The sequence below is a fragment of the Cheilinus undulatus genome, linkage group 6 (assembly GCF_018320785.1).
Source record: "Cheilinus undulatus linkage group 6, ASM1832078v1, whole genome shotgun sequence".
Taxonomy (NCBI): Eukaryota; Metazoa; Chordata; class Actinopteri; order Labriformes; family Labridae; genus Cheilinus; species Cheilinus undulatus.
In genome coordinates, this window is record NC_054870.1 from 21,595,787 (window position 1) to 21,739,965 (window position 144,179).

A 144,179-nucleotide genomic window follows, 5' to 3' on the forward strand; every position below is an offset into this window, starting at 1 on the left:
AACTGAAAATTTGAATTGATTGAAGACTTGCTCCTTGCAAATTATGATTTTATCATCAAAGCTGTTTTATACAACTGATGCAATTTATTCTCTGTCTCTTTGACTGTTTAACACTCATAACACACATTTATGCTTCTTTAAGCAATGCAAAGTTTTTTGTGATATAAACTGTCAAAAGTTGCCATGCATGCAGGCATGTGAATGTGCAGATTTAACACTATTTGACACAAGCATGTCAGATTTAATGACCATGGATAAAAACATTAACAACAGATCGAGGGTCTACAACATTTATAGTCCTTTTTTAATCATTTAAATAATCAAATGCAGATCTATGCTCAATCATCCTCAACTTGTAAATGTCATTTACCCTCTATATTTCATATCCCAAAATCTGTATTTACAAAAAAAGACTTACCATTAAATTGAAAATGATTTCAGCCTTAAGGCTTTGAAAAGACTTTTAAGCCTGACACACAAAATCAGCCCTTACTTTTTAGTGTGTGCATGAGTGTGTAAACATGTTTATTTTTCCTGGAGAAAAATAATGGATCCTCTGTTCTGTTCTTCATGACTTTATGGTGTAAAAACATGATGAAAGTGTCAGCAGACATGTAGCTTTTGGCATCATCTCCTCTTGTTCTCTCACACCCTACCTAAGTGTGTAGTTGTAGTTGTGTGTAAGCACATTTCATCTCAGTGTGTATTTGTGTTTATCACACCTCTGTTATCATCATACATTAAGCTCATGAGAACAATGATAAAATACCTTTCCTTAAATGAGTGCCCACATACAAACTCACATAAGAGATATGAACACCCTCAGCCTCATCTCCCGGCTCTAATTTTAGGACGTGCTCACTGGTGTGAGGGTTATGATGGTATGAACACTGGTGCTACAACACACACCAGGATGGATGTTTTATCTGAATATCAGCACGTCCTTTGATACATCGCTTACAGTCACACCAGGAACTTGTGGTAAACACATGCTGGACCAAAAGCCAGATCAAACCAAACCAAACTACAACTTTCTGAATGTTCTAAATGAACCTTTTCATATCTCTTGAAATAAAAGTTAATAATGTTCTAGTAAAAATTAGTTATGGGTGGCACCTAAGTTCAAACAGAACCTAATTTGAACTTAAGGTTTAAGATTTTAACCCCTAATAACCTCTAACAACATTAAAATTGTTTCACCTGCTGAGATAGTTTCAACATTGGCTTAAGTTTTAGTGCCTATAAAAAGTATTCACCGTCTTGAATGTTTTACTCTTTATAAATCAATCGTGGTCAATATAATTTGGCTTTTTTGACTCTTTATTGCCAACATGAAAACAGATTTCGAAAAAGAAGGTCAATTAAAATATGTAATGTAAAATAAGTGACTGGATAAATGTTTACCTCCTTTAAGGTGAAAGACCTAATTCAACAGAGGTCTAGCCAACTGGTTGTTGTCGTCTCACAATGAGTGAAATAGGGATCACTTGAGTGCAGTGAATGTGTCTCAAGTGATTGTAGTATACAGACCCCTGTGTCTGGAAGGTCCAGTCACCGGTTAATCAGTTTTCCTGGCTACCATTACACCATGAAGACAAAAGGACACTCCAAGCAACTCAGAGAAAAAGTTATTGAAAAGTATAAGTCAGGGGATGGATACAAAATAAATTCCAAGGCACTGAACATCCCCTGGAGTTCAGTTAACTCATAATCAAGAAATGGAAGGATTATAGCACATGTGTAAATCTGCCTAGATCAGACCATCCTCAAAAACTGAGAGACCATGCAAGAAGGAGGTTGAGAGAGGCCATCAAGACACCTATGACCACTCTGAGGGGGTTGCAAGCTTCAGCAGCTGAGATGGGAGACTCTGCATACAACAACTGTTTCCCGAGTTCTTCCCCAGTCAAAGCTTTAAGGGAGAGTGGCAAAGAGAAAGCCATCATTGAAGAAAACTCATTTAATCTTAACTAGAGTTCACCAAAAGGCACGTGGGAGACTCCATGGTGAAGTGAGAGAAAATTCTTTGATCTGATGAGACCAAAATGGTGCTTTTTTGGCCATTTGACAAGACGCTATGTTTGGCAGACACCAAACACACCACCCCCACCGTGAAGCACAGCGGTGGCAGCATAATATTGCGGGGATGCTTCTCAGTAGCCCACCCTTGAAAGCTTGCAAAGGTAAAATGAATTTGACAAAGTATAGGAAAATTCAGGAGGCTAATCTCATTCAGTCTGCAAGAGGACTACAGCTTGGGGGAAGATTTATTTTGCAGTAAGACAATGACCTGTAGCCATCCTCTAAAGCTACACAGAAATGGTTTAAAGACAACAAGATGAATGTTCTGCTGGACTTGAAATGGGCTGTCTATGCCTGATCTCTATGCAGAGCTTGAGCAGTTTTACAAAGCAGAATGGATTAAGATTGCAGTTTCCAGATGTGCAAGCCTGATACAGTGCTGTTATTGCAGCCAAAGGTGCATCTACTAAACACTGACTGATGCGAAGGGGGTAAATATTTATATAGTCACTTATTTTAGATTGCATATTTTAATCAGTTGTCTTTACTTTGTAGAAATCTGTTTATATGTTGACATTAAAGAGGTTTATTTTGTTTTGTTTTGTTTTGTTTTGTTTTGGGTTTTTTTTTTGTCTAAAAGCCAAATTATATTGACCATGATTGATTTATAAAATTAATAAAAGGGTAAAACATCCAAGAGAGGGATTAGTTTTTATAGGCACTGTTACACTTGAATCTGACACCAACCTCCTTGATGGTGTAAAGTCCTTTGTAAAGTGTAAACTCCATAATTTTGGTTGTTGTATTGATAGTTTTGTAAGGTGGGAAAGAGGATGAGGAGGAGCAGAACATTTCCCTGGCTGTGTTATCTTGTTATTTTATACTGGCTCTAGGTAAGGGTGTAAGCTTTAGTTGCCTTATCAAAATGCTTGTCATATTTTGCAAACACTTTCAGCAGTCAACAAAGGTTGTTTTTCTGTCAATAGCCTGCTTGAAGCAATTAGACACAAAAGGCAGCACTGTAACAAACACTGCAGTAAGATATGATTGTCAGTGATTGGTCAAACTGGGCAAAAGCATATCCACAACATTATTCTGGTTAGTTTGGGTTTGTATGCTCTACTAGTTAAGATGCACCTTTGGCTCTGTGGTGCAATCAAGCAATGACACTCTAAGGTGCAACTCAACCTATTTGAAGGGTTGAGGGTGGATGTTACGCCATAACTTGGTGCAACAAGCTGTAGATGGAGATTACTTGGTACACTGTAACAAATTTACTGTAGAATTTACAGTAAATACCTGGCAAAAAATTTGCCAATAATGTCCTGTAAAATTGCTTTTTGTTACTGTAAAATAAATTACAGTCATTTACAGCTATTTATCTACAGTTAAATATTATATTAGAATTACAGCTGTTTATTGTAGTTGTTTTACAGAAACAACATCTAACTGTAATCCAATTTACAGCATGTTCTTGTATTGATCTAAAATACAGAATTTACCTGGCAACTCCAATTGCCAGTTAATAACCATTAAATGTTCCCTACAGTATGTTGCTGTAGGAAATTTTACACTTAAGTTTTGTTTTAACATTAGCTGTGCAAGGTTTACCTGTAAACAAAGATAATAGTACAAACACATTGAACTTTAAATCCTAATTGCATCAACACTGCATTCTAAAGTCACTTTACCTGTAAAATAAAAACAGAGTCAAAGCTGCAATAAACACAAGAAATTTATTAAAACGTCATAGTTTTCATTACATGCTAAAATTTGTCAAACATGACTTGCAACAGCTTTAAAAATAGGATTCATTCATTACAAACATGTTTCGATTTTAAAGATAATATTAACCTGCACATTTAAAATTAATCATAGTAGTCTGAGTTAAAACAAAGCCAAACATTCTTAAAATTGACATTAAACTGGCTTTAAGGCTCAGTCTGATATTTTCATAGAACCATGCATACAATATTACTCTATTAATGTTATGAACTCCAGTAATTCACTGTCAGGAGAATTATGGATAAACTGACAAACACCATGAGTGAAATAAAAATCTGGATTGGCACTAATGCTGCTAATACCTGTAACTTAAGTTAAGTCTGGCCAGCCCATGTCCAACTATTTTTTTTTAACTACAGTGAGGAAAATTCTCACCTCCAGTAAATCAGTAGCTGTCTTTTCTAGGTGTTGGATACAGGATAATAATTAGAGCCTGTGAGTGGCTGCTAGCTAAATAAATCTACTTTTACACAACATTTTGTAGTTATGAGTGACACAGACCACAAATATGAATAGAAACATGTTCAGAAATAAAGGACCTACAGCTAAAGATATAGGTCAAAGATGTAAAAGCACAACAACCAACCATGTACACAAGAGTCCACATATTTGGATATGACTCACGCACAGTCCTTAGAGTCCATTCATAGTCTTAAGAGAGGATAGGTGAGGTTTGACTGAGATGTTTCCCCCTCTCATGGACCTGCCTCCTTTTTTGGCTGATGAGGTCTGATGTCTTGGTGCCTGACACAGGTGGGGCTGATTCACACTAAAGGTCTGAAATCACATGAACAGAAATAAACACAAATTATTTCAAAAATGTTATTCATTACCTGTGAAAGTAAACTCTGAAAAAAAAACAAATTCTACCTCTGTCAGAAAGTTACCTCGTTCAACTCCAGTGTGATCAGAGCTTGCTCCTGATACCCCAGGCTGAAGATGTAGAAGCTTGAGGAGAAAGCTGCAAGTCATGCTGCAAGTGGGGATGTGGAGGCAAAACCACCTGACCATCTATACCCAACATCCAAAGAGCTGCTGGAGGAACTTCACCTGAAAAAATAATCATATTCTTAAGCTTACACACAGACAAATATACATGTTGTGGACACACATCTTAAATATAGTCTCAATAATTCCAGTGCTTCACATCAAATTAAAAACAAAGGTATGCATACCTCAGACAATTAGTCTTGGACAGTCAGGAGGCCTCACTGTCAGCAGGTGACAGAAGTGACAAAGACAGAGAAAAACATAAAAATCAAAATTCAAAAAGTCACTTCCCTTACAGCTTATCTTCTACTCCCTCAGCTTTACTGCTGGGAGTAGAAGAATAAAAAAAACAACAAAAAAACTTCAACCTATAATAATCAAACTTCATCTGAACACATTAGATAGAATGTGGGAAGTAAACAACAGTAGATAGTTTTTAATCTGATTAAATAAGCTTCTCTATTTAAAACTACAATAAAACCATTTCAAACATACCTTCAGTTCACTGTGCTCTGAGGAATCTCAGACACTGGAGAGGTATGATGATGGTAGGGAAACCCTCCTCTGATGAATTACAGGTCATGATGACCAATCTGCAGATTTGGTTTCCACCTTGGTTCTTGCCAACTGGTTCAGGGGAGACTGTGACTTAAACTCTGGTAGGATAGGTAAAGACTACTGCCACAGCTTGTCCTCCTCTGTTAACATCCTGATGACAAAAACCTGGGAGGAAGTGATCAAATATATATATATATTTTTTTTACATCATACAGGTTTTACTCCATCATTTAGGGGTAATGAATGAGGCCTTCTCCTTGCTGTACAAAATTACATATCAATTATTTTAATCAGCAGCTCATTTATTCTGCAGTGTAGTATACCAAACAAACTGAGTTAAATTTCACCAACTAAATGGTTAAACAATCATTGAGTTCATGGTTAATCACAAATGTGTCTCATTTTAAAATCATACACAACAATTAACACATAAATATATACAAAATATGAAATGACTGTTAAATGTTATGAATGGAGTCTGGTATTCTCAGCTCAAACTTGACTGTTTACATCTCTTTGGTGCGTCTCTTTCGTTAGTTCATGACGATAGTGAAGTGGCATTGACACTCGGCTGCAGTGTAAGAGGTTGCGTGTTCACGTCCTGGAGGTGGCAGTAGGGATCCCCGTGATATGTGAGTGAGAGAGGGGGAGCTGGGGCGCACCCTGTCCCTCAAAAAGACGTACGGACATTGTTTTAGTCTCCGATCGATTGAAACATGTTGACACACAGCACTGAGTCATTTTAGCCGGTAGGGCATTTGGACCTGGAAGTAGAATTCCAGGGAGTGGTTATGTCACAGCTTAACAACTGAATTGCATTTGATTGAAAGCATCACAAATAATTAATTCTATCTTAAACGATTTGCCAGTTCCTGCAGCATGCGAGCATCTGCTGGGGTGTTATGAATTGCTCCGCAGTTGAGTCCAGTGCCCTGTACACAACATCACTCCGCTCCATTTTATTTGGAAAATGTCAAAGGCAGAGTTAGAAATAAATAAATGAATGAATAAATGCAGGAATAAATAAATACATTTAAAAAAGCAAAAATGTGGAAATATTGATGTATTTATTTGTCTTTTTTGACCTTTCATGACTCATTCATTTATTTATATGCTTATATATATTTGTTTCTTTTCATATTTACCTTTTTTTTTCTTCATTTTGACTTTGAAGTCCATTTATTTATTTACATATGTGTGCATGTCTTGAAAATGCACTTAATTGAAATGAACAAGTTGGTCAAAAGTCTTTGAAAATGTCAAAGTTGTTTTTTGTGTAAATTCCTGTGTATTTTCTAAAAGGAAAAGTCAGTGAATGAAGCAATGTCTGTTGAGCTAATGTGCTATAGTCAGTTTGTCCAGAAGATGGTGACAGTGACAGTGATAAGCAGTCCTGTTGTGGAATCTGATGTATCATCCTCCTCTTGACATTTCCCCAGTGATTTTCAATGGGGTTCAGGTCAGGCCAGTTGGCTAAACAGTAATGCTATGGTCAGCAAAGCAGTTTGTGGTAGTTTTTGATTGAATGTGGGCAGATGCTGAGTCCTGTTAGAAAAAGGAATCAGTATCTCCATAAAAGTTGTCAGCAGATGGAACTATGAGGTGCTCTAAAACCTCCTGGTAGATGGTTGACAGTGTTGACAGGGGACTTGATATAGCACAGTGGATCAAGAGCAGCAGATGACATGGCCCGCCAAACCATCAGTGAGTGTGGAAAGTGAAAACACTAGACTTCATGCACCTTGGAATCTGTGCCTCTCTGATCTTCTTCCAGATTCTGGGACATTGATTTCCAAATGAAATGCAAAATGTAGTTTCATGTGAAAACAGGACTTTGGACCACTGAGCAATGGTCCAGTTGTTTTTCTTCTTAGCCCAGGTACGACACTGATGATGTTGTCTGAGGTTCAGGGTTGGCTTGACTCCTGGAACACAAGACTTTTAGCCCATTTCATGTGTGTATGGTGGTTTTTGATCGACTGAGCTCAGCTTCAGTCCACTTGGAGAACAGCCTGCCCTTGCAGCAGTGACCTAGCGTGACTTCCCCTCCTTATGAAGGGTGTCAATGATTGTCTCGACAATAGTCAAGTTAGTAAGTGAGTAAGTAAATTTTATTTGTATGGCACCTTTCACAGAGCAAAGTCTCAAAGTGCTTCACAACAGAAACAATAAAGAACAACAAATCATCATCATCAATAACAACAACAACAACAAGGCATTAAAATATGTAACATGGAAAGGATATCCAAATCAGCAAATCATTAACCATAGCATTAAAATATTATGGTCCACAGTATCAAATGCAGAGCTCAGGTCAAGGAGAACAAAAACTGAACATTTATACACATCTGAGGACATCATTAAGTCATTTGAGACTCTAAGAAGACCTGTCTCTGTTGAGTGTTTAGGACGGAAACCGGACTGAAATTTATCCAAAACACTGTGGGCAGTTAAAACAGATGTAAGTTGTTAGCTACAACTTTTTCCAGAATTTTAGAAGTAAAAGGCACTTTGGAAATTAGTCTGTAATTTTGGTGACTAGATGGGTCCAGGTTGCTCTTTTTCAGAAGAGGAGCAACAACAGCAGATTTAAAGTAGGATGGGATTTGACCTGATTGCAGGGAGCTGATTATTATGGAGACTAGACAGGGACCAATTATAGGAAGTACAGATTTGAGTAAAGAGGTTGGCAAGATGTCCACCAGGCTAGAGGATGACTTCATACTGTTGACCAGATCATGTAAGTCATGTAGTGTGATTGGGCTGAAACTATCGAGAATTGATGGCTTACATGGAGGCAGTGTACATGGAGCGGAAGAAGGAGAGATGCTGGCTCTTACATTATTTAGCTTATCCACAAAGAAGGACAGAAAGTCATTACACTCTTTGTTGGAAAAGACGGGGACATCAGGGGGAGCAGAGCTGACAATATTATTAATAGTGTCAAATAAAACCTTTGGGTTTCGCTTACTGTTAGCAATCAGGTTTGCAAAATAGGAAGTCCTAGCAACTTTGACCATGTTGTTATATTCAGTTAGAAGTTCTTTATAGTAAAAGCGATGGACATTTAACTTGGTGGACTTCCAGAGCTGTTCCATCCTCTGACATTTGCGCTGGAAACAGCGAATGTTTTCATTTAACCAGGGGGTAGAATTAACAGAAGGGACATGACTAGATTTCAGAGGGGCCACTTTATCTAAAATTGTGGAACAGTGAGAATTGAAATTTTTAACAACGCTATCACCATCTGTATAAGAGGACAAAACTTCCCCAGATTTGAAAACTGCAGAGAACCTTTCTGTAGAGAAAGGATTTAAAACTTGAAACTGGCGAGCACATTTTGAGGGTAGTGGGTCTGTACTAAAGGACAGGTTAAATAAAACACAGCTGGGATCAGAAACATGCAAATCGTCTGAGCAGACAGACTCGACCTTTAAACCAAGGGTGAAAACAAGATCCAAGGTATGACCCTTACTGTGTGTGGGACCAGACACATGTTGGATAAAGTTAAAAGACTCTGTGATATTTATAAAATCAGCAGCAAAGCTGTTAGAAGTATCATCAATATGCATGTTGAAGTCACCAACCATGAGAATGTTATCCCAGTTAATAATAGATGATAGAAAGTCACCAAATTCTGAAATAAAACAACTATTAAAGCCAGGTAGGGCGGTAAATTAGGACAATTAAAAGGATTTAAGTGCCCCACTTTGGTGACCTGGACCTCAAAGGAGGTGTAAACTCCTGAGTTCACTTTACAGCAAAGATAAGAGTTTTTGTGAATCACTGCTGGGCCTCCTCCTCACCCTGATAACCTTGAAGAGCAGATAAAATTGCTGTCACTTGGGCACCGTTCAATCAGGGGTATAAAACCATTAGGTTTCTGCCATGTTTCGGTCAGAAACATAAAATCCAAGCCTTTGGCAGTGAAATAACTGTTCAGGATAAAAGACTTATTTGCAACAGAACGAGCGTTCTGTATCATCCGTAATTACAGTTTGAATGTGGTGATGAAACTGGGCAGGTGGTGCTGCCAGTAATGGCCAAGAGAGGGGGCTAACCACGGGGCTGACATGTGAAACCATGGACTGGGATGACATAGGAGGGAGGTAGTGTGATTCCGGTGTGTTGGCGTGGCAGGTAAACAGTCAATCACATGTTGAGGTCTGCATGGCATGCTGTAAGTTAGCAGCTAACATTTTAGCACCCAGATTGTTCGGATGGAGGCCGTTTTGACTGAAAAAGGACCATCTTTCCCAGAGCAAGTCAAAATGTGGGACATAGGAAACGGCGTGCCCCTTGCATGCAGACTGCAGCCAACTGTGCAGGCTGAGGAACCTGCTGAAGCAGCTCATCCCGCGACCAACAGTGGGGATGGGGCCAGAGATGAAGACTGACTTCCCACAAGAAGGAAGGAACTTCAGGAGATTTTCAAAGTCAGATTTCGTCACCTCAGACTGCTGGAGGGAAGTGTTGTTTGTTCCAATGTGGACTATTAACCTTACAATGGAAGAGGAGCGTGGCAGCAGCAAATCCTGGAGTTGTTTAAGGATGAAGTTAACTGTTGCGCGAGGAAAACAGTGTGTGACGACATTAAAAAATTGCATATTTTTGATGATGGAGTCACCAATGAGCAGTGTGAAGAGAGAGAAAAGTGGCCGAGGGGCTGTAGGCTGTGCCATGCTCAGAGACAGCGCAGCAGCAGGAGGGCAAGACACTTTTCGATCCGGGGGGAGATCCACTGTTGCAGGACAGCCAGAGGAGCGGGGGACCTGCTGCTTCTGCAGTGCTGGAGTGATGTTCGGCAGGGAGCGGCAAGATGTGCGAGCCCTGGTGCGTGCTGAGGTGACGGCCGGGAAAGGCGGTGAGTTGATAGGAGGCAAGTGAGCAGGCTCCCGCTGTGGATTACCAGCCAGTGGAGGGAAATTAAAGGTGTCAAACCTGTTCTGCTGCTGGACTGGACAGGATCCCGGGTTATTAAAGGAGATGGTCCTGTTCTTCTTTTTATGGGTTCCATCAAGAACCCATGACTCCTTTTGTGATGGTGTGGAGCTCACCGGAGCTTTAGGTTTAGCCCCGAGATGAAGCCAGCCATCCCCGGGAGCAGGGCCCGGAGCAGGACCCGTGGGCGCAGGAGCCGCAGCAGCTGTAGCAGGAGTAGCAGCCGTCCTGAAGGTAGAGCCTGAAGTCGCTGGCCGAAAGGAAGCATTGGCACTGGCCGTTGTTGACGAAGGACCAAAAAGGACAGTGTCCAAGTGTTTTTCTGCCTCCTGTATTTTATAGAGATTCGAAATTCTCTGCTCCAACTCAGAGACCTTTTGACTGAGGCTGGAACAGTTCAGGCAGCTCGGCGGTGGGGTGAGTTGAGTCATATTTCTTAACTCATAATCCAGCGACTTGATGATTTAAATCACATGAGCGATAAATGATGTGCTTAAAAACACATAGAATATAAAAAGGATGGTGCTTTAGGCTCTTTAAAACCGATAAAAAAGAACTTTAAAGGCCAGAGTAAGACAGCGTTTTTTGGCAGCCTGACACGACGACAGCAGGAAACAGGAGGAAACAGGAAGTCATCAGTCTTCCCCCTGATTTCAGTTGTGTGTACTAAACCAGAAGAGAGAATAAAGGCTCAGGAAAGCTTTGCAAATGTGACTTTTCCACAATCTTGTAATATTTTGAGGTAGTGGATTATTTTATTTTTGTGAATTGTAAGCTGTAATCATCAGGATGAAAAGAAAACACAATCTTAAGATACTTCTGGAAATGTAACTTTCTGAAGTAAATCACATGAAAAAAAAAAGAACTTTATTGAGATGCACCTGTACTTGGTCTGTAAACATAAGTGGTATTGGTGCCTCCCCACTTTAATTCTATAACTATTGAATATTTAGACCTTTTCAAAATGAGGTAAAGACGGACTTTAAATTTTCATTATCTGTTGTAACTACAACGACACCAGATGCCAGAATTTTCTATACTACTGAAAATAACCGAGGTTACAACCGGGGGTAATGTTTGTTTTTCTGTTTTTGTGACCAAAATGAATAAACAGAAAACAGCTAGTTTTTCAGTTTTTTTTTTTTTTTCATTTTTGATCAAAAACAAAACAACAACAACAAAAACAGAATAACAGGAGTTTGTCCAAATTTTTGAGTCTGATGTCAAGCAGGAAATGGATCTGCCAGAAAATACACTGACCCAGTTACCCTGCCAGACCTTGTGCTCCTAATCCCTTTCAGAGCAGGTTATGCTGTAAATGTGGGCACAGCTCTGTTCTGAATATGGGATAAATATGGAGATGGTGCACAGGCACAAAGTGCAAGAAAGAGCCACTGAGCTGTCAGTGTGGAGGGAACCTTGAGGCATGGAGAGCAGACTCCCAAAAAGAAAGAAAGGAGAAAAAACCATAAAAATGAGAGTATAAACAAAAATAAACTTGCCTCCAGGCCAAGATTGAGTAGGCCAGTTGCCTCTTTGATGAACTTGATGAGAAACAGAAGAAGAGGAATAGGAATAGAAAGTTTTGTTTCGTGTGTGAGGAGGAGTTAATTCCTCTTTTTAACTCCAGTAGAGGAAATTAAATGCTAAAAACACATCAACTGGAATTCACAGGTTAAAACAGTGCTTTCATCAGAGATGACATGCATCATGCTGTAAAGAAAAGGATGCTTTTCAGATACGTTAAAAATAGTTACATGGGGGATGGAGGGTTTGAGAGTATGATTTGATTAAAACATACATTTATTTTTAAAACCTGCCTCTTTAAACTGAGGAGACATCATTTAAACGCATTTGAATATCTTTGTGTGAATATATGATGTTATTACTCTAAACAAGCGTCTACTGATGAAAATCCTACAGACTTGCAAAATTTACATTAATAATTGAACATTTTGCAGTTAACATCAAACAATGCACACACCAATTTAACTATAGAACTATGTAAAAGTTTAGAATCAACAAACATGCAGTAGAAGAAAAATGTCTCTATTGTCATGTTGCAGATTTTGTCATGTTTTCATATTGTTTAACAGTTATTTGAAACTAACTTGGGGCTGGACTGATTGCGGGGGGGAGGGGGCATATGTGGCCCACCCCTGTTTTAGAGGCTGTAGGTTTATGCAATGGCTGCTGATGTGCGGCAAAGAGTGTAGTTTAAAGCATGGGCTGCAGCTGTCAGACAAACTACAGGTGGAAGCCTGAGAGTAGCTTCTTGTAGAGCCAGCAGGTGGGGTTAAGTAGCACAGCTTACTCTGGAATTGTCATAGTAATAAAAGTAAAGGCGTTAGGATAATGTATTAGTAGGCCTCGTGCATATAATGGCTGTATTTTCTTTGAAAGTTTCCCTGTGAACCAGGCGCTGAGCCACCTTGTTTCAAAAAGATGTGGTCTTAGCTCTCATTGATTTCTTCATTTTCACCTGCTCTTTTTATACCATGGCTTATCAAAGTGCCTCCTCAGATAAAGGTCATATACAGCTTAAATGCATGGGGAATCCAATTAAGGGCTATTTTGAAAAGCGTGGACATAATAAAACAAATGTGTGGAGACAAATTTACTGGAAAAGAAATATCTCCTTTTCTATGTAGATCAGTTAAGTAACAAAGAAAACATCTTCTATGGAGATTAGAGAGAAAGTGACATGTTTTTCAGTAACTTATAGCACTTATTTTGGGAGAAAAGTAGAAAATAATGTAATATTTGTTTAAATTTTAAGTCTCATCATTTAAAGCATCTTTTCTTTTCATCTTTAGAATAAACACATGAAACACGTTCACATTAGTGCAGTTATATAGCTCATGTAGATGTAACAGAACAGTTTAAAACTGAAGGTTTTAGTGCAGTATGGGACAGACGCTGTGTAACATTGTCTGAACATGTTGGCCGGTTGTGTGCCTTTAACTTATCCTTCTTCAAGATGACAGCTCATGTGTGTGTTTGGGTGTGAGGATGCTGTGTGAGGGGAGGGGAAGCGGGTGCGAGGTTTTGGACAGCTGGTCTCCTTTCTCCCCCAGCATCCCTCCTCCTCCTTCCCCCTTTCTCTCTACTTCCTCCTCTCCTCTTTCAGATGGGGTTTCACAGCAGAGCAGGGTCGACCAGCTGGATATTAGCTCCTAAGCTAAATGGACGCATACTGACATTTCTGGATATTTGGATATGACTTTACCTCCTGGTTGAGTCATTTTTTCTTCTTTATCTTTTCCGATTGTCTGCTGATGAAACGCTGAGAGAAGCTGTTTGGTAGATATAGGTACATCTTTAAGACAGACTGTGTTGAGACTTGAATGGTATGACCTCTTTTGTTGTTGTAGTAGTATTTAATATACCAGTTGTATGAAAAGTTGTAATATGAGCAACATTATTATTTTTTTATTGCTTGAATTAAAGATATCTGCCTAATATGAAAATAATTTAATGATTTCATGGTGTTTTTGTCTCTTCCCCCTTTCCTGCCTTCTTTTCCTCTCTTCCTTCTCTTTGTTTGGTTATTTTCTCCTCTCTTTCTCTCCTCTTTCTGCTCATCTTTACTCTTCTCTGTCTTCCTCTCCTCTCTACTCTTCTTCTCTTTCCTATGCATCTTTCCTCTCCAGATGTTGACCATCCCTGTGATCCTGGTGCCTCTGCTCCTCTCTTCTCCTTCTGTCTTCTCATCTCCCCTGGCCAAGGTAAGCTGTCTTAACTCTGGAAAACTTCCAAAAAAACTCTGAATATTCAAGTAAAAACAACAAAACAAGCTTGTTTCCCTCCTCACCTGACAGGCCTTGTTGGGAGTAAGTGCTTTTTCCCTTAGGGTTAAGAATGTTTTCCAGGGTGACGTTTCCCTTGTTTTTTTCATTTTTCACTTTTCTTCATCACCAGACTGCCGTAAATCCTTCACAAACAGTCACTGAGAGAAGACTAATGCTGACCTCTGACAGCAGAAACAGAGCTAAATATGGAAAAATCCACTGTAGACTGTGCATGCACATGCATTCTTGTTCCTGGAGTTAAGGGGCTACCTGGTTGTGGAAGGTGCTAGTGCATGAAGGGAAAATGTGTAATATGTTTGGCTCTGAAAACTGTCCGCTTTGCTCTGAATAGTTTTCTATGAAGCTTAGAAGCTACCCGCACACACACACACATAGACACAGGCACAGACAGTGAGCAGGTCCTCAGGTATGTGTGTGATTATGGTTGTCAGCAGCTCATCTCTAATCTCACAGCCTCCAGCTGTGTTTTAACACTCTGCTGTTTTTATAACTGTACAGTCAAAACTATAATCAGACAAAGAACTGATGTTAGGGTGTCCACTAACTTTGTTTTTTGAGATGGCAGTGCCCTTTTTCTTCTCCAAATCAGAGCAGTTTAAGCATTTTTAGCTCCCAGATTTAATGTCAATTTCCCTTCTTCTCCATCAGTTAGAATCAAGAAATGGGAGGATTTATGATGCCAGCTTCTTCAACAGCAATGGGGGATTAGAGACTATTGTTTTCCCTTATTTTTTTCACCCAGAGTATTTTTTTCGAAAGAGATGCTCTTGTTGTGAAAATATGGAAGAAGAATTTAGTTGATGCTGAAATGTATGTGTTTTTATCATTACTTGTTTGTTGTCATTCTGCTATGCCTAACATTTTCTGTCACATTTAATCATGAAAACAGATGAGAGTTTGTTCAACAGCTCACCTTTTCTGCCTTTTCTTTTTTGTTTCAGCAGCTAGATATTCCACATGCCATCATAATATTAAATAGACACCACAGATAGACACTGGTAACTGATATCTGTTCATGCCACATAATTTGACTGATGCCAGATGTTTGTAAACACAGCCAATGCTGATCAATACCAATGTAAACTAATGCATCTGAGTATCTTTGTTTTTTAATCTACAATATTTAGGTATAGAGCACCTGGAAATGCCAGCAGGGATATTTTTCATTTTGAATTCTATAAGTATTATGTCTTAAAATGAGAGCAAATATTAAATCCAAAGACATCAGTGAATAGTTCTGTGAAACTGCCATCAAGGACAACCATAAGGAGGGATAAAGGGGGGAACTTTCTGGGGCCAAGGCAAATGGGGGCCCATAGAGGTTGGCAAAATCATGGCCAATTTTACAGTGAAGCTGTTATAACCTAACCTGGCATGGCAGATAGATTTGTTTCACACATCCAGTGAGAAACACAGAAACGGGCCTATCCATCTGCATTGCAAGGTTAGTGATAACCATATTTTCTTTTAAAGCATGAATAATAACCACTCTTATTAGAGCAACAAACAATTGAAAATGAATTTTATTTATTTTTGCTTTAGAACAATATAACCCTTTCAAAATGTAAACCTTTTCTTAAAACAAAATGAACTTTTTACTGGTAATGTCAACAATGTAGACGGGAACATTGATATAAATGAGTAATACTTCAGGGCTAAGCCATGATGAACACAAACATAAGGATGCCAGAAAATAAAGTAGAATAAACTGAGGCAACCTTCGTGGAACAGCACTGAATAATACAGAGAAAAGAAAAAAATGTTTAAAAGTGGCAAAAATGGGTTTCAAAGTAGCTTAAACAAAGTCGCAAGAGTTTGTTAGAGCAGCAAACATAAGTCACAAAAAAGGGGGAAAGCTGACAAAATTGATTAAAGGTAGCAATATAAGTTGTAAAAATGGGTAAAAGGCAGCAAAAATGATTTAAAGTGACAAAAGGAAGTGGCAGAAATGGGTGAAAGCGTTAAAAATTGGTTAAAGTAGCAAAAAGAAGTAACCCAGATGGGCATAAGGCATCGACATGTGTAAAATGTAGCAACAACAAATGGCAAAAATAGCAAAAGAAGCGGCAAAAATGAATGAAAGGAGCACAACTATGGGATAATAGTCACAAAGAAGTGACAAAAATGGGCACAAAGCAGTAAAAATGGAGTTGAAGTGGCCAAAAAGGCAACAAAAAGTGGCAAACTATGCAAAAAGTGGCAAATTTGGTTACAAGTGGCAAAATAGGGAAAAAACAAACAGCAAAATGTGTTAAAAGTGACTAAAAGAGGTAACAAAAGTGGGTTAAAAGTGGCAAAAATGGGTGAAAAGGCAGAAATAATTTGTAGTGGCAAAAAATGACAAAAATTTGCACAAAGAAGCAAAAATCAATTAAATGTGACAAAAAGAAGTAGTAAAAATGGAACAAAAGGCAGAAAAAGTGGGTTGAAAATGGCAAAAAAGTAAAAAAAAAATGTCAAAAAGTAGCAAAACTGTTGAAAGTTGCAAGAAAAGAACAAAAATCCTTTACAACAATAATCTAATAAACATAATGAATGTACGATTGCCTTCAAGCTCAAAGTTACCATTACTTTCCAGAGATAAAAACATTTTGGAGGGTTTCAAACAATACAGGCAACAAATATAAGCAGAATGAGAAACTGATGTGGATGATTTGAGCAGTAAAGATGAATGAAAAGTGAGAGTGAAGGAGGAAGAGGACAGAGAGAATGAGATTAAAGGGAAAGAGATTCAAAACATAGAAGACAAAGTGTTTTTTACAACCACGAACAGGGTCAGACAGGCACTTGTAATGAGACTAACACCATCATGCGGTCCGTGTGTGAGTCAGCTGGCTGCTAACAGCAGGTTTGTGCAGCAGATGTCAGCCGGAGGCGACAGATGTAGCTATTGTGTGAGTACGTGTGTGTGTGTGTCTGTGATTTGCTGACCTGTGTCTACAAAGGAATGTGTGCTGCTGGAATGTTAAGATCTGTTGTGGAGAATACATTTCTTTACATCTTTTGTGTTTTAAAGTGGGTATTTGACAGTTTGTTGACAGTTTATAAGTTATAACCAACACTTCTTCCCAAAGCAGTGTTTAGTGATCATTTAAGAATCTTTTATGGTACAGCTTTATTAAGGCTCTAGCTCATGGAGCTGTATGGCTGTGTTTCCTTTCACTCATCTATATTCTCTTCTCTCTGGTGCTGTACTTTGGGTTGAATCATTATAAATAGTATGATATTTGTATGTGTGCATGTTATGTGTGTCTATCAGTGTGTTAAGAAAGCCATTGTCATGCAAATCGGCATGTGCCTCTCCCAGTGGGAGGTCAGAGGTCACCATCTGGAGTCTGAAACACACATACTCGCACACACACTTCTCATTTTTTACTTCATATCACAGAAAAATAACGAAATGAGATAAACCTCTTTTCTCTCCCTGAATGCATGTCATGCGTGTTTGTGTCTCAGGATGAGTCAGTCTGTGCCAGGACGTCCTGTGGTGCAGGTCGAGAGTGCGTGTCCACTGACAGAGGAGAACCAGTGTGCCGCTGTTTAGAGGTAAAGTTCATAATCACTTTTATGGTTGTATTTAATTTGCTAGATTGACCAATTTGCTGTAGAATAAACCCTGCTTTTAAAGACAAATCGACATTGTTGGACTAACATCAGGGAAACAATGACAGTTCTACATTTTGAAGTAAATTTATAGGATATATTCACATGTAGACTGCCATTTTTCTGTAGTGCACTCTGGGCTAACCTTGCAGTGCTGATGGATTGGCTAGATTTGATGTCCGTCATCAGGCCATTCCATCTTGCAAAGCTTTTCCTGCAGATGGAGGCGTAGCTCCACATAAAGTAACACTGCATACATTTTAATAAAACTGAGTTGAACTGAATTAAGGAAAACAGATATCTAGCCATTGTGGTAATTCACTGGCTTTGCATGGCTAACATTGAAAATATACGAGAAGAAAGAAAAAATAAAAGCATAGAATGACTCAACCGTAATTTCCAATAAGTGCACCACATTACACAAAACAGCGAGATATTGAAAGTTTGGCAGCTAGGCGTATTCCAACCTTATTTAGAATTTTACTTTTTGTATTACACAGAAGCTAAGATGCATTTCTGTATTACACTTATAATCTTATGCTTCTGTTTTTGAGGCTAAACCACTCCAAGTCGTGAACTAATACTAAATGTTTCCTGAATCTATAAAAGACTGTGTCTTTCTCTGCAGAGCTGTGGAGCTGCAGAACACTGGGTGTGCGGCAGTAACGGCAGAACTTACAGAAATCACTGTGAGCTGCACAGGGATGCCTGCGTCACACACACCAAGATACATGTGGAGCACAGTGGACACTGTGTGGGTCAGTATACACATAAACATGCAGTAACAACAGCACAGGCTTACAGAACAATGAAGTTGTGTACAATACATTCGTTTTAATTGTTGTCTGGTCATTTTTTAGAGAAACCACCAAAGACAGATGCAAGCCCTAGTAAGTCTGCAGTTTAGTACAAGACATCATAAATGCTGTATTTAAGGCTTCAGTTCAGTTTATATGCTAAAAAAAAAAAATAACTTTTGTGTTTTCGTTCATGTATAGTTGTGTGTTTCTTGTCTGATCGTGATTGGCTGAGAGACAGAGTGATCCAATGGATTCAGGAGGGGGTACAATCAGAAAGCCCCGCCTCTAATGTGTCCTCAGCCAATGAGCTCCTGCAAACATACTTCAAGGTCAGAACAATTCTACATGAATCGCTTCTAGCCATGTGAGTGTTTTATAACCTGTAACTCAATTTCAAGGGATTCAAGAAATTCATTAGCATTTTGAGTACACAAAAAAGCATTGAAACATGTCATCAACAGACTATGGTGATGACGGTGCTATTGTTAGCCTTCTTGAAAGGGAAGAGCGGGGGCATGAGCCAGGTGTGGATGGCTTAATGGCTCAGTGTGACAAGTCTTTGCTCCATTTTAACTCGTCAAAAACAAAAGACACGGTTATTATTTTAGAAATTCTTCTCATTGCCTATTACCAAGGTGGCTGATATTGCCACACACAAAAAAATCAGAGTGTTGTTCTTGATAATAAACCATGTTTTGAACCCCATGTTGATGATTCCTCCAAGAAAGGTACAACAAAGACTCTTCTTTTTAAGAAGGTGTGCTCTTGCTGCAAAATCCCTTTCCCTTGTAGGACAATAAACATAAGGATATAAACAGTATGTCTGACTCTATGTTTGTGTTTTACAGATGTATGACGATGGAGATTCAGAGCTGGATTCCAAAGAGTTCCTGAGCTTCCTGAAACACAATGAGACAGCTCTCAACCTCACATACTCTAATATTGTGGAGACTAACATGCTACTGAGGTACACACAGAACCACAAACACAGCCTTGTTCATAAAGATTGGGATGAATTATTTCCTCTGATGTTATAATAAAACCCATATTTCAAAAAGCTGCTGTGTAAAATGTAAAGAATAGAATTCAATGATTTGCAAATCTCATAAGCTCATATTAAACCTCAATAGAACATAAACAACAAATCAGATGTTGACAGGGAGATATTTGACCTTTTCTTGAAAAAAAAATTAGCTTATTTAAGTTCACATTTTCTCCTCTTTTCACAACACAGTCTGCAAACAACAGGTCAGTGAGGAGACCAGAGCCTGGAGTTTAGGGGAAGTGTTGTCCCATTCTTGATTAATGCAGGATCCTAGATGCTCAATAGTTTGTGGTTTTCTTTGCTAGATTTTTTGTTTTATCATGTTTCAAATGTTTTTTTTTCATTGGGGAAAGTTCTGGACTGCAGTCAGGCCAGTTCAACACCAGGACTCTTCTGCTGCAAAGCCATTCTCTTGTGGTCGATGTTGTAAGTGGTTTAGCATTGTCTTGCTGAAATATGCAAGGCCTTCCCTGAAAGGTTGTCTGGGTGTGTGCATATGTTGCTCTAAAACCTCTATACACAGCCTTGATGGTACCTTTCCAGATGTGTAAGCTGCCCACACCGCATACCATCAAAGATGCAGGCTTTTGAACTATGCGCTGATAACAAGCTCGATGATTGCTCCCCTCTTTAGTCCGCAGGAGGGTGTCTGTGGTTTCCAAAAAGAATTTTAAATTTTGAATAATCTGTCCACAGAACACTTCCACTTTACCTCAGCCCATTTTAAACTAGCTTTGGCCTGAGAAGACTGTGGTGTTTCTGGATTGTGTTCACATATGGCTTCTCCTTTCCATGATACAGCTTTAACTTGCATTCATGGATGTCAACCATGTTGACAGACAGTTATGTCTGGAAGTGTTCCTGGGCTTATGCAGTGATTTCCAGTACAGAATCATGCCTGTTCAAACACAGTGCTGCCAGAGGGCCTGAAGATCAAGAGCATCCAATATTGACCTTTGGCCTTGTCCTTTTAGCATAGTCATTTCTCCAGATTCTCAGAAACATTTGATATGTTGTAATGTAGATGGCTTTATTGGGATATTCAAAGTCTTTGCAATATTACAACAGGAATTTTCAACATCTGATATGTTGTTTGCGTTCTATTGTTAAAGAAATTTGGAACATAAACAGCATCAGGTGATTTGCAAATCATTGCATTCTGGTTTCATTTATATTTTACACAGCGCCTCAACTTTTCTGGAATTGGCATTGTAATAATGCAATAACTGTGTACTAAAGACAGCGTTTTTCTTTCAGATCTCTGTGTGTTGATGCTTTGATTGAGCTGTCGGATGAAAATGCAGACTGGAAGCTGAGTTTAACAGAGTTCATCAACTGTCTGACTCCCACCTACCATCCATATGAAAGACGTAATGAAAAAAGATTATTGTCTTTAAAGATGATGACCTGTGGATTTATTTTCTCTGCCAGCAGCACACAGACAGTGCAAATACATATTTACTCTGAGTCTGACAAAGAGTATTTTAAGTAACACTCTTTGTTCAGGCTTTATATAAAATGACACTCACCTGTTTGCTTTCTTAAATGTTATTACAGAGTGTGCTCTTGAGGACGAGGTGTTTGAGGATGGAGCTGAAACCAGAATGGAGTGCAACAAATGTGTGTGTGCATGTGGAAACTGGGTGTGCACTGCTCTAACCTGCACAGGTAAAGAAAAGCATGAAAAAATACTGATTCATAATTCTGTATTTTCCTTCTATTGAGCTGGTAGGCTGCATACAATCTTACTATATTTTCTATCTCTCTAATATGATGATGTGTAATTCAGGGGAGCATCAGATAGAGGAGGATTTAAAGGATGGAGGTGAAGAAGAAGAAATGACGGAGGAAGAGTGGAGCCGGAGAGTGGCTGAACTCAATGCTTTACAAGTGGACAGTCAACCCTGAAAAGATGCGATGGGAAATAATACAGTATACATTATATTTCTATTATTCTGGTGGAAGTAGCCTCCAATGCACTATGGACAATACATTCTAAACATTTCTGCAGCATTTTATGTCAGATTTAGCAGCATCTTGAGGTCAGTGAAGGCCTCTTTCACATGTTCTAATGGGGGACCTTTGCTGAACTCACTGCTCTACCAGCCAATCAGTAGCTGAGCAGCAGAGAGTATGTCAGATTTCTACAGTCTTGAACTTTTGCAGATTTATTTGACAAGAATCTGTTTCAGTGTGAATTTACACTCTTTATCAAGCTCTTGATTTCACATGTTTTCACATATTTGTCTGGATTTTATCATTTATATTGTACGGCTGACGTTGATTTGCATTTTCACAGTTTTTTTATTTTGCTTTGCCACTGTTTTTTCATAAAGTTTTACTTTTGATTTATTATATTTTAATATATATATATTTTAAAAATAGTTCCTCATAAATGCAAAAGGATAATTCCATATAACTATTCATCAATTTTCTTAGAATAATCTGTAGGGGATGGTCAGACACTCAAAGGGTGAGTCAGGGTAAGTTGTTTCATTGTTGATGAGATGTTATATTTTTGGTATTGTGGTTGTGAAATAAATGTTTTTTGTACAAGTATTGCTCTAGTAATCTCTTGTCATAAAAAAAAAGAAATCAGTGGTAAATATCTGGAAATGTTAAACAGGAACACTGTATTTTTTATTTATTCATTGCCCAGCTGTTTGCCAACATATTTTAATCATTATTAAATAATTCAGGAGAATAAATATGTGCAATAAATAAAATAACAAACACACTGAATGCATAAAAGTGAAAATAACAACAAAGATTAAAAAATATTTTTGAAGGAGGTTGGAGGGCCTGAGACAAAGCAAAAATTAAATTCCCCTTAGCATCAAATCATCAATAAGGCCTCCAGACAGGCTCCTCCCCTCTCATGGAGAGACATGCTCCTTCAATGTAATTGGACAGTGCTGTGACAACACTGCGGTCCTCCCCTGTAGTTTGGTGCGGTTGGTTCGGTCCATAGTAGAAACTGCCTGATTGGAGTGAACCACTGTGGCTCAGTGGAGGGGGAGGAGGATGAGGAGAAGACAGGTAGGAGCTGTATGGTGTGGGCTGACTTGGATATGACAGAGCAGGCAGATGATGCATTCTGGGACTTGGAGTAAAAGTGGGAGTCAAAGAGGTCACCTGACCCCGGAAGGGTGGCTCACTAGTCCAGAGAGGAGAGGAGAAGGATCGACAATCTAAAGAGAGAAAACGTGAAAAGCTTGGTTAATCTCAGTCATCTCAGTATGCAGATTGTATAACTCCAATGTTTTTATTTACACTATCCTATCATATACACAGTATGCATCCATCCATCCAATTTCTATTCCGCTTATCCCGTTGTGGGTTGCTGGGTTCATTATACATTATACAGAAACTTTATTGTTAGCAATCACAAGTAGTATTGTAGAGGGTTAGAGTCTGTTTAAATATTACATTTGATGATGCAAAACAAAGGCTGAAATAATTATGTAGTGGTTGCATGCTAGTAAATTAAGTCTTGTGTTTTAATCTGGCAAGGTGGGTTGAGTGCATGATGTATTTGTACTTTTACCTGATGATGAAGTGCAGCTGCTGGCTGATCTGTACACACCTGACTTCACCTCCTTCTGTCTCTGTCCTGAGAGAGGAAGAGAGAGACATGTCTGACTGTAAAGACTGGATAAACATCTCTCAAGTTATTTTCTCTGGTGTGTACTGACGTCTTGGCAGCCGCTGTCCATCGACGGTCACTTTGATGGCTCTGTGTAAGGTGGCGATCTGAGGGGGAGTGGTCAGCACATTGATGGAAACGGTAAAACTCTTACCTGAAAAACAAAATGGGGATTTTAAAAATTATTTAAAGAAAAAAACAACCACAAAAGATAACTTCTAAGGAAAAGGGAAAAGGGAATAAAGACTTTTTGAATCAAACATGCTATTTAGGCTGCTTAACTTGACAAGCGGTCACCTGAGGGATCCCCTACTGCCGCACAGATTACTGACTTTATAAGAATTCTGATAAAGTGTATCATTAAAGAACCTGTCTACCTACCTCTCCCACTGCGACCTATGAAGCGGAGGTCATTGAAGTGGGCATAGCCTTGTTTCATGGTTGCTGTGGCGTTGCGTAGCTCAGCACTGCAGTTGTCTTCATTCCCAGCCATCACAGTGACAACCACGCCATCTGGTACATCATTGCCAAGAGCAACCACCTGCAAAATTGAGAGAGGTAACTATTGAAATAAATACACTGGGAGGGAAGAAATGGCCAACCTAAAAGACTTAACTCAGTGGGAAGCTTTTTATATGATGGAAAAAAACACAGTCTAGAATTAACAGAGGTGTCTTCTCACAGTGAAGGCTCTCGGCAGGGTCTTGTTACACCTCCAGTGTTGTGGCAGGCTACTGCACAGGAAGTTAGGGCTGTCAGTCTGTACCAGGCCTCTGGGTAGTGCTGTGCTGTGCTGGTGAAGAGACCTGACCTCCTGTTCTTCTACTTGCCGGCTGGTGGGTGATGATGTTGGCCTTCGCTTCACCACAGGTTCTAAGAGGGAGCAACAGAGGAAAAAAGGATACATTACTATTACCTGCTTTCTTGGCAATATCAACTACAAAACAACAACGGATTCACTTGAGTACAGTCTACAATGTAAAAGTAGCTCTGTAGTTTAACTGCCAACTTTATCAAGCCATCTGTAGACCCCTCACACGTTCCAGTGGCCTATTGTTACACCAAATCCTTAGTTAACTGTTTTAGTTGGACATCAGACTTCCTTTTGAATCATCAGTGTAATACTTAGACGTGGCCTGACTGTGATTTAAGCATCTCTACTGACATCAAGGGACAAAGACCAAGCTTCTCACTATAGGGTCAAACAAGCCCTGCTCATTTGCTATTTAAATTTAGGTTTAATGATCAACCACATTATTTGCCAATTATTTTATCTGCTAGTTTTTTCAAGCATCAACCATAATGAAAATGACCTTATTACATTGACATTATTTTGAGGCTATTGGGAAGATTTAGTAACCTTTTTCACTCTTTTATGACAAGAATAAACCAACTGACCTTCTCAAAATATATAGTGTGAGATAAATGCAAATTAGGCAGTTATCAAAATTACTTCCAGTGGTCTTCAGTTTTTCTACTTCTAGACTGGTTAGATAAAGTTGAACTAAAGATTAAAATAAGTTTTCAAAATTTTGAACTGGAGACTTGCCAAAATTCTTTCAAAACCTCAAGTGCATATGAAATGTATTAACTCCCTAGTCTGTTTTAGCCTTTAAGTAATTTTATAAATCAGTCACAGTCAATATAATTTGGCTTTTAGACAAATAAAAAAATACAAAAACATGTTTAATGTCAAAGTTTTTAAAAACTCTACAAAGTAATATCAAACAAAAATATGCAATTTTAAAGAAGTGGCTGCAATCACAGCATTAAGTCTAGGCTTGCACATTTAGACACTGAAATTTTACTCCATTCTTCTTTGCAAAACTGCTCAAGCTCTGTTCGGTTGCATGGGGATCTGGCGTGAACAGCCCGCTTCAAGTCCAGCCACAAATCTTCTATTAGATTGAGGTCTGGGCTTTGACTCGGCCCCTCCAGAACATTCACCTTGTTGTCTTTAAACCACTTCTGTGTAGCTTTAGCTGTATGCTTCAGGTCATTGTCTTGCTTGAAAAGAAATCTTCTCCCAAGTTTTATTTCTCTTGCAAAATGAAAAAGATCGTCCTCCTGGATTTTCCAGAATTTTGCCACATTCATCTTACTCTCTACCTTTACAAGTCTTCCACGGCCATGCTGCTGAGAAGCATCCCCACGGCATGAGGCTGCCACCACCGTGCTTCACAGTGGGGGTGGTGTGTTTGTGGTGATTTGCAGTGTTTGATGTCTGCCAAACATAGTGTCTTGTCTAATGGCTGAAAAACACAGTTTTGGTCTTATCAGACCAAAGAACTTCCTTCCACTTCACCATGGAGTCTCCTGCACACCTTTTGGTGAACTCTTGCTCAGATTTAATTTGAGTTTTCTTCAAAAGTGGCTTTCTCTTTACCACTGTCCCTTAAAGCTTTGTCTTGTTAAGACTTATTCTTTTCAATAACCTTTCTCTCAGAGGTTTTTGGATTTCTTTTTTGTCTTCATGGTGTAATGGCCACCAGGAATACTGATTAACCAGTGACTAGACCTTCCAGACACAGGTGTCTATATACTGCAATCGCTTGCGACACATTCAGTGCACTCAGGTGATCCCTATGTCGCTAACTGTGGGACTACTAGCACCAACTGGCTAGACCTCCGTTGAATTAGGTCAGTCATGTTCAAGGTGGTGAATTACTGTTTTTACATTACCTATTATTATCTAATTGACATTACTTTGTAGAAATCTTTGACATTTAATGGGGTTTTGTTGTAATTTTTGTCGTCAAAAAAGCCAAATTATCTTAACCATGACGGATTCATGAAATTAATAAAAGGGTAAAACATCACAGGGGGTGAATACTTTATATGGGCACTGTACATGAGCTCCTAAACACATGGCCAGTTCCGTCTGTTATAACGGAGGTAACCATTCAACTAACAGGCCTCGTGCCAGACAATAATATGTATATTATTTTTGTAGTTCTCTCATCCTCTCTTCATCTCTGTAACAGCCGCTAAACAAACCACATCATAAAAACGGCTAAGTTATAACGTCGTATAATTTCCAAAAACAAAATCAAGGAATGCGGTAAAAAAAAAACAACTTAATCCATTGTCAGTAAACTTTGGTTGCTCTGGTGTTTTACAAGAAAGCAAAAAAACTACAATTCACAGAAAAACGCAACACTTCTTGGATCCCTTACGTCATCAAACCGCGCCGAATAGCTAGCAAAACGAAAACATCAGATGCTGCTGCCTCGTATTACCTGAACGACTTTGGTGCGTGGTGGTTTGTAATGATTTTAGGACCCCTCTCCGTCTCTCTGTTCTTCACCCTTCCATGTCCACCTTTTGCTTTCTACTCTTCCCAGCTTTGTGTGAAACAGACCGCAGTGTTTGAATAGGAGGGAACTGCGCGGCATTATCATTCAGATTGTACTGCCGGAGGGGAAGTTACTGCGGTCACACCACCTGCTTGTCCCCTCCGTTGTTGTATTTGTGTGTCTCGATTTGCCTTAAATCTGTTCTGCTACCTTGTTATTTTAAGCTCTTGGCTCAGCTTCTATTCTGGAGTGCATAGCTGACTAGTTTTGTTCTGGTTAAATGATCCCAAACACCAGTGTGTACTTTACAGACTATATTTGTAACAGTGGATGTTTTATGCTGGCCGATACTAAGCTGATGTAGTCTTGGCAAGAAACTCTGTTATGCTGTTGAATCAACTGCACACAAATAATAGTCATAACATGAGCCGCACAGTTACTTAAATAATAAGGAAAGTAGAGATGTCCCATTCTAATAACTTTGTTCTCATCTTTTGCAAGTGAAAAATGTGATACTGAAATGATAAATAACCTCATTTGTGTGCCATATGGCTCAGTGGCAATACTTTTCAGTTGTGAAGCATTTTTTTCCTCAGTTAAGCTTTATTCTTTATTTTGACTCTGCATTCTTCTTTGTTTGCTCATGCCATCAGGTGTGTGGTTATATGAGCAGTCCCATGGCTGGCTCTGCAGCCTCCAGCTCCAAAGATCGTCCAGTTTCCAGGACCAGTTTCATTCCAGAGCTACAGAGCATGATGTGAGACACACACACTCACACACACACACACACACAAAAGATGACTCACCCCAGTACAGCATAGGGCTGGTGCTGCTGAACAGACTGTTTGAAGCCATTGAAACCTGTTAAACAAATGAATAATTATACTGGATAATGATTTTTTTTTATTTGCAAAAGTCAAACTGGCTCCAGGAAATAAACGCTAAAACACAGATGCCAAAAAGTAGTCTGCTGCCCTTTATACTTTACGCTATAAACCCAAACATTTTATAGACCTAGTAGTAAGAATCACTTTTTAAATTTATTTATATGGCACCGTTAAATAAATTTTTACAAAGTGCTTTAATAAACATCGTGGTGAGATGAACTTAGGGATTAATAAAATACACAAGTAGTCACAGGTTTACTTGATAAATTGTTACAGAATATTGTAAATATTTATTTCATTATATTGTTATCATATTCACACATACTCATCGAAAAATTGATACCTGACAATTGTGTAGAAGAAATATGATGAAATTTCTTAATACCTAGAAGGCAGTAGGACACTATGACAAAGAAATTAACATTAAGCCTTGCACTAAAAACAGAGGACAGGCTGTCTCTAAACTCTCAATAAAGCTTTTTTAAAAAAGGCCCTCAAAAGAAAAATAAATATCTAAAAGGAATCCCTGAGTTTATAAAATAAAAAAACATTGAAAAGAACATTTGACAGTTGTTTAATTAAGCATTTTAATATCTAGGTGGCAGAAATCTTAACGGAAGCACAATTACATTAATTTTACTTTAAGCTCAGGTTATGATTTGTTAAAAGAAAAAATCTTATGCTACTACTTTTTTAGTCTCACAATAGATTTTCTTTAGTATTTTCAAGAAGCCACATGTCTTGTCTGGCCTTTCACAAGTTTGAGTGACAAGCATGTTATAGGTAAGTGTGCTTTGAGGTACTCACCTTATGTTGTTTGTTCGCTGCAGAGAGATGGTGTTGGTGGTCAGAGAGGCTGAAACCCAACTAAACCCCAAAACCTAAAACCGACACTCAGTCTAAAGCCAACCTGCCCACAAGCCTCTAAACCAAAGCCAAGATCACCTGTGTGATTGATGGCTGTAAACAGCCAATCACAGTCCTCCTTGGGGCTGGCAGAGGGGGGATGTCAAGAAAGAATAGATGCAGCGATGGAGGTTAAAGAGGAGAAATGAGAGAAGGAACAAGCTTCAGGATGTGGGTTAGTCTGCCATCATGGAAGTGGCCTCTCTGGATGCAAATTGAGGTTTGACCAAATTGTGGTCAAAGTGTGTGTGGGGCCTGTTGACCTCAGCATGTGTGTGTGGTGGAGGTTTCAGATTTGTACATATGGACTCATGTGCAACTTTTGTGTATATTTAGACAGAAGGTGTTTTCACTTGTAGGGATGGTTAAAAATATCACTGTTCCAAACAGAAAAATAGAAAATGATAAAATGTAGTTGAAAATAGTTACTTAGAATAGATTTTTAGAATGTTATTACTATTGTTCTGGTTATTTAGCAGGGACAGAGGCAGTTTACTTTAGTGAGATGAAAATATATCCCTCTAAAACAAAGGCAATAATTGATAGAAACATTTTGTTTATTTTCTGGTTTTACTAAAAATAAGGATCATGGTCTCCTGCAGTCATCGTCTAAATCAGTTTTTCTTAACTTGGACTTCATTGGCTCTAATCTATCCTGATTTATTTTTACACATTTTTATTTTTGTGTCTTTGTGTTATTAGGTTTGCTCTGGGAGATGCTCGCAGACCTCTGCATGAGACTGCAGCTCTGGTGGAGGATATTGTGCACACACAGCTCATAACCATGGTAACACAACCTGCACCTTTGTTTAAACCACTACACATGGATAAAAACAAATCCATCACACATCTTAAATATTTCTTGAATAATAAAACTATTAGTTCCCTCCCTTGTCCCAGAGTAGAATATTGAGTGGTAAACTTAGCTAAAAATAGAATCTTTCATTAAAACGAAGTAAAACATGCACTTCAATATCCTTCATTCCCTCTTTCCACTAAGAATTTATCAACTTTGTTTTACAGATCAGAATCCTTAGTAGAATATATAAAAGCAGACAAAAACAGTATCCTTACCAAGGTAATAAAACAATGGGCAAGGAATTTTTGATGTGGTTTTAACAGGTAATTTTCATGTAAGCTTCTATATTCTATTAAAACTTGCCAAACAAATTTTAGTAAATACTAACTGAACTGATGTGATTGGTTTATTTATCAGCTTCATCAGGCCTGTGAAGGTGCTGCTCTTCGCGGCTCAAGGGTAATTTCAGCAGAGGACATCCTGTTCCTAATGAGGAGGGACAAGGTAAACATGACCTTAGATGTGTCAGTCCTCCTTTCTGCCTGATGGTGCCCTCAGGCAGGCTTACTTGCTATTTACTTGCTTATTTCAGCCTTATTTTTGGCCCAAGCATGCTTAAAAGTTCTGCACAGTACTGTATATATGACTATAGGATAAAGGACAGTAATCAGTAAAAAAAATCTCCTGAATGTTAACTAGCTTTGAATCAAAGTTTGTTCTTTTTCTGATCTTAAATCTCTCTGTTTTTATCCTCTTCCTCAATGTCATTGAACCAGAGAAAGGTTGCAAGATTATTGAAATATCTCCAGTTCAGAGATTATAAATCTAAACTACTTAAAAGTGTGGAGGAAGAAGATTTGCAGCAAGAAACAGGTACATTCACCTTCACATACTGACATGACCATCATTTATATGAAGAAATACCTCACGTATTAGATCTTACTCTTTTTCTCTTGCTTGTTTACAAACTTGCAGGTGCTGGTGGAGGTAATCAGCGGAGGCAGCGGTTAGCCCAGGATTTTCTGGTGTGGATGGACCAGACTGGTGACCTCCTGTCATTGGCTGAGCGACAGGAGGTAGATCCTGTCAAACAGGAGCGGATGGAGGTAAGATGCCATCACTGAGTTAGCTAGTTGCTCTGACACAGCTGCAGAAGTGATAAGGATTGATGGTGATGATTGTAATTGTGATTAATTGTTTTGTGCATGCCTGTCTTTCTACAGCGTTTGGAGCGCCAGACTCGATCCATGGACCAGGCCCAGTATGCTGAATTCTGTGAGAGTCGACAGCTCAGCTTTGGTGAGAATGCAATCATGCAAGGTTCATAAAACTACAAAGGTACAGGTGTAGATCCTTCTCTCCCAGCTCGCAGGACTTTTTAGCTTGTTTAATTTCAGTCTGTATTCCTGTCTTATTCATTTAAAGCAGCAGGTATCTACTTTATTATTTTTTAATTAATAGTTATTTAATCAAATTTGAAGAAAACATTTCTCTACATGAAAAATAGGTTTGATTTCAGATTAACAAATACAGTTCATATCAGCAGTCAACCAGATGATTAGTTGTCCCTACTGATCAATAAGGGATGCTATCAAAAACCATCTAATGTAATTATTCCTGAAGCAGACTGGTGACTGAATCCATTGTCAGAATTCGTTATTGATCAGTTTAATAACTGTCTCAGCATTATTATTACACAAACTTTGAGATAAAATAAAAATACCAGTCTGGAACATTTAACCATTTTATTGCCGAACAGAGTTTTACTTTACAGAGAAGGCTCCGCTTCAAAGATACCCCCTGGGTTAGTCAAGCAGCATGCTTTGACTTACCAGGGAGCACATGGCCAGAAATCCCCATATGGATAGATACATTTATGACAATGCATATTGACTACAACAAAACGAGTTCAGAAGCAATTAATCCATAGCAGCATGAATCTGTAACCTTACAAAGCAGATGGTTATGCCCGTTTCCTTGTTTTTCACTGGCGAATCCATCTTGCAAAGCTCCCATCTGAACCATTTGGGCCCGGTTAGAAAGTGACAGGACCAATCAGTGACGAGGTGCAGTACTTTCAGGTGCAGCAGAGTCATGACGTAAACAAGCAGCAGCAAGAGCTGGTGCAGTTATGGAGGAAGAGCTTAGCGTGGATGCTGCTAAAGCGCCAGTTTTATCAGAACTTGAAAACATTTCTTTGTCAAAAGAAGGACAAAGAACCGCAGTGAGTTGTTTTCTTTTCAAAAACGACAAAAGTTGAGTACTTACATGTCTATAGTCACCATGTTTCGTGTTATTCCTCAGTAGCTGTGCACGCGCAGCTTGATAGCGGCTACGTCACGTTTTGTTGCTCTGACGCTCTGCTTTATGCTATAAAGGAGGAGGCTGGGGTGGAGGAGGTGAAGCTTTGCCAGCAGCAGCATGGTGCATTAGGATTATTTCAAGCAGGGATTAGTAGCAGGATGTCATATTTAAATGGACTGCTGTGTTGAAAGAAAGGGCTTTGATTGGCTTTGGGAGCTGGGAGGCCATAATTGGATCAGCTGGCCATCAGCTGATCATGGCTGGGTGTATGACTACCATGTCTTGCATGAACTAACGCTAAGCTTCATAGGTCAAAATGTTTAGACAATCTCCTTACATTCTTGTCTGTTTGCGAATATTTCCAGCAAAGAAAGCGTCAAAGTTTCGGGACTGGTTGGACTGCAGCACTTTAGAGCTAAAACCAAACAGCATTGCCATGGAGATCCTGTCCTATTTGGCCTATGAGACAGTTGCCCAGGTGAGGTGCAGTGTCAGGATGTTGTGTAACTGAATGTGATTAAAAATATTGTAACAACAGATCCTGTCCGTCCTTCTCATTCTGCAGATTGTAGATTTATCTCTGTTGGTGAAGCAGGAAATGACTGCAAAGACAAATCCCATCAGTCATGTGATCTCTGCCAGCTACATCCACTACAACACTCACACTGAGGTAAACGCACGTCATTGTCTTAATAGTTAGTCAATACTTAAACTTTAATGCCAGAGTTCTGTTTCTCTAACAGTGCCTGTTTTCTGTTTTCTTCCCCCCAGGTAAAGAAGGATCCAGACTCACCTGAAGCCACACCCCCTTCCACTCCAGGCTCCTCTCACTCAGCAAAGCCTCTCCCTCAGGGAAATGGTAGTCTGGACAGCAGAGCGAGACAAAGGAAACGCAAAAAAGTGCGTGTTTACTCTGTTACCATCTCATACCTTATGCACACTTGTTGGGTGATCATCAAACACAAATTCAGTCTTTTGAAGCAGTGGTTCCCAACCATTTTTCCTTAGAGCCCCCCCTTCTTGAATCAGAGAAGAAGAATCAAACACAGATCCATCCTGTTGTTGTTCTGCCTACGTTCTGCCCTGTTTGTAGTTTAGATGTTGATTGCTGATAGTTTTGTTTAGTTCACTGTAGTTCTCTGGTTGTGGATGATTTCTCTGAAAAATGTGTGAGCATCACTGAGGTTGGCTGTTCAATGTCATGCCGCTGATGTCTCACACTAAACCTTGCATCAGAAAGAAAGCAATGCTGATTGTGTACAAAGTTCTTTTGAAGTTGGAACATTCTGGAGTGTTGGAGACAAAAATGTAAACATGTTCATGGACCAGCCACAATCAAAATCACAAAAGATGCAGAAGTTGTCAACTGTTTTTATCCTTCGATTAATAACAGTAAAATTTGAGAAAAAAACCCTGCAAGCATCACTGATTTAGCCCTTTTATGTCCGGCCAAAGCCCACATTGGGCTTGTGGCACAGCTGCTAAATGGGCTGCTTTAGAAAATTCTGTAAGACACAGAAATGGCAACGTTTTTTTCTTTTTTTTTTTAACCCTAGATGAAATGAGAGCACACAGCAACTAATTTATCTTATGAGGATATTACAGGGTCTTAATAATTGAGAGCCCTTTGAAAAACAATCAGGGCCCGGGCACTGATTATGCAAGGGCTCTATTGAAATCCTTGGTATTGTTGTTATTATTTTATACATTTCCCTGGACTTTTGAGAAACTGGACATGCACCAAAATTTGTGAAAATTGGCACAGACATCAAGCCTTGGGGAAAAAAATATATTTTAATGATCACTGACATTAGCATGGAAAATTAGCTCAAAAGTTCCCCCTAAACCTGTGATAAAAATAGGGCACCATACCTATATATATCTCTATCTATAAATAATCTCACTTGAACGTCTCACAGTAACCTAAGTTGTTTGAAGTTTCGGTTGTAATGCATGATACGTCTTCCAAATATCATCTTCATACCTGAAACTTTTACCAGAGCTGCCACTTTTGAATCGGTGGGGGGTAATGGGGGAACTTTTCACCAGGTCTGATTTTCCCTGTCAAGTTAGGAACTGCAAATCAAAGAAATGCATAGAAGGGAATAATCCTTAGATTTCAGAATGGTCCTCATACCCTTTGTTCTCCAGCTCTACAAAAATGATGATTTATAGTGTAAATTTACAAACAGCATATGTTTGTATTTACATTCCATTAACTGTCATATTTTTCACATTTACTTATAGCAGACATATTGAGTTATATTTTTTCTTTATTTTCCTTCTTTTTGTTAATCATCCTTAAAAATCACGTGTTCTTGCCTTTAATCTTGTTTTGGCATCCTGTGTTGTATTAAAAAATGCTGTTTTGTTTGTCCCAGAGCTGTCCAGCTACAGTGGAGCCTCCAAGTGGAGCCATCCAGCCATGTCACATCAGAGAAGCTATCAGAAGATACAACTACAGACACACAGTATGTACATGCATGGAGAACAAAATTACAGTCATTGTCTTTCACATATTTTTGCAACACTGTTTCTTACTTAAACTTTTTTGGAGTTAGTCCTACTTCTGTGAATTTAGATCTTTATCTAATGAGATGGGTTTCTTCCCAAGTATTGAAAAAAGGAAGTGTTCTCTGTTCTGTTTTCAGGCTGCACGTAGAGTTGCAGTTGTATCATTATTGTGAGCTTTTGCATTGAAAAATCGGAAAAATTGCAGTAAATAAAAAATATTTCACACCCTCAAATCATTCCCTCATCATATTTAACAATCAGCTGCCCTCAGATTAAATGTTAATAATGTGATAATGACTCTTTTTAGATTATAGGAATCATGTTAAAATAGTAAAAGCTGAACAGATTCTGTGGCATGAATGATCCAATTTTATATCATTAACACAATATCAAACATACTATTTTAAATCATAGTGTTTTCCTCTATGGTGCAGATCTAAAAAAATGTCAAAAACAATGAAATTATAATTGAAAATTCACAAGTATTTTGCTTATATTTGTGGCTTTGGGGAGTCAATTCAGTTGTTTTGACTATTTCTCTGTATTTTTTCACATTACTTTATATATCAAAAGATATTTGTATCACTTTTTTCCATTATCGTGCAGCCCTGATGTAATTTTCACTCTGGTTTTGTCCTCAATTTTACAGTGGGGTTGGGCACACCAACTCTTTAGCCAGAAAAACAGAAGCAAAGACAAAATAGATGACTCACACTTAATAAAAGGGAGGAAAATTGTCAGTGAGAATAAACACTTGGGCACAAATAAGGCTGTGAAATAAAAGGAGCTAAGAGAGACTGCATAGTTCTACAGTTGCTACATTCCAGTCTATAAATGATCAGGTAAAGCTTGATAGCTGAACACTATCAACTCAACTTCAATTTTGAGAGCAACCTCTAGTATGTTGTTTTACTTTGTAATGACTGTGGGGGAGTGTTTATTTTTTTTAAATCACATCTGTTTTTTTTGTCCCCTAGAGTGCTTATTTGAAAAGTGGGATGGCTTTCCTCGCCTGCTGAAGATGACAAAAAATCCTTACGACCTTCACTGCTCATTTTTACGTTCACTTTTCTATTAAAGACTTTTCAGTTATCATCTGCCTGTCTGTGGTCAATTTTACACCACCTACGAACTGTCTGAGTAGAAAGGCTTGCTGCAACTTTTGTCATTGTTGAAAAGAAACTTTATTGGTCACTTATACAGAAACACAGGGGACTTCTGAGCATGCTCAAAACTCTGCAACATCATAGCAATAAAGCACAAAGAAACTGGGCTTATCTGTAGGACTGCTGCAAATATCGAACGACAAGAGTGGTTCAATAAGATGACTGGGAACGCTGAAAAGAGAAATTCAGTTTTGTTTCTCAGAACTTCTTTTAGCTTGGAATCAGTTTCTCCATTATGACTGTGTATGGAGGTGTGTCTCAATATTTCTGAGCGCTGTTGAGCAGAGCCTCCCTCTCCATAAGCAGCTCTCCATATCTCTGTTGTAGTTCTCGCTCTCTCTCCATCTGCCTCTCTACATCCTCCCGTAGGGCCTAAAACACACACACAAACATTTACAGGGCAAATTAGTTTCCTTTCCTGTTAAAAATGATTGTTCTTAAAAAGGCATTGAGGTTAGACGCACAGAAAATGAAGGCTAACAAGATGTATTATAAGACTTTAAACTTGTGGCCATAATATTAATGGGAAGGGCTACCATCAACGACTAACTTTCAGTCCCTCACTAAAAACACAAACTAAGTTTATAAAGAAAAGATGTTTTAGAACTGCTTTGGTGTCATCAATAAAAAGGATTCAATTAAGAAATAGGCAGGTCTGTGCCACATATCTATACGATATATATTGCAATAAATTTCCCATATTTAATTACGTAAAAAATGCCACTATTTAGAGGATTTTTTTTTTTTAAACAAGGCAACTATTTTGTTCTTGCACAAAGTCATCTAGAAACAAGCACTCAGGAGAACAATCCTGACACAAAACTGGAGGAAGAACCTTCACCATGTACGTACCACTTCTGACTTCATTGGAAGATGGCTCAAATAGCAGAGGTCAGTGAACTAAACTTTTATAATTTATGTTGCAGACAAAATCCAATTTATTTGTTAATGCTTCAAGGTAAATCACGCACATAAATCATTAAATATAATTAATTTTTGGTGTTTCGTTATAATCAAGAGAGTAAATTATCTTTCACAAGTAGTCACAGATCATTTATGGGCAGAATTAACAGAAAATTTCCTGTTCAATTTGTTGCTATCTGGGTATGAAATAATCCATACCAAGATATGTAGCTTATACATTTGTATCACACAGTATGATGATGTAATCGGACTGATGTATATCTAAATTGTAAGAAACTATGACATGTTTGCTTTTTTCATTAATATGATAATACCTCTTGTCTCCTGGGAATGGCCATATCTTCTTGTTTCTTCAGCTGATTGAAGGTCTCAAGCTCTGTGGCTGACTGCTCCACCTAAAGGACATCATGAGCGTTACAGCAGTATCACAAAAATACATTAATACAGCAGTCAATTACTACTATTTTTTAAGAACAAGACAGTCTTTCATATACAGCCTGCAGGACTACAGAGTGGACCGTTTCAGTACATTTAATTTTAAGCCAATATTCAACTTTGAACAGATGCTTCTCTTGACTAAGGCTGGCCACACACTGCATGATTTGAGGCCACATTTGCCTCTCTCGATGCCCGTGGGGGCGTATCCCGAGGCTCATCGCAAACATTAATTTGTCTGAATAATCCTGTATGGTGTCAACATGATTATTTCACTAATTCAAATCACATCGTAGACTCCCAGACTCGAATTGTATTTATTAATTATGTTTGATAGTTACGAGCCAAGGTCGAAATGCTGACTGAATACCCACAACCAATGAGAGCGAGCAGACAGGGTAGCATTACCAGCTGGATGTTACGTACTGTCACCGCTCACAAACATACACACAACTATACATTCAATCCAGCCAGGATTTCATCCATGTTCATTTTCTTGTTTAATGATTTTTTTTTTTTTGCTGCCACTGTAACACATGCCAGGACAGCTTACTGTGGAGAGACATCAAGCGAAGGGTATCAACAGACATTGATGTTTGTCTGAAGTCACATGATCACGTGAGGTCATTGGCAGGTGTGTGTCTCTCAGTCTGACTGATTCATCTAGTGTTTTGACTCAGAGGATTATAAGATGAAAAACTGACTGACTTTATCCTTATGTTTATGGTCACCCATGTTTTAAAATTGTTTAAGATTTGAAAATTTAAAAAAAAAAAAAAAAAAAAAAAAAAAAAAAAAGGAACTGATGGACTCATATGTCCTCATAAGTCCTCATTATTGCAGAAATTAACCCTATCACATGTTCAATACCTGTTCCCAGAGTTCATTGTGCTGTTTCAGGAGCCCCAGCGCTCTGGACTGAAATCCTCCCAGCAAGATTTTCATTTTCTTCTCCAGTTTCGCTGCTTTCCGAGCCTCTGCTGTCATGTGACCACGGTTCACCTGAGGGAAGCACATACAAAAACTTAATTGTTTACAGCTAATGTTTAATTTCATAAGCATAATGCAATTTGAAAATAGTAATGCCAACAATGAGATTTATACGCTGGTTGTGTGTCTATGCTCTCTTACTTCCAGTTTTTTCTCCAGACTTTCAATACGGTCTTTCTTTGATGCCAGGTTAGCTCGAGTGTATCTGTTCTGAGTGGGGAGATACAAAACCTGCAAAAAGGAGGAGGCAGATCAGATAAATTAACAGGTTTTTAGAAATGCTGAGGACAAAGGAAGCCATAAAGTCTAGTGTCAGGGCCAAATGTTTCTCTTCTTAATTTCCAGAAATATGAAAGCTCACCTGTCCGTAGCATTCCTCCCACACCTGGCTGTAGGCCTCCATGCTGAGATCACCATGACCCATACCTGCCTTCACAACCTCCATTTCTGCTGCCAGAATCATCTTTGCCTGTTGATAAGTACACAAAATGGACAAGATTCATCAGTGTCAGAGTGCTTGACTTACAGATGTGTTAAAGATACAACACTATGATGTTTAACATTTTTCATAAACCCAGACACTTTATATGACCAGTTAAATATTGGAATAACATCAGCTTTAGAAACAGCCCTGTCATCATGTGTTACCTGCTCCATGTCCTCAGGGCTGACTGTTTTATACGAGTGTGTTTCCAGGTACGCTATGTGGGATGCGTTGTTAGATGCGGAGGCGGGGCCTCTGCCTTTACTTCGCTGTAGCTGGCTGGCTGTGAGGGACGATGGGTGGTGTAGACAGTCGTAGTGCAGCATGGTGATCATTTCCTGTTTGATCAGCTCCTCTGCCAGCTGGAGGTCCAACAGAGGCTCCATGGAGGCAGGACGGAGGACAGATTCGTTTACCTGCAAAGATAAAGAAGCCAATCATGGTCATAGTTGGTTTTTAAAGATTTTTTTTTAAAGATTTTTTAAAGTTTTGAATAATATTGAAAGTAATACTGACGGAGATTTTATGGTTTAAGAAACGTGGTATTGTGGGACTATCTAAGCATCTTCATTTTGGGCATCCTTACCTCGGTGGGTCGGGGGAGATTCCTCTGAACCGGTGTATGTCGCAGCTTCAGTTCTTTCTCTTTCTCTGCTGCCCGTTGAGCCTGTCCCATAAACAAACAAAAAGAGCCCTTTCTTTATTTGGACTACAAATTCTCACGAATAGAAATAACTATGGTTATTGTAATTTCAAGGACGATGTCAGAACACATGCATTTGTGCATACCATCTTGCGTGCCTCCACATCTGCAGAGTCCTCTACGAAGCCCGTTTCTGTCTCCATCTCTTCCAGTTCTTTCTCTGCGTTTTCAGGAAGAACAATTTCAAAGTCGTTCTTGGGAACAGGAAGTGACATCAGACCCTGCCTCAGCTGCTGCAGACTCTCTCTTTGCTGCAAGGAGGAGAAGAAAAATGAAATATTTTCTTATCTCAATTACAATAGGTCATATTTGCCATCATTCTAATGCCACTTTACCTGTTTGTGCAGCAATATAAAACTTGAATTAAACTCTCAATATTAAACAGATGAGTTGAGACATTTTTTCTGGAATATTTACTGTTTCACAAGTTCAAATAGTCTACTCACCAGGTGTTTAGCGTATGCAGGGTCAGCCAGTTGCTCCTCACTGTTGATATTCAGTTTGTCTCTGAGTGGCGTGCGGCCAGGGGTCAAACCTGGGGTCACCACCCCTCGTGGGGTCATCCCTCCTCCAGCCTGAGGTGTCATACCCTCTTGTCCCTGACCCGGTCCAGGAGTTCTGTTAAAGTTAACCATGAATGTTAACAATTAAGGCACCAATCAGTCTGCTTCAGAACAGGAGCAAAGGGGAGGACTCTGTTACCTGAAGGGTGTGCTGAGAACTGTGTTGGGCGTTTGTATCTGCTGACGCTGAGGTGTCACTCCACTGAAGTCACTTTCGTGCAGTGGGGTGTTGAGGCCACCCTTTAGAGGGGTGTCGATGTTTGTCAGAGCCATCAGGTTCTGGGCCTCCTTCAAATACAGACACATAAAGGTATTAATATTTAACAGAGAAATTTTCATTACATACAGTATTCATCTGATGACATAGAAGGAAAGAACACACCATATACAAAACATATTTTAATAAGCATCTTTAAGTTTAAGAAATTTAACACCTTTTAAAGCAGATTTTCAATGCAAGACAGCAAATGCAACTAGGTAAAGATATAATTAAATCTGTGAATTCTGTATGAGCAGCAATTCATTTATGCCATGTTACTTTGTGATTGTTATCCGTAGTGCAGCATAAGGGTTCATAAATTCATTGTGTGCATTTGTTTCATATTTCATATTTGTGTCTACATTTTGCTTCTTTGTCAGTTACCTGCAGTATCCTGTCCTGTGCAGCCGGGGTGCGTGGGGTACGTAGTCCCGTCGACATGGTGTTGGTGACACTGTACTCTGAGAGGAGTGCAGAGGAGGCAGAGTTCCCACTTTCACTCTCCTCTGCAGCTTGACGGGCGACCTCACTGGCAACACCCAATTTGACGACTTCCTCCAGCTCAGCATCGCTGATCTGTGGAGAACATAAACGTTATTTACCATAAGAATAAGATGAATAGTATCTTATGAAAACAGTAACATAAAAATACTGATAGCACTCTGTATATAACAAGAGTTTACACCATCTGACACAGCTGCTTCTTCTACGCATTAATCGATATCAGAGTTACATCCATAAATGTGGTAAGGGGCAGGGGTTACCTGTGGTGCAGGTAAAACTAGTTTGGAGCGTTTCTTGGTGAACTCAGCAACTCCGCTGGTCTGCAGGATCGCAGATGGAAGATCACTCTCTTTCTTCTTCTTGATCTTTTGTTTATCTTTTTTCCTCTCCTTCTCTTCTTGCTCACTAAACACACACAAAAATAGTGTGTGAATGATGATTGTCCAATTGGTTCATGAGTTACAATTACGGGTTCCTGTTCTAAGTTCAGCTATAGCTGTAAAACAAAATATATGATGTTACTGACTTGCGTAGTTCTCCATCTAGGTGCTGCTGTCTGAGTCGTTTGAAGTTTGGCTCTAGAGGGACGTACTGCTCCATGCTGGTGTCATAGAAACCCTAAAATCAGACAAAAGTCAGCAGTAGGTTAGTAACACATGTTGGCTGAGTAATAATAATGTGATGATGTTGTGGTTTCTTAATGTTTGGCAGAAACAATCTGTATATGTTACCTGTGCAGGTTTCTTTTCAAAGGGGATTTCAGCATTGTAGTCTACTCCTCTCTTCTTCTTCCTCTTCTTCTGGACGTCAATTCCTGCAGCTCTCAGCTCTCTGCGCTTCTGCAGGGCAGCCAACCGTCTACAGCCAAAGGCAAGGGATTTTCAATTGATTTTTAACAACACTACTGAAGACTACTTTACTACGGTTACAGTTTACAAAATTAAGAAAGAATAAAAAATCAATTTTAAAAAGGAAGCTATTTGAGTACATATATATTGACCTAGTATATGTAAAAGCTATGTATGAGAGTGTGTATGTATCTAACCTGGCTTCCTCCAGCTGTTTCTCCCTGGCCTTCCTCTTAGCTTTCTTGCCCTGAGTATTTGCAAGTCGAGCCCTGGCCTCTGACAGCATCTCCAACTCATCTACAGAGAGTGACAGAGACAGAAAAAGTTAATTAGTCTGTTAGGACGCATGATGGATTTATGTTTGAAGCAGGGTACATTCTGTCCTTGAAATGGATGAATTTAAGGTTTTTTTCTCCATCATAATCTAAAGTATAATAACCAACCTTCGTCCATGTCCACAGGGTCAGGTCTGGCGGGTTTGGTTTCAGGATTTGGGTCAATTTCTCCTGGTTTTAACTTCCGAGGGTCATCTCCCACTTCCTCCTCATTGTCTCTTTGTGCTGCCTTGTCTCTAAACACACAAACACAATGCAAAGTGTAAATCAACTGCATTTTGTAGAATTTTAAAACACTTCTTCAAAATAGTCCTGGGACTATGCACAACCTTCGATCAATAATAAAATTATACTGGTGAGTTCAACTACAATAATTCAATGTTAAGCACATTTAGCAGGGGGAACACATAAACAAGTAGGAGTAAAATTCTCACAGCAGGTATTCATAGTGCTCCAGACACTGAGCAGCAGTGCGTCCTATGATCGGAGCAATGGTTCTCCACTGAGTAGGCATCAGCTTGGCCAAGTGAAGAAGCTTCTCCTCCTCTTCTCTGGACCATTCTGTTTTCTTGATGCTGGGGTCCAACCACTCGTACCTACGCACAGACACAAATGTTATGTTTTTATAACTACCTTCAAAGGTTGTATCAATTACGGAAATAGAAGAGTAGACATACAGCCTGTTAGAAACGGTCATATGCACATAAAAATGATTAGAATCATTCACATACGGTTAAAGTTAAATCTCTCAAGAAGGCTTTACAGGCTTTGATTACTTATCACTTCAACAATAGACACTGAGTAAACTGAATCTGAAGTTGTACGTGGTTGCAAAATGGTAACTGTTGTCCCAAGACTTACCATCTGGCTTTACACTGTTTGGCTGACTTGCGATGCAGCAGAGAGGCAATACGGGACCACTGGTTTTTGCCATATTTCATTACCGCTGCCTTGAGGATCTCATCCTGCATACGTATCAGATTAGGAGAAAATACGTGAATAAATAAACCAGACACTAATTCATTTCTATATCCCACAAAGTCTCAGATTTTACACGGATCAACATCTCTAACTTCACGTTAGCTAGCTTGCTAACATGTATGTGTTGCAGACTGTTTTTTCTCTGTGATAATAAACATTACCGAACAAATACGCGGCTATTAAAATAACTTAACGCACTCAACAAAACAAGTAATTCGGTGTATCTGTGAGCGACACAAATGTACTAGTAAAGCGGGCTTAACCTAGTTTAATGAGCCGCTAGCTCGCTGCTAACCCCAAGGCATTTATTTATTATCAGTGGTTAGCACAACGCTAATTCAGCTAGCCATGTAAACACGTACCTCAGTGTTGCGCCAAACGCCTCCTTTTATCATAATTCTCGGCATCTTGGCGGCTTGTCGTTCACACCTCTCTACGTAAAACTGTTATAACCGATTATGTCCCAGTTATGCAGAGAACTAGCTTCAACCGTTTACACTTAAACTTAAGTCAGCACAGAGAAATGTTAGGGACAGATGAACGTGACTACACCGGAAGCTTTAGCTACAGAAATCCACAAACGGATTTGCCGAAATGCATTATGGGTATAACTGTAGTAGTGTGATGTCAAAATTGGTGCCCTAAGCAACTATTCTTCTTCAGACAGAAAACAAAAAAAGATGTTTTAGTTTTTATGATAGCGGAAATGGAAACTGTCAAAAGATGTATTTTCTCAATTTACTTATATTGTATGGGAAATACTATGTTCATAAGTGTAAATGGACACAAAAATTGCCAAAGATACAACAATTCAAAAAGAAAATATAATATTATATGAGCTCACTTAAAGGAATGGAAGACAAAAGAGCTAAGAAAACTCTGGATGTTATGGAATCCCTAAATATGCTGAATTAATTTTGAGATACCCCATGTATGTATATATGTAAATATGTACATAGTGTAAAATTTGTATATACATGGATGAATGTAAGTGTCTATATATATGGTTGTATGTGATTCACATATATCAATAAAAACAAACAAACAAACAAACAAACAAAACTTCTTCAGACAGTGTCAATAAAGCATTATTAGATTAAAAAAAAAAAAAAAAACAGACAGGCCATGCCACTCTTTTCCTGAGGGACACATCCAGGGTCTCTACTGCCATAGAATTGATTAAAATGTTTTCAGGAGTCCCTGGTCTGCACTTAGATATTAATAAATGTGAACTTTTGTCAGTTAAAGACTATCAATCCCCTTCTGTTTATAGTATTCCAGTGACAGGAAATGTATTTAGGAATCGTTGAGGACTCTGCTCTCCAAAGCTGAGGGAATCTTTAGACTGACCTATGCTGCTATTCCTCTGTCTGTACATGGTAAAGTATTAAAAAGAATTGATAATATGTTGTTTAACTTTTTGTGGAAGAACAAAATGCATTATGTGGAAAAAATCTGTAATGATGAATAGCAGTCAAATGGGGCTCTTTTTTTTATTTTACAACACAGAACAATACACTCAAAATTAATTGGTTGAGACAGTTTCTTAATAACCCAGCATCCCTCTGGAATATAATACCAAACCGTGTGTTTTCTAAAGCTGGTGGCAACGATTTCTTATTATTATGCAACTTTCTTGTCAATAAAATTCCAATCAAACTAGCCTATCAAACTTTCATAAACAGATGCTCTTAGCCTGGTCTCTTATTTTCAAAAACACAACTTTTTACCCCATAGATACTTTATTTGGAATAACAAAGACATTTGCTACAAAAATAAATCATTGTTCTTTGAAAACTGGGTCAACAATAATATTATGCTTGTCAGCCAATTACTTAATCAAAATGGTAAGTTATATGGATACGCTGAATTTTTGAAAAAATACCAGATTCCAGTGACTGTAGAGGAATTTGCAATTATTTTTGATGCCATCCCTTTGTGTTTCTACGGTGGCATATTGCATTCACTTGAAAATAAAAAAAAAAATCCTCCTGTTTTTACAACATAACTATCTCATAAAAACAGGATTTTTTATTTATTTTTGATTTTCTCAAAAATGATTTTAAATAAATTTCTCCTGTTTTATGAGTTTTATAAAAAAAACTTCTTTTTTTTTTTTTTTTTTTTTTCTTCTTCTTCTCTAGGCTTATGGCAGTTTGCAACCAACTTGTACAGGTGCATATCGCCACCTACTGTACATGAGTGTGCAATTTTAGGTTGACAGATACTTCAGGTTATGTTCTAAAGAGTCTTAATAAATTGAATGATGATGAAATAGTAGGACAGTTATATTCTCATCTCTAATCCTGTGTCTTTCAGAAAGACTTAAATTGCCATACAGCAATCTCTCATTTTATCATTTCTTCCTAAAATCCCATTCAGACTACAGGTTGTTCTGATTCATATACCCTGTTTTTAATGCAATTCTTCTCTTTAATACTTTCTACATTTTAAAACAATATGTTCAACATTTTCATTAACTTCACAAACATCTTCCAGATACACACTTTTCCATCAAATAAAGAGTTGATTTTAGTCCTGTGTGTCCTAATCTAATTCTAGTAATGATTAGTAATGATTACTTCTTCACGTCTGCATTTTCCTTTGAATTCTTTTGTTAACTGATTTCTGAATATTATAGTGTCTTCTTTCAGTATCTTCATCCCACCTCCTCTGCCATAAATTCTCCACCGCATTTTTATTCAATGATTTTGCTTCACCTTTTCCAAAGGGAACTTGCACTATATCATTGTCATTTTATTTTAATGCTCTTTTTGCAGTCCCATCTGCTTATTACCTTCTACCCCAGTGTGAGCTGGCACCTAATAAAATTGTACCTTGATTCCACTTCTCTGAAGTCTTAAGAGTATCATAAATATTTCCATTTGTAAGCCCTCTCTAGCCATTTCTTTAGAGTTTAGACTTTTGAGTACTGCTGCTGAGTCTGAGTCGATGACCACTCGCTCTGGTCTTAGCTCTTCAATCCACTGCAATGCAAAGATAATAGCAGTTAATTCAGCTGTGAACACAGACAAACTACTGCTAATTCTTTTGCATATATGTATGCTGAATTCTGGTATGTACATTCCAGATGCTACACGTCCACTCTCCTGATCTTTAGATCCACCAGTAAATACTGGGCCAAAGTAGTGGAAATTATTTCTCAGGTTTTTTTTTAACCAAATGTCGGATGTCAGCTATATTTATTTTCTTCCATTCATGCTTTAACTCTGTAAGCTCAACATCTACATTTGGAACTGGAAGTAACCATGTGGAACATTACCCCATATAACATTTGTTACATGTTTTATACAATTTAATTCAAGCTTTTCTACTTCTGAATTAATGTTCCAACCAAATCCTTTACATCTACTTTGCTCAGAGTATTCCCAGCAGCCTTGTAACATATTTGTTACTGGCTGTTCCACTCCACATCCTTTCAGTTTGGCCAGAGACAACTTCAAATGTCTCAGATACAAAGGTAACTCACTGTCTTCCACCTGTTTCCTTAAGCAACTATATTTTTCCATACCACTTTCCATACCACACTGAACTGCTATCTGGGATTTTTTTTCACACATCCCTCTAACTGGCCTTTTGTTGAATAAGCTAAACCCAATTTGGCACTAATTCCAATCATTTTCCCTCAAATGCCAAAATATGGGCTAACCAACCCAGCCTAATAGTAAAAGGCAATGGGCTAAGAGGCAAAATTTCTAATGGGATACTTGTTTTAACGTAACACTAGAGTAAATTATCATTACAATTTCTGCTTTAACGGTATATTTGTGTTCGTACAGAAGATGATTAGGGTCACTGAAAAAAATGAGATGCATTTTTTTTCCTTGTGAGAGAAAAATCACTAACATAAATCAAAAGCCTGTTACAAAGCAGTCGTCTAACAACGTAGGTCCATTTGTCTTTCTAAACATAAAATATAAGCACAACATTTTTGCATTTTCCCGAGATGCTCATCAAATTTTCTATCTTTTGTTTTTAATAATAAATATTGTCAGGTCGACAATGTCATCCAATTCAATACAATATCCCCCTCTTGTGGTACTAGGTATACATGTGCTTTTCAACATATTTGCTCATGAATTTACTTAGTTTTTTTCTTCATGGCATACTTAACACAAAGGCAGTTTGCATTTACTTTTACCTTAGATGGGAATCATTAAATGATAAATAATTTAAACAACACAAACATGCTCTTAATGTGATAAATTTGTGCAAAAATCAAGCATTGATGCAGCACAGATTATTGGGGCAGTGTTGAAGCACAACAGACTATATTAGTTCATCAAAGGACCTGACCATTGTTGAAACAAGCTTTAAAACAAGGATTTACACATTATAAATACCTGAAACCAAATTAAAAAAAAATAGCCCAACATCTGGATTGATGATGATGTTTTTATTTCAACTCGGTATCTGAGGTACATATTTACTGATTTCACACAAATGATACCAGGCTACATGTATGTTCTTCACACGTTAGCACAATACAGAGAACACTTACATCAACATGACAACAGACATGCACAAACAAGGCAGAGACTGGAGTGAGCACTGCAGTTGGATTGCATCAGCCAACCGTTGGTCAGAACACAAAGAACCAACCAATCACAACGGGTGATAGTACTGACATGACAGGGGTGTCAGGGCAAGGAGATTACGAGGGGACAGAGAGGTGGGGTGGGCGGGGGGGACTGTTGGGAGAGGAGGTGAGGGAGAATGGGGGGGGCTAATACCTAAAATATTAAGACAAATTGTAACACTGAGCACCAGAATAAACAATATTATCTTCATTATTAACAATAAATATGAATAATCTCATAAATATCCATTTCAATAACATATATCCTTAAATCTGAGATGAGCTGCACACATTTCCCATCACACCGTGTAATTTACTGTACTGCAGCAGACACACTCACTCTCTCACACACTCTCTCTTTCTCACACACACCTTTTCATTTCCACTCTCTCTTTAAGTACATTTCAGTCCAGTGATACAAGAGCAATACTGTAGGAGTAGGGAACAGAATCATCTAAAGGTTTTTTTAAAGGTGATGCTTAGCTAGTGCAGGGGGGTGGTCACATGCAGACTGATATGTACAACTGTAAACTCCCTCAGTCCCACCCTCCCTCCCTCTTACCCCACCTCCGTTTATTTTTCTGTCTTCTTTTCAACCAACCTTACAGTCCCACTTCTTTTACAACCCTTCTATCCTGATCTTTCTCTCCTCTTTACCTCTTCTCTGCCCCCTGCCTGTCCCCCTCCCTTTACCCCCCCTTGTCTCTAAATGTGTCTACTTCAGATCCCCAGCGTCTCCCTGGATGGTCTTTTTGATGCGGAGGAGCATCGTGGTCAACCATTGGTCCAGACGAGACACTGAGTCAAACTCCTTGACGGCCTCTGTGAACGCCTCGCTGTTCTGCTCCTCGTGGGCTTCTAGGAGTTTCTATGCCAACAAAAACAGAATACAGATTACGCCTAAGAAAAAACAGATGGCTACATTAAAATCCCATTTCAGAGGTAAATTAATTTAAAGTTACATTTTAATTGCATTTATTCCTTATGTATGAGGAAAAAACATGAATTACTCTAAAGGCTTTGTCTTTTCTCCACTGTTTATGAGGAAAAATCAAGTAAATCTTTTAATCACCTCTATATTATAAACATTAAGTCAGAATGTTAGATTATTAAAAATAACACAAGAAATGCTTTAGATACATATTTAGCTCGTAATACAGTCCTTATAATGTATTGGAGTACATGTTTTATGAAAAATACAACAAAATCTTACAGTAAAACATTAAAAAAAGTAAATAAAGGAGACATGTACCTTTAACAGTTTGAGCTCTCTGGAGTCTGTAAAAGCTGGAAACATCTCCTCATACTTCTCTATGGCCAACTGAAACACACAATCACGCAGAAATGTAATAAGTTTGGACAAATTCAACACAAGGACCAGTTTTCTTTGCAAGCTGAAATGGAGCTCAGTGGATGTTCAAGCAGAAAGGTTATCTCTACCTATCATTAATCACCACCCGTATGTATATCTCCCTTCTTCCTTTCCTTCTCTCTTCCAGCTTCAATGATTAGCTGATTATGGGCGTCAACTCTCTTAAGCACTAAGCTAATAATCAGGAGTGATCCTCTCCTCACTCAGTTGTTTCAGTGTGGATCCTGCAACCCTCCTCCACCCCAGCCACCTCTGTTCAGTTCATCAGCAACTAGTCCAGGTCTTTACAGATCATCTGCTCATCTCATTCTGCATACCTCAACACCACCACCACCGTACATAAGAAATCTAAGACATTGCATATTTCTCTTTCAATAAATGTGTAAAATAACTTATTGCTAAACCCGTATCAATTCTCTCCTGATTGAACTCTTTAACCTCAGTAAAAAATTTGCCTGATAAATCGGGGCCTTAAAAAAAGTTATTGCAGTATATCTAGGAAGTAGTCCAGCCTTAGGCAACGTGTATCAACACAAAATTTTTTTTCCCCTATTTTGCAGGACAAGAAGTAAATTCTGGTTATTTTCTTGAAATCTTGACTGATCTATCCTATTATTTTGAAGAGAAATACTATTTAAGAAAGTTGTTTTTTTTCTATCATAATGTCTTGATTTATACAGACCTATAAAATACAACCAAAATTTATGTTTTAATGACAAACAGTAAAAAAACAAAACAAAACAAAAAACAACAACAAAAAAAACATGTCAGTCTCTTTGTTTCATTATGTTTTGTTTCTCTTTTTGATTTAAATACTGTAGTTCATGTGTGCACATATCTAGTGTGTTACCTTAGCATTCAGCTCATCCACTATGAAGTGACAGAGTGAAGCCTTGAAGAAATACTCTTTAGCATTGTACTTCAACAGAGGATTGTCCATTGTGCTCATAGCAACCTGAAACACAACAGGAAAGGATGCTGTTATAATGAGGTGGACTTTCACATCTATGACTTTGTGTACAAATGTCTCTGTTTTAATTTGTTGCATGTTTAACTTGTGGAAGCTGCGGAGCTATAGAATATTTGTAATTTTACATCCTCCTAAGTATTTTACAGAGACTAATTCCCCCAAAAATTTTCATTTAAAATACAGAAACATAAACTTTCAAATTTTGCCAAACAATTAAATACAGTCCAAATTCAAAATGAACATTTCTTTTGTGAAAAGGAGGTAAGTATAAATGAGACATGGTAATTATCTTCCAACTATTTAAAAAACAGCATGCACTCAGTTGTTACCTGTTCGTAGATCTCAATAGCTTTCTGGTACTGCTCCAACTGAGCACTGTAGTGTCCCACCTTCAGGAGACATTTGTTGGCTGAGCTGAAACACAAACAATCCTTTGAGTCCTGACTGACACCTTAAAAGTTTGTTTATTGATTTTGGTTACTATAAATGTCAAAGTAAACCAGACAATCAACAGATACAAAATGCACCAAATATTTTCATAATTTTTGTTGAAAAAAAAAAAACCTGAAACAGTTATTTGATTTTTGGAAAGTTAGTGATTATTTTTTTTAACTGTCTAAAAATGAATCAATTAGTGGCAACTTTATTTGTATGTGGGCACATTAATATGTAATTTTAACAAAATCCTTGCAACAATTAATGATTCTTTGTTCATAATCAATATCTGAAGATATTTCTTTTGAAAAAAAGTAAAAAAAAAAACAAAACAAGAAAACATATCAAAATATACCGAGACAATCTTTTTGGACTTGGGAGTCTTCAAATTCTTCTTCCTCCATTTTTTTTTAAATTTTTATTTAAACAATCACTACCTTGAAAAAGTAGTTGGAGAGTCACGTTAGGTAAGCAGATTGATGAATTAACTGACCGAGTGTTTCTGCCCTGTTCATATTTTAAATGCAGGCCATAAAGACAACACTCTTTTATTGTTAAAAAAAATTTGAGTATGCTTAGGCGCTGCATAGTTTTCCAAAACTCCAGCTTTCTCCTAACCTTGCAAAGCAGATGGATTCGCTCTTTAAGTGTTTCTCACCGGTGAATCCATCTTGCAAAGCTCCAATCTGAACCGTTTGGACCCGGTTAGAAAGTGACAGGACCAATCAGTGTTGAGAGGCAGTACTTTTGGGCGCGGTGGCATCGTGAAGTATGCAAGCAGCGAGAAGAGGCCGGTGCAATTATGGCGGAAGACACACATCCATCTGGGAAAGCTTCAGTAGGAAACGTTTGAGAAAAGGCAGAGGCTTTGAAAAAAACTCGGAGTATGATTGGATGAATGTTCTGTCTATCACATCTCCACGGGCCAATCAGAGCAACTAAACACGTGACGTAGCCGCTATTGAGCTGCGCATGCGCAGCTACTGAGGAATAACGTAAAACATGGCGACTGTAGACATGTAAGTACTCGACTTTGTCGTTTTAGAAAAGAAAACAACTCACTGCTGTTCTTTGTTCTTCTTTTAACGAAGAAATGTGGTCAAGTTCTGATAAAACTGGCACTTTAGCAACATCCACGCTAAGCTCTTCCTCCATAACTGCACCAGCTCTTGCTGCTGCTTGTTTACATCACAACTCTGCTGCGCCTGAAAGTACTGCCCCTCGTCGCTGATTGGTCCAGTCACTTTCTAACCGGGCCCAAACGGTTCAGATGGGAGCTTTGCAAGATGTATTCGCCAGTGAAAAACAAGGAAACAGGTGTATCCATCTGCTTTGCAAGGTTAGCTAAAGCATAAATTTTATCAGAACTTGACAACATTTCTTTGAACTGAAATGTATATAGTTGCCATGGTTCACATTATGTAGCTCTCTATGGAGTTTACTCCTCTGTAGCGGCGAGCCTCGGTAATGGCTACATCAAGTGTTTTGTTACTCTGACTGGCCCGTAAAGATGTGACAGACAGAACGTTCACCCAATCACCCTCCAAGTAAGGCTCTGCCCTTTCCCAAACGCTGTCTATGGAAGGTTTTCCAGATGGATGTGTGAAACCCTCTAACCCTGGAGTGTTTGTCAATGGATGTGTGAAACACATCCATCTGGCATGCCAGGTCAGCTTTCTCCCACAGTCCAAAGACATTAGTGACTCTGAATGGCCCGTAGGTATAATTGGGAATGTTTGCCTGCCTCTGTATGTCAGCCCGGTTATTGACTGGCAACCAGTCCAGGGTATACCCCTTTTCTTGTTCAACGAGAGCAGGGATCGACACATCCTGCAACCCTGAACAGGATAAGCTGTACAGATAATGGGCTGATGGATGTATACTCTTTCGTTATGCTCTATTACATGTATGGAGCATGATGGGGCACATCAAGAACCACAACTTTATTTCATCATTATTTTCTTTTTCCCTGAAAAGCATTGCTGCAAATTCAAGTGGCACATTTACCTGTTAGATTCCTCTCCTTTGTAGTAATCTGCTGCCTGCTCATAGTGGGCGATGGCCTAAAAACAAAACAAAACACACAAGTCAGGAAAGACCATTAATTATATTTGAGTAATTGAATAAACAATTTCAAGTCTGGATTTCAGGACATTTTCAAAAGACTAATCAGAAAACATATTGCCATATACCTTCTCAATATCGACCAGCTCAGACTCATAAATCTCTGCGATGGTGATGTGATGTTTGGCTGCAATAGTGAACCGACCCTGTGATCAACACGAAAACACACATAGTCAGAGTGTTTGTCAAAGATATTCATTAGAGAAAGCCGTTGAGTTATTGAGGCTAAACTTACCATGTCAGTGTAGATGTCGATGGCCTGGTTTAGACAGTTGATGGCCTCTGAACGAGAGGAAAGGAGTTATAAATATAAGAAAACAGGAAAGGAAATAGAGTCTGCTGAAGCCTTCTGAGTCTACTCTGCCAAATTAAAACTCTCTCAGTTTCCTCCCCCCGTGACCACTAACCCGCTAACCCACAGTGTTTTATTAAGCTCATCAGAGGGAGGCTGCAGTATAACCCAGATATTGGTTTTCTTAGAGCAACTCAGGGACCCATTTAAATCTTCCAACAATAGCACCTCAGGGCCCTAACTCTGACTGAGAGTGATGCAAAGGCTTCCCCTTTGAACACATGTGGCATTGACGAGTCATAATTATGGAGAAAACAGGCCACGGAGCACCAGAGGTGGAAGAAACACTTCATTTTTAACCTGACGACAGCAGGACTAACGCTGAATAGAAATACTCAACAAATAAAGAAATCCTGCAAATAAATGCAGAACAAAATAGAGTATCATGATAACGATGATGTTACATAACTAGATTCCAGCTATTGTTACAGTGTGTCCATTACTTTGCAGCTAGTACAGGGCCTGTTTTAATGTCATGGCTTCATCTTAACTCTGAGATTGATTTCTGCTTTTGGGCTGTTGTTCCCTGTTTCTAAGATGGTACCCCATTAACTTTCAATCTTGGTTAATGATTGTATTTATTCATATAATAATCATAATAACAATAATTAGCATTAGCATCAAAAACACAACAAAGTAATTTCCCAGTGCTCTACAGAAAACAATTCTTTGATGTCATCTTTTTTTATCAGTTTTAGGTGGACTTCATCGTGTCCCAACCTTTTTCAAATTTCTTTTATGAGCTTTTTTTCACTGTAATATATATTCTGTTTCATTGTTTATATTTAAGGATAAAGCTTGCCTTCAAGCCGCCACCCCAACAGTTAGGCCCCAGAAAGCTTTCCCTATTCATCCCCCTCATGAGAAACCCTTATTTTGTTCAATGTGTATTTATTTTGTGTTTGTTGTACTCTCACCGTCATTGTGTGCTCAACTATTCTACAAGATTAAATCAAGGTTGAATAAATGAATTCAGAAAGAAAGAAAAGATTAAATAATTAAAAAACTCTTTGTTCAAAGAGTTTGATACATTTGTGGAGCTTTTTAGCACACATTTCCACCATATAAGAGAAAGAGGTGACCCTGTCTCACCTTGCGGGTCGGCCTTCTTGTATGCATTTCCGGCATCAACGAAGCTGGTGGCTGAGTCCAGTTTGTTCTGCAGCTGCATGTGGAGCCGAGCGGCCTGACAGAACGCATTCCCCGCAGCTAAACACACAGACACATGCACAAAAATAGAGTCGTGGTTACAACAGGACGAGTTACAATAGATGCACTCTGGCAGCATTAAACCTCCTTTCACCAAACTTTCACATTTTTAATAAAATGTTACCCTGTGTTTCTTCTGCACTCATAATTCAGTTTGTCAACACACATCAGGCAGAAAAAAACATCAAAACAAATCTGAGCAGCTAAATTCTGCTCAGCATGAGCTATTATTGGCATAACTGGAGCACATGCTGGTTTCTGCAGCCACCAATGTGCCAATTCTTTACTTCACAGTCCTGAATTTTCATATGAATTCTCCATATGTATAAATTTAAAGCTCTTAGTGATTATATAAAATTCTTTACAGAGATAAAATATTTATAATCTGTTACTATGTGGAGGGGAAATAAAAGCATTCAAATGTGTGTGTGGGTGTTTGTGAGGGAGTTTGTTTATTTGTGTGCAGATAAATCATTGTTATTTGTTTAGTAAGCGGTATGTGATGTATTGATATATGTATGTGTCTCCTACCGCTCCAGTTCTTTGCCATCTTAAACATGTTGGCTGCTCTGGCGTACATCTCACAGGCATCCTCTACCTTATGGTTTCCCCTGTAACACACACAAATCCAAACATTAAAAACAGTAAAATATGTTTAAGAGTATGGAATTTGACTGCTTGAGTCCAGGATTTTTTGATCTACCTTTCACGGTGACTAGACCTTAAAAAAGGAAACAGTTAAACAAAAAAAAAAAAGCCTTTATTCTGTAGGTCTATTTTTCAAAAGCCTATAAATGTATCAATCATGGCTTTACACACTCCAAACACAAAATACAAGAGACTGTCCTCATCTATATATAGTAGGGATGCACTGACTGTAAAGCTGATATCAGTGTTTTTTCTCATCACTTCTTTCACTTTATCACTCCCACTATGCCAACATTTTCTCTCACATTATTTGCTGAAGGTCATTGTTTGTCAAAAGTGCCAATATTGGCCGATATCAATTTTAAACTGAAACATCGGTGCATCCCTAATATCTTGCCTCATCCAACGGGAGAGTCACGTTCATGAAGGCATAATTAGGGACTGACGGAAATCTGACAATTAGCTGATTAACAGTATCTGCATTTTATTTATAATTGTCCAAAATCAGTTAATTCAATGGTGTGTTTCTTTGGCTTCACTGCAAGGCATGTCTTCCCCTCTGTTTTGGTTTTCACTGTCCACAGTCTCATCTGATGTCCTGCCCACGACACGATCTGACTGGGCTGATGTCACACAACCAGCCAATCAACCCTGAGGTCTGGGTGGTACTGACCAGGATGTAGTGTCCAGCATTACTTATGGCAATATACGCAATAAAAGGACATTATACATTACAAGCTAGACTATCTACCACACAGAGTGCTCACATGCAAATGGGTGCCAGGAAGGAACAGCACTTCTGATTACACAAGACTAGGGACATTTGGGACTGCAGTCTTATTTTTTGTTGAGCAGTGTGATTGAAGTAGGAATGAAAGAAAGTTTAAAATGATTGCTTTTATATTTACAGGGTGTATAGTGCCTGCCTGAGGGGAGTAGTTCATGTTCTTGAAATAAAATGTGAGAAGGGTCATCTAGGATGTTCTGAGCCTGGTGTACTACAGTTAAACATCATATCAAAATAACTGAATAATCCATTAATAAGTAATTTCTAACAACCAAAAAGAAGTCAAACTCCCTTTTGGTTTGTTGTTCTCGGCTCTGTGTTCACATTGAAGGGTTAGCGCTTCCTAAGGGACCTAAACATGTTTACTTCATGTGTTTTTTTATCCCATGAACCCCTCCCTCTTCAACTCTAGACCCATGTACCACATCGGGGAAGAAATACGACTTTGCCAACTCAGGGACATTGAGCGGGCGAGGATGAGGACACTTAATGCAAAGGCACAATGGCAGAATATTGGTGCAAGAGTAAATTTTATAAAAGACTTTCCAAACCAAAGAAATGACTTCGCTACATCTAAAATACCAAACTAACTTAGGGCTGAAAATCTGAATGGAGATCAGTCCTAAAAATAATTGTGTTCAAAACACTGCAGGAGGGGTGGGGAAGAGGGATGGTGGTGAGCTGAGTTAGCTTAGTTTTGTTATGAAAGACTGGTGCTTAAGAAAGCATGAACTCTAGTGGATATCTGCTTTAAAAATCATTTAACTTATTTCAACAATCTAATCTTCATGATTTGTTTAACCTGAGTTAGCCTACTCCATAATAACTGATTGTTGGTCTATGTTGAAATGAATTAAACTTTTCAGATATCTAGTGCTTCAGATTTGAATATCACGACTATTTATGTAAATACTTTATATTCCCTGTACAAGTAATTAACTTTCATTGTGCTTTTCCATTCATTGTGTTGTCTCTGATCTGGACCATGAGTCTGTAATTAAATTTGAACTGAACTGCAAGAGCAGATTTGTGTTAATTCTCTGCTTTTGACATCGTCAGATTCTAGGAGGCTGTGTTGTCTTTTTGTTTGCAGGAAAAGTGCTTAGATTTCACTTTGGCTTTGCAGACTGTCTCACTCTGACCATGAGTATTTTACAGCAGTATGCAGGCTGGTCTAGGTGAAGGACATTGTAACAGAGAGGATGTGAGGATACACAAATGTCCCTTCTGGGAGTCTTAAATCTTGTGTTGTAATCTAACATGTACAGAAATATTTCAGATTCAGTTAATAACTGATCTATATAGAGCTCAGCCTGTATTTTTGAATTAAAGATCATGTGGCTGCAGCTTCAACTAGTTCATACAGTGTTTACACCTGTCTCCAGAGCTCCTACTGTGCTGCTCTGTTCTGTTTGGATCAGATTAGAATAGATTAGTCTTCAGAAATAATTTATCCTGGGCATGTTTGAGAAAGCACCAGTCCATTCACAATTGAGTTTAACTTAACAAGCAGTATCACAACAGAACTGTAAGAACAGGCCATAAAACACTATGACCTTGTATAATATCTTACAAAAAACTGTAGATAAATTATTAATGTGATAAAGGAGAGTCACATAGAGAACAGCAAACTGAGCAACATGAAAATAATCCATTATAAACTGCATAACAAAGCAGAGGTACATTAGCATTTTTTGTTATAGAATTATTCAGGTTAAAGATTTACAAGCATTTTTGACTCAATACATTTGAGCTTTTACTGCATTGCTAGATAGGAGAGCTGATTCCTCTGTTGTGTTGTTTAGAGAACATGGGTTTATTTCATGTACAAGTCTGAGAATCAACATCTTTCTTTAAAAACACATGCAATAACATAGGTAATGGCAGAAATGAAAATCCTAAGCACTGCTTGCAAACAGGCAATCCTCATCTAGCTCTCAATCAAGGCTTTTACATTTCTAATTGTTTTATTGCTGTAATAAAACATATCTGCCCCAGTATCATTGCTTCAAATCAACAAAAGAATGTATCTGGCATGTCAGGAATCCTAACTGAATTTGCTCCATCTCCAAACTCGTTATAAAACATGCTGGTAGCCACGTGGGGAAACAGATGTTGTCTACTGCAGGGCTTAGTTTGAAGAAACACTGGCTGACATTCTGTTTTTCTTTAAAACCTTAATTGTAACCATAGACTGTATAAAACATGGACGTATTCTCAGTGACATCAGCCATTGGTTTCTGAAATATAGCTTTGAAGTCAAATTATGGGGATTGCCAATGCTGGAGATGCTGACTCAAGCTAATTTTCAGTCAATCTAGTAAAAGGCAGAGCTGAGGCAGAACATCTGCAATGTTCCCACCTGCCATTCAGATCAACAAAACAGATTTATTAGAAGATCAACACCCAGTAGTGTGTGTGCTATTAAAGAGATGAACTATTCAGGTCTTATTCATTTTTTAAACTAGGCCATAAACATTTTTTTCTTGCCTACTGCATACAGACTTATTAGACTTGGTGGAAAAAAGGGACTTAAGGGGCTTTTGGAGCCAGCCTCAAGTGGCCCTTTAAGGAACTGCAGTTTTCTGCTCTTCTGCATGGAGTTAGTTTTCCACACCTGAGGTTGCTACTTGTTTAAACCCACCATCACTGAACAACTAGATTACTGATATACATACATTCATGTAAATGGAGACTTTCACTATTGTGGCTGAGAAAGGTTGGGGTAATTTAAAACTACTCTTTAACAAGTCTTTAGCTAATGATTTATTTCAGTATTTCCAGACTAAAAGTTACCATTGTTTACTTTTCCTCAACAGACAGTTCAAACCTCTAGACTAGTGGTCATCAACTCCATATTCACAAGGGTCACCTTTCTCCTTGACTGATGGTGTGGCGGCTAGACCTTGAAATAAACTGAAATAAAATCTTTATTTTTGTCTGATTAAAATATTGCTGGAAAAACACTGATTCCTTCAAAAATTAATGGAACTTTAAGTCTTTAGCAATAAGATAAGTCCCTATCACCTTTACTGCAGCCAGCCACAAGGGGGCGATTGAGATATTTTAGCTACATATTTCTGGAGCCCTCTTGATGTCTGTCAGTGAGTTTGATGCTAATATGCTGTGATAGGCTAAACACACATGCAGGAAAAAGTTAAACTATAGCATGCCATATTTTTGCCCTCTCAAATTTTCTGAATTTGATAATCCTCTGAGGGCCGGATGGGAATCTGTGGGGGGCCTGATGTGGGCCTCCAGATGATTATCACTGCTCTAGATTATTGCTATTGTATTGATGCTTGAGGGTTTTATTTGGCACTAGAGTCTTGTGGTAGGTGTTGTTTGTGAGCAGAGAGAAGAGAATGAAAGACTGGGTTAATGTAGTTGTTTCCTCAACACATCACCATGCCACAGGTTTCTGTTACACCTTCTAAACCTAAACTGCCAAAGGGCTGAGAACGGGCTGACGGGAGGAGACTGCTGCTGCTGACAGGGGAGTTTTACACGCATTCAGAGAAGTGCAGGTAGCAATTTCCCCTTAAATGCATCAGATACACAAATGTATGGAGTCAGACTGTACTCTTTAACAGGAGCTACTGTGGCAGCATAATAATTACAAATACATTAAAAAGTGCAAAGTCCATATTGTTACTTTAATGGTTGTATGCAGGGCTTGACATTAACACCCACCAACCCACCAAATGCTGTTGGATTTCAGCAGCAGTGTGTAACACTGTAACTCCCACTAGGCTGTTCTTTGGTGGCATGAATTTCCCTTAACTGTAGTCATCTGAAAAGGCATATTAAATATTAAACTAATTGCTGAGGATGTTCCCAGGCATCTGTTTCCCTCTTCTGCTAAGCATCCATTTAAACTGCATTTAACCAACTACTCTAAAGGGGAGAAAATGCTAAGAGAACAAACTCACCAGGGGGTCACTGTGTCAGGGGCTATGAAATGAGCCCGATATGCTGTGTAGAGCGTGGCTAACATTAGCAGCTAGCTCCACAAGCCTTCATTTCTTTTGGCAGATTAATATCGTGCTTCAAGTGGTTACTGGTCACTTCAGTTGAGAAGTTTTACATGAGAATAACCCTCAACAGCCTCAATACAAATTTACCTCCATTTTAAAACTGTCATATTGCACTGTTCCTATGACACGTGTACCACTAAGCTTCTCATATCCTTGTGTGGCGAAGTGCCTGGGGAAAGCTCTGACAGGAAGGCAGCGACCATTAACTAAAGGTAAAGCGGCTACTAGTGGTGGAAGGCTTCATTACAGTTTCAAAAGAGCATTTCACAGGGATTTCATGCTAATGTTTATCAAAATGATAGGTAGGTAGCTTGACTGACAAGTATGTCTTCTATAGCTAATTTGATATATGAATTTAATTGTAAACTTTAACCCGATAACTGCACATCCCTACAGACTGCAATGTGACACTTTGACACTACAATCCCCATGAGCTCTATATGCACAATGATGTAATTCTGAAATTACAAATTGCAGTATTATGACTGACCGCTCTTATGGGTTTGAATTGATTTGTCTAAAAATCTAAAGCAAATTTCTTGCTGGTTTTTTGTGGTTTAGCTTTATGCAATAAGAAGCTACTCCTTTGTCTAAACAGACTGCATGTTTTCATCAAAAAGGAACTTCATATATCACTGTATCAGAGCTAAATATTTGATAATATTCTTTAATCAGACCTTTAGTTCTGTGTGTTTTAAGTAGTCTTGATTTGGGTGTGTACTGTGGCCATGAACATTTAAAATGGTTCTAAATCTAGTTCAAGTTCATGTAAATTCTAATGTGGCATTGTAATTTATATACATGAAACAGAATTTCCTAATAATAGAATTTGGGTTTATGAGTGGCTCATTTTTGGAAAATCTAAGACAGACACTGAGAAGAACAGTTAATGTCAAGCCCTCCATTGTCAGGCCCTGATTTGATTAAACAAATGGCAAAACAAGCCTTTCATTTATATGCAGTCGCAGACTTGTCATTGTAATTGCTACAGGCTGGCTGACAATATGATGAGAGTTAGGGCTCTGACGATTTGGGCAAAATGATCCAATTGAAATTTTGCCATAACATTAATGTGACCGTGATTTAATATGTGTTTAATTTCTAAGTTCTTCATCTTATGTATTTTTCAACAAACACAAGCAAAAAAACTATTCCATAGTATAACCAACAGAATATTAGATAGTAGGGGCTGACCGATTGTCAGCCAGGCTAATTATTGAGGCCAACATATTACACTGACCGTATGATATCACATCCTGTTTTTCCTGCTGCTACTGTGTCACTCCATGCAATTTCTAATGCAGATAGATTTTGGGTGACACCATCTATTTTTCTCATTTTTTTTGAGCATGCAAAATTACTTTGGCCACATTAATCACATTTTGTACATCATAATAAAAGCATATCTGTTCCAATATTGGCTATCAGTCTCATGAACAACTAACAACTCTTATTGGTTTTGGCCCTGAAAACCAACACAAGTCAACCCCAGTTAAACAGAACAAACTAAGGCTAAATGGTTTTGAAAAAAAATGTCTGATGCTGATTACTTTGACTCATATAGCAAACTGAATGTGAATTGTTTTTTTTTAAGGGAATGGTCATTTTTACATTATTTCCATTTTGATTAAAGAAGTAGGACCAAGATAGTGCAGTGGTTAGAGCTGGTGTTTCACAACTGAGATTGCCTTTTTTTGGTCTGGACGGGAACAAAGTTACAGGAGGAAGGCTAATTTTTTTTTTTTTTTGGGGGGGGGGGGGTGAATCAGCTCTTTGTGTAATCAAGATAAAATAATCTTATATTCAAGGACATGACCCTCACCATGCTTACCATGGAAGAACTGAACCATGGTCTTCTACATGACATGTAGAGGTACTGCCCACTAACAGTTCTGAGATACTGATAAACACCTTTATCATATCTGTGTTAGATTTGCTTTTACTCCTCTTTAATTGACAGGCTCTACCTGAAGCTCCCCATATCCAGTAATGCATCATTGTAGAAGGCCTCAATTTGGACTGAGCACTCAATTTATCAGTGGCTTTGCACAGCCAGTCAATTGATCAGCCAGCCACTAAATGATTCTATCCATCTATCTGAATGTTTTTATATTTGTCATGTAAACATCAGCCGCTCCCACACATGAAACCCCCACCCATCCATCCACGCACACACACAGAGCCACTGAACCAGCCCCCGCATCACCATACTACCACCGACTCATGCCACCGTTCACCGTCCTGTCGACGCTGCTCTATGCGCATCTCTGCATCCCCTGCCTGGCCTCGCGCGCTGAGAAGCCCTGTTCGCTTTCATGCAGCACTGGCGCGAGGCACAGGAGGCGAGAAGGCAAAGTGCCACATTTATATTTTCCTGCGTGACAGGCCACGACACGCAGGCCTCGTTATCTGCGATGACAGCTCGAATTTAGACGGCAAAAGGTGCGCTATGCTAAATCCTCCAGAGGACACAGTGTCACAGCTACGCACGAGCTCATATAGGAATGTAAAGAAAATACTATCGATATAAAAAGCCCATAAGACGAGAAATACGACAGTTAAGGGTTAATCAGGCCTCTAAAGCCAATCATTTAGAACCACGGAGACGTAATAGAATTATCAGAGGCTTATTAGGGAAATATTAGCACTATTTCTCCGTGAAGGAAAGCAGAAGAAGCGCCCTGCAGGCTCTAAAGGGCCCTGCATGCACGAGTCCTACCCCCCATACCCATATGAGAGAGACAGAGAGGTAAACAGAGACAGAGCGGAGAATGGGAGCATCCTTTACCCGAACATCCCGCCGAGGAAGGATCCAGACGCTTTGACCTTCTTGTCAGCTTCAGCCATCAGCTGCATGGCCTCCTTCTCTTTGCCGGAGTTGTCCATGGCGGGCTGTGTTTGCCGCTGGCGGAGCGATGGGAGCAAAACAGGCCGATGTTCCGCAGTGGACGGAGAGGAGAGCGCGAGAGGAGAGGAGAGGAGAGAGACGACTCTGCTGGTCCTGATGCTGGGAGGCTGCGGCTCTTCTTCTACGGAGAGAGAGGAGGGTCAGTCACAGCTCGATGCTACCATCTGCTGGGGTAAAGTAGGAATTGCGGCATGCGAAATATCTGAAAACATTAATCCTCACATAGCTTTGGTAACAGACTTTGTTTCCAGGTTGTGAATTATTCTTCTTCTTGCTTGGACTTATGCTAAGCTTCAGAAGTAGGCAAGTATCTTTTGGTAGGAAATGTGAATGTTGAATCAAATATAGTGGAGGAGATAACCACAACAATTGATCACTTTGTGATACAGGCATGAAATTTGAAATTGAAACTGAAATTTAAAAAAACCACTGCACTCCCCTCACTCTCCTTTTCCCTCCCTCTCCCAGAAAAATACCAAAAAAATGTTGTCATTGATTCACTGAGCGTTATTTCAAGTTCAAGTTTATGTAAAAGTTAGTGTAAATTGTAAATAGTTCTTTTACTCTTGTGATCAAAAACATTGATCTGAAACTTAATTCAAGTTGCAAGTTCATTTAAAACATAGTGTAAATTTGAAATGGGTCTCTTACTCTTGAGATCAAAAGAATTGATCTGAAGCTCAATTCTGAAGTGTCTGTAATTTTCTAATAAACAAAATATAGCAGGTAGCAACTTTTGCTCAAACTGTATCAATTTCAGGCTTAAAAAGCAACAACCCCAAACTCAATTTCCGTTCCATCTTTGCAACTTCGCTGTGTCATACGGAATTGCATAAATAAAACAACCCCTGTTTAAGCTACACCCATTCCTGATCTAAGCACCTGCCAATTTATCCCCTAACCTCCACCCTCTCCAATGGTATGGTAGACAAATTAAACTAATTAGGTCCTTAATATCAGTAAATAGCCATTCCTGATAGGAAAATTGATGTGAAAACGGTTATCATTGGCTGCCATGGGCGCCATGTTGAAAATTCTTCATGCCTCCACATCTTTTGGGAATGCCTTTGGCTATAACAGTACCAGATTTCATGCTTGTATCACAAAATGAACAATTGTTATGGAATTTCTAAGCTGCCCCACTAATAAGGGCCTATTGGAAATCAGCAACATTCACACAGCCTCCATTTTTTCTCTGACATCATGCTCAGTGCTAACCTTACAAAGCAGATGGATACGCCCGTTTCCGTGTTTCTCACTGGCGAATCCATCTTGCAAAGCTCCGTCTGAACTGTTTCGGCCCGGTTAGAAAGTGACAGGAGGACCAATCAGCATCGAGGGGCAGTACTTTCGGGCGCAGCGGAGTCACAATGTATGCAAGCAGCAACAACAGGCCAGTGCAACTGTGGTGGAAGACATTAGCGTGGATGCTGCTAAAGCACCAGTTTTATCAGAACTTGATGACATTTCTTCGTTAAAAGACGAACAAAGAACAGCATTGAGTTGTTTTCTTTTCAAAAACGACAAAAGTCGTGTACTGACATGTCTACAGTCGCCATGGTTCGCGGCGTTATGCAGTTCTCTATGCAGTTTCCTCCTTCAGTAGGCGCTCAGCTCGGTAGCAGCTGCGTCACGTGTTTTGTTGCTCTGATTGGCCTGTAAAGATGTGATAGACAGAACGTTCATCCAAACACCCTCCGAGTTTTTTTCAAAAGCTCTGCCCTTTTCCAAACACCATCTATGGAAGGTTTTTCAGATGGATGTGTGAAACAAATTCATCTGGCGTGCCAGGTTAGCTTAGTGCAGAAAGTTAAAATATTCTGTCCCAACATTACAAGTGCCATATAAAGGCTTTGTAAATCCTATTAATGTAAGAAACCTGATAAATTCCTATCATTTTACTGCTTCAGCATTTATCAGCCACATTATGTAAAAACTCATTAGCTACTGTCCAAAATAGCTAGTTTTGACCTTACGTAAACTTAAACTTACATGTATATATTTAATGATCATAAAAAGCCAAGAAGGACAAACAATCCCAGCTAATTGTTGATAAGCTTTTAGCTAAGAACTGGCTAAATGCTAGCCTAAGCTACTGTTAGCTAGCCTAAGCTACTGTTTATTAGCTAGCATCTGCATTTCACTTCCTTTTAACAGAGAGGTCATTGAAAAACATGACTGTCTAGCTAGTTATTTGTCTGAACATGGCATATTAGTTAACAAATCTATGAAAATACAAATGAAAGTATAGGAAAAAAACACTCATCTCCTCTGTTCTTCTCTTTTCTCTTGTGTGTGAGATGGTTGAGGGCCACATGGGCACAGTAATGCCCGCCCAGCTTACAGGGCCATACAGAGCCTCAAGGCAGCTGCTGCCTCTCTGACTGCATTGCTCCTCAGTAAAGGCGCCTGGTGCCACAATCCTGAAAGAGGATTCAGAAGTTATATTTGGCAGATCTTTTCAGTTGTGTGCTCCACATGGATGACGCAGACACACTGTGGGCCCATCTGTAAGCTATAACCCATCATCTTTCAAGGAGACTTAACAGGCAGTGAATAAGATCAAGGCTGGGAAAGCACCAGGTGTAGCACAGGCTCCCTCCTGTGGTTGCATGCTCTCAGCTGCTCTGCATGGAGAACCGGCATCATCCCTACTGACTGGAAGAGGGGCATTGTTGTTCCTATCTGGAAGGTAAAGGGTGATGTGTGATAGTGTAACAACTACAGGGGCAAGCAACTAAATTGCTTGCACTGATTCTACTGAACAGGATTCCGTGATCCGCTGCTCCAACACCAGCGGCCTGAATAGCTGGGCTAAGAGTACATCTAAGAGGTCTACAGTAGATCGCATCCTGGCACTTTGGGTTCTCACTGAGCACTTTCAAGAATTCAGAAGAGGTTGCCTGCAGCCTATTTTGGCTTCCAGAAGGCGTTTGACTTGGTGAGTAGAAATGTCCTCTGGAAGACTCATCCAGCTGATGTCTTCCCTATATTCTGGTACAGAGTGCTGGGAAGTGTGGTGGCGCTTCCTCTAACTTCTTCCCAGTTGATTCTGGGGTGAGGCAGGGGTGCATCATAGCTCCTACACTCTCCAGTACCTGTCTGGACTGGATAATGGGGTGGATTATAGGGGCAGTGAACTGTGGAGTACCATTTGGTGATGTCAAGATCACTGATCTGGATTTTGCTGGTGATGCTGTGGTCCTTGCAGAGACTGTAGATGTCCTTGTGGGGGCTCTTATATTGTTAAGTGAAGAGGCTGAAACTTTGGGAATGCACATCCCAGGCCTAAACAAAGATCCAGGTATTTGGGGATGCCTTGGATTCTGCCATCGAATCTGTGCCTATGAACGGTGAAAAGGTAAAGGTTGTAAAGCAGTACACCTACCTTAGCAGCATAATCAATCGATCTGCTGACTGCAAGGCTGAGATTAACCCAGACTTGGACTCGTGCATGGGGTGATGGGTTCACCCTGGACTCAGTGGACTGTTCCAGATGCCAGCAACAACCACACATGTTGTGGAGAGGGCAAATGGGAGGATATCTGGAGAGATGGGACATGTGCCTGGTGCAGGCCTGGATGATGGCCATCTAGAGGCCAGGGCAGTACAGGACCAAGGTTGATGCTGGTATAAGCTACCATACCTGACCTGACCTTACCACAGCTGTTGACCACAACTGGGACAACACAAATATGTCTGACACTTCTGCCTTCTAATAAGCTGCTTCTAAGTGGAATCTAACAAACAGACTAGAAGAATGCAAATAACAGGATAATAGATTTTATGACAGGGTAAATAAACAGACAAACAGAAGGCCACCCACACCAAGCAAGAAAGAAAAACACATTGATCATGTACATCATTAAATTTTCATGCTAAAAGTGGCATTGAAAAACAGAAACTTCATTGTTACCAACAAAAACAAATGACAGAACATCCTTCAGCTTGAAAATACTCCTCCACCTTCCTCCCCCGAGACAACAGTACACTGCATCTCTGTGACAGCCCACATTATCCTGCTCACAAACACAAAAAGTCACACCACCAGCAAAGTTTTGTCTCAGTGTGGTGGGCTTGATGAGAGTGACAACAGTAATTACCTCCCCTCATCATGGCACTTCAACTGTAAAACAAGAAATACAAATGGAAAACATCATTTTTGATCAAATATTTTTAATAGTCTGATTTAAAATAGCATTCAGAAAAAACAAGAAACCACCTGGCAGAGAAATCCAAGACGATACAGCATGCTCAGTTTGGCCACTAAAGCAAGGGTGCGTTCAACAAAGCATTTTGTTGGAGAACCTAAACCACTTTGCAGACTAAAACATGATCTAAGCAGAGAATTGAATCTTAAGTGTTGACTGAATAGTGAGGTACTCTATTGTTAACAGAGTTAGCAGCTGAGTCTAAAATATTGCCATTGAAATTGCAGTACAGGCTACCTTTCGAGGTCAGTTACAGGCCGTGGCTGAGATTGTTCAATCTCAATCGGTTCCCTGCAAAAAGGTTGTTGAACACAGCTTAAGCCTTAGTTTAACAAGTCCAGAAGAAAGCAAAACATGGAAAATATTCCAACAGATATTTTCTGGAAGATCACTGTACAAAGAGAGATGAGGGTGAGTCATTGTACATTTTTTTTTTTTTTTACAAAATGTTGCACTCATAAACAATTTTATAAATAATTCTCATCCTTGATCCTTAATCATTATCATGAAAATAACAATCAACAAATAAATAGATCATTACAGTGTTAAAACAACTTTCACATCAAAACAAATAAATCATGCAGACTTTGAGGCTTCTCCACATCTAACAGGACATTGATCTGTCAGAGCGTTAGTGCAGCAGTAACAAGGGATCCAGTTTGATGTTGCGGAAACCACTCAGAGAACTCATGTTTTATAAATAAACAAAATCAGATACATTTACAAGAAGTTATCATCCCTTCATATATGTTTAATTCATTTAAAACATGAGTGAAGTAAAAGCCCATTTGTCAAAAAATATCTAACAGTCATGCTATATTGTGTTTAATTTAATAATTTAACAAAACTGAAATCAAAATTTCTCCAAAGGTTATTAATAAATAAACAATTAAATGAATAATTACATTAGTGCATAATCAAACTATAAGGACTCATAAATGGTCCAGAGTCAGACTAAAGAGTAAATCTTGTAAAATACAATTTACAGACCATTCATACTGATCCTGTTTCATTATCCCCTTTAGTCACATTTTGTTCATAAATATGGCACTCATAACTGCTCTCATGTCTTATTTGTTACATACGTGATCAACCTGGTTCAAGAACAGCTAAAAAATGCCCTTCAATTAAATAGAAAAATGAAAGTAAAGGCATTAATGCGACATTAATTATGAATATAAAATGTATATTTACCTAACTCCTCAAAAGTATAATGTTCATGTTACCCTTGTTTGTGTGTAGCCACGTCTTTCGGTATGCATTATAATTCCTACAATTATTTTGTTTTACCCTTGAAAGATTTGTTTGAGCAAACGAAAAAAAAGAGAGAAGGAGGTTCACTGTTCTTAAACTCGCTGACCTTTTGAAAACTGTAAGGAGCCCAAGTGCTGATGTATGCAAGTATGTGAGTATGAAAAAGAGAGCACTTGCAATATAATGATACAGCTGAGGTACCCCGGTGTCATGTGAAGCTATCACTGCCGGGGGATATTAGCCACACAAGCCCTGTTGCTGTAAAACAGAGGAAACTGAACATACATTTTTAAAGCTCCTGTGAGAAATTCCAAGATTGTTATGAAACATACTGCAAATAACACTAATGTTTCTTTATGGCCTTTTAAAGCAAAATGGGCCATGAGCTCAAACACTGACTGTATCAGTTATCGTTAAAGTGTAAAATCACTGCCACTAATCTGATCAGATCACGCTGACAAAACATTTCTTTTTCTTTTTTTTAATCACATGTACCAGCCTTTTTCTGCACCCTGGAGTGCATTCTGGCATTATCAGAGGTGCCTTGAAAATGCTTCAAAATCAACCAAAAATTAATCTGAATGTGCAGATCATATAACAATTCTAACATAAACACTAAAAATGGTCTCATATGCCCTTTTCCTGAAATCACATCTGCATTGGGGTCAGCTAATATAAATAGGCTTATGCCAGTGTAGCAGGTGTGCTAAAATGCATCACACTTTGTTTCAAGGCCTGCATAACCATTCTCTGAAAATCCTGACAATTTAATTGTTTCAGGATATTAATTTAGAGATTTATCTTGTTAATTCTATTTCTACACAAATCCATCAGCAGGCATAGAAATGTAGAATGTTATTTTTTTTATCAGTACATTTTGACAGGGGTGACTTGAGATTTTCAAATGTTTAAAGGGTGTCTTGACAGGAGAAACACTGCCGTACACCACAGAAAAGATTATTCTTGGGTGATATGTTTGACTGTTAAAAGAAAGCATGGGGTGATTTTTTTTAATTGGAGAACAGAACACAACTTACAAATCTACAGAGTAGGAAATACCAAATTCCACTTTGTCCACAGGGGGCGCCAAACAACAACACAAACTGAAACTTCATCACAGGAGCTTTAATCTGCATGTGAAACTGCATATGTTGAACTGTTTTTGTTGTTGTTGGTTATATTTTTAGGGTTTGACTTTCTTGTGTAGACTGCATGTTCTTATGATAATGGTGGTATAAATAGAGTTAAACTGAGTTAAGTTGTGTCAGCAATCAGCATGGCTGACTACTAAGAAAACAAAACATTTGCTGAGATTTGTCTTTGTATAGTTTCCAAATGCGCTTATAAAATACAGACAGATGTAGATATACTGTCATTCAATTGTATGATCAGATAGATAGATAGATAGATAGATAGATAGATAGATAGATAGATAGATGGATAGAGTTACATGCAGTACAGATTGTTGTGTAATTGTCCTTTAAAAATAACAGAAAATAAGACTAAATGAGTTCTGACTGACTGCTGACAAACAGCAAAGTGCATGCGTGAATGGAATTTTAAAGTAAATCATTAAAGCATTCTTCCATTAAAAACAAAAGTAACAGTCTTTAGATCTTTGCGTGCCTTCTTAAGATTACATCCTTCTATTTTGACCTTGAGTGTTCTCCTCTGCTTCCATCCAGTCTCTCCTTTTCGACTTCCTTTCCACTCAGTCCTCCTCAGACAGGGTTTCATGCGGTGTTGATGAGCGGGATTTGCTGTTTCCTCGAACTTCAACCTTCCTGTCCTGCAGGAATTCTTCAATCTCTCCGGGCAAACACTGGAACTTTTCATTGAAATCAGCCTCCACTGCTCCTTGCAACTTGAGACAGACAGGAGAATTATGATTGATACCGAGCATGTTTACATAGTTCAGCTCCTGCCACACAGAAAACATAGATTATAAAACCAGAACCAGTTTACGTCCTGAGAGGTTACCCGACCTTTCATTTGTTATGCATTCCTGATATCCTCAACTTATTTAGGATTAGTAGGACCTGATAAGTTAATAACTTAACATTGCAGCTCAATAACGAGTAGTTCTGAAAAAACTGAACAGGAAAGACAACGTTGTGTAAAACAATATGGGCAATTCTACCAAACTGATGCAAAAGCAAAGCTGGAAATATCCTGAAAAGAAAAATGTATTCCCTATTTTTATGCCTGCATGTTGATAAACACTCAAGGTTCACATTTCTACAATTTTTTTCCTCTTGGATCTTGCTGTTTATTTTGGGTTTCCTAACATTTTTCATCTTCCAAATGCTTAATCATTGAAACAAAAAGGTTCTCTTAAAGGGGACATATTATGCAAAAATCACTTTTTCAGGCTTTTCTAACAAAAATATCTGCCCCTGGACTGTCCACAATCCCCTCAAGTACCAGAAAAATCCTTTCCCTTCCACCCTCTCTTTCCCCACCTTTCAGAAAATGTGTGGTGAAACAAGCCATTCTCTGATTTTCCCCTCATGATGTCATGTGGGGAGTTAGCACCACCCCCAGGTTCCCCTGAGCAGGGCTGAAACAGAGGGGTTTTTAGACATACAAAAATCCAATACAGCAGTTTTTTAAAGCAACCAACTTCACAGTCATGTTTTGGGGACCTCCAAGACCAATATAAACTTGTATTAAAAGGGTAAAATATGTCCCCTTTAAAAAGTTTTAAAATTCTGTTTAAATCTACATAAAGAATATATGTACAGTGCTTAATAAATTCATTAGACCACCTGTCTCAGAGACCGTCCAGCATCATGAAGTGCTTTGATGCGGACTCTTTTATTTTCAGTGAGCTCTCCACGTTTTACATTTTGAACAGGAATGAGGAATTTCAAACTGAATTCACCCTTTTATATCCAAATTTGAGCCGGCTCACTGGGCTTCTCTGAGAAGTCAGAAATGAATCGAGCATAACATTCAACCACTAAAACTCATTTTTCTGTTCAGGAATGCAAGTAAATAACTATAATTTGACATATTAATCAAGAAATAATGATGTGCTTTACTAGTTTTGCAGTTTTTTTTGTAAATCAGCCAATTTGAGAATTCATGGATAACAATAATAATTACATTTTAGCATTAAAAATATCATTTTGGTTAAAGAGCTTCTACATATTGGTGAATTAACCAATGCAGAAACATAAAAAATGATTTTGGTAATTACCAATGCTGTTAATTTAGGGCAGCTGTGGCATAAACCTTACTTTGGGTGGTGGTCTAATAAATTTGTTAAGCACTGTATATTTTTGGGGCATGTCTTTTTTGTTTTTATATTTTTCTTGTAAAGGCTGACATTTTTTGAACTGGTTTCAAAGTTGAGGATTTATTAGTTTTAATCCAAACTTAATTAAACATCAAAACATTGTAAGTAATGATCCAATATTTTGTTATTTTTGAGAAATAATTCCATGCTTCAGTAATGACGGCACTGTGTCGGTGGGGACATCAGGGTTGCGGTAAAATAAACAAAAACAAACAAACAATACATGTGTCCTTTCATCTTACTTCAATTCAACAGGAAAAATTGTGACAGTATTATTCTGATCACCAACCTCACAATATGAGGTAACCTGTAAAAGGATATCTAATATTATGTAGCTTAGAATGATCTGAAATCTATTTCTATGTTTCATGAGAGAATGGTTAAATATTACGAAATTTGCATAATTACATCAATTTTACACTTTACTTTGTTTTTTGGATCACAGGTTGCATCATTTTGGTAGAATGGCCCAAATATAATATATATACCTAAACAAGGCTGTGCCACAAAATAAAAAGTAAATAATGCATCATACCTCCTGAGTCTCTATTTTGTCTACAGGAACATATTTAGAACATAGAGGTGAAAAATAAAATAGTAAACAATCCAAAATGAAATATCTCTTGAATGAGATAGGTCAGAGTTTTCTCCTTCTTTCCCATTCAATGATCTTTCTGCTCTTGACAGAGATATATGCCCTGTAAATGTATCCCGAACAAATGATTATCAATGTAGACTAATCTGTACCACACTCAGTAAGCATTTATACTCACTTTAACTTTTTAACTGTTTTCTTTTCAAAATCTGCCTTGGCAATATTTCCTTAATTTCACACCACTAAAAAGTCCCAATGCCCTCACACAAGTACTTCCTGTTTAGCAGTGTTGTAGCTTGTTACTGTTGATAAAACTTGTTAAATTTGCATGCTATTTCAAACTACAACTATCAAGCATAAATAAACACATTTCAATCATAACATATGAAACATTTTTGTGCCTTGGATATTTTTTTGTCAAAAGTGGCTGTAAGGGGAGTATTTTGGTTAGAATAGTGGCCATCTTGAGTGGACAACACTATTTAATGTGCTTTTGTAATCACAAGATGACAAAGTGTCCACGCATGAGGCTAGAAGGTCTAATTTCAGCAAAATTAAAAGTAAGGATGCAGGGAACCCAAAATGTAATGTCTTTATATGAGGATGATGGGACGTAGGAGGTGTGCCAGATGAATCAGTTCACACTCAAAAACAACACCAAATTTTGCATTTGTATTTCCAACTGGGTAGACAGATAGGCTGTTCTTTTAGAAAGGCAACCAGCTCTTGTCAACCATACTGCCAACGGTTTAACAGTTCCAAAATGGCTGCCAGAGGGCTGGTTACATCACTCAACACCCTGTGTTTACGTCAGTACTGTTTCAAAAATGTGTGGGAGTACAGCCTCAGAAAACAGCGAGCAGCTTTGATAACCAAAAACAAGACATTTATTACTGTTTTGAGCCTTTAGACACTCAGGCAAGACATAGCATGAAAGAACGTTATACCCAACAGAGGGGATGGCTGGATGCTTTAAATACAGTATGAATTTGTGTTTTACCTTTGGTTTCAGGTCTTGTATCTGCTGCAGGAGCTCATTCTGCTGCTCCACCAGCTGATCATGGCGCTTTGCTTGAGTTTCCTCCAGCTAGAGACAAAAAAACAGGCAGACAGAGAGAGAAAGAGAGCACAGGAATAGAAGCATTCAATTTAAATCAGAGTCTCTACTGTTTAAGAAAAACCCTGCAGCTGCTTTAGCCCACATCCTCCAACTCACCCGCTTTATGTTCTGGACGACTTCATTGACGTAGGACTTATTGATCTCAATCTTCTCCCTGGAAACACAGTCAGATGGGAGATGAGTTTGTGCAAACTGTTTTTTTTTCTCTCCTGACAAGTCTAGCTGGATGGATCAGTGCAGGAAGCAGATGAAGAGGCTACAGCTGGTGTCTGAGGTGGTTTGGTATCAGTGCTGTGTAAGTGTGTTTATGGATCGTACTCTTCAGCCAGATGTTTCTCTTTGGTCTTCGCTTGGTTGATCTTCTCTGTTCTTCTTCGATCCATCTGCTTCTTTAGCTCTTTTTTCTCCCTACGGCAGCAGGGAAACATTGCAGTCAGTATGGTGGGAGGTTAAATAGAAAAAATATCTAAAAGTGGGTTAACATAGTCATGTGTAGAAGGTTGTAGTCTAAAAATATAAAACTTTCCAGAAAAAGTTGCCAAAGATGCTTGTGGGCTGATCATAGGAAATTGTAGGAGGGACTGTCTTTAAATATCAAATATAAAGCATTGTGGTTAACTAAAGATAACCTCCTGGCATAAGAGCAAAATCCAAAAACAAGCCTGATTGATGTCAACACTTTTTGCTTCATCCCAGTTTACTTAAATTTCAAGCCATTTAAAAGCATATTTTAAACCTATATATTGTGTAATATTGTGCCCATGAAAATTTGCCAATTTGTCAGCACTTAGGAACCATTTATCAGAGACCTCCAGCAGTGTTAATTTTGTTGACTAAATATTTTCATTATAGTTTTTGTTAATAGCCTTTTTGCCCCTGACAAAAACTAGACAGTAACTAATAAAAACAAGTGCACATGGACAAAAACTAAAACTAAATTTATTAACATTTTAGTCAACAAATAAAAACGAGACGAAAATGGTTGACAGAGACTTTATCCAATCAGACCTAATTTCGTCATGTAGAAAGTAGGGGCAAGTTAGGCATACATCCAATCACAGCTACTTTGGCTGTGTGGAAAGGTGGGATGAGATACGGGGGGGGATCCAATCACAACTGCTTTTGCTGTGTGGTGGCGGGGTAAGTTGGGGAGAGATCCAATCAGTCGACTAAATTTACTGTAAATTTTGTCGACTAAAATGTTGGGAAGTTTCGTCAACTAAAACTAGACTAAAACTAACAAAATTTAGATGACTAAATTATGACTAAAACTAAAAGATATTTTTGGCAAGAGACTATAACTAATACTAAATTAAAAAGTGCTGTCAAAATTAACCCTGACCTCCAGTATTTGTGAGAGGAGAAGACAGAATGGCCTGTCAGCAGTCCTGACCTTAACCCCACTGAACACTTGTGGGATCAGCTTGCGCGTGCTGTTCATGCCAAAGTGACCAACACAACCACATTGGCTGACTTGCAGCAAATGCTGGCTGAAGAATGGGATGCCATCCCACAGCAGTGTGTGACCAGGCTGGTAACCAGCATGAGGAGGAAGCGCCAGACTGCTGTGGCTGTGTATGGTTCTTCCACACACCACTGAGGCTCCTGTTTGTTAAATGAATAAATTGCAAATATGCCTTGTTTCTTCTGACTTCAATCCAGTCCACCAAACAAGAGTCAATGGCAGATCAAGCTGTTGGATATTAGCAGAGAAGATTTGGAAAATTTTTCATGGCCACAACCCACATATTCAGCTCTGCTGCTCATCCCACAAATACATGTTCCTTACAAATGTGGTTCCATTTAAAGGGAAATAAACAGGTTTTTCAAGATTTATTGCCAAGAAGTATTTTTACAACAACAACAAAAAAATTTACCAAACATGTGGTTCCTTACTTTTTGTGCTAAGTTTAGACTAACCTTTTCTCTTCAGACCTGTTCAGTTTCCTGATTTTTGCGTATGCATACTTTTAGTAGAATATTCTGCTTAGATTTAACGTGCATCTTTGAGCTGTAATAATAGTGTCACTGAGGACTATGATTTTTTTGTGTGGAGATTTAACTCCCTATTTGTAGTCCAAGATTCTTTGCTTACTTATCGCAGATGTCTTTGAGTTTCTTCATCTGTGTGTTGTGACTCTCTTCAGCCAGACTGCTCAGCCGCTCTGTCAGCTGGAGGAAACAAAAACTCAGTTTTACATTTATTTTAGAGCGTACATGGCTAATGTAATGCAGCACATCTACAACAACAACAGAGTACATTATAACCAAAACTTTGTTTTTTGCTTTTTTGTACATAACTCATAATATTGCAATACTCTGCTGTTTAAAAATGCTAAAACAGTTTAAATTATTTCTGGGTAACATTTTAGAGACATGTAATCAGAGTTTCTTTTACCATTTTAATGTGCTCTCTCTGTAGATATTTCTGACTGTAGTATTGCTCCTGCCTCAGAGCCAGAAGCTGTTGCTGCTGCTCGTCTCTTAGTTGCTGCAGATGCTCGTCTTTCTCACTGTCTGAACCCCTGATAAGCATAAATAACAAAGAAATGTAAAAAAAAAAAAAAAAAAAAAAAAAGGGAGGTTCTTACTACACATACTATGGCGTTTTTTCCCAGTTGACTCATTTCAACTTCCAATAACTTTAATTGTTAGGAACTTAAATTCTGTAAAAGCATCAATGTATCATAAGAGTGGAAAAGTAGGGGGCATCACCGTCAGTACAGTCTTACAACTAGTGCATCTACCTGCTCTTGCTGCACTGTCTGGCCGTCTTCTTGTATTTGTTGTTGATCTCTCTGAGGAGCTCTGAGGTTTTCTTCTGGTGCCTCCTCACTAACTCCTTCAGCTCTTTAAACTGACGTCTCTGCTCTTTCTGGTAAACCTTGGACTGCTGCAGACTTTCCAAGGTGCATGATGGGACATCTGGTACCACAGGAGATCATGCAGCATATTTTAATTAATCCCTCTGCTGTTTGCTCTTGGATTATGAATAATATACACGGCTCTAATTAAACTTAAAACTTTGGCACGTTTCTGAGTACAGATGCCCAAATGAGTTGTTGCTATAATATAAATACTGACCGATCAAAACACTCAACACCAGATCTTCAGTCTTTGCTGCTGGTTTTGTTGATTCTAAAATACAGAAATGACAAAACCGACAATTAGAAATAACACTATTATAAACATGGATACTGGCCCTGGGAACTTTAAAAAATGATAAACATCATCACATTTATGTTGTTCTTCTTACATGATTACATTCACTGTGCTTGTGTACTTCAGTGCTACCTGTGGTTGCTGCTTGCTGATTGGCTGCAGAGACCTTAGGCGTCGTGGCAATGGGAGTGTGGCCTGTAGGGCCAGGAGCAGGGCTGAGTCCATTCTCGAGTGGAGCTGATTTCACATCATTCTTACGCTCTGTAGTAGTGTCTGCTTCTTCCTGAATAGTAAGATAGAGCAGAGCTGGAGTCAAGCTCTCGGTCTTACAGTCAAAGCACAGATATTATCATAGAAACATGGCTGACCTCAGCCTGAGTCTCCTCTTCTACGTCGTCCAGTGTTAGAGCCGCCAGCTGTTTGGACCTCTGATCCAGCAGGTTGACGTATCGGATAGGGTTGGACAGAGCCTCCATCACATCTAGAGAAGAATAATAAAGAATCAGATAAATGGAGGGCTGTGTGTACTGAAATGCTTCAATGTTACTTCTTATAATACTAAAGCATTTGCTTTTTGTACATCGTTTTGAATTGAAGAAGCCTATGTGGCCAAAATGAGTAACAATACATATATCAGGGAAACTGTCTATTTGTTTCTAAAACACCATTAAAATAACTGAGTGTTTGGAAAGGGTAAAAGTTTGATTCAGCAAAAAATCATACCTGCAAAGGTATCTGGGACATAATCTTTAACCTCTATGTAGACAAACACAGCAGGCAGAATCAGAGACTGGTTCTTCTCATTTCTTAATCCGATGTAACGGTAACCTAGAATACACAAACAAGACGGACTTAGATGTTACACTAAATTGGGTTTGTTGGGGTCACACAATATGGACATCTCAAGACACAGAGAAAAATAAAGTGAAGCTTAGTTTGCAAAAATTATATATATTTTTTCTGGCAAAATTTAGTTTTAAAATTGAAGATGGTGGCAGAGGAAATGTCTCCCAGGACCTCAAAAGAATGTCTGTTCCATTGTAATGTGAGAAATACTTTTGAAATGCTTTTTGGAAGTAAAGCATACATGTATTACACTTTTATGCCAGGGATTTACAAATCAAGTTTGGCATTTGCATTGACAGACAAAATTCATGTGTCACAGTTCCAGTTTAGGAAAGTTCTTGCATTAAAAAGTTTCGATGAAAGAGGAACAACTGGCATATATAGTAAGGAAAGAAAGAGCTACCTCTAGAGACAAAACAAACCTTTTTTTTTAATTGTGGAAATTTCCTCAACTCAAACCAAAAGAAAAAAAAGTCCCCAAGGAGCACAAAAACAGAAAATGTTAAGGATAAATTAAATGCACAGTTATAAATTCTACCACCAGGGGCCTCTCAATCTAAACAATAACAAAAGATGACAAGTAGAGACGTGCCGGTCAGCTACGCTCACCTCAGTCCTGCCCACCCATGCTGCTTACTTTTTGTTTTGAATATAGGAATCTTTTCAACAAAAAACGGCATACTAGGACAACTAGGACCCCAAATTTCCAACAATGTTTGTTGCAGTTTGGAACCTAGATGAAGCAAACCAAAGAGACTGGACAAGACTGGGAGGACATGTATGCAAACATGGTATTCCTATATGTTTTAATCATGATAACATAGATTTTGGTTGTTATTTTAAGATCTCCAGAAATGAAGAAAATATCCTAAACAAAACAGCTTTCATCAAAATATTTCAATCCAAGATAACGTGAAAAATAATTCAAAATCCCAGGGAATTAATCAGAATGTGATGCTTTTCCAGCAACACAGAATAAAAAAAAGATGAACACACGCCTGGCTCAAACTTCCATACATCTGAGATACTTTGCTGCAATTATTTTCCAGACACCAGCTCGTTACCATTGAAATCAGTTCCACGACCCACCAGTTGAGAACCACTGCCTTAAAGAGTATTCACTAAAGGGAACTACTGTTTTCATTTTATGGATGCGATTCACATAACAGAAAGGAAAAAAAATTGTCAAAAGTTGTCAAATGCAGCTCTTCATGGCTTGGAAATGTCTAAACAGGGCAACATTAAGCAGGTCTGGGGTGAAGGACATTACAGGGGAGCTTGGGCGACAGAAGGCACAGCCAGTGGCAGATAATAAATGTGATAAATCACAAGTAAGCAGCACAAAACATGAAGAAGATACATTAACAGAACAGCAGCTTGTAGTAGCAGTTCCCACTTCCTTATTTCTCTGGCTTTAAAACGGTCAGAAATATTTGAGGCACTTTAAGTACTCAAACAGAAAAAAAATTAAATTTTTCAATTAATATAGACTCAGAACATAAATTCAACATATTGTGAATGAACATGAGAATTAAAATGAGTGAAGCGATTACCTGGTCTTATGGCAGACACTGGAATAATTCGATGACCTATAAACTTTCCTGATTCCTCAAAAGCAGCAATTCTCAGAGAGGCCAGAGTGGGAAGAATCACCTGTCAGAGAAAGAATTAACAGCTTTAATAGACGGATTGATGTGGAAGAATAACATTAGCTTCCACAGAATTGCCCTTTGTGTCTCACCTTTTTAAAGACTATGGGCTCTTCATCCCACACAGGGTTGACAGCGTTGTTGTTCTGAGAGGTTTTAGTCTTTAGTGCTTTTCTCCTGGTGTCTGCAGGAAGTCCATACATCTCTATCTCCACATACACACCCACCCGCCGCTCAGTTAGAAGCTGGCCTGAAATCACCTGCAAAACACAGAAGCACAGAAATAGAGAGTGTTTGTGAATCAGTGTACTGCTGCAGGAAAGCAGTCGGGTCACGTAAATTGCAAGAAGTTCCATCTCCGTGCAGCAAGCAACGACATAAAGAAACTCCTGTGGTGGTACCTTCACAGAGAGGGTGTTAGCTACAATGCCATCCACTGTGTTTTCTGTGAAGGGGTCGAAGTGTTTGTCATGTCGTCTCATGAACTCAGGCTTTAGTCTGTAGCCGCTCCGCCCGTTATACTCGAACATGAAGAGATTCAGCTGTGTAGAGAAATCTGGAAAATACCGAAAATTAATAAGTTCAGCTCTATATAAGGAAAAATACAAATCTTATTTCTTATTTTCATTTTTTTAAAATTAATTTTACATTTTTACTACTACACAAAGGCACCTTTTATAACATACAATACAACAGACAACCAAAAAAGAAAAAAAAAAGACAGGGACACTGTATAAAGAAAAAATAGATTAACATTCATCATGACTCTAGTATTCCTTCAAATTTATGTGTGTCTGCACATATTTTGCTTTAAGTATTCACATAAAATTTAATTCTATCTACTATTTCTTAACGATTACTGAATATTGTGATTTAGGAAAATAAATGTACACTGTTTAAAAAAAAATAAAGTGTATAATTTCTGTAATTCAAAGTCATCATCCAAACTTGCATGGGTGCATTGTCAAGGTAGTGAAGCAGCAGGTTTTTGTCACAGTTCTAATTCCAGGTCAGAAAAAAGGTCTCACCTATAGTCTGGTAGTTCAGAGCGACCAGCTGACAGCCCGCGTTCCAGAAGAGCTGAGGCATGAAGTTGGACGAATCAACTCTGGTTCCTTTTGGATAGATACGACTTAACTGGGATTTATTGTATCTGGTTAATGTAATGTTAAGAACAAATATTGATGGTACAGCAAATCATTGACGCCTGTGCCAATCCATTAGCTTGTTTGCAGTCACATGATCCTGATGATGTGAGAAAGTCATATGCGGGCAGAAAGCAAAGAACGCTGGTTAGGAAACCTGTGCACTTGCAGTTTTCCCATCATGCCCTTGGGCTGAGTGTTAAAATATGTATTAAATGCTTGTTATTGTTGGTTTTGCTGTTAATGCATCATTAGTGAAGTAATCCACTAAAATGGTTACTTCCTGCCTGTAGCAGGGTGCAGACTTACAACCCAGGGCATATTCTAGCTCTAGCTTAAAAGATGCCTGACTTGGCCACTTTCTTGGTGTTCAATGAAAGGTGGAAATTTTTAACAAGTGTGCAGTGCATCAATATTTAAACTTAAAAATACCTACAATTTACACCCACAGTGAAAGGAAATTATGCAATAAAGTGTTAATTTCACTTAGAACCTGTTAGATCTACATTAACTCAGAAACAGTGTTAAATTTATCATTATGGGAGTTGAATTAACTCATAATTTTGCTGTGTACTATTGAGCAGATCAACCTTGTAGGGTAAGTGATCAAGTAATGATGTGCTGTTTGCAAACAACCTGGTTCTTTTATATGAATGACAGGAGCTCCTGTTTGACAGCCAAATTCTTTTGTTCCAGTTTTGTATTTCTTTCATACACATTTAAAAGCTAAACTGGTACAACATGAAGAGCCATAGCAGCTAAAAGACAGGCTCTTATTATTGAGCTGCACCAAATGATCTGGACATTAGCTGTGGAAACACAAACAAGATCAGGGTTTACCATCCCAAACCTTGACAAACTGTACTGAACCGAGCCTGGCTGCTTGGTGTAAACGGATCATATGTGAGTGATGTCCAGCTCCACTCCTCCAGATGCTAGACAGAGGCTTTAAACCCATGTCTGCTGCTGTTACTTCATGAGCTTTATAAACTTTTTACCTAAATGTGTAACTACTTTCAGGACAAAAAATTAGCCCAAAGACTGTTTTTCTCCATTCTGATTGGTCGGCACAGCTACACAGCAAAAACCAGAGTGTTGAATTCTAAGTGTTAAACATTTCAGTTTTAATTTTGACACTCAAAGTGTAATTTTAACTCCATTCAGAGTAAACAGCCTTCGCGTTAGAGTTATCAGACTGTGTAGATCCATTCAGTCAATTGATCCAGGCTCCACACACTGCCATTTCACATCTGGCGGGCAGAGATTTCCCATCATGCATTTATGCAGAGTGTTTAGCTGTTGCCTGTTGTACAGTGATGGGATGCATGTATTCATGTTTCATGTGAATTATTGGTTTTTTTTTTATGTTAAAAACTTCTGCACCATGAGGGAAGTTGTCTACTAAGTATTATTTAAGTATTTATTGCACTGTGTCAATAACTGAATTAAGAATACCTCAGATACACACTGTATGTGAAAGGAAATACCACAATATTGTGTTAAAATACACAATAATGTGTAAAAAACTACAGTGTGAGTGTTAAAAATTAACACTATGAGAGATGAAAAATTCTGACACATTCCAAAGTGTTGAATTAACTGAGAAGTGTGGAAACACTTTTCTAGATTTATCACTCTCAGTTTTAATCTTATACTGGTGATTTTGCTGTATACAAACACTGGCATTTTTAAAGCACTACTCTTTTCAGAAATCATTTCCTGCCCCTATCTGGAGTCTTTCCTGTGGCGTGACATCATCTGCAAACAACCTATAGATAATATCAAATTATCAAATGCATATTTAACCCTTTTTTTGGTTCAAAATATACAGATGCCACCACTAAAGCCTCTATTTCAATGACTCATGTACATGCTTCATAATATATATTCTTATGTAATGTACTTTAAATGGTAGACAAAAGCTATGTATACATGGACCACTTGTAATCAGAATAAATGCCTGATCTGGATAAAAATGCTTCATATAAACATTTAATTTGGACTAAAAGCCTCCGAATCGGCTCATTTGGAAAGAAATTTCATTCCGATCGAAAAGGGGTGGTTTATGCCTATGGTCATGCAGATTAGCGTCCATGAAAACACTCAAACTGATCACCTCCCCCTGTTCAGGGTGGTTTTTGTCTTTTTTTAATCGAAGCTTTTAAAGAGCTCAGAGTTATTGATCAGATAGTATAGGGTACAGACCTGCAATAGTAGAACAATGCACTATTTTGCATGAGCAGGAGTTTAAACAAACGAGTGAGTGCTGGCAGCTTTCGGGAGATTTGAGTGGTAGGCTGCGCATGCCAGAACAGTTTTATTCAGATCAGTTATGTGATGCATGAACATGTATATCTCAGTCGGATCACGTTGTTTAGCATCCACGTGAACAGAGAAGTTTAAATCTACAATCAAGATAAATTCAGTCGGATTGTGAAAAAATGCTCACAAAACCACACAGCTACTGATTCAAAGTTAGCTTTGCTGCTATTGCAATGATATTACATACATCATTCAAGGTTTATGAACCAACAACAGAAGCATCACAAGCAGGAAGAAGAACACGCAGCATTAAAGAAGACTGCCTTGGTGTAACTGTGGTAACTGTTGTCAAGGATACTCTACAAACTCCACTGGTGACTTTGTGAGGTGCTCCAAAGCTTTGGTCTCCACAAAAGACGACATGTGGTAACAGCGGGCGGCCTCTGCATACAAACAAACACACAGAGACATTTTCTAGCAATTATTTTGCTTTCAACATAGCTTTTGCTATTCATTTGTATAGTTATTGCATGTTTTTTCTTCCTTTAAGTATTTTTAAAAATTTTGTGGTGAAGAAGAAGGACAAAAAGTGCCTCTTTTTAATACATGGCAAAAGCCCCAACGTTAAATAAGGATCTTTGAAGAAAAATTTAGAGCCTTTGCTTTAGGGGGGATAAACATAAAAATCCTTGACTTCAAGTAATATTCCTTTTGCTATATGCAAAACAGACCACATAATCAAATATAATAATATAATAATAAGAAGAATATGTATATTTAAGATACATTTTAAAATAAATCTTAGTACATTATCTTGATGATATATTATCTAGATGAATGGTATGGATAGACATAAAAATGTGTATCTATTACAGATCCACAAACATTATTTATCTAAACTACATATATGATGAGAACTATATTAAATTAACTGAGTTCAAACCAACTTTTCTGGCAAGTTTTACAACCAAGCCTATCAGTGTTACAGCTAACCACGCCTATGGGGTTAGTTGTAACATTTTGCTTCAGTCACTTTCAGTGCAGTTTTCCAAAAAGCAGATAAACACAAAAACATAATTCCATTGCCAGTTTGTGGCTGGGGTGTGTATGTTGGTATTATAAAAATATGATCAATGTAACTCACATGTTTCTAAAATTATTCACCCAAATCCAAAAGTGTTCAGTTGTGCCCCGCTCTTCCTCAAGTGGTTTGTTCTATTGAAAATATCAGCAGTAAATGAGCTTAAACAAAAGTCATATTGAGTTTTGTGTTATCACCCAGTCTATCATTAGTTTATCAATGAATTTTTGTTATAAATATTACAGTTAATTTTCCAGCACTTTTCTGACGGTCTTGTTTTAACTGACAACAGAAAATATCACCGCAATGATCTGAAACCAGGGTGTAGTTTTAAGATACTTATTTTAAAACATCACACAGGAAACTTTCACTTTTGAGAAGCTGAAACCATGACATGGTTTTACTCAAAAAGCTCAATCTAGCTGCAAATTGATTTGGCAGACAACAAGATGATTCACTGCACACAAGAGGGCTGACTCTCTGAATAGCTTTTTATGTAATCTTCAGTATCTAAAAGCAACACGTTTTGCCCTTGGTTTCATCTGAATAAACCTGACGAAGCCAAGGAAAAAACATGTGGTTTGTGGAAACTTAACTTATTTCGAGACAAAATGAGATCAGTGACAAAAGTTTCTCTCTCCCTGTAAATGTGCATCAGGGATGAAGTGCAGATCCTTAACATTTCCACAGGAAGAGCTGAGGCGTGAAATGAAACCGAAGGATTTTCCAGCTTTGTTGGCCTACTGATACAAGATTTATCTCGCAGCATAAAGCGAAAAAAGTGCTTCATGGTTCTGTGCTGCTTCTCTTACTCTTAGAGGCTTCGAAGGAGTTGAACTTGGTCGGCTGGATGTAGTTTACCAGAGTGGACATTTCCTCTGTGGCCACGGCCTCCCGCTCTGCTGAACCCTGAGATAAACAACAGGAACATGATTTCATTTATTAGAATCAGGGTGCTGGGTTTACTGTGAACAGCTCCAAGGAGAAAGCAGCTCTCGCTTTAATGCAACAGGTTCAATATGTACAAAAAACAGACACACATGGACAGAGTTTTCAGCACTGAGTGACAAAAGACAGCATTATCATCAGACAGGGAACAGGAACACCACTGAACAACAGCAAATGCAATCAAATGTTTCTATCCTTATGAACAGATCTCACAGCAGCACATTTCCTCTGTTTCTTGCTTGTCTTGAGGTTTCTCACATTTGCATCATTTTAATCTTCTCTCTTAAGCTAATTGGATAACACTTTATAATTACTACATACTTTTTGCAGCAATGAGGAATTAAAATAGCATTAGTAAATATTCATCTTCTAAAAATCATTACAAAATAACTTAAATCATTCAAAAACTGAGTAATAATGCACTAGGAAAGCACTAGTAAAACATAAATAATCCTTTCTCTAACTCTTACCATACCCGTACTCCACTAATGCTTTACTAACACTTCACTAATGCTTAACTAATGTTCCAATTAGGCATTTAAAGCTTGGTTTTACATGGCACAAGAACTAAATAATAATGCTTCATAAATGATAAGCTAAGTATTTACTACTGCTTTACTAATGTTTAATAATGCAGTTATTAAAAAGAGTTCCTGCATCTTTCGACTTCATGCACATCTGTCTAACCCAGAGTTTTCCCAACCATTTTTCCTCGGAGCCCCCCTACATGTACCTAAAAAAAGTGAAGCCCCCCCCCCAGGACCCAAGAGAGAAGAAAAAGTGACACACTGCAACCAAAAATCAACATAGATTTTAATTGTTTTGATAAAACCCTCAAAAAGGCCCATGTATGCTTTTCTTATCAAAAGATATTTGTATAAATGACTTAATAACTGCTTTTTCATGGTTTTAGTCAATATTTGCAAATCTAATTTTGGCAGCCTCAGAGCAGACAAAGCCTCGTGCCCCCCTAAGATCTTTGGCGCCCCCTCTGGAGGGTTCCAGACCCCAGGTTGGGAACCGGGTCGGTCTAGCCTGTAGCCTGCTAGACACCGTTCAATTCCTGGGTTCTCCTCCAACATGAATTTGATTTTTTTTTTAATTATTTTTATTTTCAGTCTTGATTCTTGCTTTAATTTAATAAATTGTAGCTTATGTATTTTTAGAAATAAACTAAAACCTTAGACAATATTACATATTGTAAACATTTTAATCCCTAATGAACAAATCTTTCCCACTTACTCCCCTTAATTTTTATGGAATATTTTCCCCCTGAAAGGGGCGGGGTCGGCATCGATAGGTTGCTCCTATCCTTGGCTGGTCAGAAACTACTTGTGGTTCAACAAAAGACTGAGGACTAATAAAATAAACAACTTGGGATGTGGCTTATTATATGGCTGAGGCTGAATTGAATTATGGGTAATGAAACCCAAGGGAACAGAAATGTCAAATAAAAAGAAGGAGCACACATTGCACTATCCATACTCAACACTACTCTTCATTTAAAAAAGTCTTTTGGGTTCCAATCCACTGACATAAAATACAACATGCAACTGCCAGGATGTACTACTACATCCACTCAGTGTAATATGCAAGGCCTGTCAGCCTTTTTGGCTGATCTAACCCACAACCTTCTGCACAGCAGGAGATAAATCATCAACTCTGTTGCCAAGAAAGTGCAGACAGAAGTGATACTCCAACAAATGTGCCTACATAATGAATCAGAGCTTAGGGCAAGGAGGAAACAGCATTTCTCTAGCATGCTGTATGCACAGAACATGCTCTGTACTACTTTACATTATGTGCTGTGGTAAAATGTCATACTGATAAGTTATTTACCATTGAACAACAAATGGTATGGTTAAAGCTCAGGCCTAGAACACAAACAGAAAAAACACTAATAATATACAACAACACCAACAAGAGAACTTAATAATCGACACTGCACAACAATAACACAAACAGCACATTAAAACAAGGACCAACATTTATAACTTATTCACAAGTGATGATGGAACAGACAAAGAACAAAACAATGAAAACAAACAAGACTTGTAGACAAATTACACATGGCGACAGCATTAATGTCACCACTGACCTTTTTACCATCATCATCGTCATCATCATCATCTTCCTCACTCTCAGCCTCCATCTCTGTTAAAATTAAAGTTAAATAAGTCTTTATGGTCATTGTGTCTTTATCTTTTTTTTCTTTTTCCCTAAAAAATGAGTATTCAGATTAAAAATCTACATGGGCTAATACTCTACGACTACTATGTTTTTTTGTTTAATTCACCAAAAAAATGTCATAATAAAAACACCTCCGTGTAAAGAGTTTCCCTGAAGCTCCAAATAATCCACAAATGAATCAAAGGGAGAGATTTACACAATAACCAATCTGTGCTCAGGCTTTTACTAGAAAGCAACTGACAAAAAAAGCTCAGAATAAAAACCAAACAGATGGCTGTAGTTCTGTAAACAATCTCTGCTTTAACTTCTCTGCAGGTGATTATTCAGCCCACTCAAACATTCACTGCCTGCAGGTTCATGCTCAGAGTATTTGTGTGTACTTCAGCACAGCCAACACTGCTCTCTACGTACTGCACAGGGCTCTCAGTCTCAGGCCTGTTTGCAGGAATTGCACATCAAACGTGTCAATGAGGCTAATAATAAGGCTCCAAATATCCCCCCGCACCTCCTGACTAATCTCTAGTCTGAGTTTTGGACCTCTTTGTGCGATGCCCGGCTTATTGCCGACACATGCCTGATGAGGTGTTTGGAAAAATCAGCACCAGGGAGAGCAGAAGGAGCAGAGTCGATACTTTTTCAACGGCAGGATAGAAATTGTTGGTAAGAGATGAGAAATGTCCACTTCTAGAGAGATTCTGAATACAGAAAATATAAAAACAACCAGGCACAATGACTTTATCATTAACACAACTTAACATATGTACACACATCTTATTTACTTACTTCCATTTCTTATGCTAAACAAACAATTTCAAGCTGTTTTCACAAGATTTCAATGTATGGTTTGTCTAAAAAACAACCAAAGTTAGTTAAGTTTCCAATTATTTTGCTGTGATCTCTCCTCATGTTCCCTGTTATGTCAGAATAATTAAGCTACTTTCTCTTGCTACTATAATTGGCGACATGTCTGTCTTAATTTGCACACCACACCCTTGCTCCATTTAATCTAGATACCTCTCAGAAGATTTCTTAGGTGTACTGGCTCAAAACTGGTGCCATTAAAAAATCGGAGAATGACGTCACACCTGAGCTGGTTGCGTTTGATCTGCTAAGCTTGTAAGAGTAGGTGACAGAGCCGGGTGTTGTGTCAGTTTGTGCTACCTGACGAGATGTGCTATTTTGCCTTTGTGCTCATTGGGTAGATGGTTCAGGTTCAGGTTAGAGTGAAGGTTAGGGATAGACTCTGCTATTGTCTAGCACTGCAGTAGCAATTTTCGAAAAGCAGCAGAAATAGTCAGAATATTGTAAAACTACTGAACCTTGCTGAAACACAACCACAAGGAAAGATATTTGGATAATGCTCCATAATCCCCGATCAAAGTTAGCTCTTTTTAAAGCTCTTCTCCATGCTCATATTAAATAAGATCATGGTTTATTTGCTGTTTTGTCAACTGTAGTCACTGGTGCTGCATAAACTATGAATATGCAAGCAAGAAAACAAGACGCTGATCACTGTTACAGGTCAGAACATGACATGTCATGTTGCTGTTAATTACAGTTTGAAGGTTTTGCCCATTTATATGCATGAGCTGTGATATGACAGCTCTGGTGAAGTTAGACATAAGTCTGGACCTCAGGAAAACAACTGGAAATTATTTGTAACCTGCTGAAAATAGAGTTCATAAATTGTATGGAAGCATATCAGCTTGTGGCTTTTATTTGTATTTTATCATATGTTGTATTATTCAGTTCTTGGTGACTTAAATGCATGAAGTGAAATAAAATATAAATATGACGTGTATTTTTTTTATAATTATGTGTTACAATTTTGATCTTTCATTCCAGAAATACCCCTCCAAACTCAAGACTTGTGATTTATGTGTCAATTTTCCCACTTTCCTAAAAACAGTCTTATCTTTTGCCATTTAATTTATTAAATTAATACATTTTATAAATTGTACAGAATGCGTAGCTATCAAAATGAAGCCTGTAAAATGTCAATATACTGTATGTTAAATGAGGACATATACTGTACCCCTCTCATATGGGAAAAACTTTAAAAAATGGACATGCTCTGGCTAATAGTACTCAAAAGTAAAAGCCTGATTAACCTAAGATGCTTACATACTCTCATACTCTAGTCATAAGCAGCTCTTCAATCCAAAGAAAGTGGTTATTGTATTCGGTCTTATGTTTTGATACAAATGCTAATAACTTGTCACAGCTGAACACATTTCTCACAGATCTGCAGGCTGAAATGTCCTCATGTCTTTGTTTCTTACCTCCTGTGTTGTTGCTAGGAGACAGTGGTTCGTTGCTCTGATTGGCAGGTTGGTCGGTCAGCCTTTTACTGTCTGTGTTGTTGGACGGTTTGTGTGATTTTTTGTTCTTGATGAGGATTTTACCCATCAGCTCCTGAGGACTGGGCAGAGGGATGCCTGACTCCATCTTCAAACACAACCACAAATACACAACTGAGATGATGAAACATTTTCTAGTTAAACTCTGCAAAGAGTTTAACATTTGTTATTTGAGCAGTTAATTTTCATTTTTATACACAATTGTCCCCTGTGTGTTACTTACAGGGTATTTCTCCAGAGGGTCAATCAGCAGTGCATCACCAAAAATAGACCGGCAGTATTCAGCCATCTTAGCCTGCTGCTTCAAACTAGATGGACAGGGAGACATAGATTAATAGGCATCATACATTCTGATCATTTGTTTTAGAAAATAATCTTAAGATAAATATTGACAGAGTCTCACGAGTCCACATGGTTTTCAAAGGAGAGTATGACAGGGAAAGGTGACGTCTTGAAGGCGCATTCTGCAATTGCTTCAATCACTTCCTAAAAAATACAACCATAAAAAAATAAAAGCAAAGCAAATCATGACATTAGTAAAGCACATCTAACCTAAAGGAGAACATTTCAGAAAAAAAAACATATAGACATGATCATAAACAGCTACTAAGAGCAGAGTCAAACATTGGTGCATTTAAAATAATTTTTTGTTTTGCAGTTTCAGGAGAGAAGTCTTTATTAACACCCCCATCTTCTTGTATTCACAACCTCTTCTGTGGCAACTGTTGTGAAAGCTCATACTTCTCTATGTGGGAATGTTGATGCTGATGTTATCATAAATGGGTGAGGCCACAAACTTAACATTTCAATGGGTGGTGAGTACATATACCTATAGAAAGTATATACCCTTTTGGATGTATTGATGATTGATTTATAAATCAATGATGGTTAATATAATTTGGCTTTTGTGACAAAAAAACAAAACAAAAAAAAACAACACTCTTTACTTTCAAAGCCAAATATCTCTAAAAAGTCATGTCAATAAAATAAAAATATGTCACTGCATAAATATTCACCCCCTTCAGATCAGCACTTAGTAGATGCACCTTTGGCTGCAATCACAGCACTGAGTCTGTGTGGATAGGTCTCAGTCTGGCTTGCACATCTGGACACTGCAATTTTACTCCATTCTTTTTTGCAAAACTGCCCAAGCTCTGTCCAGTGCACAAGGATCAGGCATGAACGGCCCATTTCAAGTCCAGCCACAAATTCTCTGTTGGACTGAGGTCTGGGTTTTGACTCTGCCACTCCAGGATGGGACCAAATTTGGTCCTGCTCGCCTTGATCCAAACAAACGCTTTGTTTCACAAAAATAGTCATGTTACACATCAAATTAAACAGAAGGAGCTCAGCTACAAGCCAAAATAAAGCATTTTTACCTACACCACATCCAACTCAAAAAATGACTCCAATCAAAGACCACATATCAAAGTAGCCGTAGTGCTAGGTAGTCAGATACTTCTGCCCCCTAGGGGATGGTGCCTGGTACAACAGACACAAACATGGTCTCATTTGAAAGCCCAGCCTCTACTGAAAATTCTAGTCATGTTTGTGCAGTTTCCATTTGTTTCAACAGTTTCTTTTAGTGTTCTGCACTTTATTTTGTGTTGTTTTTTGTGAAATTGAAAATAAATCTGCTCCTCTTGGTGTCAAACTTTAGTTCCTTTGTAAGACTTCCTTTGAAAGGGAACTATATGGAGGTCTGGGTGATTTGAGGGGGAAAAAAGAATACCATGATGCAGTAACCACCTATAATGGCATATGAGTAAAAAAAGTTTGATACCTGTGATTTTTCAAATGGTAGAGATTGTGCCAAATTTTGCCCAAATGGCACAAGGCGGCATTTTGCCTGGATATTTTTTTTTTACTAAAACCTCTCTTATTTTGTCCTAATAACCTTCTGCTGGTATGAAATTTGAAAAAGAAGCCCATTGAGCCGGCTCAAATTTGGGTGAATTCAGTTTGAAATCCCTCATTCCTGTTCAAAATGGTAAAATGTGGAGAGCTCACTGAAAATGAAAGAGTCTGCATTAAAGCACTTCATGATGCTGGATGGTCTTTGAGACAATTTGTTAAGCACTGTATATGCTAAATTTGCAGAAAAAAATTAGGTGAAAATGAAATTTTTCATTTGCCAACTTGATTCTCTCTAATCCAGTAACATATATGCACATATTTATCCTTCTGAATAAATTTCACAAGTGCCCTCTTCATAATGGTACCTTGATCATTCAAATATACCTTGTAGTTACAGAATTATACTCATTTAAAGATGGACTTGAAATTTCAAGCAGTAGCCCAATAAAAGAGGCTTGGGCTTAACAGGTTAAACTATTTCTGTGTAGCTTTTGCTGTATGCTTCAGGTCATTATCTTCCTGCAAAATAAATCCTCTCCAAAGATATAGTCCTCTTGCAGACTGAATAAGATTGTCCTCCAGGATTTTCATTACTTTGCCACATGTCATGATCCTGGTTTTGATTTATTATGTTTCTGAGTTTTCCTATGGTTATCCTTTGTGTATTCTGTGATTTCTAGTTTGACTTTGTATTTGGTTTAGTTCTTAGATGTTATCTGTAGCCCTTGTGTTTCCTTTGTTCAGCTTTTAGTGTTTTATATAGTCTTTGCGTTTCTGTGTATTTTGGGCTTTTGTTATTTTCCATGTGTCTAGTTTTTTATTGTATTAAGTTATTCCCTGTGTTCCATGTTTAGGTTTTCCCCTGTGTTTCATGTGTAGTACTGAACTCCAGGGGATGTTCAGTGCTCTGGACATTTTTTTTTTCTTGCATCCATCCCCTGACTTATATTTCTTAATAACCTTTTCTTTGAGTTGGTTGGTGTGTCCTTTTGTTTTCATGTTGTAATGGTAGCCAGGAATACTGATAAACCAGTGACTGGACCCTCCAGTCAATGGTGTTTTTATACTACAATGACTTGAGACACATTCACTGCGCTCAGGTGATCCGCATTTCACTGATTGTGAGGCTACTAGCACCAACTGGCTGGACCTCTGTTGAATTAGATTCGTCACTTTAAAGGGGGTGAATATTTATGCAGTCACTTATATTACATTACGTATTTTCATTTAATGAATATAACTTTGTAGAAATGGGTTTTTCACTTTGACATTAAAGCGGGTTTTTCTGTGTGTTTTTGTAAGAAAAAAAAATACACATTATATTGACCACAACTGATTTATAAAATTAGTAAAAGGTTAAAATATCCAAGGGGATTTATACTTTTTAATGGCACTTTAATGAAGTTGTACATAATATTTTCTGCATCTTGTTACTTATGTGCTCAAGAATCTGTTGGCAGACATTTTATTGTTGCCTAGCAGCAGCATTTTCACAACTTTACTACCAGCGCCAAAGCATGCTATGACAGAAGACCCTCTGTTTTTGTGTGCTAATGAGTTGCATTACACAGCCTTATAAAACAATATTCACAAATGTGTACAAGAAAAAGTATTTTAGCTTTTTAAAGTTCAAATGACATATTTAACAAAGTGCTACCACACTGTGCAAACAAGACCCCAACCTTACCAGGCACTGGACTATTAAAAAGAAAAAAAAAAAAACCTTCTAATGACGTGTTAAACTGCAGAGATGCAAATGCAGAGAGAATCCATTGTCTTGACCTTTTGACACCCTGGCTGAAACTAGGATGTGACCACTCTAATTCAAAAATGTTCGCCCATGAATAAACTGCACCATAACAAAAAAGGACAAAACTAACAGAGAAGCATCAAGGACTCGGTACACAATAACGTCCACACACCTTAAAGGAGATTTCTGATGTCATGGTGAAGCCATGTGTGATGACAGGTTCCTCCTCAGCTGTCCGACCTTTCCAAACATCCAGTTCTACACAGCGGCATCCGGCCAGAAGAACCTGTCGGTACATCTCTACTGAGGAGCTCCCTGCCAGCTGGCCGGCTGAAACACAAAGACAGAAAATAAGATATCCTAAGAGATTACACTGATACTTGTATGAAAAGGTAGACACCTTGCTGAGGTTTGTTTTTGCTGTTTAGAAATGTGTGTGTTTGCATGTATACCTGTCAGGTATGTGTTATGTGATGAATTGATGAAGTATTGAGACAGGGGGAAGCTCATATCTTCAGACTGATCGAGTTTCTCAGGTGGGATGACTCCGTTCTCATCACTGGATAGATAACTGGTGAACCCCTGGAGAGAGATGAAGCCTATGCAGCAAACACACATGCAAATACACACACATATGCACATTAAATTCCTCATAAGGTCCTAAATGATACACTTTAACTTTATCTAGGGTGCTTAACCATAATTAATTTTGTAACTGTTGAACTAGTAGAGAACATTAAGTCACCACTACCTATCATTAAATCTCAGAATGTGTTTAGCTCTTCAGTCATTGTGAGTAATCAGCCAGTACATTTGGACAGGAAATGACACAACACTAAACAAAACGATATGAACCAACACAAAATGATACAATACCAGACCATGATTCAATACTATACACAAAGCACAACATAATAAGATATTAATACGATATAATAGGATACGATATGATATGATATGAAATGATACCATTTTACACTATGGTACCATTAGATACCATTCTGTATAAAATGATGCGTTACAATATGATATGATACATGATGAAATGGCTCCAAACAAAATGATACCAAATCATAGCATATCATACCAGAATTAATGGAATAATAAAATATGACACAACACAAAACGACACCATATGAAATGAAACCATGCGTGCCATACCCTATGGAATGATACAATACAATAAAAAAACGCCTCAAGATGAAATGATAGCATAGCATAGCATACCATAGCATACCATGCCATACCACAGCCTATAATAACATACCAGACCATACCATACCATACCAGACCAGACCATACCATATGAAAGAGACATTACAATCCAGAATGTTTGGATATAAAATGATACCATACCATACAAAAAGACAGGATATGATATGATTGTAATCTACTTTTATGTAACTGGAAAGTGATTCAGAATGTTTTTTTTTTAATATTAGGTTTACTCTTTATTTTTAAGGACAAATATAGAATTTTCCATTTACTTCTTACTTACTGCAAATAGGATTTAGCTAGATTTTTGAAATGTAAGCACCTTTACCTAAATATCTTGTATTTTTAAGATCCTTATGGACTTTCTGTAAGATACATTTACAGATTTAATCCGTGTAAGGTCAGACTCACAGAATTATTACACCGTTTCTGTAGTACAGCAAATTATGGTAAAGATATTTTGCCACCTACTTAAAAACTTAAAAGCATTTTCACAAACAGGTTTGTTACAAAATAATTTCCACCATTGGCCACTGAAATAACTCTTGGACTTGATTCACACATTTATAAAAAGATATGAGCAAAAATCTATTTTTCTAATCCAATGGGCAGAAATAATCTCAAAAAGGAAATCATGCTAGAGGCGCTGTTGAATCTGAAGTAGGTGCCAAATATTTTTCTGGCAATATCAAACACAAATGTGAACACCTTCAATGCCTATTTTAGTTTTTTACACTCTGGGGGGATGTGGGCAAAGCTAGAGGAATATTTTTGTACCAGCCCATGTCAACATTAAAAGGAAGATTTTGCAAATGTGTGTGTGGGTACCTTGCTTCAGCTGGTCCAGGTCATGCTGGAACCTCTCCATCAGAGCGCTTGTTTGTGCAGGACGGAGAGGTGGGTAGAGGATTTCGTTGAGCCTCGGGTCTCTTTGTTTGTTATTGATGAACTCTGTCATTTGATCGACTGACATCTTCCCTCCATCCCCACCTCTACACAAACACAGCAGAGTCTAAAGGTTAAAAGTCAAATCACGATATGTACAAATGCCTGCTGTGTCTATGACACTTTTTGCTGCTGTAAATTAGAATTTCCCCTTGTGGGACTAATAAAGGAATATCTTCTCTTATCAAATCTTTGAACAGTTTACATGATACATGGGGAAGTATTACAATACATTTTTCACAGTGAGATTGCAGTGTGTTTACATGTTTTGGCTTGTTATTTTCTTAGATTGCTCAATTTTCTGTTTGAACTACAACTAAAAACCTCAGTGCAAGGAGTTCCCATTGTGAATAATTCATCTGTGTTATGACTTGTCAAGGTGCCCATGGGGGGGGGGGGGGGGCCGCGGGGGTCAGTAAAATCATGGTCCACTGTAAAGTTAAGATAACCTTTTTTTCTTTATTTTCTAACTGAAATCGCTCTTATCAAAGCGACAAACACATTTTTTTTTATTTATTTATGCCATAGTATATGGCCTTCTGAAAATCTAAACCCCTTTTCTAAAGACCTAATCAAAATGAGTTAAAAGTGGCAAAATGGGAGGAAAAAGTTTGAATGTGGATTTTTAAAGTAGCAGAAATGGGTTAAAAGTGACAAAATATGCTAGGGTATCAAAACTGGGTTAAATAGGCCATAGTGGTTAAATGGGTCAAAAGAAGCGGCAATAATAGGCATAAAGTGGCAAAAGTTGGATAAAAGAGATAAAAAGGGCAGAAGAGGTGGTGAAATGGGACTTTAAAAGTGGCAAAAACTGAATTTAAATGGCAAAAACTGGTGGGGTAAAAGTGATAAAAGTGGTTAAAATGTTGCAAAATATGGTTTAAAGTGTCGAAAATGGGTAAGAAGAGGCAAAAATATGCAAAAAATCTGTGCAAAACTGAAGAAATTTAGAAAATAATACTGGCAAAAATGAGCAGAAAAAGTGAACAAGAGGGGTTAAAAATGGCCCAAATACTGTATATAACTTCAGCATCAGATCTTTTTAATATTTTTATACACTTTCCGTTTCCAAAATTAAGCAACTGTTAGCCAGAATGCACCAATGCTACTGAGCAAACAAACATGCATTGATACTGTCAACAAATCACAACTTTGGAGGGCTCATTCTCTGTGATTGTCAGGGGGCGTTGCCAAATCTGTGGGCAGGCCTGAATGAATATGATTCATGATAAATGTTATTTTCACATCTCTGTCCATCTATCTGTAGGAACTTTTGTTGTTTCAGCTCAGGTTTTTCTATCACTTTTGCAGTCCTGATGAAAGGTAATACAAATAGTTTTATATCCACAATATTCATGTTTTAATTTGTAGAAATATTTTTGATTACCCTGGATGAAAAGCCCTTTCTATCTGAGTTACTGCTGAGACACAAAGGACCATCTGATATTTTCATATGCAGGATTTGCCATCTTCATGTATTTTCCATCATCAAAATCTAGACCCTGCTACATGTTTTCAGTTCAGTTCATACAAAATGACTGAGTAAAAAATGAGAGGGTGACTTGTCTTATACTGTTAAATGTTACAGAGTAACTAATGAAAGCATTAGTGACAACATTAGATGATAGAAAAACCATGCAGAGGTGGAACAAAAGATGACTCATTATTCCTCATTACTCAAAGAATTAGCCTCAAGCAAAATAATAAAACAGACTTAAAAACATTATCTCTGAAATGACTGGTTGAACGTTAATGAGTCTTAGAGCAGATCAGAGGTTAAGAGCTATATAAAAGGAAGGATTTTCTAAAAACTTACTGCAGTTTGAAGATGCTGCTGAGCTCTGAACGAGGACACAGACTGTCCAAAAAGCTCTTGTAGATTTCAAGTGTGAAGTCCTCCAGTTTGATGCTGTCACCCTGTCACATATGGAGTATAAAGAAGTTAGTGCAGCCACTCTTTGAATTGACCTTGATCATCCCTTCCTAAATGTTAGGAAAAAACAATTATTTATCCTATCGTTGCTGTCTTCTCACACATTTTTCACCAGATAAATATGAGAGTTAAACTCTGTTTCTTAGAACCCTCAGAACTTACTGACCCTGATATTTGAGCTTATTTCCCCTCTACATGCACTGAGTCAACCATTAACATCAGCCCCCAAAATAATAAATGAAAAGGAAAGAGAGGCAAAAGACATACATACATGTAGTTATCCAAAGACAACTTATGTCATATTGTAACAGATAAAACTCTAATGTGTATCTAATGTAAACTACCATTATAATGGAAACCATTTTAAAGTGTTCACCCGTCCATAAGGCAGTTTGCAGCTCTCCAGTGCATTTTCAACTCTCTTTCTGTCAGATGAAAACAGTCGAACAATGCTGCAAAAGACAACAGAAACACCAGATTATCTGCTCATGTCTAAACACAACACCAACATGTCACCAACCTGAAACTTCGATTTAGACTTCCTTCAGAGCATCTCTAGTAAGCTCCTTTAACTTCATGCTTCCAAATTTGAAAAAATTCTTCCTCTAACTTCCTAAAAACCTTTCTTATCTTAATGTTTTCAATACTTTCCCTTAAATAAATTCTACCTCGACAACAAATTGTCCCCAACCTCCCCTGGACTCTATCCTAAAAACCTTCAAAGCGTTTTAGTGTTTGTAAAACTGCACCTCTCCAGCCTTGACTTTGAGGATTATCATTGAGCCTTAATCAGCTCTGGTGTCCTCCTAAAACACACTTTCCCTTCGTATTATCCATCTCCCGCTCTGGCAGTGGTTGATTACCAGGTCAGTGCTGAATTAAGCACCTTCATGAATCCTGTCCCTGTTTTTGCTTTCCCAAGTGCACATGGAATTAAGTGTATTTTTGGAAGCGAGGGACAGGAAAGAGCAAAGTTTGATTTTGTGCATGTCTCTGTAGACTTTGTCGAGCTATTTTCTCACATGCTCAATCATCTACTGTAACATGTGCCTCAAAGCTAACAGACAGAGCCATTGATTAAAGACAAGGAAGGAAATAATAATCTTACTTCTTGACGGGAATTCTCCCCTCTGCGTTCGGCTGGAGAGTTAACTTGACATAACTGGAAGAGAGAGGGGTAAAAGTTCAATGTTAGGACCATATTTAAACATGCCAATCTGAAGAACATGGCTTGAATGCATTATAGGTGTGTCCCACCCAGTGAACAAGCAAAGTATATGTTATGTTTTCACTTATTTAAGGGTAAACTCCTAGACTGTAAGCCAGTCCGGATTAGTGTCTACAATACAGACATGAACTATTCAGACCAAAGGAAAAAAATAAACATGTTTATTTCTGCAGCCAAAAAGGCTTTTATATATTGGTGTCAATGGGACTTCCTGAGCTTTTGGAGCCAGCCTCAAGTGGACACTCAAGGAACTGCAGTGCATTTGCACTTCAATGTTTGCTTTACTTTTCAGCACCAGAGGCTGCTACTTTAGAAAACTAACCCAATCAGAGTCATCTTACATAAGCTGGGTGCATCTGCATATAGGCATGACTAATTACTTGGTTGGTTTAAAAATTCTAAGTAGTGTGGGCTGTAAACGGATTTGAACTTTTATTTTGTAATTCCTCTGTAGCCCTGTCCACGCACACCCAGTTCTCTAACATAATTAACAGACAAAAACTGTTTCAAAGCAGTTAATTCAATACAGCAGAAAAATCAAAAACACATGGCACATGATGAAAATTTTTGGATTTAGTTTTGAAGCCATACCAAACCAACCATACCCTACCATTCCAGGCCATTCCAATCCATGCCATACCATACCATACCATAAGGTAATGTACCATAACATACATGCCATGCCATGCCATTTAACATTCACTCCCCATACCATACAGCCATGCAATGTCCCATCACACCATGCCACACCACATCACACCATACCAAACAATACCATAATCCAACTTACCATGCCACAATACCATACCACACCATGTCATACACTCCTCTACCATGCTATGGCACGCCAAGCCATGCCAACTATGCAAATCACACCATGTCACAATGTCACAAGACCATACACACCAAGCACTGTAAATGATGTTACACACCATCATTTACCACACCACACCATGTCACACCACGCCACACCACACCACATCACGTCAAGTCACGCTACACTATGCCACACCACACCACACCATGTCACACCATGTCACACCACGCCACGCCACGTCACGTCACGTCATACCACACTGCACTACATCAGACCACACCATATCAAACCTTACCAAACAAAACCATACCCTCCCAGGATACCATATCATACACTACCATGCCATGCTATGCCATGCATTGCCTGCCATGTGACGGGCCTCACAACCATACCAGTGCTGCACACATATATGCAACTGTGGTTCAGTGCTCAGTAACTGAGTCTATCTATCTAAAGCTAACATTGTCTGTAACAGTCCATCATGTTTGTTTTGTTTTCAGGAAGATTTTATAGAAAAGAGCAATACTGTCTGGTCACAAGGAGTTTTTTCAGATTAACACATTATGAGTATTCTGGCAGTGGAAGTGCTTTAAAAATTCTATCATTGCTCATTGTGGTGTCGACAATGTAAAGATCAACTTTAGGTTGGTTTTTGGAGTTTTCACAAGAAGTTTAAATTACTTAAATTATATTTAAACTGATTGAAGATGAACTGTGTTCTATCTAAAGTGTGTACATGACTGGGTATTTATGTGCGTGTTTGTGTGTATACTCACGCTTTCAACAGACTGTGGTCTCTGTTTAGATTGTGGCTCAGCAGGTTGGAAGACAGAGAAAACAGTTCCTCACACCACACCTACAGAAATCAGAAAGACCCTTCATCATCATTATCATCATAATCATCATCATCATCACTGACATCATCACTGTGACCTCAGTACCTTTGCCTCATCCTCCTGCGAGGCGATGAAGTTAAGCTGGTTGACATTAACTATATCTGAGGCTGTAACCACGGTAACCATACGGTTCTCAAGCCTTCCAACAAGGTTTCCTACATCAAGCAGCTCCCGCAACTTGGCTTCCTATTGGATAACAGAGAGTTAAAGCTGTTAGATGAAACAGAGCAGTGCTGGAGCCATATGAAGAAGATGCATAAGATAGCTGAGCTTTCTTTTTCTAGAACAACATTTATATAAAAGATGTGCACTATCTAGTTTACAATAAATAGGTTTATCATTTTTTAAAACATTATTTCCCATCTGTTACTATTTTCAGGTTTTAAGTGTGATAACAATCACTTTAATCCCCTCCCCTAGGTAAACTGAGGAGATTTTGTTGGGGGGGGGGGATTTATCTTGGTTTTAAGGAGATTTTCTTCTGAAACAGAAAGCAGCAGAACAAAACGAACATCAAATTCTGAGTGACAAAAAAAAAAAAAAAGATGCAGAGGTATTGGGGGAACAGAGGGAGGAGATTACTGGAGATTTTCTAACAGCTGCGGTAGCATAATCACAATTGAAAATCATTCAAAAACGTGTTTACCAAACAAAATATATCAAATTCTTTGTATTTACAGAGAACTTTCAAGCTTTCCAGATGTAGAGAGACAAATTTTGGTTGTGAAGTTTAAATGAAATGATAAAAATAGCAGAAAGGTGTTAATAGAAGCAATAAAATAATACATATAAAAAGTAAGAGAAGCCAAAGTCACTATCAAAAATAAATGTAAGGGACAAAGAAACTGTGTGATTAGAGCTTTCATTTTCCAGCATGACTGAAGCAACCAGAGAGAGAGAGGTTACAGCGAGGTCAGAGAGAAGCATTTGGCTAGTAAAGGAATAAAAAAAGAAATGAAAGAGGTCTCTGAAGGGAAATGTAAGGCAGACATGAAAGGGAAAGACCCGGTACATAGAAGGTGAAAGGCAGAGCAGACTACCTTGGGTGTTTTGGTGCTTCTTCCCGTTCTGACATCTTTCACCAGAGTCAGGTCCAACAACTCCGTCTCCTAGAGAAAACACACAAATACACACAAGGGGTGAGCCGATATCTGGGAGGTAAATGCCTCATCCTGTTTCCTGCTGGGGATTTATGCCACCTGGAGAGAAAGAATGAGAATGTGTGTCTGTCTGTGAGCTTGTATGAAAGAATCAATGATTGCACATGGTCTATATCCTTGATCATTGCAATTTTCCATTCATTCCTCAGATTTTCACTGCTGTTTTATGGTACAGTTATTTTTATGTCATTTAAAGCAGAACATGCATCCAGTACTTATACTTGCTGTCAGGTTTTTCAGCAACAGGTCAGTTTCAACACTATCATATCAACCCAAACCAATGACAAGAGACTAAAGTAAGGGAAAAGATAAGAAAAAAGACATTGCTATATGGTGACCAGTGTCTCTTGTTTAATCTAATTTTTACAGCTCTCATGTCGTATCAGCACAGCTTGTCTAGAGTGTCTGCCTCATGCAAAAAGAAAAGCTATGTTACCCTGTCCATTTCTTGAGTTTATTTTTAAAAAGACAGTTTAATTTCCCTGAGGGCATTTAGCTTTAGATTAACTTCTAACTGATAGCAAATATTGCTGCTATGGATAACTTGAACAGTTTACCAGATCTGAAGATACTTTTTAAAGTAAATAGAAAATTTTGATTTATGTGTCCTCCTCTTCAGTTTCTTACTAAAACTGCAACTTGTCTCTGTGTATGTGTCATTCTATCTATCTTGACTTGCACACCATGGTTGCTGCAATTGTCCTTGATACCTCTCACGAGACTTCTCGGGTTTACTGGTTCAAAACTGGTGCCATGAAAAAAATCATAAATATCTACAGATTTTCTATCTAGAATCCCCAAATTGTTGTGCTGAGTCACCATTTGGGGACCTCTACTGAGTTGAATTTACCTTGGAAGTCAGATGTTGGAGCTGGGAATGACGTCACGGCCAAGTTGGATGCATTCCTTTTGCTATGAGTTCATAAGAGTAAATGAAAGGCAAAAAACAACTGGACTTTGCTGAAACACGCCAATAAGAAAACGTATTTGGATGAGCCGATATACCTGTTCCATGATCCCTGATCAAAGCTCCACAAAAAAGTGTGTGCACTAAAACTTAAAACTTATTAAGTCAAACAACACTGCTTTAATGCTCCCCTTACTAAGTTGTTGGCCTATCACTGCACATACGCACCAGTGAGCATAGAATCTTGGCTCATAAACAGTCATTTGGGGAAAAAAACACATCTTTCCATGCATATTGGCCTTATTGCATTAAGCCTCTTATGATGAGGATGGTAATAGCACAGCATAAAAATAGTAAATATTAGCCTAGAGTCTGCAAGAGCTGATTGCAGTGTACTGCGGTTTTTATGACACACAAACTTTCCAGAGATAAGGAAACAATGTCACTTCTGTATGTCTTTAAAATAAACAATACGTAAATAAAATCAGAAAATGTTACTTTTACACTGCTATTACTAAGCCATAACAAGGAGTTAAATCATTCTGAGACTCCCATCTGCTTTTTTATCCACGTGTGGCACCTTTATACATGACAAAGGATGTAATTAGGGTTTCCTTCTTCAGAGAAGAAACTTAACTGTCTGTTATTCTGAAAATTTAGCATAGATTGTCAGAATCTGTGCAGGATGCAGGCAGGATCTGGCACACCGTTGTTGTTACAGGGGGAGTGGATGGCATGCGGTGCCAGAGCAGGCAGGGGCAGGATTAGGAACAGAATCCTGTGCAAGGCTAGTATGTAAAAACACAAAACTAGCTAAATCACACGAGGGGCATCCAGACATATGCTAGCTAGCATAGTTTGTATATTACTCTCTGGTGTTTTTGGAAAAAGAGAGACAGGAAATATGGAGAGAGTGGGGGGGGACATGCAGGGAACAATGCCAGGGCAGGACAAGAACCTTCAACAAGTACACTGAGGACTGTAGCCTTTATAAATGTGCCTGTGCTCTGTGGCAGAGGTACATTTATGCCTATGCTAAAAATATGGCATTTTTATGAAGCACAGAGCAAAACATGCCACTTCTTAGTAGTTTTACTTGCTTTATGTGTGTTCTTAGTGGCTAGTAACTTGTTACAGAAGCTATCAAACTACTCGCCTATTAAGTTTGTCTTTATGCTTTGCCTCATTATTTTTGGGTCATCCTCTCACATCCATACAAAAGTCCATCTGGGTCATTCTTTTAAAAGTAATATCGCAAGAACACTTTGGGGGCTTTTCCATTACAAGATGTAGCTCAGCTCGACTTGGTTTGACTCGCCATGGTAGCCCAGTGCGCCAGGGGATTTGCTTTTCCATCACAACCAACCCACCCTTCTAGAGCTGGTGATGCGGCGTTCTGATCCCTCCTCGAATCTCATTCTCAGTCTGATCTATACACTGTCAGATCTGACTGATTTTATAGTGTTTTAAAACAAAAATCAAACTGTAGACTGACAGCGCTGCACGCCGCTCTCTTCCCATTATCTCCCTCTCTTTCTGCGATCAATAAACAAATGATAATTCCTGCATAGAAGTTAAAGAGCAGTCTTCTGATGATGGTTTTATGGGTCTCTAGATAGCAGAAAATGAACACAACCATATTTTTGGATTGGGCTATAAGAACAGCATGCTTTACTTGAGCCAGTTAATAAACTATGGGCTAATTCTGTCATGGGCTAAGTGTTTCAAACATCTCAAGCATCTTATTTCTAAAAAGTCTAAAATTTATGTGTCTATAAAAGGGGAAATGTTTGAACTTTTGTAATTAGCAGGTAAAGGAAAGTTTTAATCCTCTGGTTCTTTTACTACTTTAAATTATAAACTACCAAACCAATATCTTTGGCAGGGCAAGTCAGGTCCCCAGCCCTGACTCATCTAAACAACTGAAAAAGGTTTGAGAAATATCTTTATTCAGAATTAAAATACATAAAAATATTACTCTTTTGGGTCAAAGAGGGAAAAAATAGATTTGCACTCATCAAACGTTAAATTAACTAAGCTAAAAAGTAAATTCAATATGTGAGAAACATGAGCATCTCATCTGATATGTGATGAGCCTCTCAGAACTGTATCTGACCCTGGACTTCACAGCTCAGGTCTGAATATAAATGAGTCAAATTAAAACTGAATTAGTTAACTTCTCGTTTAACATGAAGCTAAACTTGTTCCTTTTCATCAGGTTAATACAGACACACATGTTGAGGTGATCCAGGACAGTGTGTGTGTGTGTGTGTGTGTGGGGGTGTGGGTGTGTGTGTGTCTGTGTGTGCTCAACCTTGTTTTGATCTGTCCAGTAGAGGTAAAATCCATGTTGGTCCACATGCAGAGTCACTGGGGTCACAGTCGACAGATCCTGAAGAAAGAGACAAGACATTACTAACAGAGAAAAATACAAAAATGTGACTACAGCAACGAAGCTTTCATCAAAAAACACGACTGAAAAACTCTTGATACTGTTAAATACATCATCAATTTTAAATCTGCTAATTGAACTCAAGTACTCTCAAAATCAACCCACTTAAGGTGCAAACAGAGTTTTGCTTGTTGTCACAGCATCCAACCACTGTCTCTGTTGCTGTGGTAACACATCATGACAGTTTGCAATTGGCTGCAGATTGATAAGGATGGTGTGGCTGTCCAGATGTTTTGTTGTCTGAAAAGCTATAGCGCTGAAAAGAATACTACAGCGGTCGAGTTTATGCGGCTACTTACATCAGAAATGAGTCTAAATTAACAGGGTGTAACGGTTTGGATTTATCTACAACCATTTAATCTAGTTTCAACTGGGGTTACCCAGTGTGGCAGCTGTGAAGGGAATTGTAGGATATCATTTTAATACGTTTAGAGGCTTTTAACCGTTATATACAGATGATGAAAAACAAAATTATCATGGTAAGGACTGCTGTTTACTACTGTCCTGTGTTTAATATCACCGTTGACAATAATGCTTTTTGTTATTTAAACCACAACCACTGTGTGAAATAGCATACTATGTTTGTGCCCAACAAAACCTTACTTCCATGAATTAGCTAGTTTTTGGGTTTTCAGTATGATTATGCTTAAAATTATTTTGAATGAAAAAATAATGACTCCTTTTAACAACTGAATATTTGGGACATTAAATCGGAGTAAATCCTGAAAATAAGTCAATCTTGACATCATTTGAAAGAGTAATGCTAGTTGCGGAGGATGGGGTTAGACAGTATATGCACATGAGCATGCTGGCAAGTCCCAAAACTACATATTAATGCTTAGCAAATGTAACACAGATTAGTTCTGTTTAAGCATGCTCTTTGTATATTTCATATAAGGCTCTTATGGAAACGGGCATTAGCAATAAGCATTCCTTATAAAAGCTGTAATGTGCTGCACTGAAAAATTGTTGTTCAATTCTCAATGTATACTGTATTTTCGCTGCCTAACAAACTAATTGATAAAAGGCTCTCTGCAGGCTGATCAATTAAACAATCTTACAATGTGAACATAACCATTAGAAGCCTTTTTGATGTGGATATTTCTTTTTTGCATTGATCTTTGTTATCATTTAGAAATGAGAAATACCTGAAGCTAAAACTCTCTGAAGTGTTATAAAGAATGCACACTATTCGAGGTATCTTTCACTTGGATACTTCAAATATCAGTGCACACAAATATTTTAAGTGTAACCTAAGAGCATTAAAAAAATACACATTTGTAATTTCCCACAGGACCTTGACTGCACTTTGTGTGATTGCAACAGTCAAAATTGCCACATTATGAGAGTTCTGTTAAAATTATGAAATAAATAAAACTTAAGTTTATTTACATGGATGGTAATTTTGCTCTGTTTGTCACATTAAGATGTTACACTGTTAAAAAAATCCAACTGGCTAATGTTGAGTAAAGCAGTTATGAATTAATGGGTGCACTCTAAATAACTGAACAAGTTAATAAAACACACGGTTCTGAGTTTCTTCAACTATGTAACTAAGATATAAACCAAGTGAACATACAGTTTTAATTTCTGGGGCCTCAACTTTAATAGTTGGCACATCTATTTTAGTTGATACAACTGATATAATTATTTATTTAAAAAAGCCAACTTGGCATTTTTAGCTATGAGCATGTTATGCCAACTAAATTGCAACATGAACTACTAAATTGGGCCACTTAACTCAAAAAACAGTGAAACTTGTTACTTAACTATTTTACATTACATGTTTATTTTTATAGTGTATGTTTGTGAACAGAGTTAAGAAGACAGCTGATTGATGGCCTGATTCAGCGCTAGCATTGTATAACCAAGTTGACAGCTTTAGTCAGCATGAAAAATGGTTTACCTAAGACAGAATGGTATCAAGCCTTGGACCTTTAACCATATGAAGACCAACAGTTGAGGGTTGTTTGAAAAATTGAGTTGTGTTAGGTAAAAAAAAAAAAAAAAATCCAAAATTGCAATTTCAGCTCCACACATTTTTAGTTTTAAGTTAACATTACTTGATCAGTCTGTTTCACATAGAATTAATTGAAAATAACAGTACTATGTTAATCTGACCAAAAAATCTATTTATTTTTAAAATCTATTTGAAAGTGTGCCCCCCACAGCTTCTGTCCAAAAAAAAAAAAAAAAAGCTTGCCCTCGTATAAATGTAGTTGATGACCCCTGTTGTACAAAATTAGTTACATGGGATGGAAAATGTGGTTGGCCTTTTTCTTTTTACAGAAAATTTGCTGTGATTTAATAAAATGGTGAGGTTGTACAGACTTCACAGTGTGTGCTTAAATTATCCCAATTATACGACAGGCAAAAATTGCATCCAGAGGATCATTGTACTAAATTCTTGCATCTGTCGAGGGATATTGTAAAATAATTTGGATATCAGCGCTTTATAGTTCCTCCTTTTTTAATATTTATCGGGGAATTGAGCAGCTTTCCTATTTTTCTTATAACAGAGCTGCCTGCTTTCAAAAGAACTAGAAGAGAATGCTCTGAAGATGGTTAACCAGATCCCTGGTTGTCACTTGTTGGCATGGCAACTGATTCTGTTTTTCATAGAGATCAGCTCAACATGCTAAAGAAATTCAAATATCAAAACAGGCACAGACGTGCACTGACATGATAAAGACATTCAACAGTGTATTGGATTAGCTCCTCCTTGACTATGATTTATGACATTTTATAGCTCCATGAATTCATCCAACATCCATTCTCTATTATACACATCATTTCTGTTTAGGTGGTGGTAACCATGCCAGTTACCATAGCAACCGGACAGCACGTTTCTTATAGTCAGGAACGATACTTCAGCATACCAGCACACATACCCTGCTTATTTGCACACATACAACTCCACAAATACCACAATTATTTGTTCAACTGTGCAGATTAGAGCATCAGAGGAGTTCTGCGTGTGTGAGTCTCATACACAACTGAAAACACACACACACACGCACACACACACAAAAATCAGAAAATGCAGTCTAACAGAATCCAAACCAACAGGTGGTAAAAGAGGAACTGACCACAATTGCCTTTATCTTTCACAAGCAGCCACAAACACACACTTGTGTGTTTTTCTTGTGTCTAATCCACAGATATTTACTGCCAAAGCTCAATCAACAAATGGATAGTAAACACATCTGACAACATGGCACGTCACCTCCTCTTCTCTCACTTTCATTCTACAGGATTATATTCAACTTTTTGTGATATATCAGTGTTGTCAGAATATGTCTTTACAAAAGAAAAGGGCTAAGTCTAAAAAAAATAGGAGATGAAAATGATTATACATGAAGAACTTTGGTTTAAAGCAAGGCTCCTTACCTCGTCCCATTTAATGAAGTTGCTGCCATTCCTTAGTGTGTTAGAAACTGAGGGAGGCTGGAGTTTCAATGCATGGACCCCCGGCTGAGCGCTCGCCATGGCTTCACACACATGAACAAACTCTCAGACGCACACACATAAACTGAAGATGCTCAGGCTGAGACACTTGGATGCTGCATCTCAGTCATGTCCAAACTCCTCAGAAGTCAGGAGGCAGCATCCTCCCTCCTCTGATTCTTGGCTGGTCCTTTTGTTGCCTTGTCTGTTCACTCTTTTTAATGTTAGTCTTTCTTCTCTCTCCTCTTTCTCTCTGCTCTGTATCCCTCCTCTCTTCTTTCTTTTCTTATTCCTCTCTCCTGTCTTCTCCCTCCCTCCCCCTGTTCGTCTCCCCCTCTCTCCTCTGTTGATGCTGCATCTCACAGAGACAGACTGAAACAGATGCCTTCGTGGGAGACAGGATATGTGTGCATGCGGGTGCGTGTGAGTATGTGTTGGTGCGTGCACTGCCTCCACAAATTGACTCATCGGCGACATGCGCACAACGGTAGCTTCCCACAGATGGGGGAGGGATAAGAGAGGGAGTGCAGCAGTGACAGGGAGAGATAGAGAGAAAGAAAGGAGAGAGTGGGAGAGATGGAGTGAAATGAAAAGAGAGGAAGAGGAAGGAGGGATAAGAGGAGGAGAGAGAATAAAGAGCTGGTGGGAGAAAAGGGAAAGAGAGTGGGCGATTTTAGTGCAGGGTGATTCAAACAGAAACCAGGATTACGGTCAAATGAGGCCACTTTTGAATACACCTCACATTGCCAAAAGTATGTGGAGACCAAACATTTCACACATGGATATATGATTCTGAATCATGGGTTTTAATCTGCTGCTTTAGGAGCCTCCACTCCTCTGGTTTTAGATTTTCCATCAGATTTTGGAAGCTGGGAGCAGGGATTTGCTCTGTCAGCATTAGTGAGATTTGGCACTGATATCAGGCGATGAGGCCTGCCTTCCTGTTAGCATCGGTGCTGAGGTCAGGGCTCTTTGCCAGTCACTGCTGAATCTAGGGTTTGGCAGTGGGGGTCGAAAACTACGTTTTTAGGTATCATTAGTGGTGTAAATTTGATCTGTTCAAAATTCGAAATATTCAAACCACATTTTTCACATCCTATCCACATGAACAGTGTTAATATTTAAGGACCTCTTTTCTTCTGCTGCTGCTGCTATGTAAGACTTTTGAAACAGTATATTCTGATGCCAACTCCCAGGAGCTAAGGAAGGAAACCAACGCAGACCTGCCAAAAACTGCAGTTTTCAAGGGGCCACTAAAGACTGGCTCCAAAGGACGGTTTATACTGACTTAAAGGGATACTTTGGTACTTTGCCAGACTCCATGGCTGTCATCAGGCAAATCCATCTCAAAAAGCTACAATCCACACTGACTGTGCCGAACTGAACTCTATTCAGCACAATCAGTGTCAGTTAAGGAGAACAAGGCGGTAGCTATGGGTGAAGTTTAGTTGTATTCAAAGCTGTTCGTAATGGCTGCCTCATGTGGTGGTTACCTCGGATGTAGCTTTGGCATGGAATCAGTTTTACTAGAACTGGACCACGTTTCTGTTTGAAGTAAAGATAAAAACAACACCAACAGATTTTCATGATGTTAAAGACGTTTTCACTCTTCTGCTGACCTGCTTCAGCATGAATTTGACACAGCAGCAATTCTGTAAAAATTAGACAACTTTTAATCAAAACAAGGGCTGAGAGCACCACTGAAAGCTTTTTCTGACAGAAACAATGTTTTCGCTCTACTCCCGGTCTGCTTCGGCATAGGTTTATGATTTGTACGGCCGGGGTTTACCTGTGTATCCAATGGCTGCTGCCGCAGACACTGTTAGCTCGGATGTAGCTGTAGGAGAGTGGGAGTTTAATTGGAACTGGACCACATTTCCTTTTAAGACAAGAGTATGGAGCCACACCGAAAGCTTGTCTTGGTAGAGAAGATGCATGTCTTCCGGCGGGTCTCGGCATCAATATTATTCACTGCGATAGCATGTCAGCTCAAGATCAGCCGAAGTGCAGAATGTCATTTTGTCTTGTTACTCTGATTGGCTCCTCATGAATGTGATAGACAGAACATTCCTCCAGTTTCCTTTAAAGAACTTTTTGAAAAGTCCTGCCCTTGCCAAACACTTTTTATGAGAGCTTTCCCTGATGAATGGGAAATATATCCATCCAATGGATATATAAAACAGTCTATCTGGTATGTCAGGTTAGAAGCTGGGTCATATGAAGTACTTGGCAGTAGTAGTGGCGTGACCCTTTAGTGATTTCAATGGGTGTTTCCCTTTTTAAGAACCATTGTCGTACTGACAGAGAAACTACTCTATACATCATAACAGATAAGCACGATTTATTAGCAGTATTTAAGGAGAGTGCTAAGTAAAACGGGCCAAGAAACAATTTTGGCTAGAACACATGCTCTATTAAAAATTTTTGAAGAGTGTTATTTTTCAGCAAGAAAGCTCCTGTATTTGGCACTAGTTTGCAATGCAAAATTTGGCTGTATTCTTGTGCCACAGCGTATTGTCATTTCCTGATCAGCTGCACTGCTTGGATATGCAGGCTTTCACAAAATCTTCAGTGTTGCATATGTTTGAGCCAACATTGTGTCTTGTCCTATTTTTTACTTAAAACATGGAAAAACTGTACCTGTCTGTTATGCTTTATAGAAATGCTTCCCTGTCATTACAACCAGCAAGTCCTTTTTAAAGGTCCGACGCTCAGTGAAATCTCTGGAGGCTAGTGCCTCTGCTATTGCCAATCTTCCATTGATGAACAATTCATAGGAAAGTGTTGATACTCTTTCTGGATGATAAATAAAACAAATTACCTTGGAATATGTTGTGGTAAAGTATACAGCATACTGTGGGTTTGGATTTGTTTAAACTGTAATTTTGGATTAGTTTATGCTGTAGGTTTTGATTAGTTGATACAGTAGATTTGGATTAGTAAATAGATTTAGGTTAGTAAATACAGTAGCCAGGATTAGTTGATACTGTTGGTTTAGGTTAGCAAATACAGTAGCCAGGATTAGTTAATACTGTAGGTTTACATTAGCAAATACAGTAGCCTTGATAAGTTGATACTGTAGGTTTACATTAGCAAATACAGTGGCCTGAATTAGTTGATACTGTAGGTTTACGTTAGACAATACAGTAGCCAGGATTAGTTAATATTGTTGGTTTAGGTTAGTAAATACAGTAGCCAGGATTAGTTGATACTGTAGGTTTACGTTAGTAAATACAGTAGCCAGGAAAAGGATTGTGTAGCCAGGATTAGCCAGGATTAGTTAATACTGTAGGTTTACATTAGTTAATACAGTAGCCAGGATAAGTTGATACTGTTGGTTTAGGTTAGCAAATACAGTAACCTGGATTAGTTAATACTGTAGGTTTGCGTTAGTAAATACAGTAGCCAGGATCAGTTAATACTGTAGGTTTACGTTAGTAAATACAGTAGCCAGGATTAGTTAATACTGTAGGTTTAGGTTAGTAAATACAGTAGCCAGGATTAGTTAATACTGTAGGTTTATGTAGTCAATACAGTAGCCAGGATTAGTTAATACTGTAGGTTTAGGTTAGTAAATACAGTAGCCAGGATTAGTTGATACTGTGGGTTTACGTTAGCAAATACAGTAGCCAGGATTAGTTAATACTGTAGGTTTAGGTTAGTAAATACAGTAGCCAGGATTAGTTCATACTGTAGGTTTACATTAGTCAATACAGTAGCCTGGATTAGTTAATACTGTAGGTTTATGTAGTCAATACAGTAGCCAGGATTAGTTAATACTGTAGGTTTAGGTTAGTAAATACAGTAGCCAGGATTAGTTGATACTGTGGGTTTACGTTAGCAAATACAGTAACCAGGATTATTTGATACTGTAGGTTTACGTTAGTAAATACAGAAGCCAGAATTAGTTGATACTGTAGGTTTACGTTAGTAAATACAGTAGCCAGAATTAGTTAATACTGCTGGTTTAAGTTAGCAAATACAGTAGCCAGGATTGGTTGATAATGTAGGTTTACGTTAGTAAATACAGTAGCCAGGATTAGTTAAGACTGTTGGTTTACATTAGTTAATAAAGTAGCCAGGATAAGTTGATACTGTAGGTTTACGTTAGTAAATACAGTAGCCAGGATTAGTTAATACTGTAGGTTTACATTAGTTAATAAAGTAGCCAGGATAAGTTGATACTGTTTTTTTTTTCCTCGTTAATTTTTTTTTTTTATTTATTTATTTATAAATGTAGTGTTATTTACAGAAGAGAATTCATAATTCATTCCCCACCTACCCACTCCCCTCACATAGCAACAGGAAGGGTATAATTAAACAGAAAAGAAAGAGAAACAAAGAAAAAAAAAAAAAAATAATAAAATAAATACATAAAATAAAAAATTAATAATAAAATAAATACTCTACATCAACATCTGCATGTACATTATATGCACCCATACACACATATACACATGCAGGTAAATCAAATGTCATTTCCGAAGTTATCACAGTTTCAAAATTCATCATCTCAGAAAGAATTCAATCTGCCTCCTCCTTTGTGCAAAAGAGCAAGAAAATTGTCCCATACCTCATTAAAGGCTTTTGGGTTCTTCTTCAAATTATAGACTATTTTTTCTGGAGGAATATAAGATGAAAGCTCGTTCAACCACATATTTAAGCATGGTGATGTAACACTTTTCCATTTGACGGCAATACACTTAACTGCAGCTATCAGGGCCATTTTAACAAATCTGATACTATATTCACAAGGTAAAGGTAGTATGGAGTCATCTCCTAGTAATACTAACCTTGGATTTAAAGCAACTCAAAATCAGTCACTTTTTCAATAGTGTCTTTGACATTTTTCCAAAACTCATTCAAATGGGAGCACGACCAAAACATATGAACAAGAGAGCCAGTCTCAATTTTGCATCTGGGGCACAAAGCCGAGAGATCGGGGTTCATTTTGTTTAGACGTTGTGGTGTATAATATACTCGATGAATCAAATTAAATTGTTGCAGTCTATGACGACTGTTAAATGAAAATGTCTGGCTCTTTCGACAGATTGCTTTCCACTGTTCATCCTTAATTTCAACCCCAAGATCTTGCTCCCATTTAAGCTTTGGCCCTACAGGATCACAAACAGAAAACTTCAATAATATTTTGTACATAAACGAAACAAATTTCTTTATATCTTTACCCACTATATTAGCATCCATTTCCAAAGGATATAAAGGCATTAGTTTACCACCTTGTTGAACTCTAATATAGTCTCTAACCTGTAGGTACTTAAAAAAATGCCTGGGATCCAGGTGAAATTTTGACCTTAACTGCTCAAAGGATAGTAACATCCCATTATCAAATAAGTCACCAAATGACCGAATACCTTTACTATACCACAACAAACAGGGTTCATCCTTTAATATCTCAGGTAGAGCTGGGTTTGCATAAAAGGGTGTAGCTGTATAAATCGACTGAAGGTTTTTTGTCTTTTTCCTAATATCTGTCCATATTTTGCACCCATGTAGTACAAAGGGGTTATTTAAAGTTCTTTTAAAGGTATTTACAAAGGGAATATATGGAAGGGTAGAGAGAGTAATGTCGGCTAACTGATATTGCTCAATTTGTAACCATGAGGGAGAGATCTGTCTGTTAGTTTGCCATGCCCCTATGACCATTGATTGCGCCGCTAAGTAATATAAATACAAATCAGGGAGACCAAGTCCTCCCTCACAAGGGCTCTGACAGAGAACTTTCAATTTTATTCTAGCCGACTTTCCCCGCCATAGAAATTTAGTTATCAAGCTATTTAGCTGCTTAAAGAAAGAATGAGGGACATGAATAGGAAGAGTCCTGAATAAATATAGAAACCTAGGAAGTACACTCATTTTAATACAGTTTACCCTACCTATTAATGAAATAGGCAGCATTTTCCATCTATCTAGCTCTTGCCCCACCTTCTTCAACAGAGGACCATAATTTAGAGTGAATGCCTGGTCCAGTTTATTAGATATTTGTAAGCCAAGATATGTTAGACAATTATTATTCCATGAAAAGGGTAAATTTAATTTGGGCATGACTTCTGCCGATAAATTAAGAGGCATAATAATACTTTTTGTGTTATTTACCTTGTAACCCGAAATAGAACTATAGGCCTCCAATAAATCAGCCAATGCAGGAAAAGATATCTCTGGTTTAGTTAAAAAAAGCATTATATCGTCAGCGTATAGTGAAATGGTATGTTTAACATTTCCAACTAGTACACCGTGGATCTGTGGGTTTGATCGTATTGCGATGGCCAGTGGTTCAATTACCAGAGCAAAAAGAAGAGGTGAAAGAGGGCACCCTTGCCGGGTTCCTCTAGTCAATGGGAATTGAGAGGAGATGTCAGAATTAGTGAGAATTGCTGCTTTGGGAAATTGATAAAGTGTTTTAATCATGGCTATAAATCTAGGACCAAAATTAATTTTCTCAAGAACACAAAATAAAAAACTCCATTCAACACGATCAAAGGCCTTTTCAGCATCCAAGGAGACAGCTAGAACAGGCACTTTGATTTTTTTTGAGAAATGTAGAATATTATAAAACCTTCAGACGTTATCGTAGGACGAACGGTTGATAACAAATCCAGTTTGATCCATGGCTACCAGTTCAGGAATAAGGGGAGCTAATCTGTTTGCAATAATTTTAGCTAGGATTTTATAATCCGTATTTAATAGTGAGATTGGTCTATAAGAACCACAGAGATTAGTCTCCTTCCCTGGTTTAGGCAATAAAATAATTAATGCTTGTTCTAATGAGTCAGGCAATTTCCCATTATAAAGGGTCTCCTTGTACATATCTACCAAGGCGGGAAAGAGCCTTGGTAAAAACTTCCTATAAAAGTCAATGGGAAACCCATCCAACCCAGGAGCTTTGTCCCCTGGCAGACTATGTAACGCCCTTTGAACCTCCTCCTCAGTAATATCGGCTTCTAAACTTTCTTTATCCTCCCCTGATATCACAGGAACGGGTATGGAATTTAAGAAATTCCTTATTAAGGCTAAATTGTTCTTTTGGGAGGTATATAATGTTCTATAAAATTCTGTAAATGCTGCATTAATTAACTGTGGGTCCCTCGTTATGAAGCCATCTTTCAGTTGAATTGAGGAAATGATTCTATTAGCATCCTCCCTTCGAATTTGCCAAGCAAGTAATGAGCCAGACTTCTCACCATGCTCATAATATTGGGCTTTAGTTCTTAAAAGAGCATTTTCCGCTCGATAGCTCGTAATGATGTTGTATTCTAGTCTTTTAGTGTTTAGCTTTAATAGATATTTGTCATCTTGAGTCTCTATATGTTTTTTTTCCAAAGTGGAGATAGCAGATTCTAAGGATCTTAATTTAGATCCATTCTGTTTACGTTTCTTCAATGTATATGAAATGGTTAGACCTCTTAAAAAGGCTTTCAGGGAATCCCAAATGATTGACAAGGAGGCAGTATTTTTATTTAACTCTAAAAAGGTCTCAGTATTTGTATTAATAAGATTAATATATTCTAGATCATTAAGCAGGTAGTTGCTAAATCTCCACCGCTTCCTCCCTGGTGTGAACTGTTCACGCTTAATAAGCATCACAAGCGGAGAATGGTCTGAAAGTACTCTGGGTAGATAATCACAAAAGGAAATTAGATGTTCCTTCCCAGCATATACATAAAATAAATCTATTCTGGAGTAACTATTGTGTTTATGAGAATAGAAGGAGTATTCCCTTTTATTTATATTACGAAACCTCCAGATGTCAATAAGGTTGTGATAGGACAGTTCTTGTTTTAATATCTTAGCTGCAGCTGTAAGAGAGAACCGATTAGCAGCTGATCTATCTAATATATCCAGGGTCAGGTTCAGATCCCCACCAATTATAAGCTCGGAAGAGGGGTAGTTTAAATTCAAAAATAGTTTGTAAAAAAATTTTGGATCGTCAAAATTTGGTCCATAAACATTTACAAGCACTATTGGTTCAGAGGCTAAAAAGCCTCTTACTATAACATAACGGCCCTCTTTATCTTTAATTACTTTATCCTGCTGAAATGGTACTTTATTACTAATCAGAGTCGCAACACCCCTTGCCTGGGAGGAAAATGAGGAAAAGAAAATCTGCCCTGTCCATTGATGTCCTAATTTAACATGTTCTGCAACTGTTAAATGAGTCTCTTGTAAGAAAATGACATCAGCACTCTGCTTACATAGAAAGTTAAGAATTTTTTTTCCTTTTCAAAGCCTGGTTTAACCCATTAACATTCCATGTCATATATCTATAATTTGTTGCACTATTCATATCTTACTTGTTACCCAATGAGATAATTTTTCCATTAGATTGACAAGGTAATCTTTTTGATTTGGATGAAACAGACGCTTGAAATATAAAGAAAGCAAAAGCATATTAAATGCATAAAACAAACAAAACATGTCGAAAATCAAAGACGAAAAAAAAGAAAAAAGAATAGATACTAGTATTTTGTTTACAATATCCCTATCCTGAACTATGTGTCTGCATTTCCTAATAAAGCGCAGATCGATCTATATACTTCACGCACTGGTGATCTAAGTCACCTTTACAACCCAACAGCTGCTCCATTACAGGGACTAAATCTATAATCTTTTTTATTTATTTTTTTTCCTTCTTTTCTTTTCCCCTTCTTTTCCAAAGTATATAACAATGTAAATAATATTCTTTAAAAAAAAAAAAAAAAAAATCCCTCTTACTCTGCAGTTAATTAAGCCTCTTAAGGAGCGATTTTGTGTGGAGCATAGCTAATAGTTTCCTCGCTTTCCTTCCCCTTTAGAGAGTATATTTATAGGGCCATACCTTAAAGAATCAGTGTCCAAACTCAAAGAGTACTCTAGAGGGTAATAGTTGTCAGTGTCCAGGCGGAGAGTCCAGGAGGTCCTATACTTGTCTTTACGTAGCGCCCGTCAGGTGGACGGCTCCTATCCTAATGTTACGGATAGCGGGCCCGGGAATTAGTTCTTGTACTGACCCGAACTCAAAAATATTCAGGATGATATTGTCGCAGGTATGTCTCGGCTGATTTTGGAGAGGTGAAGGATCGGCGTCCCCCAGGTAGGTCGATCCGCAGCGTTGCCGGATAGAGCAGGCTGTAGTTTATGTCACATCTCCGCAGCAGTTTCTTCAGATCGATGAATGCTTTGCGCCGTTTGTACAACGCTGTGGATACATCTTTGAAGATCATAATAGTTGAGTTCCCGTACTCCAACTTTTTTTGCTCTCGAGCAGCCGCAAGGATCCTCTAAGTTGATACTGTTGGTTTAGGTTAGCAAATACAGTAACCTGGATTAGTTAATACTGTGGGTTTACGTTAGTAAATACAGTAGCCTGGATAAGTTAATACTGTAGGTTTAGGTTAGTAAATACAGTAGCCAGGATTAGTTAATACTGTTGGTTTAGGTTAGTAAATACAGTAACCTGGATTAGTTAATACTGTAGGTTTAGGTTAGTAAATACAGTAACCTGGATTAGTTAATACTGTAGGTTTAAGTTAGTAAATACAGTAGCCAGGATAAGTAGATACTGTTGGTTTAGGTTAGCAAATACAGTAACCAGGATTAGTTGATACTGTAGGTTTACGTTAGTTAATACAGTAGCCAGAATTAGTTGATACTGTAGGTTTACATTAGTAAATACAGTGGCCAGAATTAATTAATACTGTAGGTTTACATTAGTCAATACAGTAGCCAGGATTAGTTGATACTGTAGGTTTAGGTTAGTAAATGCAGTAGCCTGTTTTAGTTAATACTGTAGGTTTACGTTAGTAAAAAACAGTAGCCAGGATTAGTTAATACTGTAGGTTTAAGTCAGTTAATACAGTAGCCTGTTTTAGTTAATACTGTAGGTTTACATTAGTTAAAACAGTAGCCAGGATAAGTTGATACTGTTGGTTTAGGTTAGCAAATACAGTTTTCAGGATTAGTTAATACTGCTGGTTTATGTTTGTAAATACAGTAGCCTAGATTAGCTGATACTGTTGGTTTAGGTTATTCAGTACAGAAGCCAGGATTAGTTAATACTGTTGGTTTAGGTTAGCAAATACAGTAGCCTGGATTAATTGATACTGTAGGTTTACGTTAGTTAATACAGTAGCCATGATTAGTAAATACTGTTGGTTTAGGTTAGCAAATACAGTAGCCTGGATTAGTTAATACTGTAGGTTTACGTTAGTAAATACCGTAGCCAGGATGACTTGATACTGTTGGTTAAGGATAGTAAATACAGTAGCCTGTTTTAGTTAATACTGTAGGTTTACGTTAGTAAATACAGTAGCCAGGATTAGTTAATACTGTAGGTTTATTTTAGTAAATACAGTAGCCAGGATTAGTTAATACTATTGGTTTAGGTTATTAAATACTGTAGCCAGGATTAGTTAATACTGTAGGTTTACGTTAGTTAATACAGTAGCCAGGATTAGTTGATACTGCTGGTTTAGGTTAGTAAATACAGTAGCCAGGATTAGTTAATACTGAAGGTTTACATTAGTCAATACAGTAGCCAGGATAAGTTGATACTGTAGGTTTTGATTAGTTGATACAGTAGATTTGGATTAAATTGATACTGTTGGTTTAGGTTAGCAAATACAGTAACCAGGATTAGTTAATACTGTTGGTTTAGGATAGTAAATACAGTAGCCAGGATTAGTTAATACTGATGGTTTACGTTAGTAAATACAGTAGCCAGGATTAGTTAATACTGTAGGTTTAGGTTAATAAATACAGTAGCGAGGATAAGTTGAAACTGTTGGTATAGGTTAGGAAATACAGTAGCCAGGATTAGTTAACACTGTAGGTTTATGATAGTAAATACAGTAGCCAGGATCACTTGATACTGTTGGTTTAGGTTAGTAAACACAGTAGCCTGTTTTAGTCAATACTGTAGGTTTAGGTTAGTAGATACAGTAGCCAGGATTAGTTAATACTGTAGGTTTAAGTTAGTAAATACAGAAGCCAGGATTAGTTAATACTGTTGGTTTATGTTAGTAAATACAGTAGCCTAGATTAGTTGATACTGTAGGTTTATGTTAGTCAATACAGTAGCCAGGATTAGTTAACACTGTTGGTTTAGGTTAGAAAATACAGTAGCCTGGATTAGTTGATATTGTAGGTTTACGTTAGTAAATACAGTAGCCAGGATTAGTTAATACTGTTGGTGTAGGTTAACAAATACAGTAACCTGGATCAGTTAATACTGTAGGTTTACGTTAGTAAATACAGTAGCCAGGATTAGTTGATACTGTAGGTTTACGTTAGTCAGTACAGTAGCCACGATTAGTTAATATTGTAGGTTTAGGTTAGTAAATACAGTAGCCTGGATTAGTTAATACTGTTGTTTTAGGTTAGTAAATAGCCAGGATTAGTTAATATTGTAAGTTTGGGTAAGTACAAACAGTAGGTTTAGAGTATTCAGGACTATGGTTTGGATTATGATTTTAGGAAACACAACACTTTTTTTTATTCATATGTTCTCATGGATGGCATTGTGTCTCAGGGATCTTTGGATCACCTAAATCAATCTCAGACACCAGTGATAGCATGCCAGGTGAGTCCAATAAAAGGAAAACTACTCAAGAAGGATGTTCCACATTATTAAGCAGACCACAAGATTCAAGTAATATTGGAAAGAAAAAGGATCTCTCTGCTACTGAAAAGCATCAAATAGTGCAGTGCCTTAGATAAGGTATGAAAACATAAGATATTTCATGAAAACTTAAATGTGATCGTTGTACTGTGAAAGAATTTGTGGCTGATTCAGAACACAGACAAGTTTGTGCAGATAAAGGCATAATGAGGAAGGTTCCTGCCAGACAAATTCATCAGATTAAGAGAGCAGCTGCTAAAATACCATTACAACGCAGCAAACAGATATTTGAAGCTGCTAGTGCCTCTGGAGTACCACAAACCTCAAGGTGTAGGATCCTCCAGAGGATTGCAGTCGTGCATAAACCTACTATCCGGCCACCCTATCCAATGCTCACAAGCAGAAACAGTTGCAGTGAGCCCAGAAATACATGAAGACTAATTTCAAACAGTCTTGCTTACTGATGAGTGCTGTGCAACCCTGGATGGTCCAGATGGACGGAATAGTGCAGGGGTTCCCAAACTTTTCAGCCAGTGACCCCGAAAATAATGGCGCCAGAGATCAGGGAACCCCATGGGGAATGAAGTGCACAATGTTGCACAAAGCATCATGCATAAAACTCGCACTTTAGATTTATTTTTTTAAACTGTTACTCAGATTTAAGCACAAATATCACTTGATGACTATGTTTTATTTTTAAATTGAACTCTTTTTAACATTTTTACAATAATATGTAAAATGTATGATTTGAACTTCTATTACATTTCTTTTTGTTTTTTGGAAAGCATCCTGCGACCCCCCTTCACTGTCTTGCGACCCCCCTGGGGGTCCCGATCCCCACTTTGGGAACCACTGGAATAGTGGATGGTTGGTGGATGGCCATCATGTCCGAACAAGGCTGTGATGTCAGCAAGGAGGTGGCGGAGTCATGTTTTGGGCTGGAATCATGAGGAGAGAGCTGGTAGGCCCCTTGAGGGTCCCTGAAGGTGTGAAAATGACCTCTGCAAAGTATATAGAGTTTCTGACTGACCACTTTCTTCCATGGTACAAAAAGGAGAACAGTGCCTTCCATAGCAAAATTATCTTCAGACATGACAATGCACCATCTCATGCTGCAAAGAATCCCTCTGTGTCATTGGCTGCTATGGGCATAAAAGGAGAGAAACTCATGGTGTGGTCCCCATCCTCCCCTGACCTCAGCCCTATTGAGAACCTTTGGAGCATCCTCAAGCTAAAGATCTATGAGGGTGGGAGGCAGTTGACATCAAAACAGCAGCTCCAGGAGGCTATTCTGACATCTTGTAAAGAAATTTAAGCAGAAACTGTCCTAAAACTCACAAGTTCAATGGATGCATGAATTGTGGAGGTGATATCAAATAAGGGGTCCAATGTTAACATGTAACTTGGCCTGTTAAGATGTTTTTGATTTAAATTGCTTTGATTTCAGTAAATATGACCTCCTAATGCTGCAAATTCAATGAATGACCTTTTTCAGTTCTTTACAACCTACAAAATGTTTTGCAACTCTGTTGTGCATAGTAATTTGGAACAGCTCGTTTTGAGGGTTTTTATTTTTGAAAAAAAAAGTTATCATTGGGGGGTTTGTTCAATAAAATTTGAATTATGCTCTAATCGTTGATGACTCGAAAAATATGCTGACTGTGATTTGCATCAACTTTTTAGCGATGAACGAGATGGTTGAAGTGTATCTGTCACCTCTGATGACACGATGTATGATGATGAACAGCAATCAAGTGGCGTCTCGTTTCATGGAAGGTTTTCACCCATACTTACCACTCTTTTTCAAAGGGCAAGGGGAAGGGGTAGAGGAAGGGGAAGGGCTAAGGGGAAGGGTTAAGGGGTAAAAATGAGATTGGCCCTAAGTCTGTTAACCAATCAGGGGCTGTATTTCTGATATTTCACCAACTAGAAGTGTTTTTAAATTGATATTTGTGTTGAAGATGGTCAGCAAAGAGCAAGTAAATCAAGATAATACACCCTTTATCTCTTTTAAGGGTTTTATTCAGGTATTTGAAAAAATGGTTAATTTCCTTTTAACATATAGACAGCATTAAACAGCCTGCGCATAGTGCATATTAAACATTGCTGATAAAACAAATACCTCAGCCCATAGAATGCTTGACGCATTAATAAACCTAATAAAAAATGTATACTCTTAACATTCTGTGTATCATTCACTGAACTACAAGGCCAGCTACACACCAAAATATGTAAGGGTTATCCACATACTTTTGGTGATGCCAAGTGCAAAAAAAAACACTGGTTGGAAATAGATGTTTTTATGATAACACAATGGACTAATAATAACAGAGGAAGAAGGAGAGTAGGCGACACAACAGAGAGTGAATAATTGGAAACTGAAACAATGTTTTTTCCCATAATACAGTCAATAAAAAACAAGCATGTATGTTCCTGCCTTCAAATTTAATATTTGATATTGACAGGTTGGGGCATTAACAGGCCAGTAAGAGGGGCAAATAGTACGGACTGTGAGTGTTATAATGATTCAGAGGATCAGGACACCAAATACATAACACTTGGATTCTAAGAAAATCTCACCAAGAGTTTTGTTTTTGACACAAAGTAGTAAACAAATAACCCTGTTTTCCTCAAGCAATTTTTTATTAGAAGTATAAATGTTCTTCTGGGGAGATGATAAAACAGATACAAAAACACTTTCCAATAAAGAAGTGTCACGAGTCAAGTGTGGCAAAAAAAAAAAATCTGCTGAATAATTCTTATTTCTTTACAAGGATACAACAAATAAAAATATTTTCTTTACCGACTACAGTATTCATGCAAACAATTTTAACAATAGAGATTCTAAGCCAAAGGCTTTATTTAAGCATTATTCACAATACACTCCAGACAGTGTTATATGTTATTTAACACATGCAGTGTAGTCTCAAGTAATCTCATTTAGGGGGTTCAATGTTTGCAGAAGACTCATCAACAACAAGGACTTTTTGGTCCTGTTATATCAACTTTTTTTGCAATATTAACATGAAATACAACAAAAACTAGAAGAACACTCAGAGAGCGCAGACCTCCACCATTAGCCCTATCTCCCAACAGTGAAGAATCACACATTCCTGGATCCAGATGGTGATCTGGATCATTCCCAAAATGTAGTTCGCCGATTACTCCCTCCCTGGTGGGGTGGAGACACGGTGAGGCAAAGCATTGGCTTCGCTATGTGTGGGCTGTCATGGCAGAAGCACCCATGGTCTTACCGGATGACTGAAAGTCATGGCAGAGGGTGAATATTCCTCTATTCCTCCCAGCACTGTGAGTATTCTTGCTACAGTTTGCTGTCTTTCTCTCTGTTACGCTCCGACTTGTCTCCTCGACCAGGTGTGCATCTTTCAAACTCTATAAACTCCAAAACTTTGAATAGAAATACACCAAAAACATGCTGCTGGGATTGAAGTTACTCATGTTCGCCACCTCCTGGTGTAAAGTGGTAACAGTGCAGACCTCCGCCATTAGCCCTATCTCCCAATAGTAAAGAATCCTTTAAAAAATTCCTGGATCCAGACGGTGATCCGGATCAGTCCCAAAATCTAATCAGTTCTTCCTTATGCCATTTCTGACATTTCTTGAAAATTTCATCCATCCATGACTTTTTGAGTTATGTTACTAACAAACTAACAAACAAACAAACAAACAAACAAACCCACCCGATTACATAACCTCCTTGGCAGAGGTAATAAATGCTATTAGAAAAGAGTCTTAAGAAAACTGTACATTAGAAAGTCACTTCTGCCGTTGTCATGATGATTTAAGTCATTGTCTGACAGTTTACAAAGGACAAAATGCCTCAAAGTTGAGGATTCTGCTTGTGGATCTCTCTCATCGCGGGAGTATGTGCAGTCATAGGCCAGTGAAGGTCAGTGCGACTTCCAAGTGAGTTGTGCAACTCAAAATATGAATCAGATGAAATTCACACACAGTGTATGCCTGGCTTTAAATGACACTTCTCTGTGTTGAAAGTTCAATTTCTTAAGTGTTTTTGTATGATTAAATATCACTTGTTCTTTCCAACTTATCCTGTAAACCTTCCTAGCTTCTGATTATAAACTTGAAGAAATTTTTTACTCAACATATCAAAAATTTCATATGATGGTTTTGATCCTCCTATTAAAATTTCCACATAGCCCATGTAAATGCACTCAGTTTTTTTTCTCTCTGAGACTCTAAAGCCATGAGATATCCAATTAATATTATTTACAAATTGCTTTCTTCAAACTATGCTTGTGTTTCTTTTGACCACCTTTTGCAATCAATAATAAACCTCCACTGTTGTTATTTGCATTAAGATACACACAGAAATACACACTGCCAGAAACCACACAGCTATTTTCAATACACACACCCACCCACTTGCATGTAGAGAAAAAATGCTTTCCACAAGTACATCTTATAAGACATATGAACATAGTACTCCTTCAGGGCTGGGTTTGACCCCAGGACCTCCATATTATCTTACACACAAATATAATGCATCACATTTTTGATATTCCTTCTTCCAAGGCCCACTTTATCAGCCTGCAGCCTCCTACACACTCACACATTAACGCATAAAAAGACACGTGCAGAGACTCACGTTGCCATGACACTGTGAGTTTTTGCTTGATACTGTTAGTCAGAGCCAGAGACAGTCGTGTTGGTGAATATACAAAATTAGTATATTTAAAGCAAACTTGGCGCAGCACCGAAGAGGAACATGGGGGTTGTCTCAACACCAGTCATAGAGAGATTATAATTAAGGACAAATATTCAACTCATTTACAGAGGAAAAACAAATCCTGTTTAAAATAGATAACAATCCACTATTGTTCACAACACAACAGACATTTTTCTCCACAGTGGAGGCTTTGAACTGTTTCATGGCTGTAATCACAAAAAAAGCAGTTAAGGGGCTCTGTGTAGCACCAAGGTGAGATAAGATGGAGGCTTTGTGGAGCTTTAGCAGCAAAGGTGGAGGTTTCCTCTCTAAATGATTCAGGAGCTTAATTTGCATAAACAACAACAAAAAAAAAACTCACTCAAACAATAATAATTAAATACATAAGGCCTTTCTAGAGCAGCCATTTCTGCGCTACAATAATAGAGTAATAAAGGTGAGTTGTAGCCAGTGAAGATAAAGCAAAAACAAGAATAATCATTCTAAACTAGGTTCCAGACCCTGGCACTAGAACCACCAGTGACCCAGGAAGAATTCTTGCTCAGTACACCAAGGAAGAACCACTCCATCCAAACAGACCAGGATTGATATAAAATCACTGCTACCTCCAATATGTAAGCCAACGCTAAACCCACGATTGTAAGGTATGCTGCTGAGGACACACTTCCCATTTCTTGGGTTTGTTGTTGTCAGTGAACTAATTAGCAGTCTACCTACAAAGCCACTGAAAACAGCTACAATACAATGTAATGTAAAACTTAATAATAAATATACAGCATATTATGTTAACCATCTGGGTATTTGATTAAATCCACAAAAAGCAAAATTATTTCATTTGATGTTTTCTTTAAATGACCACTTTTGATGCATGTCACTAAGAATATTCTGATCTAAGTCTAAGCCCAGGCTCCTTTATATTATTATTATTTTTTTTTAATACAAACCACTCAGTCTGAATGAAAGAACCATAAGGTTAAGCTTGGATGTAAGCTTGGTGGAGCGTGTGACGATCTTAAAATTCCTGGGGATCCACATTTTACAAGACCTCACCTGGACCAAGGTTATCACAGTTAACTAAAACTAACTAAATAACTATAACTAAAAGGTAAAAATGATTTTAGTTAACTGAAACTGAACATAGATTGAGCTTTATGATTAAAACTAACTAAAACTAAATTCTGTGCTGACAAAACTAAAATGGATTAAAATTGGAGACAAAATCTCCTTAGTTTTAGTCTTTGTCAGCAGCAGACTGTCTGACATGAACACCCAGGCCCATACAGAGTAAAGTGGCCTAAATGATTGTAGAAGACTTCACTCAATAGTAAGTTTTAGGTCTTGAGTTGAATACAAACATTAAAATTGAATTTAAAAAATGAAAAGCGAAGAGCCCTTTTAGGTCTGGCCCTTGACAGTTTACTCATATTGCTAAAAAAACTCAAACTAACACGAAAACTAATAAAAAATAAACTGATATCTAAAGCAAAAGGTAAAAACTAAATAAAAATTTAAAAAATCCAAAACTATTATAACCTTGACCTAGATGACCAGCTGCTCAAACCTGGTCAAGAAAGCTCACCAGCGCCTCTTTTTCCTAAGGACCCTGAAGAAGAACCGCCTCTCTTCAGACATCCTGATGAGCTTCTGCTGCTGCACCACCGGAAGCATCCTACCCAACTGTATTACAATTGGTAGGGAACTGCTATGTCGTGGACCAGAAGGCATTGCAGAAAGTGGTGAAAACCGCCCAGTGCATCGCTGGAGCCCCGCTTCCTGCTATTGGGGACATTTACAGGAAGCATCTCAGGAGAGTGAGAAACATTAGGACAGACTCCTGCCACCCAGCACACAGACTGTTTGCCCTCCTGCCCTCTGGGAGGCGCTACAGGAGTCTAGGGACTAAGACCACCAGGTTTAGGGACAGCTTTTTCCCCACAGCTGTCTCCTTGCCGAACTCTGCCTCCCCTCACCAACCCCCCTGAACAGAACCATTACTCTACCTTAATACACCTGCACTACATCTGCACCTTTTCCTCTTATCATGTCATTGCACTACTGTATACAACTCTACTGTATTAAACTGTACAAACTAATAATAATAATAATCACTATTTGCACCACTAGATATTCGTGTAGACACATATTTATTATTATACAGTCATGGACGAAAATATTGGCACCCCTGGAATTTTTCCAGAAAATACACCATTTCTCCCAGAAACTGTTGCAATTACAAATGTTTTCGGTATACACATGTTTATTGCCTACATGTGCATTGGAACAATACAAAAAAATCTGAAGAAAAAAGACAAAATTGACATAACTTTACACAAAACTCAAAAAATTGGCCGGACAAAATTATTGGCACCCTTTTAAAACTGTGGGTAAATCATTGTATTTCAAGCATGTGATGTTCATTTAAACTCACCTGTGGCAGTAACAGGTGCTGGCAATCTAGAAATCACACCTGAAGCCAGTTAGAATGTATAAAAGTTGACTCAGCCTTTGTGTTGTGTGCCTGTGTGTGTCACACCAAGCATGGAGAAGAGAAAGAAGAGACAAGAAATGTCTGAGAACTTAAGAAGCAAAATTGTAGAAAAATATGAACAATTTCAAGGTTTCAAGACCATCTCCAGAGATCTTGAAATTCCTTTGTCCACTGTGCGTAATATAATCAGGAAGTTTACAACCCATGGCACTGTGGCTAATCTCCCTGGACGTGGATGGAAGAGAAAAATCGACAAAAGAATGCACCGCAGGATAGTTGGAATGGTGGATAAACATCCTCAATCAACTTCCACACAAATTCAGGCTGTCCTGCAGACTCAGGGTGCAAAAGTGTCAGCTTGGACCATACGTCGTAATCTGAATGAGATGAAGCGCTATGGCAGGAGACCAAGGAGAACCCCAGTGCTGACAAAGAGACATAAAAAAAGCCAGACTGGAGTTTGCAAAAATGTACCTGAGTAAGCCTCAATCCTTCTGGGAGAACATTTTGTGGACAGATGAGACTAAGGTAGAGCTTTTTGGAAAAGCACATCATTCTACTGTTTACAGAAAACAGAATGAGGCCTACAAAGACAAGAACACAGAACCTACAGTCAAACATGGTGGAGGTTCAAGGATGTTTTGGGGTTATTTTGTTGCCTCTGGCACTGGGTGCCTTAACTGTGTGCAAGGAATCATGAAATCTGGAGACTATCAAAAAATTTTGGGCTGCAATGTAGGGCCTAGTGTCAGAAAGCTGGATCTGCGTCAGAGATCATGGGTGTTCCAGCAGGACAATGGCCCTAAACAAACCTCAAAAAGCACCAAGAAATGATTGGAGACAAAGCGCTGGAGAGTTCTGAAGTGGCCAGCAATGAGTTCGGATCTAAATCCCATTTAACACCTATGAAGAGATCCCAAAACTGCTGTTGCAAGAAGCACCCTTCAAATCTGAGAGACCTGGAGCAGTTTGCAAAAGAAGAGTGGTCCAAAATTCCAGTTGAGAGGTGTAAGAAGCTAGTTGATGGTTATAGGAAGTGATTGGTTTCAGTTATTTTTTTCCAAGGGTGTGCAACCAAATATTAATTTGAGGGTGCCAATATTTTTGTCCGGCCCATTTTTGAGTTTTGTGTAAAATTCTGTTAATTTTGTCTTTTTTCTTCAGATTTTTAGTCTTGTTCCAATGCACATAAAGGCAATGAACACATGTATACCGAAAACATTTGTAATTGCAACAATTTCTGGGAGAAATGGTGTATTTTCCGGAAAAATTCCAGGGGTGCCAATACTTTCGTCCATGACTGTATATAATTCATACCATTAGCACTCTGTGTATACTGTCCATCCATCCATTTTCTATACCCCTTATCTCATTAGGGGTCGTTGGGGTGGGGGTGGGGGGTGGGGGGGGGGCTGGAGCCTGTCCCAGCTGTCACTGGGCAAGAGGAGGAGTACACCCTGGACTGGTTGCCAGTCAATTGCAGCTGTGTATAGTGTATCATTTGTTATTTATTACTGCTATGCACTTCTGGTTGGCTGCAAACTGCTTTTCGTTGCTTTGTACCTGTGACATGTGCAATGACAATAAAGTTGAATCTAATCTAATCTAATCTAATCTAATCTAATTAGCTAATCACAGAAACTAAGAATAGCACTTGCAACCAAAGTCAACAAAGGCCCAATTATTGAATGGTTCTAATGATTATCTTGATAGATTTCCCTGTTAGCTACATGCTACAACAACAATTTTTGTTCCAGCTCCCTCCCTTGACAGTTTACTTGTGAGATGTTTTACAGTATATGTTGTAAAAACACAAAAAATCTCTGTTGTTGACGCAAATCAAAAAGTTGCTCCTCAGTTTCTGATATCCATCTAACTTTGTTGTGCCTTCTCTTCAAGGTCAGCTTGCTCCTTGATTAGTTATTGCTCGGTTCGATGTTACAATTCTAGTCATGCATCCCCGGCTGTCCTCGGTATCCCCCCCACACAACAGGATTTCTGATCTTAAATATTGAGCACGTTTAAGATTTACAAGACACCACGTACTAGTGCCCACCCAGTGGTGGGTAGAGTTAAGTACACAGTAACAGTACTCAAGTAAAAGTACTGTTACTTAACAATAATAATTTCTCAAGCAGAAGAAAAAGTACCCATAAAAATAAGTACTTGAGTAAGAATAAATAAGTACCTCAGCTTTCCCAGATGAATGTGAAATATCCATGCAATACATATTTGAAACAGTCGATCTGGTGTGTCAGGTTACCTCTATCCCTGTCAGACATCTCAGATAGTTGTGGTCAGCCACATAATATGGTTCTAACCTGGTCTATATTAATTATCAAATTTATGCAGAAAAATAAAAACTGAAAATTTCAATGTTTTGTGAACTAGCACCTGAATCCTGAAAAAACTGAAAAAAAAACAGGGTCCTGATCATTCAGTGCACTTTCTGCAGGTTACTTAACTTGAGGCAGTACTCTGCCTTTTCGTTGAAGCCTACAATTTTAGAAAAGGTCTTGCTGCATGTTATTTTTTTAATGTTGCTTGGTAACCACCAACCCACTTATGTTTGGGCTAACAGTGTATTTGCTTGGAAGTTGAATGACAGTGAATTTAAATGCTAATTCCAAAAAATGTCAATAAATTTCCTATTTCCTTTAAGTTGTGCACTCCCCAACACTTACTACTTAAAGAAACAACTGGGAAACCACATCTCACAGCAAAATACCCACACTGCTTTTGGGCTCTGGATGATTGTGTAAATCATAACAGGATTTTATGGAGTGTCAACAACAGTTGCTTATGTCACATTAGTCTTTTTCAGTTTGATAGACTGAAATTAATATTTAGTTTTGATAACAGTCCTTAAACTGTCTGTTTAGCTTCTTTATCAGTGTCTTACCATTGTCTTTCTGTCAGATTCAGCTCCACTGATGTCATAAAATCTCTGCAGTGTTATACCAGTGTTTGGCCAAAACTACAGGACTGTTTGAATAGAGTTTTTGCTGCTAAAAGAACCACCAGTGACAGAAACACATACAAATGTTTCCGCACACATACTTAAACACAAGACTCAAGACACTCCTACCGCCCACCCTCTGCACTCACACAGACAGAGGTGCACACACATTAACAGGCAAATGCACTTAAACACACACTCTTGAACACACCCCAGTCTTCACCAGCAGATCTCTGTGCTGGGAGCTTATATAAGGGAGAGTGGGAGGCTGAGAGCTATTTCAGGCCCAGAAAAGACGCAAGTATCTGTGTGTGTGTTTGAGCGCGTGTTGGTGAGTGTGTACATGGCTATAGTACCCATATGGATTTGTATTGGTGCTGCTGTGCTTGTGTGGTTTTTGTGTATGTGTGAGTAGGCCTGCTGTAAGGACTATAAGGACTCTGATTCAGTGGGTTTCATAACCAGTCAAGTTTGAAGTGAAGTTTGGCTCAGAACCTCTGGCAGCTCAGAGAGTCTCTGTGCCTACGAAGTGTTCAGTCATACCCCTGAGCTGCCTGCACACACATTTCAAAGGCAACGATCCCACAGAGCGGCACAGAAACTGGAAATGTCTTCATGTTTACTTGTTGAAGCCACAGACATGTCAAGTGCATCCGGATGTTGTGGCAGCAGCTTTGCCTCCGTGGCTGCTCTGATAAGCGCCTTTCCAAAAGCCTCCTATTAATTGCAGTCTTCTCTCAAAAGAGACCCTTCTGAGCTTCCTGGGATCAGTTAAGAGGCTGGTTCACTACTCTTTCCTGAAGAAGAAAACCCCGTCCAACTAATGAAAACTAGAGCAAAGCTATTGCACTGGGCTGAAGGCATGCTGAACATCTCTGAACCTGATGAGATGAAACCAAAGCACGACTGTACAGTCATAGTGAAGGAACAACTCTCTTCAGGTGTGCAACTGTAAGGTTGATACTATTAGCTTTGTCCATCTTCTTTTTTCCAGACTGGTACATTTCTGAAATTCTGATGACTTTTTGGTGACCCCAGCTTCATAGTGTTATCAAAAAGAACAGGCCAAAAGTAGACAACAGGCTAAGGCTGTGAATCCAAGTCAAGAGCACTGCCAAGCTCAGAAACACAAAAAAGGTATGGAAAAAAAAATTCTTCCCAATAACCAGCAGGGGGCAAATCCTTTGATTGCAAAGTCCAATTGTATTATTCAGTGAGAAAAATCTCCTTACTTTTCACATCCCATATTATTTCAGTATACACATACATTTACTTCAGAAAGTTACAATTTCATACATTCTTGCTTCATCTCATACAAAATGGAACATTTAATGGATTTTTTAATTTCAATCTTGATGATCACAGTTTACAACTCATGCAAATCAAAAATCCATTATCTCAAAATTGAATATTGTACAAAAGTCCAATATGCAAATGTGACTGAGGCTAGAGTCAGTATATCAAGAGCCACCACACAGATGTGTCCAGGAAATGGGCTACATTTGTCATGTTCTTACTGTCAAGCCAATCCTGAACCACAGATGGCACAAGCTTCTCACCTGGGTGAAGGAGAAAAAGATTTGGATTGTTGCTCAGTGGTTTCAAAATCCTGTTTTCAGAGGAAACTAAATTTTGAATGTCATTTGGAATTTAAGGTCCCAGAAAGTACCGGTGAGGCAAAGAATCCAAGGTGATTAAAGTCCAGTGTCTTCAAGTTTCACAGTCAGTGATGGTTTGGGGTGCCATGTCATCTGCTGCTGTTAGTCCACTGTGTTTTATCAAGTCCAGAGTAAACGCTGTCAGCCATCTACTAGGAGATTTTAGAGCACTTCAAGCTTCCATCTGCTCAGAAATCTATGGAGATTCTGATTTCCTTTTCCAGCAGGACTTGTCAGCTGCCCACAGTGAAGCCAAAACTACCAGAAACCGGTTTGCTAACCATAGTGTTACTGTGTCTTATTGGCCAGCCAACTGGTCTGACCTGAACCCCATAGAGAGTCTCTGTGGTGTTGTCAAGAGGAAAATGAGACACCAGGCACAACAGCACAGAGGAGCTGAATGCTGCTATCAAAGCAGAGCGGCAGGCTGATAGGCTCCATGCACCATTGGACTAATGCAGCAATTTGATACAAATACTATTTGTCCAAAAGAAGTTCCAACCAATCACTGAGTGCATCAATGAGCATACTCTTCCAGAAGGTCAACATTTCTGTTTCATAAAACCTTTTTTAGGACTGATGTTGTGTGCTATTCCAATATTTTAAAACAGTGGATTTTTGATGTTTTGTGCACTGTAGGCCGTAATCATCAAAATTAAAACAAGACAAAGCAACACAGGTTTTGAAATATTTTACGCTGTAATGATGAATCTAGAATATATGGAGGTTTCATTTGAATTAAACTGCAAAAAGGAATGAACTTTTCATGATATTCTTATTTTTGTTATAATCAATGATGCACAAGGCTTTGAGGCAGATTAAATATAATGGCAAAACTATTTTGTTATTACCTTTGAATATAAAATTCACACAAGCTATTGAAAAACTTTGCTTAGTCTCAATCTTTTGTGAAGTAGAACAATAAAACCCCCTTTTTTTTTTTTATCTCAGGTTTATCAATATCCAAATTCAATCACTTGTAAACTGTAAAAACTGAGTTTTAAAGTTCTTTATTTTTAGTCACATTTTAACCTATTTTAACCTTTATAGTTTAAGTCTAGTTTTAGTCAACAAAAACAGCAACTAACATTTGAGTCTATCCATTCATTTTCTACACTGCGTATCCATTTGAGTAGCAGGAGGCTGTAAAAACTCAAGGTAATGCAAAAACAATATTTTAAGTAATTTAAAACACACTGATAAAAATGCCTGAATGCACAGTGTAGAAATATCATGGATCTTGTATGTCCAACAGTCCAACTATAAATTTTTAGTCACCTTCAAAAGAACTAAACTTACTTATTGTCAGAGTTTTATAACCAAAGATCTACATTTGTCTAGCGTTAGTTCAGACTACCTAATGGACACTAACAATTAACAGTGTTTCTAAAGATGTCAAGGAAAGGCAGGTTTGGATATTCAAGGGAAATGTTGAATATGCTTGCCCTGAACCACCATAATGTAGAAGCCAAACAGAATATCCTAGTAACACTTATATCCCAAAGATTTTTTTTTTTTTTTACTTAATGCACTACTGAGCAGCTTCCAATAGAATGAACAATTCCCTGCATCTCCTGACAGTCTATACTTGTAACATTTGCTTAATTTTGTTCTCAAATCTAAAGTCTGATAGCTCACCTTTGTTAAAGCTGTATATTAATTGTGTGGAATGACAGAACTGCCAATCTCATTAGAGTGACGCTAGATAACACTTAGTGTTATCTGTGATAAAACCTGGAGGTGGAGGGGGGGCTGTGATTTGTATCAATCACACCTTAAATTTATTGCAGGTGCCAAGAAACCAAATGTTTCAAAATTGAAAGCAACAAAATCACTCTTGGATTAAAATGAGGCAGCTCCTATACAATGTTTGCCACTGTAATAACACAGACATTTTTTATGGGTTAGATTATGTCAAAAAATGAAGTTTTAGGAGGACCCATGAGTGCAACAGAGTCAGGTGTCCTGACCTGGTTAGGGCTGCAAAGCTTATGGCTGCCTTCTGCAAGCCCATCAAGTAAGGTTACAGGGGCTTCATGGACCAATCTCTCCTTTGGACACCAAGTCTGCTTGGCATCAGAGGGTTTTATGAGAAAAGAGCCATCAGGAACATCTAAGAAGCAACAAAAAAGCTTTAAATAGGCTGTGGTCCAGAGAGGCGAACCATGGCACAGGAAGCTACTAGGACACAAGCCGGTGACCAATCACCTCCAGCTGGATCGTCCAGGTGGGGGTGTCTGATGATCCAAGACCCGGTACACCCTATGACCCTGGGTTCACCACTGAGGATGTGTCATGGCTGCATCAGCTGGTGTCTCAAGAAACTAGTCAGAAGTCTTTTTACGGGTGGGTTGGATAACGTCAAAGACTGTTTTTTTTTTTTTTCTGTTTAAAAGATTAAAAAAAATAAATTTCAGAGGCAAATGTAAAGCCTCTGATTTATAAGTTTGATGTGTAGCCATTATTAACAGTCTTTATGGTGTAAATAACAGGATACTATCCAACAAAGTGTACTGAAATGTTGTTGAGCAGAGTTGAGCTTTCTGTAGGAGTAAGAATAACTTGATGCAGGACTGACAGCTACAGTGAACGTTAGCCGCAGGGCCGTGCTGACAAAAGCGTACAGATCCAAAGTTTGTCCTTGTTAGTGTGATTCAGCATGTCTGTGGGTTCTGGAAAGCCAAGCTGTGAAGTGTGAAGGCACATTTGGCTGTTCGCCTCCATCACTAAATCATCTGTATCACTTGTTTTTTTTTTTTTTTTTTAAGTCTTTCTGCTTCTTACAGCAGCCATAAAACACATCCTCATGGTCTAGAAATAAGGCTGGTCAGTGAAAATTATTCACCTTCTTCCCATTTTTAAATTTTTCAAAATAGAAGCTTAACTGTTCAGCATCATCAGTAATGCAGGATCAATACTGATTGAAAGACAAAGAGAAACCAAAACACAAATATATGAGAATTATAAAGACATTTACAAAAGATTTAATCACATCGCTCTAGAATAAAAAGGGGTTGAAAGCTAAGAATAATTATACAAACATAAATATGATTAGCACCACAGGCTTACATCAGTTTCTTAATACAACCTCCTTATGTTGAAGAACACACATTTACCTGCAGGTTCTTAAAAATAAATAAATTAAAATTCAAAGCTTCTCAGCAAGCCAAAAATGTGCATTATGCAATAATGATTGACAGCATAACTGATGCTCAGATACTCGCCGCTGACATTTTACACATTTACTGATCCTAATTAAATATAAACATTTAAAAAAGGTGAAAATGGACTAACTGTATTGACAAACTGTACCTCTTTAATGGCAAATCTCCATAGACTCAAAACTTTGCTAATTAGATTATTTAAAGTTAACTGCTCCCATTTTTCGAATAAATTTGAGATTTTTAAAGTCAAAACATACTTCACTTTTTAAACCAATTCCTAAAAAAAATCCATCATTTACAAATGAAATTACTCAGTGGTGAGCCTTAAAGCTTAGCTGTAAGACTTTACAGTCAAATTCACCGACAATATAATACTGTAATTCAAGCTTCACAGCTGTGGTCAAAGAGTGCCCTTTACAGCAGACAGCTCTAGATAGATAACTGTAATGCAAAAGCTTTCATACACAATGTAAAGAAATCAGATTACACTGTATTGTGTTACTCCCTTGTAGGGGTTAGTAACAGAAATGTTAGTGTGGAGTGTGCACTTTTAGGCATTTATTTCAGTTAATTCTACTAGACAAAAACATTATTTGGTAGACTTTCGAAGCATGTAACCTAGATGCAAACTCATGTGCAAAACCTGTGTTGGGTTTCTGAGGGAATAACGTGAGATGCAGATAAAAGATAAAAGGAGCATTTTGGTGTTATGGTGCACAACATTTTTCTAAAATTCCCTACTTTGTATTGATAAAAAAATCTCATTAGATCTTTCATTTGCAGGATAAGTCTCAATGTTTATGATACCATAAACATTAAGAATAATGCAAAAAAATGTCCTGAACCATTCCTGTATCATTGAGGACTAAAATTTAAATCAAGATTCAGAAAGTTAATGAATAATGAAGTTCAGAAATCCTTATTTGGTGAAATACGCCTTTTTTTTTCATTCAGATTTCCTTCATCTTGAGGTGCTCTCCACCACTTCTTAGCTATTGGGTGATCTTATACCACTTATGAAGACAACACCATATCATCACCTCACAGAGGAGAAAGAGGAGTGCTAGTGCTGAAATTTAACACACTGGAATGAAAGGGTTTAAGGAAATTTCTTTATTTTTATTTTTATTTCTTCCTAAAAATTCTAATAAAGATTCTTTAAATTAAATTCTTTTATTAGCACGAGTTGTTTCTGGGGCTTTTGCTGCATTTCTGCTCTACAAAGATAAAATGATTAATAGGAACAAGACCTCTATAACTTCTAAGAACACATCTTCAGAGATTTTATGTGGTTCTTCCATCTAGTGGCTGTGAGGGACTTTGCAATGCCTTACATTAAATGCTCTCTACACTTTGAATGGACTCTGTAAAGGAAATAGATCCTTACAGGTTAAAGCACAAAGCCGTGATGCATACATGCATCATTCATGACAACTCAAACATGTTTCACAAATGGTAACTGTCTTCAACTGCTTTGATTGTGTTTCCAGTCTTTTTTCCTTAGGGACCCCCTACTCATATCTGAAAAAAGCCAAGCCATCTGAAGACACAACTGGAAAAGTTACACATCAATTTTGATTATTTTCATGGACAAAATACCAACATAAAAAGCCTTGTTACTTAAAGGTTCTTGCCAAAACATTAATGTATAAACTATCCACCATCATGATGGTGGATATGGGGCGACTCAAAAAACAAAACAAAAAACGAATGGAGGGATTTGTAAATTTTAGAAAAAAAAAAATTCAAGTTTAAAAGTTGTACTTTTTTTTTTAAGAAACCCCCCCCCCAAATTTTCATGAATCAAAACAAACTTTTGAAACTATAAAGTTGAAAATAGTTGATTTTGTGTAAGAAAATCAGACCAGATGAAGGTGTTTTTCTTGCACAAATCTGCAGTTGAGAGCTTAACCAAACGACACTTCTCACTTGGACTGAACAATAAAGAAAAACTTGTGATTTACAATCACCACATCATCATTATCATCTGGATTTTGAAGAGACATTTCTTTAAACTTGGGTCAGCCAGCCTCTGTTTTCAGCATCAGTTTCAGTTCAGATTTCTCATAATGTTTTGACTTTACAATATCATAAATTTGTATTAAAAAAACCCAGTTTTAAGGGTTTTTCTCCAAAAGTAAAGATGTTTTAAGCCCAGGAACTGAGTTTGGTTTATTTTATATATACACAACCTCATAATTTCAAAAATCAAACTTTTCTTTTCCTCAAAAATTAACAAGTCCTCTTTATTTTTTTAATCTTTTCAAAGTCAAAGTCAAAGCCATCTTTATTGTCAATTTCAGCCATATGTACCAGACATACAGAGGAATTTGAAAAGACGTTTCTCTCTGGCCCACAGTGCAGAAAAGTATAAACCTAAGTTAAAATAAGCATAGAAAAGTATAAACAAAAGTTAAAAGAAACATAGAACTACTGTAAAGTATACAAAATTACAAAATATATACAATAAATGTGCATGGTATATACAATAAATGTGCATGATCAGCATGATACAGTGTACATATGTGCAATAAAAGTGCAATGTAGTGGGAGCAAAAATTGATTTAGGGTTGTACATTATGTTTACAATAATGATTTAGAAAAATATATACAGTGCTTAAAATACAGTGCTTATTATTGTTATCCATGAATTTTCAAATTTACTGATTTACAAAAAAACCCTGAAAAAATAGTAAAGTACATTATTATTTCTTGATTAATGTGTCAAATTATAGTTATTTACTTGCATTCCTTAACAGAAGAATTTGTTTTAGTGGTTGAATGTTATGCTTGATTCATTTCTGACTTCTCAGAGAAGCCCAGTGTGCCGGCTCAAATTTGGGTATAAAAAGGTGAATTCAGTTTGAAATTCCTCATTCCTTTTCAAAATGGTAAAACGTGGAGAGCTGACTGAAAATGAAAGAGTCCGTATAAAAGCACTTCATGATGCTGGATGGTCTCTGAGACAAATAGGGAAAGACCTAAAGTCTTCTTACAGTGTGGTCAAGTATGCTCTGGAGTCAATTGCCTGGACTGGTACTTAAAAAGTACCAAGGAAGAGGCAGGAAACGAAAGTTAACTGAAGCAGATGTCAGACACCTCAAGATTTGAAGTACTAGAGACAGAAGGAAGACCACTGCTGATCTTCAGGCAGAGATGAATGCTTCTAGATCAGAGTCTGAGAAAGTCTCCAGAATGACCATAAGCAGACGACTGACGGAACAAGGCTTAAAGGGAAGAATAGCTGCTAAGAAGCCATTATTAAGGCCGGCAAACATTCAGAAATGCCTCAGATTTGCCAGGGAGCACAAACACTGGACTGTTGATGACTGGAAGAAGGTACTCTGGACGGACAAGTCCAAGTTTGAACTCTTGGGTGAGCACTGTTGTGTTTATGTTCGCAGAAAAGCTGGAGAACGTTTTGATGCCAGATGCACCCACAGTGAAACACGGTGGAGATTCCATTATGGTATGGGGTTCCATTTGTGGATACGGCGTGGGCAAATGAGTGAAACTGGACGGTATCATGAAAAAGAACGTCTACCACAACATCTTAGTGCATCATGGAATCCCTTCTGGACTGAATCTGATTGGTCGTGGGTTCATATACCAACAAGACAATGACCCCAAGCATACTTCAAAGCTGTGCAGAGACTATTTGACCAAGAAAAAGGAATCTGGAGTACTGGAACTGATGGACTGGCCAAGTCAAAGTCCAGATTTGAATCCTATTGAACAAATTTGGGATTTAGTAGATTCAAAGATTGATGGCACTAAAGTTTCATCAAAGGCAAGTCTGTGGGAACAGAAACAATTTGGAACTCAATAACAAAAGAGACTGTGGAAAAGTACATAAAAACAATACCAGCAAGAATGCAAGCTGTTATCAAGGCCAAAGGAGGCTATACAAAATATGAAGTTTTTTGATTATTATGTGTGAAAAAGGACTCTTTAGTTGTTTCAGTTTATTATTTGCCAAATAAATAACAATAACATTTTTAGTTTTAAACAAGTTTTTGAAAGATTTCTCAAATATTTATGTTTTCTCGTTTTCATGACAGGTGGTCTAATAAATTTGTGAAGCACTGTATGTACATCTAATTTTGACAACATAAGAGCAGATGGGCCCTGAGATCTTTGGTGCCCCCATGGGAAGCAGAATACAATAATTTGACAAGAAAAATTTAAAATTTAAAGTGACTAATGATTTTATGATGTTTAGTAATCAGCAAAAAAAGACATAATAAATCTGTTTCACTTTTATTTTAACTATAAATATGAGACGCACAAATGCATTAGTTTAACATCAGTATCAGCTGAAAACGACCCTGCTGACAAATATAGGCCATCGGTAAATTATGTAGGTATGAACCAATGTCAGTGAATGATGGAAATCTGTTGTGTCCTGACAATTTGATTCGGGATTTAGCACAATTCACTGCCAGTTAAGAGAAGAGATGTATTATAGGCCAGAAGATGTGACCGGTTGAACAAACTTTGATCTGTTTTCATGATCAAACATAAGACAAAATGTTGGGATTGCGTGATTCTTACACTAAAAGAAGTAATGAACAAACATTGGTATCAGCATCAGCCCTAATTTAAATACTGCATGTAACTAACAGACATGTTGTCTTATCGTGCCATCTTTCATCCAGACTACGTAAATATGAAAAAAGTTTGTGGTGGAGTCTTTCTTTAGATGAGAGCATGTATAAAAACTGTGGAATATGAAAAGTGAGAACATTTCTGTCAAAAACAAAGCTTGGCTGAGTTATTCGTACTCATTCTAAACTAAAATATATTCAGAGAATATGCCAGAATTTCTGAAGAATGCCTGATGACTTCACAAAGTGGCCAGAAATCTGCAAACAGCTTAAGTCACAGTTTTTGGACGCTTTTTCTACCACTGGAAAGTTTCACTCCATCTCATTAAAATGTCTCTCTTTAAATCCAAAAATAAACAAGACAAAGTTAGGTTGAAAATCTACAGAGCAAGTCTGGAATCTTAACCTTGCAAAGCAGATGGATACGCCCATTTCCTTACTTTTCACTGGCGAATCCATCTCGCAAAGCTCCCATCTGAACCATTTGGGCCCAGTTAAAAAGTGACAGGACCAATTAGCGATGAAGGGCAGTACTTTCAGACGCGGCAGAGTCGTGACGTAAACAAGCAGCAAAAAGAGGCTGGTGCAGTTATGGAGGAAGAGATTAGCGTGGATGCTGCTAAAAGCGCCAGTTTTATCAGAACTTGACAACATTTCTTCGTTAAAAGAAGAACAAAGAACAGCAGTGAGTTGTTTTCTTTTCAAAAATGACAAAAGTCGAGTACTTACATGTTTATAGTCGACATGTTTCGCGTTATTCCTCAGTAGCTGCGCACGCGCAGCTTGCTAGCGGCTATGTCACTTGTTGTGATGTTCTGACTGGCCTGTAGAGATGTGACAGACAAAACGTTCACCCAATCATACTCTGAGTATTTTTCAAAGCCTCTGCCTTTTCTCAAACCTTTCCTGTTGAAGCTTTCCCAGATGGACGTGTGAAACACATCCATCTGGCGTGTCAGGTTATGGAATCTATTTCCCAGCTAAAATTCATATGTCAATACTTTCAGTTAAGCTTCAGATAAAATAACTTCAACCCAAACCTTGATGAAAACATAGGAATATTTGTCAATTGCGGTCACATGTGGCCTGCTTGAGTCCAACTTCACCACTGAGAACTTATAAAAAGTAGCTTAATTTCTTTTATCAAATGCAGAACTAATCAGTGTAGGCCTGTGAGGCATCATCTAATGCTTTCTGATTATACTTGTCCAATCTGTTTTTGCAAATACAGACCCACATTCCTATCCTCAAAAAAAATACATCCAAAACTTGTTTTAACAGTCATATAATGAGCGTAGGTATCAATTTGATCCCACTGATGGATATCTCTTTTTTTTTCAACGAGACTTTGTAAATTATTCAGTGAAGAGATAATGAGCAGACATCCCACACAAGGCCATGAAAACAACTCGCTGAAGCCCGGCAGTCATCGGCACACAGCTGGTAATGAAACAGCATTACCCAAGTGGTGCAGAGAATCGCTGAGAAGTGGAGGAGTTGAAAAGGTTACACAGCCATGTATCATCATGGAACTGGATTTCTTATGTGTGGAAATAATCAGCCTAGTGTGAAACAACCACTGGAGGTAAAGGTTTAGTGGTAGCTGGTGTGTTCAAACAACCTCTGGCTTATTTAGCTTATTGTTCTTAAGACTTAGAGAAATTCAAGGAGTGTTTATAGATTGTGAATGAAAATGTCGAGAAGGGAACTGATCAGAAAGAAAAAAGAGAGACAGGGCGCTGAAGCAATTAGAGGAGACAGCATTTATCTGTTAAGGTGTACTTTGATTTTACCTCTGCTGTAGTGTTGATATATAATATTCATATAGTTTAGACTGCAAAATATGCTGCTTAAATGCATTGTGAAAGTTTTCTTTTGTATATGAGAGGCACACCCTTTATTAATCTTGGTTGTTTCACTAGGAATTTTTTTTAATCTCAACAATTTAAAAAATGTGTGAAACCACAGACACAAGAACAGCTTCACCCAATTTTTAACATTCTAATCTTCAGGGGATGAGACAGTTCGACCAGAGTGTTGGACTACACACCTGCTGTTTGTTGAAATTCACAGTGGAGATTCCATGTGCCTTACATGCCCATGCATGTGTTTATGGATGTCTGCTGTTTGCAGCCAGGTTCTCTTGCTAAAATTGAGCTTTGAATCGTCTATTGAATAGCCTTTATGAAAAGCATTTCATCACTCATAGTTAATGTGAGCTACTGAAAATTCTATAATGATAACCAACACAATTGAATAATTGACTTATTATATCAATGAATTTAACTTTTGTTAAACCTGATAATTTTAGAGTATTAGTAGATTTTTTTAACATAATTGGTTAAAAATGTATGATCTGCACAGTAACCTTCACCAAAGATTAGGTCATCAGATGCCATCCAGTTATACATTTTTGCAATGATGCAGAAAGGTGGAACACTAAATTCTGACACCAAAAGGTCTAAAAATTCCACCAGTGAGTTTCAAAATTTATTGTCATCCATGAATAAAGAAAAAAAGGCTTTCAGTCTATTCACTTACACTCTCATTATGCAGAACATTTGCACACTTCAGCCCAAGGGCCCGCTCTGATGCAAAACTGGAAGCTCAGCGGCACATTTTCATTTACATTTTAATAATCCATGATTCTGATTTCAAATGGATTAACAGTCAGATTTGTGTCTCACAAGATTAAAATTGTGCCTTTTTATCCAAAGGAAAAACAGTCCTGCATCCCAATAAGCCAAATGCACACGGAAACACAAAGAGACAAACGAGGCAGATTTTTCATTTTAATCATAAATCATTGGTTTACAAAACTGAAGATCATGTGACAATGATTCATTGACATTGTAACCTCCTGATTGGAAAATCTGAGACAAAAATAGAAGCTCTTGTCGGATCACTGAACAGATACTTGACAGGTTGACACATGTTTGAGTGTATGTGTGGGTGGATGGTTGGTCTATATTTGTATTTGCTGTGTCTATTTGTGTGAACATGTAGCCAGTCCACTGTCAGGTCAGGGCAGAGCTGCTGTTCGCCGTTTCTGTAGTGTTGCAGTAAACCATCTGTGGCCATGGTTGGTTACCATGCGTCGCTGCTATGACGATTCATGAAAGGGTTGCCACCTCTACATAGTTTATTCATTCATCTTTCGGTCTCCCTTTGTCACCGTGGCTGATCAGTGTCTTTGCAGCAGCTGTTTGCTTCTCTTGTTCTGCTCTCTGGGTATTTCCTTCTGTGGTTTTCATGGTGATCTGGTGTTAAGCACTCGGACAGTCTTGCGGCCATAGTGCCAGTAACTGTAGCCTGAAGCTGCTGTAGTCACCGCTGTAATGTACCTAAAATACAACACAAAATACAGCCATCTTATGATTAAAATTAAATTATATGACTTATCACATGGTTTGAATTGAACTTAAAGACAGTTTATTCCCAGTTTAAAGATAGACTTAGCTCCATTTACATTGCCGAGTCAAGACAGGATTGTTATGCCTCACCTTAAATGTAAATGTCATAAAGATGATTTCACTGTGAACTCAGTAGTTCACAGGAAAGAGCAGCATTGTTTGTGGGTTTATGTGAAGCCAGTGCTGTTTGCTGATGTTCCTGTGCTTCCACTACACTACAATGCTGTGTTAAATCACACATCTGGACACCACTGTTGTGCCCTGATTGGTTTCAATGTGAAAGTACCAAGTCAGAGTGATAACAGTTTTTCATTGCTGCGCAGTGACAGAATCTAAATGTAAAAAGGACTAATAAATTGGAATTTTTGTGACATTTGCATCCTCTGGTGGTCATATCAAGAAGCAATGCAATGAATTTCTTTTACAAAATAATTGAAAGTCTGACAAATTATTGTGGAATTAATTAACAAGTATGTAAACTATTTTTTGAACGAGAAATGAACAATTAAACTTAGATGGACATTACCTATGTTCTCTATGTGAATAATGAGAATGCTATGGTAGGACCTGTTCACTTCCTTGTCGTCTGTTCCAGATTTATATTGTGTAACTTGATTACGCTCTAGTTTCTTTACTATAACACGACTTCTTTCTTTTATCCTGACATGGTATTATCTTGGCTTTTGGACTAATTAATAATTATCTCATCTTATCTCAAACTCCTGTTTACTTGTAGGTAAAAAGTCATGCTGCAAACTGGTTATGGAGCATTACTGATTTGTCTTTCACCTTCAAGCCACCACTCTGCCAAGCATGTTTAAGAATAAATTAGCAATGCAAAAAACTATGACCAAATGTATTTAAAAAAAACAGTCGGTTATTGTATCCCAAGGTTTAACAGTCAGCAGTGTATGTATTAAAAATGTAGGTTACTGTGACACTGACATGTTTGTCATGAGTCTGATCTCTGCTCCAGCTCACTCAGTGTTGTAGACTAGAATGAGTCAGAGCACTTGAAACAGCAGTGATGTGCTAGACTTTGATGAAACAATGTGCTTTCAGTAACCCCTTTGCACAATCACAACTTGCTAGCTTTTACCACTTCACAAAGTTGTTGACAATGTTAAAGTCAAGTAGACGAGTTGAAATATAAATGATGTGTGGTTTACCATAAGCACTGCAGCAGAACACTGTCTGTATACTGGAAGACTGGAGCAGCCAGAGAGGCTGCCACCAGACAGAGCTGGATGGCTGTGTTCACCTGACAACAAAATAAACACAAAGTTAAAATTAAACATTATAAGAGCAGAAAACTGGTAACTGCTAACCCCAATGAATTCAGTTTGGATCGTTGTTCTGGGGGGACATGTTGAGCCTGTGACGACAATTTTGCAAGCTTCAAAGAGCAGAACACCAGTTTCTGGCAGCTGAAGAATCTCCTCATGCCAGCCACCACTTCCTCCAAGAATGTATCATAGAGAGTTAAATGTATCAGAATAATCCTGCTGAATCTGTGGTTGAGCCATAAAGGAACATTTGACAGTGAATTTTAATGTGTTTGTTTTTGCAAAACAGATTTCTGTATAAATACCACAGAGTTAAGTGTTCCAAAGATGATCAGAAATGGGGTATGAAACTACTGCAACATTAGCTGGGCAAACAAGTTTAAAAGAAATTGCTTTTAATTGCAACTTTACAAAACAGTGCATCTGCATGCACAGTTCAAATCAGTGAAATGTAATGATCAAGCAGAATTTGTATTATTCAAACATGTTTGCATTATTGTGTTTATTCAGTCTTGCATCACATGCATTAACTGCTCTTCAAATTTTCAAAGTTAGCACTTCAGTGTGAGGTTCAGTCACAGAAGGTTTGAAAATAAAAATAACACACACTTGCTTAATCCTCTTCTTAACAGCTTGTTTAGGGTGACAGAAGACAAACCAACAGTAGTAAGCAAGTTTTTAAAGCATATAGCTAAAAATATTCCACCCTTCAGGCCTCCCTGCCACATTACTCCCCCAAAACACATGAACATGCTGTCTTTCTCTTATGAGAGCTGTGTAAGAGGGTGTTGAGGAGAGGAGCACAGCTCATCTATAACCAAATTGGATCACTGTCCTGTAATAATGATGAATTTTGTTTTTTTCAAAGTTAGCCATTGTGCTTATTACTGCATATTTACATTGGCATGTATTGCCCATAAGCTGATTAATGTGCACCATCCTAACAATAAAGTTCATTAATAAATACACTTTCTGCAATCTAATGCAACTATCGTATTCACTTGTGTGACAAATATAGCATATTTTCTTGGTCAGAGCATTAAATTTATTGGTTGTTGTCAGAAGTTAAAGAGAATTTCAGCAAATATACTAACAATGTATCTTTTTATCGTTCCAATGGCTCAAATGAAGCTAAATCTTCATTTTAATGTACGAAATGTTCAAAGTTCTGCATGGAAACTAAGAGCAGGTGGGAGGTTTATGAGTGTGTGTCTCACCTTGCTGAAGAGTGTGGGCTTGAGCTGTGCTGTTGTGTAGCAGGGGTTAAAAAACTTACTAAGGGTTACCTGGTGGAAAGAGAGAGGGAGAGAGAGAGAGAGAGATTTCAAGTAAGTTAATGCAGTTTTTAAAGCAGATTACATTTGAGTTTTCTATTAATAAAACATGTTTTCAGATTTTTCTTCTTTAGAGTGAAATGTGTCTCACCGGTGGAGGTACAGTCTTGTATCTGACCCAGAAGACAGCAGCTATCAAACCAATATCTCTGGATATTACAAGAGCCGTCAGCAGAGCTGAGACAGGAAACACATCTTATAAGTGATGCTGTGTAATCATTGTTAGAACTGTTGCAAGAATCACAATAACATGACAATAACAGAGCTATTTAAAGGCTCTTTCACTGTTAAGGAGGGAGCACAAGCAACAAATAAGGAGAGACTAATACCTGGTATAAGTTCAGCATAGGTGAGGCTCAGATATAAAATACTGATGAGAATCTTGTCAGCCAAAGGGTCAAGAGCGCTGCCCAACGCAGACTTTTGAGTGGGCCATGTTCTGGCGATGAAGCCATCCAACTGAGTCAGGGAAGCAAAAAGGGAAGAAAAGGAATGAAGACTTTTAATAAATGTTTTTCAAAAAGCCTACAGAAGAAAATGGTACATGTTTCAGGTTTTTACAAGGGTGAAAGCATTGAAGTTCATGCCAACAATAGTTTCAGTTTCCTAAAGGTTGGGACAGAGTCCGTACAAAATGAAGCCTTTAAGCTGATGAATTTCACTTGAGAGAAACAA

General features: G+C 38.1%; 7 protein-coding genes across 8 annotated transcripts in view; 2 read left to right on the forward strand and 5 right to left on the reverse strand.

Annotated features, from left to right (window-relative positions):
- Positions 1–13,437: 13,437 nt before the first annotated feature.
- On the forward strand, positions 13,438–22,095 carry LOC121511302 (follistatin-related protein 1-like). Of its 2 annotated transcripts, none has more exons than XM_041789921.1 (10): positions 13,438–13,646; positions 13,950–14,024; positions 17,565–17,654; positions 18,340–18,469; positions 18,572–18,601; positions 18,710–18,840; positions 19,360–19,478; positions 20,814–20,926; positions 21,114–21,224; positions 21,346–22,095. In XM_041789921.1, exons 1-10 carry the CDS (start codon positions 13,644–13,646, stop codon positions 21,462–21,464), a joined length of 921 nt encoding a protein of 306 aa, XP_041645855.1. In that variant the 5' UTR covers positions 13,438–13,643; the 3' UTR covers positions 21,465–22,095. The 2 variants fall into 2 exon arrangements, with proteins under 2 accessions (XP_041645855.1, XP_041645856.1); XM_041789922.1 differs by having other exon boundaries at positions 13,438–13,609.
- Positions 22,096–22,394: 299 nt separating this feature from the next.
- On the reverse strand, positions 22,395–27,353 carry LOC121511170 (runt-related transcription factor 3-like). The gene is made up of 6 exons (XM_041789761.1): positions 27,305–27,353; positions 23,885–24,075; positions 23,584–23,743; positions 23,252–23,356; positions 23,104–23,169; positions 22,395–22,747 (listed from the first exon to the last, which is right to left on the reverse strand). Exons 1-6 carry the CDS (start codon positions 27,351–27,353, stop codon positions 22,401–22,403), a joined length of 918 nt encoding a protein of 305 aa, XP_041645695.1. The 3' UTR covers positions 22,395–22,400.
- On the forward strand, positions 26,390–35,003 carry supt3h (SPT3 homolog, SAGA and STAGA complex component). Its single transcript, XM_041789760.1, has 12 exons — positions 26,390–26,454; positions 27,152–27,255; positions 28,994–29,078; positions 29,508–29,594; positions 29,867–29,963; positions 30,066–30,196; positions 30,314–30,389; positions 31,760–31,872; positions 31,960–32,064; positions 32,166–32,294; positions 33,776–33,865; positions 34,886–35,003. Exons 2-12 carry the CDS (start codon positions 27,164–27,166, stop codon positions 34,925–34,927), a joined length of 1,047 nt encoding a protein of 348 aa, XP_041645694.1. The 5' UTR covers positions 26,390–26,454; positions 27,152–27,163; the 3' UTR covers positions 34,928–35,003.
- A 71-nt stretch (positions 35,004–35,074) lies between these two features.
- Positions 35,075–42,669, reverse strand: cdc5l (CDC5 cell division cycle 5-like (S. pombe)). Its single transcript, XM_041788676.1, has 19 exons — positions 42,463–42,669; positions 41,981–42,084; positions 41,554–41,715; positions 41,228–41,355; positions 40,982–41,081; positions 40,668–40,794; positions 40,463–40,554; positions 40,197–40,341; positions 39,817–40,008; positions 39,313–39,461; positions 39,057–39,228; positions 38,697–38,861; positions 38,494–38,574; positions 38,072–38,323; positions 37,785–37,892; positions 37,565–37,654; positions 37,304–37,435; positions 36,313–36,393; positions 35,075–35,446 (listed from the first exon to the last, which is right to left on the reverse strand). The coding sequence occupies exons 1-19, from the start codon at positions 42,505–42,507 to the stop codon at positions 35,333–35,335; spliced, it is 2,439 nt and encodes an 812-aa protein (XP_041644610.1). The 5' UTR covers positions 42,508–42,669; the 3' UTR covers positions 35,075–35,332.
- A 4,733-nt stretch (positions 42,670–47,402) lies between these two features.
- On the reverse strand, positions 47,403–61,648 carry napba (N-ethylmaleimide-sensitive factor attachment protein, beta a). The gene is made up of 10 exons (XM_041789944.1): positions 61,423–61,648; positions 53,694–53,773; positions 53,046–53,162; positions 51,837–51,883; positions 51,670–51,747; positions 51,485–51,540; positions 49,372–49,456; positions 48,923–49,027; positions 47,953–48,021; positions 47,403–47,568 (listed from the first exon to the last, which is right to left on the reverse strand). Exons 1-10 carry the CDS (start codon positions 61,518–61,520, stop codon positions 47,416–47,418), a joined length of 888 nt encoding a protein of 295 aa, XP_041645878.1. The 5' UTR covers positions 61,521–61,648; the 3' UTR covers positions 47,403–47,415.
- Positions 61,649–65,720: 4,072 nt separating this feature from the next.
- LOC121511497 (1-phosphatidylinositol 4,5-bisphosphate phosphodiesterase beta-1-like) lies at positions 65,721–106,562 on the reverse strand. Its single transcript, XM_041790231.1, has 32 exons — positions 106,217–106,562; positions 102,689–102,766; positions 99,348–99,416; positions 98,353–98,493; positions 98,188–98,267; positions 96,475–96,528; positions 95,743–95,818; positions 95,250–95,350; positions 93,317–93,480; positions 91,726–91,872; positions 91,446–91,603; positions 88,070–88,152; positions 87,890–87,974; positions 87,589–87,754; positions 85,215–85,270; positions 82,981–83,077; positions 81,446–81,530; positions 78,709–78,833; positions 78,082–78,236; positions 77,773–77,940; positions 77,585–77,684; positions 75,909–76,013; positions 75,554–75,666; positions 75,318–75,468; positions 75,108–75,161; positions 74,771–74,948; positions 74,422–74,548; positions 74,119–74,195; positions 72,342–72,431; positions 72,120–72,177; positions 71,904–71,990; positions 65,721–68,871 (listed from the first exon to the last, which is right to left on the reverse strand). The coding sequence occupies exons 1-32, from the start codon at positions 106,313–106,315 to the stop codon at positions 68,719–68,721; spliced, it is 3,480 nt and encodes a 1,159-aa protein (XP_041646165.1). The 5' UTR covers positions 106,316–106,562; the 3' UTR covers positions 65,721–68,718.
- Positions 106,563–140,249: 33,687 nt separating this feature from the next.
- crls1 (cardiolipin synthase 1) overlaps positions 140,250–144,179 on the reverse strand; it is a 7,085-nt gene continuing 3,155 nt past the window's right edge. The window contains exons 3-7 of the mRNA XM_041788815.1: positions 143,834–143,963; positions 143,596–143,681; positions 143,388–143,456; positions 142,054–142,145; positions 140,250–140,815 (exon numbers count right to left, since the gene is read on the reverse strand). Coding sequence (XP_041644749.1) covers positions 140,722–140,815; positions 142,054–142,145; positions 143,388–143,456; positions 143,596–143,681; positions 143,834–143,963 — 471 coding nt within the window. The 3' untranslated portion in view covers positions 140,250–140,721. The remainder of the gene's footprint in view (positions 140,816–142,053; positions 142,146–143,387; positions 143,457–143,595; positions 143,682–143,833; positions 143,964–144,179) is intronic.

Excerpts from the sequence above, each read along its gene's own strand:
- LOC121511302 (XM_041789921.1), top strand. Across the intron at positions 18,841-19,359 it reads TCCTGCAAACATACTTCAAG|ATGTATGACGATGGAGATTC; the intron begins GTCAGAACAATT and ends TGTGTTTTACAG. Across the intron at positions 19,479-20,813 it reads GAGACTAACATGCTACTGAG|ATCTCTGTGTGTTGATGCTT; the intron begins GTACACACAGAA and ends TTTTTCTTTCAG.
- supt3h (XM_041789760.1), top strand. The coding sequence starts at position 27,164 with ATGAGCAGTCCCATGGCTGGCTCTGCAGCCTCCAGCTCCAAAGATCGT. Across the intron at positions 30,390-31,759 it reads GAGTCGACAGCTCAGCTTTG|CAAAGAAAGCGTCAAAGTTT; the intron begins GTGAGAATGCAA and ends GAATATTTCCAG. Across the intron at positions 32,295-33,775 it reads GACAAAGGAAACGCAAAAAA|AGCTGTCCAGCTACAGTGGA; the intron begins GTGCGTGTTTAC and ends TGTTTGTCCCAG.
- LOC121511170 (XM_041789761.1), bottom strand. The coding sequence starts at position 27,353 with ATGGCTTCAAACAGTCTGTTCAGCAGCACCAGCCCTATGCTGTACTGG. Across the intron at positions 24,076-27,304 it reads CAGCCCTATGCTGTACTGGG|AACCTGTGGTGAAGCGAAGG; the intron begins GTGAGTCATCTT and ends GCTCCCTCTTAG. Across the intron at positions 22,748-23,103 it reads CAGCTGCACTTCATCATCAG|ATTGTCGATCCTTCTCCTCT; the intron begins GTAAAAGTACAA and ends TTCTCTCTTTAG.
- cdc5l (XM_041788676.1), bottom strand. The coding sequence starts at position 42,507 with ATGCCGAGAATTATGATAAAAGGAGGCGTTTGGCGCAACACTGAG. Across the intron at positions 40,795-40,981 it reads AAACAGCTGGAGGAAGCCAG|ACGGTTGGCTGCCCTGCAGA; the intron begins GTTAGATACATA and ends CTTTGGCTGTAG. Across the intron at positions 36,394-37,303 it reads ACAATGAACTCTGGGAACAG|GTGGAGCAGTCAGCCACAGA; the intron begins GTATTGAACATG and ends GATGTCCTTTAG.
- napba (XM_041789944.1), bottom strand. The coding sequence starts at position 61,520 with ATGGACAACTCCGGCAAAGAGAAGGAGGCCATGCAGCTGATGGCTGAA. Across the intron at positions 51,541-51,669 it reads AGCTGGTCGATATTGAGAAG|GCCATCGCCCACTATGAGCA; the intron begins GTATATGGCAAT and ends TTTTGTTTTTAG. Across the intron at positions 49,457-51,484 it reads AAAGGAGAGGAATCTAACAG|CTCAGCCAACAAATGTCTCC; the intron begins GTAAATGTGCCA and ends TTTGTGTTTCAG.
- LOC121511497 (XM_041790231.1), bottom strand. The coding sequence starts at position 106,315 with ATGGCGAGCGCTCAGCCGGGGGTCCATGCATTGAAACTCCAGCCTCCC. Across the intron at positions 99,417-102,688 it reads ACTGGACAGATCAAAACAAG|GAGACGGAGTTGTTGGACCT; the intron begins GTTGAGCACACA and ends TGTTTTCTCTAG. Across the intron at positions 87,975-88,069 it reads TTTGAAAACCATGTGGACTC|TTTGAAGCAGCAGGCTAAGA; the intron begins GTGAGACTCTGT and ends CTGTCCATCTAG.